The sequence below is a fragment of the Rhinolophus hipposideros genome (assembly GCF_964194185.1).
Source record: "Rhinolophus hipposideros genome assembly, chromosome: 23".
Taxonomy (NCBI): Eukaryota; Metazoa; Chordata; class Mammalia; order Chiroptera; family Rhinolophidae; genus Rhinolophus; species Rhinolophus hipposideros.
Window position 1 is genome coordinate 16,843,698 of NC_138069.1, and position 141,040 is coordinate 16,984,737.

Sequence of the window (141,040 nt, forward strand, 5' to 3'; positions counted from 1 at the left end):
GAACATATTCATTCATCTCTCATACACCACTATCAATAAGAACTCAATGTATTCCAAGTGAAGGAATAAGTAAGGAGAGAGAAAGGATGGTGAGTACCATGCCACAGGATTCAAATGCCAAAGACACTTTCCTACTATACTTACAATAATAGTGGCACATTATTCATTGTGTGCCCACTCCAGGAACTGTGCTAAGCATGCCCTCATTTCAGTCCCCCAGGGACCTTGAGAGAACATTATTGCCAGCATCCCCATTTTACAGATAAGACAAATGAGGCTCTGAACTATTCATTTACCCAAAGTCATAAAGCCAAAAGGTGGTACAGACTAGGTCTTCCTAAATGCTGGGGTCAGGTGTCAGAGGTGGGCCCTTGCTCTGTGGAAAATGCAAATGAAACTTGAAAAGGCCACTTATCAGCTCTACCCACCTCAGCAGGCCTGGGGAGATGACTACACCACCCTCTCCTCTCCCCACACCAGGAGAAGTTATGCTTCTCTGACCATGGGATTCCTGAGTCCCTAGGGGGAAAGTGTGTCCCTCCACCCTGAAACCTTCCAGGAGGTATAAGAGAAGCAAGCCCCTCACGATGCCATCCTTCCCACCCATGTTTCTTTCAGAAGCAGGAGGCCTCCAGGAAGTCCGAGCACATTCCCTCATCATCACGGCAGAAGGTAAGGTGCTAAATTGAATAGCAAAGCAAATTTGGCTGGAGAGGAAATGAGATTTTTTTTTGGTCAAGGTGAGTGTGTCTGCGTACCGCCCGAAATGGGGGGGGGGGCACTTGGAGGGCTGCAAAAGTGGGGGATGCGGATCTGGAATTATTAGAATGTTGATTGTGTCCTCTTGATTGTTAATGAAATTCTTCACCTTGGATTTCTGGACCAGGGGGAAAGCTCCCGGAGCTCATTTTCCTGCAAATGAGAGCAAGAGAAAGGGCAGGAGGGGGCAGAAGGCTCTCAGCTTGGGGAGAAATTAAATTCCGCCTAAACAAATGGGACCGGACAAGCCCAGCCACTGCCATTTGGAGGCAAAGCCCTGGGCTGACCTGAGGTCCCTGTGGAAAAGGTATGCAGACCCCTGTATGGGGAGTACCCCAGAGGCCTGACTCAGGCAGCAGAGCACAGGTCCAAGAATAATAATAGCTAACATTATTGAACAGCTTCCATGCGGCCCAAGCTAAATAATATGCATGTATAGTCCTGTTTAAGCCTCCCAACAGCCCTTGGAGGTAGTAGGTACTATGATTATGCCCATTTTATAGATGAGGACATTGAGGCACAGAGAGGACAGAAGCTTGCCCAAGGTCCTATAGATGGTAAGTGGAGGTACTAGTGCCTGTCCTTTGAGATCTGAAGGATGCCCAGATCTGCCACTTACTTCACTTCCTCCCTGAACCTCAGCTGCCCCGTCTATAACATGGGGCCAATAATAGCTGTCACCATGAAGGGCTGTTATTAGGAATCGGTAGAATAAAATACATAAATTAATTTAAAACAACTCAGCACCGAAATGGTATTCCCGTAGGAGCCTTGCGACCTGCCTCCCAAAGCGGGAAGATGTCCCTTCTTATCTGGCAGATTGAGCACCTATGATGGAGGCACTGTTCTGGGCACAGGGACCATAGCAGTAAACAAACTGGACAAAAATCCCCGCCTTTGTGGAGCTTACATTAGTGAGGGGAGGCCGACCACAAACTAGATAAATCAGTAAATTATAATCTACGTCAGAAACGAGAAGTGCACTAGCATAAAACCAAACAGCCAGGAAGTGAGGGAATGCGGCTGCAGGGGACAGCAACTGAACGAGGGTGAACAGAGACAGTCTCGCAGAGAAAGCGAGTTGGAATAAAGACTCCAAGGACATAAAGGAGAGAGCAAGCACATATCTGGGGAAGAGCATCCAGGGAGAGGGAACAGCAAGTGCAAAGTGCAACGGCTGTGAGGTGGAGCCCTATCTGGCGCGTTATAGGAACTGCAAGCCAGCCAGAGTAGCTGTGTGAGCAAAAGTTGACTCGTAGGGAATTGGAGTCACAAGTCACCTGGGAAGTGCGGATTTCGTAGGGCCTTGTTGGCCTTTGTAAGGACTAGCTTTGATCTGAATAAGACAGGAATCCACCAGGGGCTTCAGGCATGATCTGATTTATGTTTTAAAGGTATCGCTCTGACCATCATTGAAACTAGACTGCAGGGGGTCAAGGAGAGAGGCAGAGAGAAGAGTTAGGAGGCTGTGGCAATAATCCAGGTGAGAGTAGATGGTGGCTTAGTTTGGGGAGGCAGCGATGGAGATGGTGGTAAGAGGTCTGGTTCTGGATCTATTGTAAAGGTAAAGCCGACAGAATGAGCTGACAGATCAAATGTGGGGAGCGTGGCAGAAAGAAGGGAATCGTGGATGATTTCAAGGGTTTTGCCTCCTTGATCGCTCAATTCCTTGAAAACCCATCACCTTTTAAGATCTAGCTCCATCCTCGCAAGTCCCCTGAAACATCCTCCATTCAGGGCTTTATTCAAGATCCACTACTTTTCCCCTTTTACCTCCTCCTCCCCACACACACACTCTCATCTTCTTCCGCTGCCCAAAGCTTTGCCCGGCAGAGGGAGGAGTGGGGACCCACAGGACATACAACTTGACCCAGAGTGTACATCTGCCTCGTGGCCTGCTGGGGCTTCCACGTCCTCGCCCCGCTCAGGAGCTCCTATCACATCCTCTGTCTACCTCAGCAGCCCCTGGAGGTCCCTGGAGCTGGCCCTGCTCCCAGCCACACCCTCTGCGTATCCCTCTCACCCAGCTGCCTCCCACACTGCCCTCAGATCTCAGCTGGAACATCACCACCCTCAGGAAGCCTTCCCTGACCTATTCTAGATGAAGTCACCCCCCCATTCCATCGGGGCAAGTTCATCCTGACTTGTGCGATTGTTTGATGAAAGCCTGTCTCCCCACCTGACTGTAACCTCTGCAAGGGCAGGGGCCCGCCTGTTCCCCCAGAAGCAGGCAATTCACCCAAAGAGACATTCAGTGGATTTGACATGAAGCCTTAGGCTTTTGGTAAATTAACTTTCATTGACCTAAAGCCTCCAGCTGCTAGGGAAACGCCTGGCACATAGCAGGTGCTTGACATTTATTGAAGGAATGAATCAGTCAATGAATCAGAGTTCTATAAGACCTTGGATGTGTGACACATTTTCTGAGCCTCAGTTTCCCCGTATGTGAGGATAGGAATATCTACTTCATGAGTTCTGAGGATTGCAGAACATAAGGCATGAGCAATGCTTCACACTAGTAGATACTCAATAATTGTTCTTTCAATGCATGTTCCGACAATTACCACCTTACAACTCCCCCACGCTTCCCCTCCTCTCCCCAACCCCGTCCCTTCCTGCCTCTCCTAGCCTCCTGCCCCCTCCTAAGGACTCCCAGTGGTGGAATCACCATGGCTTTCAAACACACCCCTTCTCCCCCAAGATCCCCAAATTCGCCACTGGTTACATATTGATCCTGTTTAACTTTCCCAATGGATGATAAACACAAAATTAAAATGACTTCCTGGAATATTAATGTAGTAAATGGCCCTATTAAAAGAAAGAAAATACAGCTGAGAAAATTCGCTTTGATGTAGCGTTTCTGCAGGAGGCTCATTTATCTGCAGCTCAGACTCTCGAAATGAGATTCTGAAGGTTTCTCTGATGTCTCTTATTTTTCCCTCACCCAGAATTTACACAGAAAATAGAATCACAAGCTGGTGTCATAAAAACGTGGGCCTTTTCCCTTCTCAACCAGAAAGCAAATGAAAACAGGGCCAGGTAGATGTCAGTCTCTGCAAACACGGGCCTGAGGGCTACACCTCCCCTTCCCAGTTTCACCTGCATCTTGCTCACCTGGGCCTGGTCCAGGCTGCCAGGTTGGCCTCTGAGGGTCAGAGAGGGTGTTCGGGGACCTGCACTGCTACCGCTGCTGAAGTTAGGAAAGGTGATTCAGGACCGCAAGAGGCTTGTCTTGGAACTCAAATTTCGGTGGACTTGAAATGTTGGCTGTCACCTGTTAGCTCTCTATTCCTAGACAAAGGACTTCCCCTTTCTGGGCCTCAGTTTCCTCATCTGTAAAATGGACATTCTAGTACCTAACTCACAGGGCAATTATAAAAGGTAAACGAGATAATATATCTAGCGTGTGGTAGGTTGCTCAGTGTCACTATCTTTCATTATTCCTATTTCAAATAATAATTCACGTTGTTATTATATTCAGGCCTTGGCTAAAAAGTCGCATCCTTCAGAAGCTTTCCCTAAGGCTTCCCTAGGCTGAGTCATGTGATTCCACATGACTGATGGCCACAGCCCTGGCTTTCCCCTTCCCAGCACTGGCTACTCTCCTGCCTCTCCCAGCAGCCTGTTGCTTCACGAAGGCTGGCGGGAGTCTTGTTCATGATTGCATTCCAGGGGCACATGGTAGACCTTGAATGTTTTGGAGTCAGAGCCAAGGTGCTGGTGGCTGATGTCCCTGCACCCACCTGGCCTGGTCTGCAGATTTGTGTTGTGGCGTAGGGTCCTTCCATGAAGCCACAGAGCTCAGAGCACCCATCTTGGAAATGGCTGCCAATCCACCTCCCCCAGGCCTGGGCTCCCTTGTCTGCAGCTTCCCTGAATTTCACCCAGACTCTCTGTCTCCCACTCCCTCCCCAGTGTCAGGGAGGTGCTCAGACTAAGATCCTCTGGGATTAACTCCCCCTCCATGACGCTTCTCTCATCTGTCTCCCTGCTTCCCCTCTCTTCAGCAACTTCTGCTGAGATCCTGGTTCTCCCTCACCCAGCAGGTGGAGGGGGCTACATGCCCTCTGCCTAGGCTGAGCCTCTCTGGGTGCCCTTGGATAAGCCTCAGGTAGGCCCAGGACTTCCTAAACTGGGCAAAGCCACATCCCTGCCACCTACAATTCAGGCTCTTCTGGCCCTTCCCCAAAGCCACAGGGGCTCAGGACCCCTATGCTGGGACCAAGAGCCAGCCCCACCCCTCCCAGGCAGCTAGGGCCCTGTCCCAATGCTTCTGAACCGTTCACATTCTAGACCCAGCACCACCACCACCACCACCAACACACACACACACACACACACACACACAAAACCAGCACTCTGATACCCAGTCACATAATCCCTGTTGCCTGCAGTCACAGGGACTCAAGAAAGAGGAACCCCTGTGGACAAGGGATGGGGGTGGGGGTCTGTGGAGAATTAGCTTGCCTGCTGGGGGCACTGTTCTCCAGAGACCCCTCCCCAGTCAGCCCATGGCCCCCTAGCAGGAAAATGAGAAGATGGAGCAGAGGGGTTAATCTGAGGAAAAGCAGCAGCTGCTTAAAAGAGTGAGGGTGGGCCCCAGGGCAAGAGCTGCTCCTGCTGAGATAATGAGTGTGAGGGATGGTGGGGTGGGGGCCACATGCACAACCCCCCCCCAGCCAGCACACCCCCTTCAAACACCCTCATGCTCAAGCAAGTTATCTGTTTGCACACGCACATGCACACACACGCAAACAGAAATAAGCATCATAACCATCTGTGTATAAGACACAGTCCCTTACACACAATTATACAAGCACTGCAGTTACTCTGTGTCTGAGTATAAACCCATTCAGAGACACAAGCTGCAGGCAGTCCTGCCACTCAGAGGCCCATCACACACACACAGGCACGCACGCACGCACGCTACACCTTTCCAATCTCTGTGTGTCAGGGTCTGACAGTGCCAGGGTGACCCCATGACAGTCCAAGAATGCCCCTATAAGAGTGAGCAGAGTTGGGGACCAGGGAGAAGAGGGCTGGTCGCTCCTGCCAGAGCTCAAGAGAATGGCCAGGGCTGTCTCTAGACCTTCTTGGGTCTTCTTACTCCTGGAGGCTACACCTCACATATTACCAAACACAATAAAACACAGCCAGATCCCACATTACATGTGATTTGTATAGAACTACATGAGCTGCACAGCTTTGCAGTATACACGATGTTACATTTTGTAGACATATAATTAAGCATTCATTACTTGTGATTGCTTCACGTGCGCTCTCTTCATATTTGAGGTCATTGATATTTCCCAGCAGAACCCTCAAACGCCTGTAGGTCCTGGGTCTTGGGCCTGTGGTACATGATGGGAAGCAGGGCCTTGGTGAAAGGGGTAGTGGGCATGGGGTGGGGGCAATCTGCCGCTGGGTCCTGCGTCTCTTTGGTGACAGCTAGCACGTTAGACCAGGGACTCACGGGCAGGAGACCCTCTGAGTCCAGGAACCAACTTGATCGTCACCAGTTACTATCTCTTGGAGCCAGAGCCTCCGCACTGAGACTCAGACCCTGCAACACAACTCCTTGGTGACCTGCAGACACATACCTGGACAGGCACATGCAGGGCCCAACACACACTCTGCCAGGAGCATACCCTCACCACCTGGGCACACACCCCGACAGATATGCATTACCCCAGCACCTAAGCACACACCTGGACAGACACACACCCCCACCGACCAGCCCACAGACTCTGACTCAGGCAGGTCCACCCCCAACACACAGAGACCCACTTGGAGTGGAACAGAAATACACCCTAGGCAAAGTCACCTGTGGACATCCCAGTCTGCCACTTGGATCCCCACAGCGAGACATAACCAGGCACATAATTACAGATGCCCACATTTGACCATCCTCCCCCGCCTTCTTCTCATACCCACCCACATGTGCGCCCTGTCCTGTCATGGGGAGACAGATCATCCCAGCCCCACAGAGCCCAAGGGGCCTGATTAACAGGAAATTCTACGAATACCAATTAGAGCAAAGTTTACTGAACAAATTGTTTGCAGTTGTGCCCCGGAACCATCATGAATTTTAATCTCGCATTGATTTGCACTGATGAGAGGTTTGCAGATGCCGGGGCCTTTTGTGCCTCCTGCTCCTTGCCTCCAACTGGGAGGAATCCTCACCCAGCTTCAGGCTCTAGAGTCCTGGGGGCCTTCAGAGATACCAGTCCTGCCTGGAGAGACCCAAGGTGCGCACAGAGTGGGCAATAGTTTGGGAAATGTATAGGGTATACACGTGCGGCACAGTTTTTCAGCAACCCAGTAATCTGGGAAGGGGCTAGAGGCCCTGGAGCTTCTGAGGCTGGACACAGACGCAAGGACAGATATGGATATAGACATAAATGTGGCAGAGATACAGAGATGGGCACAGATGTTGTAATAGTTCTAATACTTACCTCAGCTAACATGACTTCCAGTATGTGTAGAAGACATATAACATACTGTTATATGTCCAAATGACCTCTGACAGTATGCTGTCAATCATGTCCTCCTCTCCCTTCCCCCAAACTCTCTTCCCAAACCCTTCCATTGTTTTCTTTGTTTAAAAAAAATCCTTTCTCTGTACCCCCTCCCTCATCTTACAGTCCCTCTGTTACCCAGCCAATGTCAACCTCCTTGTTGGAACCACGGGTCTCTTCCAGCCTCAGGGCCTTTGCACATTCTGTTCCTTTGTCTGCAGGAGTTTACCTGGTTAACTAACTATTCATCCTTCAGGGTCTCAATTCCTCAAGGAAGTTTCTTTGACTCACTGCCTAGATCAACCTTCCCCACCTCCCTGCCATTAAATACTCTCCTGACCTTTTCACGATTATAAGTATAAGCTTCATGAAGGCAGGGACTATATCTGGTTTTGCTCACCATTGTATCCCCTGCCATATATTCTGTATTAGTCAGCTTTTGTCATAATAATGCTGTGTGACACTACTCCAACACTCAAGGTTCTACAACAATAAGTACCTCTTGCAGGCTGACTGGGTTTGGTCGATTTGGACGGGGCTCAGCTGGGCTTGGTGCTGGACTATGGACTGGGTACAGATCTGTTCCACGTGCCGCGCACCCTTGTGGGACCCGTTACTATCTCTTTTGCAAAAGGCGGGAATGCAAGAGAGCGTGCCTAACCATGCAAGCACACCCATGGCCAAAGCAAGTCCTGCGGCCTTGGCAAGTGTGTGGATGTGGTAGGGGGCGTGAAGAGTTGAGACCCATGGAAACTGCTACGTGCTTAATAAATATTGTGGTGTGGAACTGAGTCCTTGCTCTGTGCTAGGCATTGTGTTAAGCACACCACTTGTAAGAATTTATTTAATCCTTGAGTCAACCCCAGATGTATATACCCCATTAAAATTTTTTTAACTGATAAAACCTGAACAAAGTAAATTCAAATATAATTGACCCTTGAAGGACGTAGGGGTGGGGGGACCAATCCCGCATGCAGTCTGAAATCCACATATAACTTTTGACTCCCCTAAAACTTAACTGATAGTCTACTGTTAGCTTCTATTGTACTAGAAGCTACAATAGCTTCTGTTGGACCAGAAGTCTTACAGATAACTTAACAGTCAATTAACACATAGTTTGTATGTTATATGTCTTCTGTACTGTGGTCTTATAATAAAGTAAGCTAGAGAAAAGACAATGTTGTAAGAAAATCATAAGGAAGAGAAAATACATCTATGTATTTATCAAGACCATAAGTTTATGTTGCCTGTTTACAAGATGAAAAGATTCCATATATAAGTGCACCTGCACAGTTCAAACCTGTGTTATTCAAAGCTCAATTGTAGTACCAATTCTACTCAATGAAAAGTAACTCTTCTTCCTATTCCAGCCCCAGCCCTACTGTTTCAGTTGTTTTGTGGACTCTCTGACATATACGAGGGCACGTGCATACACACACACGCACACGAGAAAGTTCAGCGTGGTGCATACTATATTAAAACTGTTCTGCATTTTTGTTTTTAAAGAATACTGTGTCTTAGAGCTCCTTCCTTATCGGTTGATTTGATATACATTATTTTTTACTTATCTCCATTTTACAGATGAAGAAAACTGAGGCTTAGAGAAGTTAAGAAACTTGTCCAAAGCATTACAGCTCAAAAGAGGCAGGGCTGGGAATGAAATTTAAGTCCACATGACTTCAGAGCCTGTGTTCATAGCCTAGCTCTGTCTCTAACTTATTTTCTGACTTCAGGCAAGCCACTTCCCCTTATCTGTGAAAGGGGAGAATAGTTCCTACTCCCTCCTTTCAGAGGGAAGCAGGGTGGCCTACTAAAACTGGGGTGTCAATGCAGCAACCTGATTGGTGTATGGAGAGTGGGAGCTGATTCCCAGGCCTGGTCAGGGGCTCTGAGCCCTGCTCCTGGGCTTGGTTCCATTGGGACACCCACAGGGACAACTGATAGCCCCTCTGCAATGGAAGATACGACAGACCAGTGGCTCAAATCCTGCCTCTGCCACTTACTGACTCTGGGACCTTGGGCTCTGCTAATACCTACTTCCCCCAAAATAAGACCAGGTCTTATATTAATTTTTGCTCCAAAAGACGCATTCGGGCGTATTTTCAGGGGATGTCTTATTTTTTCATGTGCAACAATCTACATTTATTCAAATAGTCATGTAATCTTCTGGAACATCGTCATAATGTACTAAATGCGTCTGTCTGGCTGACGGTCTTAACTGGGGCTTATTTTCGGGGTAGGTCTTATTTTCGAGGAAACACAGTAGTAGTTATAATGGAACTCTTAATATGTTCCAGATGTGGGCAAACCTGCCTCATTTAACTCTGCTGGCAATTCTATGAAGTAGAGACAGTCCCCAGCTATTAAAAAAGAACACTGAGACTCAAAGAGGTTTAAGTAACTTCCTCAAGGCCAGGAAGTAGGAAAGCAAAATCTTTCACTCTTCTGAGTTTGTTTCCTCTTCTGTAAAGTGGGTACAGTGGCACCCATCTCTCACAGTTGTGATGGATTAAATGAACTAATGTAAGCCAATGAAATGGCATAGCCAGAGACACATAGTGGACGCTCAATGTGAGTTCCCTTCCCCACCATCTTGGACAGGGACATTGTGCAGGAACAATACATTAGAAAATCACCTGGTGATGGAAGGAGAACTGACTCTCGGGGGTGAGCACACACAATGTGATATATGGGTGATGTATTATAGAATTGTACCCTTGAAACCTATGTATTATAATTTTACTAACCATTGTCACCCTAATAAATTTAATTTTAAAAAAAGGAAAATCACCTGGGAAGCTTTGAAAATGACTAGTGCTGGATCCCACCCTCAGAGATTCTGATTTAAGCGGTCTGGGTGCAGCCTGGGCATCAGTATTCTTAAGGTACCCCAGTTGATTTTACTGTTTAGCCAACGTTAAGAACCACTGTCCGCGAGATCCAGGTGGGTAGAGGGAGCATCATGGGGGCCCCCCCATCCCGTATCTCCTAAAATAGACTGCTTGCCGGTCTTGCTACTTCCATTCTTGTGCCGCTCCCTAATCCATTCTGCACTCAACCAACCACCAGGGAGAGCATTACAAACCTAAATTAGATCACTCTCCTTCAATAACTTCCCATCGCACTAAAGAATAAAAGAAAATTCCACCTCTTTCCAAGGTCCTTCATGGCTCAGGCCCTGCTGGCCCGTGAGTTGGTCTCCTCATAGCCCTTCTTGCTGTCCCCTCTGCTCTCCATCCCCAATCTGCTCCTGGCCACTTAGTTGCCCTTTATATCTTATCTGAACTAGCACTTCCACAGAGCGGTTTTCCCTGGCTGGCCGTCTGGAGCTGGCCCCCTTACATAGTTTTCTCTCCCAGGTGTTGTTAATGCCTGATGGAAGGAACAAGTCACTTTTAAGACCATTTCTTTATTTGTGTGTTCGCCTGTTTAAAGTCTGCCTTCCTCACTAGACTCTCAGCTCTGTGAGGGCATGGCACACGTCTGGTTTTCTTCAGCATTGTGCCCAGTGCCTCGCTGGGTCTGGCAGGGTCACTACTTAGTAAATATTTATTGAATGGATGGATGTGTGGTACCAGCTCCACAGTGTCTGGGAGGGCACGTTATTTTGAAATTTCATAATTATTTAAAAAATACGAGTATGTATACAGTTGACCCTTGAACAATGTGGGGGTTGGGGCACTGACCCCCGTACAGTCAAAAATATGCATATAACTTTTGACTCCCCAAAAGCTTAACTACAGTCATCCCTGTGTATCCATGGGGGATTGGTTCCAGGATCCTCCTCAGATACCAAAACCTGCGGATGATCAAGTCCCTTATAGACAGAAAGAATATCTCCCGTGTAGTGAGTCCCCACTGTCTCAATTCAGTAGGAGGACTATGGAGAGAACTACAGGACCTCCTACTCTTATATTTCTCTTCACCCTCCATAGCTTCTCTGCCCTCTCTCCAGCTCACTGTCCTGAATTATACTGTCCTTCCTCCCCGACCTACTGTTCAGACTCTGGTCTGCAGTATCACTTCCAGCTCCTAATGTCCTCCTTTGAGCTTCTCAATGGGGGCCCTCACACAGTCAAAGCAGAGGGTGGCCCCGGCCTTCTCTAGAAGCCCCAGTGGAAATAGAGAGGTGCCAGCTGGGGGAGCAGCAGAGAGATGCAGCCAGCCAGCACCTCCTGCATCGATTAAGGCACAGAGGAAGCTAAAGGCAGTGGGGAGAGAGCAGTGAAGGAGATTAGAATGAGAGCCATGATCTGGTGGGCCTGGGGTGGGGACAGGGTAAAGAGCAGATGCCTCAAAGACCATCCTGCTGGGTCTCCAGCCCCTTCCCACCCAAATTCCCAGCCTGTCAACTGCCCCTGAGTCTTGTTTGGGCTGTCCTAGCCCTTGAGGGAGGACAGGACCTTTAGAAGGAGTTCAAGGGAAGGTTAGCCATATAAAAGGGTTCTGATGACCCAATTCCAATGTGGGGAGGAGGAGATTTCCCTACACCAACAACAATTCTCAAACACAGCTGTCTGTCCTACAGTTCAACTTAATGCTGACACTATCCACCTAGAGATAACACCAGATTCTGCAGGTTAAGGGTTCAGTCCTCTAAGACTGCCCCACCCCCACACCCCCACCACTTCAGTGATCACAAGTCCAGGTTGTCACCTGTGCTTCTGGTCAACCAGCTATAGATTGGGGGTTTCGATGACATCATCCTTAGTTTCCATTAATTTGCTAGAGAGGTTCAGAGAACTCAGAGAAACATTTTGCTTGCTAGATTACTGGTTTATTATAAAAGATAGAACTCAGGAACAGCCAGATGGAAGAGATGCGTAGGACAAGGTATAAGGAAAAGGGGGAGGTGCTTTCTGCTCCCTCCAAGCATGCCCCTCTCCCAGCACCTCCACGTGGTCACCAACCCAGAAGCTCTCCAAACCCTGTCCTTCTGGGTTTTAAGGAGGCTTCATTAAATAGCCATGATTGATTAAATCACCGGCCATTGGTGATTGAGATCAATCTCCAGCCCCTCTTCCCTCCCAGAGCTGGGTCCGTGGAGGGGAGCAATAAGAGAGTGGGCCTGAAAGTTCCAAGCCTCTAATCACAAAGTTTGTTCTCCTGGCAGCCAGCCGCCATTCTTAGGTGACCTAGGGGTTTTCCAAAAGTCATTTCATTAATAGTATAACATAAAACACCTTAATGGCTCTCATCACTTAGAAAATCCCAAGGGTTTGGGGAGCTTTGTGCCAAATACAGGACAAAGACCCAATGTATATTATTATAAATCACAATATCACACCATCTCATCAGCAGCTGTGTCCCCTCCTCTTTGTCTTCACCATTTTCATGGCTGGCTGTGCTCGGCACACATCTTCTCAGTTCATCCTCCAGTATCCACAAAAGATAGTCACTATTCCTTGAGCAGATGAAGAAATTGAGGCTCAGAGCTGTTATGTCATTTGACCAAGGTCACCACATTGTCTGATCTCAGAGCCCAATTCCTAACCACAATACTATACCACGTCTCCAAAAGGCTATAGCCTAGAACCCTCACAGATCCGTCATCCCAAAAGCACAGCCTCCAATAAGGTGGATATGCATGCCTACTTCTCAAGAAAATAATGGCGATACAGTTGAGCCCTTCCATCATTTTGATAGTAGCTTTCTCTTCACGCTTAGTAAAGGTGCTGTAATTACTGTGGCCACCTCTGGCAAGAGGAAATTTAAAGGAAGACAGAATCACAGGATGTCAAGCTGGCAGAGAACTAATGCCACACCTCTCAGCTGGTAGGTGAGAAAAAGGGAAGTCCACAGAGGCTTCCCACACCTACCTAAAAGCAGCCATTTAAATTTGCAATTTGGGTCCTCTTGGTATTTCTGTCCATGTTCTCATGCAGGGTCCTTTGCAACCGGCCTAGTTGCTGCTTTGGTAGATTTCCATTTTGAATTTCAGCTTTCTTACCCACAAGCCCCTGGGAGCCTCCTGCTTCCTCTCATTTCTTGTGTCTTTAAAAAAAACTCTTCTTGCCTGAGTTCCCTCCCATTGGATTTTGTCCTTTGGAGCTGGGTCTGTCTCCCTCCCTCTTCCTTCCTCTCTCCCTCCTCCCACCCAGACATCTTCCTCTTCCTTATCCAGCAGGGGGAGTGGGACCCTTCCAGACCTCCAGCTCCCTGTGCCCCCAACCCAGCAGTGGCCATATGGCCACCCTCCTGGGTTGTGTGAGGAGGTGGGGACTGGGGGGGGGGCGGTTCTCTAGCTGTACTGCAGTGCCTCTAGCTGCAGCTTCCACCCTCTCTCAGGGTTGCTGGAAGATTATTAGATAATTTTCAAATTTGTAAAGCGCCTTAAGCTCCTCAGAGGAAAGGTGGTATATGAGTGTAATAACAATAACAATCCTATCTGTCAGAGCCATTGAGAAAATGAATCTTGTTATCCTCAGGAACCAGCGGTAGGAACCTCAGCAAGAAACATGAAAATAAAGCGAGGAGCTGGTCTCCTGACCAATCAGAGGAGGGGAAAGTGCCACCCTGGGGGCTGAGGTGGCATTCAACAGCCCCCCTTCCGCAGCTCAGCGCTGGTGAGAAGGGTCTCTCAGAAAGTTACCCAAATTGCCTCTGATGCTTCACCAATTAAAATGACTTTAGGACAAGTTGAAATCAACTTAGGGAGCAAAGTATTCTGATTTCTGAAACTCTCCGAAAGCAGCGGGGAAGGCAAGTGTCTGAGCAGGTTGTCACTCACTCAGGAGTAATGATGGGAAAATCCATCACAGCAACGTGATTGAGTTTGGTGAATTAGTAAGGATGTGTACACTGTGTGCTGCAAGCCTGAGTGGGGCTGGCTGGGAGGCCGGAGTTTTTGACATGTGTGGCAGCTTCACTCCTAATGAGGTTCTCAGACTCGCCACTCACCCTGGCTGGACTCACTGTCGCTGATTTCAAGTCAGTCTGTCTCACTCTTCAGGCAAGTATCTAAAGGCAGGAGTGGGCTCTGGCATCAGACAGGGCTGGGTTTAAGCTGTGACTCTGTCACCACCAGCTCTATGGCCTTGGGCAGAGAACCGCACTTCTCCAAGCCTCAGTTTTCCCACATGTAAAATCTACATGATGATAGCACACAATTCATAATGCTGTTGTACTGAGAAAATTGAGATGAGCTATTTTTATTTTTTATACACCTCCCGAAGCCCACCATGGTCGTGGAGAGGAAAGAAAGTCAAGTTTATGTCCTCTCATTGGGAGTATTCATTCCCTAAGAACCAAGAGGTGACAAGGAAGATATAATCATGTAGGAAAATATAACACGCTGTTCAAGTCCTGACATTGTGCCTTCATGGCTGTGTGATCTCAAACAAGTCACTTAACCCTCTCTGAGCCTTGGTTTCCTCATCTGAAAATGGGGATAATAATATAACTTCACTGTGGGTTTCTGAACAGAATCATTAAACATTCTGAGCAGACATTTGTCAATATGCAAGGAGACACGAAGTCTAGGGAGGGAGAATGAGAACCAACTGTTTGCTCTTGGGTCCCCATGGTTGCCTGATGCGGAAAGGGGATTCAAAGGACCAACGGGGGAGATCGGGAAACCTGGAATCAAGAGGCAAGGGTGGGAAGGACCCCTGGAATTCATGGACCAGGCTTACTGGGAACTCACCAGAGGAAATTACACTGGGCTGCAGCATAAAGAACTGAAGTGAGACCAGAAATAGACTGGCAGACAATTGGGTAACAAGTCCACTCCTTCCTGGGTCTTTGGCTGTGCCTGAGCAAAATCTCCCCCAAGAGGAGGCTCAGCCTGACTGTGTTGGAAGGAAAGCAGAAGTTGGACAGGGCAACTCTGAAGATGCTTCCACAGGGCCAGAGAAGGAGGTCATAGTGGTCAGCAGGCCCTCTCTCTTCTCCCTTTGAGCTGCATCCTCTGGAGACTTTGTCAGAACCTACTGTGACCTCGAAGGGAAGTCACTGGGCCTGTTCCGGAGCAGAGGCCATGTCCTCAAAGACATGCCCAGGTCAGCGCCAGGCCACAACTCTATTATTTAAGGGTTTCATAAAAGAGCGAACCTCCGGGCCTGGAAGAATGGCCAGGATCCTGACTCTTCCTGCACAGGAAATGCAGCAGTTGTGCCTGAGGCCTGACTTGACCTGTTGAGGACTCATGGCCCCAGGCAGAAGTTTCCTAGAATGAGAGCCCCCACCCCCTGCTATGGCTGGGATGAGGACACCTGGGCCCAGACTGGGCCCCTCCCCGACAGACAGAGCTGAAACCCACCACCAGACGACTGTTTGTGGACCCTGCAGTGATTTTATTGTACTTTCCTCGTGGTCGCAGTTAATAGCGTTAGTTTGTTAATTACTGTATATTTTAAAAGTAAGAGGAAAGGGAATTCCCACTGGAGACTTGTTCTTGGCTGAAACAATGTGATGTGAGGGTAGGAAGAGTGTGCACAGAGTAATGAGCTTGCTCTGCCTGTTTCTGCTTCACTTGACAGGGCCTGGGGCCAGAGATGGGGCTTCCTTGAGAGGCAGGGCTCCTGGCAACGCCAAGCCCCTCTCCTCTGCAGCACCACTTCTCAGCCCCCAAGCCTCTACCTTAGCCGCCCCCACCCCCAGCCCTGCACTATTATCAGAGTGAGGCATCAGGCCTAACCTGGGCTTGGGGACGGTTGGGGTCGCCCAGGAAGAGCCCTGGGGCTGAGGGAACCAGACCAGAGTGAAATAAGACACTGAGGAAACCTGCCTGTGACAAGGGACAACTGATTGAGTAGGATGGAGTTTTTCATTAGGAAAGGAAACTGGAATTTGGGGAGATGCTCATGTATTTAAATTCAGCAGGAGATTGCAGCCCTAGGGGGAGAAGGGGGTGGGGGGAGCTCAGGTCTAGAAGAGGCAGGAGCAGCAATTCAGGTTAGGCACAGAGACCTAGCTGAGGAGACCAGCAGGGCCTGACACTAGCCCTCACTCTGCTGGCCAAGCCCGGGACCTGTCAGCTCAGAGGAAACGTGCCTTTAGGTAATTCATCCCACTGCAGAGGTTCAGTGTATACTAGCGGGGGCCTCCATATTCCGACTCTCCCCATTCTTCCCACCCAGAGTCACAGGGGGACTGAAGCTGGGCTGAGGCTAAGAGACCCAAGAGCTGGAGAAGAGAAGATAGGGAAAGACAAGGAAAGAAGGAAAGAGACGTAAAGACAGAGAAAGACGGAGGACTGAGAAGTACATACCATCTAGAGGAACTGATTAAAATCCTGGAAGAAAATGTGATGGAAAGACTTTCTATCTTCCTATTGAGACATTTAACCTAAAAGAAATGAGTTAAATAATTTATACAAAGAACAAGTGAAATTTGCTTTGATCAAATTAAAAAATATGACTCTGGAAATAAAGTGTCCGCTGCGTCCTTTTCAGGCGGCAGAAAGAGCTGCCGAGAAACAAAATGACAAAGACATAAAAATAACTAACCCTAACCCGACGAATATTAGTACCATATTTTTTGCAAGATTACACGGCATCACTGTGGGCCATGCAGAGAAATCCTCTCTAAGCACCAACAGGAGAGGTTTTGCTCATTGAGGAAGCCCCATAAAAACCAGAAAATGGATAAAATTTTCCTTTGTAAAAACCATCTGACTTTACTCAGGGGTTGGCCCAGAAATCACAAGGGATCAAGTTAAATTTCCCATTCGTACATTTCAAAAAAAAAGGAAAGCTGCTCACCTCTCCTCTTCAACCCTGTGTTTCTTTAAGTCGACCCCTGTTCCTCTCCCATTTTCTCTCTCCACACACACTATCCCAAAGAAGCATCACAGTCAAGCTCCTAGACTCCTGAGCAAGAGGTAAGCATGAATACTATTGACTTAACCTCTCTGAGCCTCAGTATGCCACTCTTTAAAATGGGTTTAAACACCCCCCTGCATGGAGTTATAGTGAAGATGAAAGGAGTTGATGATAGAGCTTGGCATGGGGGAGCAGTCAGTAAGTGTCAAGGACCATCTCTTCCTACTTGACCTGAAGAAATAGCCAACAAATGCAAATAAAGCTGTCAGAGATCCCCACCTGATCTATCCCTTTGTCTGGAAAGTCCATGTTGGGACACCGTTAGTCCAATCCTGAAGTGTGAGTTTAGCTTCGGGGACACAGGTCACTATGACTTTGGGGGCCCAGTGGACCAAGGAGACACTTAGTTCCAAGTACTTGGTGAGAACATCCAAGGTTAGCCCTCTAGGGCTGCAGTCTCCTACTGAATTTAAATGCTTCAGAGAGAACCAAGTTCAGATTCTGGCGTTACTCCTTTCTAAGCTGTGACCATGGCCAAGTTAACTTAATTTCTGCAAGTCTGTCTCTTAATCTGCAAAACTGGAATAATATTAGAATGGATCTCCTAGGATTGAATGAGATAAGGAATATAAAAGGCGTGCCCAGCATGTATTAAAACTTCAGTAAACGATATTATTTTTTGCAATGACCTTGAAGGAGCCTTTCAAGGTCAGAGTAAATTTTCTTCCCGAGCCCTTAGTTATGGTTTCTGATCCCCAGATGGCAGGAGGATCTAGCTGACCTCTGTTCTGACTTCACCACAGGAAGGCTGTAGTTAACTTTGGGGCCACCTTTAATAGTTCTCTGACACACCCTGGTGGCACAGAGCAGTGGAACCAGGATAAAGAGGGAACTCAGCTCACTGACACATGAGGCCTGGAGGAATGTCAGCAATGAGGCTGGAGGTGTCGGGGTTAGAATGACAGCCTTCAGATTCCCAAAGGCCTGTCACTTGCCAGAGGGGGCCTGAAAGTGAATATGGTTTCCTACTGAAGATGTTCTTGGATAATAGGAGCTTTGCAGCAATAAAAAAGACTGTTTCCTGAGGTAGTGAGTTCCCAGTCCCTTGGGAGTACGTAAACAGAGTCTGGAGGTAATACAGAGGGGCACCGAGAATCCCCCAGAGAGTGCACTTGCTGTTCCTAGCTCTCAGAGTAGGTCAGGAGGGCTCAAGATCAGATCCCACCCAGCCTACAAAGTCTTGGGGTTTTCTGTGCTCCTCTTTTTCACTTTCTAAGGAGTTCTCTTACCTTCTCCCCACCCCACCCCTCAGAGGAACCCTGAGAAAAGCAAAGACCATATGGGATAGAGTCTGTGCGTATTGTGGGTCTGTTTGGTTTAATAATGTGAAGGTAAAGAAGGGAGAGGCCAGTGATGTATGAGAGAGAAAGAGAGATGGGAGAAGAAAAAAAGAAAAAGTGGAGACAGCAAAAACAGAAAGAGAGAAGTATACAAAGAAAGGGAGAAACAAGACAGAAAAGAACATAAACCAAAAAAGAGAAAAATCAGATAAAAATGCTGAGAGGGAGAAAAGAAGCCGAGAGATAGGAGACTCCGAGAGAGAGGTGGCAAAACAGAGAGTGGAGGCAATCCCCACCCCTGCAGCTGTGCTCCTGTCTCCTGTCCATGACGCAGGGCAGTGGGTGGGCCCAGGCACACGTGTGTGCGCACATAGGCCCGGCTGCTGAGCCACTGTGTCAGTGCAAGGGTGACAGCCCCGGGATGGGGATGAGCTGGCTTTTATCTCCTCTGGCTGAGCAGGATTTACAAGCTTTTGAAATGCAGGATTAATAAGAAGAGGCCGGTGTTTTAATCTATAATGGAACAGAAAGTATCATTATTGTTAAATAATGCACAGCCTGTCGTTTATTAAGAATTAATGGTTTATCGAGTGCTCAGGTTGCTGCAGCCGCCTCTGCCCTCCCAGGCCTGGGCTCCTAGCTGCTGGCCTGGCTGCCCAGCCATGCCCTCCAGAGACTGACTGGCACTGGCCAAGAGTAGGCTGGAGGGGCAGCAGCCAGTTGGCACCAGCTTGAAAGCCTCTGTGTCTTGTTCCCTGGCTTGGCCTCTCTCAGCGGCCTTCCAGAGCTTGGCTGGGGATGGGAGCAGGGCTGTAGAGTGGGGGTAGATGTGAGGGGGTGGAATCCCCTCTCATGCCTTGAGCCTAAATCCATCTACCCATTCCGAGAAGACAACAAAGTATCCTCACCGTCAGAGGCCCACCCATCCCACCTCTTTTCCTAGGCCTACAAAATTCAATTTCATCCTCTTACACTGAGTCCTCTGAAAGGGGTGACAGTACAGACACCGGGGAAGCAAGAAGTCCCTTCTCCCTGTTTTTCCTTTCTGCGACCTAGATGAAGGGATCAGACATTTCCCAGAAGAAGAAACAGAAGCACCTGGGGAGGTGACCTGGTCCTAGGAGCAGGGAACCAGCATTTACCGAGAACTTTCTCTGTGCCAGACACTTCACAGACATCTCCCTTGTGATCGACATCAATACCCTTGGAGGTATTATTTTCTCCATTTTATAGATGGGAAAACTGAGGCTTGAGGAAGTTAAGTCATCTGCCTACGGCCACACCACGAATGGCAGAGCCAAGGTATTCTATTGTATTCCAAAGCCCTTTTCACTTCAGACTTCCAGCACCAGCTCTGGGCCCCCCTTGTCTCAAAATGGGTGACCTCAGGGACAGACTATGAGAACAGCTTTGGGTCTCTGTCACAGGGAGGGAGCAGTGACTGCAACGATGCCCCAAGCGACAAGCAAACCCAGCATCTCTACCAGCTGGGAAAAGTGACTCAGAACCAGTGAGTGATTGAATAAGGGGTGGCAACCCAGGAGCCTGACATACAGCGCAGCATAACAGCCAGAGACCGTCCTTGAGCCCCTGTGACATAGAACTCCCTCTCTTCCCCATTCGGTATGGTTTGGGTCTGGGGCCAGAAATAGCTGACCATATCTGAGTGAAGGGTCAGAGCTGTGTGACCTTGGGCAAGTTACCCGAACTTTCTGAACCTCTGTCAAATGGTAATTGTGCTTGCCTCAAAGGATTGTTGAAAGCACTGAAGGAGAAGCATTAAGTGTTGGTATTGAGGGGTGATGGTGGCCTTGGTGTGGCGGTGGTCACTAATTCCAGCATGAGCAAGCTTCCAGCCTCCACAGCCCACTGACTGCCAGTCCATTCATTCATTCCACAAACACGTTTTGAGCACCAATTACATAATAAGTATACACTTACTGAGCACCTCCTCTGGCCAGGCTGTGTGCTGGCAATCCCTGGTGAACAAGCTGGAGGCCATGCCCATTGCCAGATGTTCCCCATGTTACCCTTCCCTGTCCGCTCCGTCTCCATGCAGCTCCAATCCCAATCCCTTAGGGTCACCTGCTACCTTCAACGCCATCTCTACCTTGCAACTTCCACCAACTCCCCTTCTGTGCCCCTCCCAGCCTCATCTCCACCCCTAGTACCTACATGCTCCACCCTCCCTTTCATCCAACTCATTCCTTCTCCCCCAGCCTCAGCCTCAACTCCTTGGTCATCTTCTTCATTTTTTTCTCCATTCCCATCCTTATCCCCATTCCCACCTCATGTCCATCTCACCCCGTCACCTTCCTGATTCCCACTCCAATCTTTTACTGCCATTTCTCTCTTTTACCCCACCTCCATCACCCCACTTCCCCATCCCCAGATTCAGAACTCCTCTTATTCTAGTTATGGGGTTCAGTGGTCCTGATGTAGGAGGGGGCACTTCCCCCAGTGGCCACTGCAGGAAGGTGTACTCCAGGGGCTGAATTCCCACTCCCTCAAAGGGATTACAGCCCCAGAACCTGCCCTGGGTAGAGTCCTCTAGATTGGCTAGAGTGGGGAGGGCACTGGCTGGGCGGCAAGCCAGCTTCTCCGCACTCCCCACCCCCATCCTCCTCTCTCTCCTTTGGGAGGGCCACCACGCTGGGGCCTCGGCCCACAGCCCAGCTCCTCACTGCTGGCTCCTGTTTTATTAACCTGCCTGTCGCTGCTCTCGCCACTGTATAGGGCCTGTGGGGGGGCTGATAAGGGGGGGCCTTGGGCTTTGCTGGGAATCACCATGGAAACAGCAGCCTCAGCCAATCAGCGGGCAGGCAGCACGGAGTGTAGTGTGCAGCTCAGTCTCCAAAGCCTGGTGCAGCCTGCAGGCTGACTCCTGCCTGACAGGCCCTCACAGCCCCTGCTGAGGAAGAAGATAGAAGAGGGCTACCATCCTGGGGGAAGGGGCATAGGCCAGGGAGTCGTAGGCAGGTGAGGCCAGAAGATGCTGAAGGCTGGACTAGAAGAAGGGCGAGCCAGGTGAGGGGGATCAGAGGTTCCTGGGGTGAGGATTTGGAGGTCTCACATCAGGAGCCCGGGGAAGAGGGCCAGAGTGTCACCCCAGGTTCAGCTCTTGGTCTAAGGCAGGTTTCTCAGACTCAGCACTATTGACACTTGGGACCAGGTAATTCTTTGTTGTGGGAGCTGTCTTGTACATTATCGGAGGCTTAGTACCATCCCTGGCCTCTGCCCATTAGAAGCTAATAGCATCCCCGCAACACCCAGTCATGACAACCACCAATGGCTCTAGACATTGCCAAATGTCCCATAGGTGACAGAAGAGCCCCTGGTTGAGCCCAAGCCCTCACAGGCAGTGGTCTCCATGTGTACAACTTGCTATCTCTGACTGGCTTCCCTGAGGTGAAGAAGAAAGGAGGAGGAAGAGGGAAATAGTGAGTGAGACAGAAAGGAAGAGGAGAGGGGCAGGAGGAAGGAGCCCAGGAGCCCAGGGCAGGGTTCCTGGTGGGCAGGAGAGCCTCTGGAAACGGGTATATAGGAGAGAGACATCCCAAGGAAGACTCGCGGCTGCCAATTTGTGCAGCAAGGATTAAACAAAATGAAGCAAGAGCTCTAAATGCTTTTCCTCATTGAAGTTCCTTCTCCTTGCTCCACCCTTTTGGGCCATCCCCAGTTACAGAAATCCTATTCTGCTTCAGCTTCACAGGAGGCACCCCATTCCAGAAGCCCTCCTTGATTCTCCCAGCTGATTGATTGTTCTTTTCTCCAAGACTCCTCTCCACGTCTACCTCCACACCAGCCCTCCATGTGGTTCACACGAATCACAATCGTCACTTTTATTGAGGGTTTCCTACACGTCAGATGCTTTAAGCACATTTTCTCATTTCATTCTCCCCATAACTCCGTGAGTGAGGTACTCTTATCATCACCATTTGACAGATGAGGAGACAAGGCTCAAGTTAAGAAACGTACCTGAGGTCACCCAACTAAAAATAGCCAGGTGAGGACTCAAACGCAGATTTTCATGACTCCAGTGCGCCATTTCTACCTGCCTCTGTACACTGGGTCTGCGTCCATCTCCCCCGTTACATTCGGCTCCCTTGCATTGCCCAGCACAGTGCTGGTGAGTAGTAGGCACTTGAGAGCTGTTTGGAATTGGTTGGTGCTTCTGGAAAGGTCTGTCTGAGTGGGCGACTCGGCATCCAGCGTGAGAAGGCAGGGGCTGAATTGGCAGCTGCAGCATGCTGGGTTCCGCCTAAAATCCCTTGGGTTTCACTGGTGCCTGAATTAACTGGGCCACCCCTATGAACGGCACATGCCACGGAGCCACACCTCAGCCGCGCTGCCTCACAGGGCTACGCTGGGTCTCAGAACTGGCCTATCCCTCAATCACTTCTCCTGGATGCTAAGCCATGCCCCCACCTAGTGGCCAGAGGGTCACGGTGGTGGGTGGTGGCAGTGAACATGCAGTTGGAGAGCTCACACGTAGCTCACTGGGGGTCTGTCGGAGCCCTATTCCCAGACCCCAAGGCCACCCCTTGGGCAATTGGAGCCAGAAGTCCTAACCCAGGCCTTGAGGACAAGCAAAGCCCCTGTTCCCCTCCCCTGTCCTCCTTTCCCTCCTGCCCTATGTGAAAGGGGTAGATGTTGGCAGAGGACTTCAGTGACAGCCTCCTCCACAGTGTAGATTCCACCCCCATCCCTGCTTTACACTCAGCAAGAGAGGGTTTGAGGCTGAGGGGCGTCTGCCAGGAAGAATTGCTTGATGCTGCTTCCCTCTCGGGTTAGGGTTTTGATCTGGAATCCAGGAGCTGGAGTCCCAGGGGGCTCACATCAGAACTCCTCCCCCACCCCAGACACACATCCGCCATCTGCCTCCCCCAGGAACCTGCAACACTATTGCACCTCAGCTTTGAAGGCTAGGCTCCTGACAGGCTGCTGTTCCCATGGCAACCCCAGCTAAGGCAGCCCTGCCCACTGTTTCCCTCCACCCCCGACTTCCTCCACCCCAGCCCACTAGCACCTTCATTCATAGAACAAGAACTGCTTAACATGGACAAAGTGGACACTGCTGCCCCCACTCTCTCCCCCATGCCTCCCTTTCTCCTCTCATTCAATCGAAATTCCTCAACCGGAGAGAGAAATGACTGAAAGAGTGGGAGTGGGGGTGGAAATGGGCTGGATCAGGGTAGATGGAGGGGGTAAGATAGGAATGAGAAAGAACTATGGCTCAGTTGCTGCTCCCCCTCCCGCCCCAACCTGTGGGCCCCCAAGGCTCGGGCTTCTTCTCCTGTTCTCAGCTCTGCCTCAGTTCATGGACCTGGGTGTCTCCCAGCTCTAGCTCTGTGAAGATCCAAGGCCCAGAATGGCTCCTTGATGGGCCCAACGTCCTAGAGCACAGGAGGACCAAGTCTCAGCCTCCAGGCTCAGGTTTTCTCTCTGGGACCAGCCAAACTGTAGCTCAGCCCGGGAACTCAGCCCAGGAGCACCAAGGCTGCTCCGTGCCCTGACCCTGACTTTGACCCTGACACTGATCCTGACCCTGCTACTCTCCCTGTATAAGACACTGCTGTGCAGAGGCTGTTGGCGGATGCAGGGGTGGGGGGTGCTCCAATTTATAGTGGGATTATGGGAAGGGCTCAGACCCCAGCCCTGGTTAAACAATGCAACTCCTTGGGTTGGTTTTCCGGTATTGTTAGGTGCTATTGGATAGTCAGGAGAGGCCGGCTCAGAGCAGCCATCAGTCCTATCTCCACAGGAGGCCTTGAGCTGGCGAGCAACTCAGCTTCAGAATCAACTAGCCTGGCTTTGAATTACGATGCCCTCATTTATTCACTGTGTGATGCTTACCTTCTGAGCCTTATTTCCTTATCTGAAAAACAGAGCTGGTCATTATATACAGGTCTGGGGCTAACATCTAGGAGCCCTCCATCCCTTCCCGACACCGTGCTTTAGATGAGTTATCTCATTTCTCAGAACAGTCCAGTGAAGTAGAGATCATTATTGTTATGTCTCTTCTGCAGAGGGGAAACTGAGGCTCAGAGAGGTTAAAGTTAAGTCAGCTAGTGAAAGAACAGGGCTTTTAATCTAGGCAGCATGAGATAATGTATGCAAAATTAGGGATATTCTCATTAGTGAAGTGCTTTGACGGAAACTGGGGCTGCATTTCTTACTGCCTTCACACTGAGGATACGCAGCCTCCTTCAGCCAGCAAGACTGTGCACTGCTTGGTGACAGTGTGGGAATCAAGAGAGCGACCCAGGCTTGGTGAGGTTGGGTATATGGTGGGTATAGGAGAGGAGACTAGCTTTGGGCCAAGGAACGTCTGAACTGGTAGTGTTGTGAGATCTTCTCTGAGCCAACCCCTCAACTATGGAAACAGAACAAGAAGGTAAGGCCTTAAGGAGAAAGTGACTTGTCCAAGGTCACTTGGTAAATGGACAGCTCTCTCCCCCAGCCCCCATCACAAGCAGGTTTTGGACAACTGTCAAGGTCAGGAGAGACTTAGAATCCCCCGAAGGAGAGGGAGTGGTGGAAGGGAAGCAATTCCTTCTACTCGGGGGCCCGCCCTGGAATTTAAACCCACTCAACCAGACTGGCAGCTTCCCCACCTCCTGTGGCCCACCCCCAGATCCATTCTTCCCTGAAAGGGTCCTCCATTCCTCAGCGGCCCTTTTCTCTAAGAACCTCCAAATACCCGGACCTAACCATCCCCCCACCCCCCACCTTGAGTGAACGTGCTGAACAAACAGCATTGTTCCCCATACAATGGACACAAAGAACTTGGGAATTCACAGAATGGTCCTGAATTTCAGCTTCCTTCCCCTCCAAGCCCTGGAGAGATCTATTGTCTGTAAACTCCACTTAAAATATGCACCATCGCTCCAGCTGGGGAGCCACTTAGGACGTGCGGAAGAACCTCCCCACCCCCACCCTCATCCCCCACTTCCCAGGCCCTTTCAGAGCAAGGCAAGGGGGAGGGGGAAAAGCAGCCACCAAGAATGAAGTGAAAAGGACCCCGCTCCCCACATACCCCTTGGTGCCTGGAGGCCGCCACTTTGCAGCTGAAAGGACTGACTAGCAGTGGGGTTAAGGGACCTGATCTGCTGGTAGACCCCTAATCACAGTACCTTGGCACTGCAATGAAGACTTCAGAGCCTCAGAGGTGCTTATAGACCTCCAATGACAAGGAACTCACTATCTTATAAGATCCTTGTTCTACTCCTGAAAGTTCTCACTGTTACAAGACCTTCCTTAGAAGGGAGGAGCCCCACTTACCTCCCAAAACAGCCCAGTCCTTCACTTTCTGGCTCCCCAATTGCCCTGTTCTTCCTCTGGCACGTGGCAGGCCTTCTAGAATTTGAAGGATACCATTATAGCCTCCTGAGGCTTTCTTTCTCTAGGGCTGAACAACCCCACCCTCTTCCCCCTTGATACCATTAGTCGGTCTGTGGTTTTGAGTCCCTTCGCCATCCTATGCCCCTCCTCTGTGCTGCTGGGTGTGTCACTGGGGACTCTTAGTGGTAGGAGCCAGAGCTGACCCCAGCATGTATAAGTATTTATTTAATAAGTGTTTATTAAGTGCCTTCCAGGTACCAGGCATTGTGCTGACAGCTGGGGATACAGACAGGACCCCAGCTCTACCAAAGTTTGTAATAGTACTGATGGGGAAGTCAGATACTAATATCAGATAAGCAAAAAATTAATACATAATTACCAAGTGAGATAATGGATCTGACTGAAGGAACTTGGTAATATGAAAGCATCTAACAAAGGAAACTGATTTATTGTGTGGTGGGAGAAGGAATCTTAGGTTTCCTGACATCTAAAGGATCTAGGCTTTAACTAGAGAAAAAGGGTAGAGAACAGCATTCAAGGTGGTGGAAACAGACTGTGCAAAGGCCCTGTGGCAGGAAGGAGCTTATCTGGTTCAAAGAACTGAAGAAGTCAGTAGGGTGTGAGGGTGGGGTTGTAGGACTCAGTGAGGAGTGGAAGTTGATTCTAAGAGTAATGAAAAGACACAAATATGTATATGCAATAAGAGCTGATTGAAATTTGTCTCAAAAAGACACAGATCCCTAGAGTGGCTGGTCCTAAAACAGTTTTAAGCTTTTGCACTTGCTATTCCCTCTGCCTGGTATACTCTGTTCCCAGGTTATTCTGAGGCTGAATTGTTCTCATCATTCAGGGCTTTGCCCAACCCATCCAGCCTAAAGGAACTCCTGCTACATGCTCTGTCACTCTCTGTTCCTTTATTTTTTATAGCACTTTCACAATCTGAAATTGAATTATTTATTTCTTTGCATGTTTACTCTTGCTCTCTGCTCTCACTAAGAAAATAAGAAAAGAAGCTCTGTTCGGGCAGGAATTTTGTCTGTCTTAGTGACTACTGATTATAGCATCTGATATAGTGCTAGCACATGATGGGTCCTCAATAAATAATAAATGGACAAAAGAATGAATTACTGAATGTACTCCAAGATAAAAGGACCAGTGTTTACCCACAAATACACATCTATAAATATATAGATATTTATGGGTAAGTACATATGTGCCCCAAATCACACAGAGACACCCCGCACCTACATGGACCCCCTCTCAAAGGGCCTTTTAGGCAATCCCAATTTATGGCCTGTACAGCTCTTTGCACTAGTTCAGCTAGTCAATACCCAGCCCTCCGGCTGGATGAGAACCTGTGCAGGCGGGCATGTCTCAGGTCAGCAGATGGTTAATCAAAGACGAAGGTGGAATTTTAAGTGCCCTATGGGAAGGGGATTGGTCCGCATGGCCTGGAAGCAGGAGAGCCCCTCACAGCTCCATCTCCCACCCCCCACCCCAACTTCCCCAACAGCCTACCTCCCACTCTTCCTCATGTCCTATTCTACTGGGAGTGGCTGAACCAGGCGTTGTATGGGAGCTAGAACAGAGAGATTAGAATTTAGTGGGATTTACAGGGTTTAGGAATTTGACATGTTGGGCAACTTTTTAAACATATATTTACTGACTTACTGAACACCTACTAAGCGCAAACCATGGCTAGGGACTGCCCACTTATTCCGAGTAGCTGATTCAGGGCAGGTTGTGAAAGATGACTTAGGTGGAAACCTTAAGAGTAGAAGCTTTGTGTTCCCAGACTGCACATGGCCTGGGGCGGGGTGGGGAACGGCATGGTTAGTTCCCAGTTGGGGAGCTCTGGGACAGCTTATTGCAGTAGTATTTAAAATAATGACCACATTGATTGAGAACACTATGTGTTAGGCCCTTTTTATACCTTAATCCTCACTCTAAGGTGTGTATGTGATTGCTATTATTATCCCATTTACAGGTGGAAAGACTAAGGCTCAGGGATTTGCCCAATTTTCAACCACTATTAAGTGGCAGAATGGATTTTCAAACTCAAGATGAAGGCCCAGAACCCTGCTCTTAAGCAGAATGGTGGTCATACCTATGCCTGGGCAGAGAGAAGTCCATTCTAGGAGGAGGATGCAGCTTGGGCAAAAGCTAGTATGCAATGCTGCCAGATCTACCTGTTTTTTAAATCTCCAGTAGCCAGAGATCTAGAAAATTAAAAAAAAGAAAGAAAGGAAAACCAGCTGTTGCAGACTTTTTCCTCTCTGGCCTTCAGCAGATTAGCTTCAGGATGGATTTCTGCCCTAGGTACACCTTTCTCTAGTTCCCAAACAGAACTTTATGCAAGAGTGGATCTGGAGGTTGGGGGGATGGTAGGTACTTCTGGTAAACTGGTCTCCCTACTCGGGCTGAGGATGGGGGCCACTTGGGGACACTCTCTGGGCCAAGCTGGTCCTCTTCCCATCTGCATCCCTGCCTCCTGACTCATTTCATTCCAACCAATAGATTCATAGCATGCAAATGTGATGAATAGGCAAAGAAATGATTGGCTCATTTTCCCCTGATGTAATAATGCCACTATTCAAGTAACTCCTGTGTACCCCACCCCCACCCCAATTCAGGGCTTTTGATCATGTTGCTGGCAAGAAACAAACTCCTCTATTTCCCCTTTTCTTTTCTCTTTATGAGTTAGTGAGTCACTTAAAAATGCCCGACTCATATCCCAAGGGATGGGATGTGTGGAGGACCAAGAAGCCAGCACCCTTAGGTCCCAACTCCCAAGGTCCTGCTGAGGCCCCATTTGCCTCTGCTGGCTGTGAGCAGCATCAAATCCAGGATTACAGAGCCCATTTACTAAGAGATTTTGTGAGAATCCATGTCCAAAGGCTTCCTGAAACCAAACCCTAGCATATCGGCTGTTCCTTTCAGCCCCTAATTTAGTAATTCTATTGAGAAAAAGAGATTGTGGGTTTTTTTATTTGGTGTGATTTATTCTTTATCATATAAATAATAATAATTTACACAAAGCTCTTCCCCAAACAGAAGAGAATCTGTACATAAAAATAAACAAAAATTAAACTGAGCTGGGCCTGGTGCCCAGAAAACCAGCCAATTCCAAACACAACCAGGGGGAAAAATTATTCCAGGTCCTGCGAGCTCTGGGGTCTTGGCTGGAATTCTGGGTGGAGGCTCTGGTCCGGGAAGCCACTGCCCCTCTTCCCTTGATCCTGTGCAGGACGATGGCACCCCTGGCATCCAGCACTCACAGAGCGCCAACCTGCAGGCTCTTTGGGCTGGGATTTGGACTCAAAGGAATAATCAGTTTTTAAATTCCTAGGCTTTATTGCTTGCTGCTGTTTTCCAGGGACTGCAGGAGCTACTGTGTGGCTAAGAAGATGGGGTATTGGCCAATACCCAAAGTGGGTGGAGGCTGCCTATGATTCCATCTTTTCCCTGTAGCTCATTAGAGGCACCGGTTGGACAGAATATTCTCTGATCTTCTTTTCTCTTAAAGCTTCGACCCCCACCCCCCCGGAGGCTTGTTATTTCTATAGATATTGAAAGATGACAAGCAATCTCCTTGGCCATTGATTAATTTCCCTCAACAGACGCTCTTGGCTATTTGTAATGTCTTTCCCCGCCACCCCTCTTATTTCCAGAAAAGTCTCTAAGAGGGAGATTGCCTTTCCACATTTTGACTTTGTACCTTTACTCAAGGGGGAATACATATGGCTAGAGGAGACTGTATGCTCTCTCCTCCCGTCCCAAGGCAGGAGTTATATCTGCACAGTCATTTACGATTAAAGAGTTTGTAGATGGTGAAGGTGATGCTGATAGTGAGCGTGATAATGTTGAAGATGATGATGGCAAAGGTGACGGAAGATCAAGAGAAAGAGGAGTGTGCTAGCGATTTAGAAACTGCCCTATTTCTGGGGTAATTATCTGGCTTAGACTGAAATGAGAAAATGATGGATTGTGAAGGTAGAAGTGAGGGCAACATGATGGTGAAAATAAGGAACAGGAGAAGGGGGAAATGAAGGTAAATGTGTGCAGGTGAAGAACAGTGGCGTAGAGGGGTTAAGAGCTGAGATGATGGGCCAGACATTCTGGTTTCAAATTCTAGCTCCAGCACTTATATTTTAGGTTAGTTAATTAACCTCTCTGAGCCTCAGTCTCTCCATCTGTAAAATGGGGATTGTGGCAGTACCTCCTTAGTAGGGTTGCTGGGAATGCATGTAAAGTACCAGCTCATGGTAGTATTGTGCAAAGCTGTGTGATGTCAGGTGTCAATGGCGGGGAGTGGTTACAGCGGGGAGCTGGTTACATCCAGAGTGAGGGCCACCAAACACAGCAGGCAGCGTTGGAAAGTTCAGGAGATCTCGGTTGGGTTCTGTCACTCACTTCATGTGACTCCCCCTGTCTAGACCTCGGTTGCCTTGTAAGTGAAATGAAAATTTGAGTGAATAATATTCAGACCTCAAAAGTCCCCTCAAGCAGTAAAGCTCTACATGTGTGGCCCTGTGGGAATATCGAGGCCCAGGCAAGACCGTACAGATCTGGAGGTCCTGGTGTCCATTCCGCAGGCATGACTGGAACAGGGGTTGAACAGAGGGAGATGCTGACCAGATTGCACCAGCCTTCTTCTAGGGGTAATTGGGAGGTGAGCTCCTGCGTGGGGGAGAGGGCTCCAGCTGGCCCGAACTCCCAGGCAACTGCCAGGCCCCAAAGTGCAGCCCTGATGGGGCCACGCTGCAGATCTCAGTTATACTGTGACTGGCCATGTTGATGTCTGCTCCCAAACTGGGCGCATGTGGGGTTTCACTAACAGAATTAGCCTTTCCCAGTTCCGCCCCTTATTCACATTCTCCACCAGTCTCTTCCTTCCCCCTTGGGTTGAAGGACAGAAATGAGAAGCCAAGTTCACTCATGCACAGTGCCTACTTAAACCTTTATGGACTCCTCTTGCTTGGGCCTTGCCGAAGACGGTCAGAGCCCTCTAATGCCTCCAGAACCAACAAGTAGCTCTTGGAGGCAACAGAGGAAGAATCACCACAGAAGTCCTCCTTCATTCATGCCCCAGAGGGAGCCTGTGCTTTGGGCTCATTGGCCCCTAAAGTCAAAGGTGGGGAAGTGGGTTTGGCCTTCAGGGTCAAGGACCCTTCATCAGTCTGTCACCTCTCCTCTTAACAAGATGCCATGGGTTCTCCAGCATCAGCCAATCACCCTCCTGAAGGAGGGAGAAGAACCCCACCATGTCCTGGGTTCCAGTCCTAGAACTGTCACTCATATCTGGTCTATGGTTTTGGCCTGATTTTCATCCAGGAGCCAAGGCCTACCTGGTGGTATCTGGTCCTCTGCCAAAGCTTTGGTTCAAGTCCCAATCCATCTGGACTCGGGGGACTTCGGGCTGTGTGTTTGTATATTTGCATTTGGTTGTTAGAAGACATAATACAAATATTAACAATCTACTTATTAAGCTCTTACTACATGCCAGTATTTATGTTAGATGTTCCACATGCATCATCTCACTGAATCCTCATTTACAGATGAAGAAACAGGCTCAGAGTGGTTAGGTTACTTATTCAAGGTCATATAGTTGAAAAGCATCAGAGTCTAGATGTACAGATCTCCTGAAGCTAAGACTGTGCTCTTACCCACTAAGCTATGCACCTACCACCTGAATGGATGTGAGGGCCCCTTCCTGACACTCAGTAAGCAAAGTGTGTTGAGGTCTGTGTGGAAAGTCAAGGAGTGGTCACTCTTAGGCCTCAGATCTACCTGTCCACTAATGATCTCCTGTCTACATGAGACTGTCCAGAGAGCCTCCCAGGAAAGCTGGAGCAGAGCCCAGGGCTACCCAGACAGCTCAAGGAGGCCACCAAATCTCTGCTGAGTCAGCAAACCCCCATCTTTAGGCCCCACCATGAGCTCACTATGAGAACTCCCCTAATGCCCCTTTTTAGCCCTTGCCCTCTCCATCAGAGTAACCCTCCAACCCCTTTGTTCTCTGTTACCTCTCCTACCTCCAGAATGTTCTCTGCAGCACCCCTAGGCTCTCTTCCTCCTGTAGCCCCAGACTTGTAAGGTTAGACTCCTCCAGCCCGCAAATCTCCCATTTGGGCTTTTCTTTGGGGGCCCAACTTCAGACACATCTCTGCATCTCACTTGTATTCTATAAATGAAATGAAGACCAGAGTCTCCTCGTGGCGCCTCTGGACCCCCTCCTCCCCGCAACGTTCCCCTGCTAGCCAGCTGCACAATGTAGTCAGGGGACGGGGGTGGACCTGCAGAAACCAGCTTGTTTCTGAGGCTGGAAAACAGAACTGTAGGAAATTAACAGGCTGAGAAATGTCTGCTGGGCTCTGTGTTTGTTTTGTGCCCTCAGTCTTTCTCTCTGCAGCTCCCTCCTCCTGCCCCTGCTACCGCCATGGATTCCCATACCCCCAGCACTCAGCGGGGGTGCACGGAGTTGGAGGGGGGTCTTTGCAGGAAGGTGTATGTTGGTGTGTGTGTGTGTGTGTGTGTGTGTGTGTGTGTGTGTGTGTGTGTTTAGGGATGGCAGACCTGCCCCTCCTTCTGAGGCAGCTTAGCCAGAAACGCCAGCGGCAGAGACAATTGTGCGGGTGGGGATGCTGAGCGCAGAGCCGGCAGAGCCCGCGGGCAGGCAGAGAAGCACCACACAAGAAATTGATTCCATTAAAAAGTAATCTTAAATTTAATAAAAGTTATGATTTGATTATAGCCACAGAACCTACAGGCAAGAGGGAAGGGGGTGGATTCTAGTGATGGATAAACAGAAAGGAGAAAAACACGGAGGGGGAGGGAATGGAGAGAGATGCTTGGGTTTGGATGGATGAGAGGATGGAAGGACCTGGGGGTGGGGAACGAGACCATTTGCTTTCCCTCAGATGGAAGAAAAAAGCCTATGGCTGGTTTCCAAAGAGGAAGCAGAATGAGGAGTGAGTGAAGATTCAAGGAGATCTCAGGAGCTAGAGCAGGGGGAGGCTGGGGCATGGAGGCAGGGCCTGGCAGAGGTGGTTATGCAGAAAGGATGTCCCTGAGCCCTGGGACGGTAGGTGAGGAACACGAAGCATCACTTTTGCAGTCAGATAGGCACATTCCTGGGTTTAGATTCTAGGTCTGCCGCTTTCTAGTAGTAGTGTGCCATCACCTTTCAGACCCTGAGTTTGCTCATCTGCCCCATGGAACTAGGGAGATAGCATCTATCACACAAGGTGGTCATGAGGGTGAAAAAACGATGCAGGTGTGGTATCTGGCATCTCCTAGGTGCCCAATGAGGGATGGTTCCTTTCCCATCCCTCCCCCACTGAGGGCCATTGCCCTTGCCCTGCCCCCTCCCATTTACTTGTAAACACTGGCCAATCCCACTCCTTTCTTTTATTCTTCTTGTGGTTGTGGGACTGAGAGGCCTATGTCTCCCCTCTCAACGTGAGGATTTGGTTCTTCTGGGTGGTCTCATACTTAATTTTCGCCCATCTTTCTAGAGCATGAATAGGGCACTCACTCTGGTCTATTATGGGGCTAAGGGATCATCTGGAGGACATTTCCCTGCCCCTCCCCCATTGCCTTTTACCTCTCAGTACATCCAGGTGGGAGTTTTAGGCAGAGCTAAAACTCTCTCGACCCCTGAGAAGTATCCCTGTGGTCGGATTGTTTAGGCCCAGCCCTTGGCCATCATAAGCAGCTCCTGTTATGCACAGCATTTGGCTTTCATGCAAGCCTCCTGTTAGTTCCTTCCAACAAGCCTGGACCCTGTCTCCAGACCTGGCATAGGGAACCAGGGGCCTGCAGGGTCAGCACCAGCTCCGGTGAGTGGGGCCTGGGCAGGAAGCCAGGACATCACTGCGAGATGCTAAGTGAGGTGAGAGCCAGAGATCTCAGCTATCCTGGAGTCTAGGAATTGGGAACCAAGAAATATAGTCACGGTGACAGGAATCTCCAGGGGACACAAGAAATCATTCTGGGGGTAACATGACCAGTTCTGCTCAGTCATGTCCCCTTCCACACTGTTTTCAGCAGAGTAGCTCTGCCTGAATTTGTTCTCGCCCTTTGGCATATTAAAGATACCTGCTGGTTGGAGACACTGAGGAAGGAAGATTGGTGGTATTAGTGTCTCTGTTTTACTGATGAAGAAATTGAGGTCAGAAAGGGTAAGCTATTTCCCTCAGACCACACAGCTTGTAGTAGATGGATCTGGGACTGAAAACCAAGTATTCAGACTCCAGTTGCAAAGCTCATTCTTACCAGGCCCCCACAACCTCCCCAACCAAACCATTACACATCATGACTGCATCTACGGGAGCCTTTGTCACCATTGCTGTCACCATGCTGCTCAGCTTCACCTCTTTTGACAAAATCACCGCCCTGGGCCCTACTGGGCAACCTCTGGGCTCACACACTCATCCTCTTCCAAGAAGGGCAGCCCAGTCCTGGATTCTCATGTCCCATGAAGTTCCCAGAAGGAAGAAACTATAGCCCTGAAGATTGGGGGAGGGCATCTAGAGAGAGCAAAGCACAGTGACCTGTAGCTTAGGGGCTCAAAGCACTGCTGGGGGTCTGACTGGGACTATGGACACAATCTGGCCATTACCCCCAAAGTATGACCACCCCTGCCAACTTTCCATACCCCTTCATGGAACTCCCCTTCCCCTGGGCCGGGACAGGCAGGCTTCCTCCGGGGCTGGGGTCTCCAGCAGGGCAGCCCTGCAGTTTTGCACGTACACACATGTGCGTGCTGACTCTCCAAGACAGAGGTCTCACTCTGCTACCCAACCTGAGTCCTGTCAGCTGTACGTGTTCTTGTTCTGTTCTCTGGGCAGAGCATGTGCAGTCCAGCATGCCCTAGGATAAAATCCAGCCATCCCACTTTTCTTTAAGGAGGATGTCCCTCCACCCCTCTGCAGAGACTGAGAACATGGAGGGCCGCGGCTGGGGTGAGGGCTCATTTAGGGAAAGGGCCGCCAGTGGATGGCGCCCAGCCTGTATTCTCAAAAGCAGATCCTTATGCGTTACTTGAAATGGTGCCTAGCTCCAAGAATTGTCTGGGTGACTTTTAGAAGGAGCTACCTTAGAGTCCTAGCTTCTGCATGACATTCACTAATAAACCACCTTCTCTGGCCTCTCCCCAGACCTGGCCTCCCGTGATGAATGCAGAAGGGGGCGCAGGCAGGGAAAGGGTGCTAACGTTGGCCAAGAGCCTACTGTGTACCAGGCTGGTGCTAGAGGCCTGACCTACAGGATGCTATTTGATCCTGGTAACACCTTCGTGGGGCAGTTCTTATGATCCCCCACTTTGTAGTTCAGGAAACAAAAGCTCAGATAGGTTAAGTGACTTGTCCAAGATCACACAGGAAGATGGCAGAGCCAGGACTTGGACCTGCACATGTAGACTTTGATTTGAACCTGAACGTGGACTTGAAAGCCCATGTTCTTTCCGCCTCGGGTGACTTTCATCTCTGGTTCAGCCCCAGGGAGGGCTCCTTCACAGGAAAAAGGTCTCCACTCCAACTTGGCAGTGTCTTTCAAAATGAAAAATTCATCTACGTTTTGAGCCAGCAATCTTTCTTCTAGGAATGAATCCTCAAAAACCACTTCTACATGTGAACAAGGTGTGTTAGATGTTCACTGCACAGAACGTGTTAGATGTTCTTATTTGCAACCATAATAAAGTCAGAAACCACATAAATGTCCATCGATAAGGGAATGGGTAAATAAACAGAATTACCACGTAGCTGTAAGAAAGGAAGAGGCAAACCTTCACTGGACGGGCAAAGCTCTCTAAAACACAGGGTTAGAGGGGAATGACAATACTTGAATATTGCATATATTTATACATATTATGTTTTACGTGTGCATACATATTACATATATGTATTTTGTTTATGTAGTTTCCCAGTGAAGGGAAATGGGAAAGGGTAAGGAAGGGTGAAGAGGAGAATAATTGCCGAGCCCCAGTAACCGACCCTCTCCACTCCATCTTTCTTTAGGGCTGTGTCCTTCTCTTACCCCTGAGGGTTCTAAGTGCAGACACCAGTGTGCCTGGGACAAGGGAAGGAAGTTGCTTATCAACGCTGGGCATGACTTCCTCTTACCATCCCCATCCCCACCTGGTACCTCCTGCAAGCAGCGCAGATAAGACCTAAGGTTGGTGGTCCCAGGAGGTAATTTCATTAGGTTATCATCAATGAGGGGTCAACACACCTTGCCATTACAGTACAGGATGAGGGGGTAAATTGGGGTCACCTTCTCTGGGCTGCATCTCATGATGCGTTGGAGCTATGCAACTTGGACCAAGTATGAGTCAAGCTTGTGACTTAGTTCCTCCTTCTGTTTCTTGTTTATCACTAAGTTTCATATCCTGTAAATCAGATGAAATCTGGAGACATCTGATCAGGAAGGGTGGGGCGGCAGGGATGTGGAGCACACGTGACGAACAGGGAAGGATTGGTTGAAAGTTTTCATTGGTCTTTAAAGATCTGTCTTCGGATGAGGCTTAGGTCATAAGAGCTGTTAGTAGGGACATCCATTGCGACTGGGTGCTGACCGATCATGCCTTCCTCCCCACCCCTGTATAGTCACACCCTGCCCAGACGGGCTTCGGATGGACTTCTACCATTACACAGATAGACAACCTTTGTAGGAGTAAGAAAGCTTTCACCCCGCCTCAGATTGGCCTGGAGAATCATCCTGGTAGTGTGTTCTCTCCAATAAACTCTGGTACTCTTGCTTCACTGTTGAATGCCAGTTGTTACCCTAATGGACCAGCCCTCCCCCTCCTATACACACACGCCTGCTTTCCCATCTGACTTGGTCCTCATCCCTGCAATTGTCTCTTTCTCTCCCTTTCTCTAAGCTGAATTAGAGTCCCTTGGGTGCAAATCCAGCTCAAACTGGCATGGGCTTTTTGCTCACATAACTGACAAGCCCAGGGATAGACTTCAGGCGTAGCTGGATTCAGCACTCAGACAGTGTGGTCCGGTATCTGTCTCTCTCCATCTCTCCTCTGTGCTCTCCTTTGTGTTAGTTTTACCCTCTGGTAGCCACTCCCCAAGTGGTTTAAGCGGGTCCAGGTTTAAACCTACCAATGTGGCAAACCTAATGGAAGGAAAGCACTCCTTTTCCAAAATAGTCTAGCAAAAGATCCAGCGTTGATCTTAGTGGATCAACTTTTATTGAATCATGTGGCCCAGTGGCGGAAGGCACAGATGGGCCAGCTCCAGTCACGTCCTGAGATCTGGGGTCAGGTCAGGTAAAGCTAGACCTTTCTTAACCATATGGACAGAGAAAGGAAATGGGTGGTTTCCTAGGGGAAAATCTGGGCGTGCTCAGCAGCAGAAGGAAAATGGGAGAGTGGGATGGCAAATCAACACGACCCTGACAGGATGAGGTCTTTTCTTCCCTAGGTCTTAGTTTTCTCTCGTGGAAATTTGGGTGTGGTGTCCGGATCTGATTCTGCTCTCTTGTACACTCTCGCCGCCTGGTTTCTTTTCATAGCCTTGGGCAAGTTAAAGCAGCTCCCAGATCTTTCTTTGTCACCACCATTCTCACCATTCCTTTCCCCATTTCTGCTCCTGGTAGAGATGCTGTGGTACAGGGGTGAACAGGGAAGGATACAAGAGAAAGGAAGAGATAGGATGGGGGGAAAAAGAGAAGGGAAGAGCAACAGAGACCAAGAAAGGGAGGGAGGCAGAGGTTCAGGAGCGAATTTCCAAGGCTATGCTGGTGCTGGGCACCGCAGCCCGCCTCCCCTCCGGCTCACATCCCGCAGCCTGTGAGCAGTGCGTCATGGCTCAGCTGTGCCAGCACCCTGGCCGGGCTGGGCTCCAAGCCTCAATGGTTTTGTCAGGGTATCATTATCCCCATTCTGTGGCTCTTGTCACCTGCAGGTTCTTTCTTCTCCTCTGGCCCAAACCCCAAAGCCTGCACACAGGTGCCTCTGTGCTCACCTCCTATCCAGCTCTTGGTTCCTCAGAGCGCTCTCCACTGCCACAGAGGCCATGACTTCGCCCCTCTTGGTGCCAGCCCTTCCCCAAGCCCATTTCCCCCTCCTCCTACTTCTCTCTGACTGGGTTCTCCATTCTCCGTCTAGAGAGAGCCAACGCCTCTGCTCCAGGGAGCCTCCTTGTCAGAACTGACCAGAGGCCAGAGGTCAGAGGAGGCACAACAAGGATGGTAGGCACATCTGGTCAACTGATGACCCAGTGAGAACTGAACACTCACCCAATATCTGGTCTTCGCAGCCTTAGGTTGGCTGCTCCTTAACTGCTTATCCCATACTTAGGCCTTTACTGGTTATCCCATACTGAGGGTCCACTTTTCCCAGGCCCCACATCTTTGTCTAGTTGTACAACTTTCATCTGGGTTTTGGGAGACAGCAAAGGTCCTGAAATCTGCCTCCAATTCACTATGCAAACCTTGGACAAGTCTCTTCCCCTCTGGGCTCCTTAGCTATTCTGCAGTAAAGAGATTGAAACTAGATCAGGGATGTAAATTCTGGCACAGACACCATTTCTAATCCAGCACCCGTGGCAGACATTGCTAATCAATAACGTCACTCTCTTCTCAGGACACACTCCCGGCAGCTGCCACTCATCATTGAGCTTTAGCTCGCGTCTTGAAACTTCTTTTCCATTCCTGGACTGGCTGATCTCTAAAGGCCTTTCCAACACTGACAATCAAGGGTTCTCTTGGCCTGGTTTAATCAATATAACTTTCCCTATTGCCCATTTCTCCCTCCAGCTCATCTTTTGATCACCCCCATCCCTCCCTTTCTCCCATCTTGCCTTATTTCTAGGTTTCTGCTGCTGAGTCCATGAAAACCCTAGATGATGTCTGGGTCTCCAAGGTTCTGTTTACTGTCACTCAACTTCCAGCTCCTTGAAAGTTACATTTTCCAGGCAGTCACACTTACACATGTTGGGCAGTTCCATGGCATTGGCTCGGGGAGGGAGGCTGTGAAGAGACTCCGGAGTCAGTCAGAGGAAGGGCATCCATGATGTGACCAGAGAAACATTAAAGAAGAGATAACAGCATGGGCAGACAGAGGGACTAGAGATAAACTTGTACATCAAGGCCAAACTAGTAGGAATGGGGCGGGGGGGTTTGAATGGAATTTATTCTGAACCCCCAAGGTCATAGTGGGAGGGAGGACCAGGTAGGGCTTAAAAGCCAAGGACAAAGGGAACATATAAATTAGTAGCCCAGCTGACAAACATGAAAGGGGCAGAGGGATTCTTGGGTGAGGAGCAGCTATCAAGAATTGTGATAATGATGGACTTATGGTGGGTGCGTCATGAGTGTCAAAGCACCCACTAGTTATTGATTAGAAGAGTTTGGTACAGGAAGGTGACTGCTGGCCAGCAACCAATTAGAGGCTTAGAGCAAAGCCAGACCTAGGTCGCAGAACATGTCTATCTCGTCAGAACCGCCTGAAACAGTTTTAGAATTTCAGGAAATCCTGCCAAGTTTATCCGAGGGCCACGTGCCCTTGTGGGACATGCCCAAGGGCCAGTCGGCCAGGAGCAGAGGAACCACAGGAACTATCTGCAGGCCTGGGATCAAATACCAGCTCATCTGCTGACTGTGACACTTTGGCCTCAGTGTTTTCTTCTGGGCACTGAGGATGAGTAGCATGGAACTCATAGGGTCGTTGTGAATATTAAATAAGAATGTGTGTAACGTGCTCGGCACCGCGTCAAGCTTGTGGTTGATAATAAACAGTAGCTCGTAAGCTGGTAATCGTGGCATTCTTATTATCATGGGTGATGCATCTAATTCACTCACTTTACATATGTCAGGTGCTGGCCTAAGTGTTTACCTGTGTTACTAACTGTAATGGTAGGAGTCTGCCAGGCACACCATCTAATTCCCATGGGATAGATACATTTTGTCTAAACCCAAAAGGCTGCAATTCAAAATGCCTGCCTCTGGGTGGGGATTGTACATGGTATAGGAAGAGCTGGACAGCGCCCCTTGGTCCTCAGAGGAAGAGCTCATTCTTTCCTAGGATGCAAAAGCCACATGTGGGACATAGCACTAGGGCATGGCGATAGGCTGGGAAGCTGAGCAGAGAGGGCAGCTTCTTAAGTCAGTGTGTGTCTCCTTCCCAGATGTGCTGCCAGCCCTGCCCAGCCCCCTGACCCCCACAGGGGACTAGGAAGGTAAACAGGGCTTCTGCTGCTGCCCGTGAGGCTCCTGCAGGAGGTTACCCGTGTGGAGTTAGCAAGAGTCAGCCAGGTCTGTGAACCACAGTCGGATGCCTGTCAGCTAGTGACAGAGATCCAGGGATGAGAGTGTTAGGGCAACTTCCCACATGCCCTGAAGCTGGTCTTTGTGCTGCTTTCCTGTGGCTTGAACTGTAAGTGGCTGGGAGTGGAAGGAGCCAGGGATCTCTGACCCCATGTGTTGTGCCCATGTCTGTGACAGGCCATGCAGAGAGGAAGCCCAGGCCAGTGCGGGAAGCAAGCCCAGCCTCCCAGCAGGCTTCTCCCTCAGGCCTGAGAGTGGTGCCCTCCTGGGCCTTGTGACCACAGTCACTTTCAATATGCCCCTCTAGCAGGGCATCATACCCTCACGCCACAGCACAGAGGCCAAGAGGAAAAGGCTGTGGAATCTCACAGGCATGAGTTCAAGTCCAGGGTTTTCATTTACCAGTGTGACCTAGGGCTAAGGCCAGCTCTGTGAGAATCTGTGCCTCAGTTTCCTCACCTATAAGTTAAGGATGATAAAAAAACGGGCTCCTGACAGGATTCAGTAAGAATGATGCATGTGTGGTATTTAGCCCAGGTCTGGCACATAGTAAGTGCTTGAAAAATGTTATCTATTCTTCTTCTAATTATTTCGATTGTTTGTGAGGTCCCCAAATGTACTGTGATTAAGCAATTAAACCAATTCCAGCCAGAAAGTCTATAAGGGCCAGTGTGAGAGTGAATCTTACCAAAGTCCAATGTGATTTGGTCTTGATCCTTCTGCCACCCCGAGGAAGTGGCCCGGGCCGGCCACAGAGGGACTGGAGAGCCCCTCTTTCCCATGGCCACCTGATCGCACAGCTGGGAAAGACAGAGATCTCAGATGATGTTCCCCCTGGATCCCCTTTGGCCTCTGTCCTGGCCAGGGTCCAGGAGAAGGATGGGGAATAGAAGTCTCTGAACAACGTTGCTCAAAGCGAGCAGCAGAGCAGGGCATGGAGCCCAAACCTGCTGAAACTTCCTTAGATTTCAGTCCAGACCATGTGGGTAGGGGCAGCCCACCACTCCTTCAAGCAATGCTGAGAAAATAGGAGGGGAATAATTGCTCACAGTCTGCCCCGTGAGGAGACCCCACACCGTCTTTGTTAGGGACCGGAGCTCAAGAGCCCCACCCAGCAGAGTGTTGTTCCCGCTCCTGTTTCCTCCTCTACTGTTGCCTTCTTTCTCTTCAGGAACAGACTGTGTTCCTGTGTTTACCTGGGAGGATAGGAGGCTGCTGTGTCTGGATATTTCTCTGTACACTGGTCCTTCCTTGCCCCCCACCCAGCGGATGCCTGGGACGGATTGTAGATTTCCGGAGTTGCCTACTTGAATCACCAGGCTTTTATTTTTAGAAGATTACAAGAGCTAAGGCTGGGAGGAGAAGCCTTGGGGGCACCGAGAGCTGGGTGGGGGAAGAAGCTCGGGGGTCTGAATATGGTCACTGTGGCATGGGAGTGGAGTCAGACACTAAGGGGAGTAAGTGAGACAGTGGGAAAACGGAGGTGAGGAAGTAGGGGGGCCCCACTCTCCTAGCACCCAGAGCAGGGATCAGTCTCTACTGGCTGGGCTGGGGAGGGCTGGCCTGCGGAGGGGGATGGGTCAAAGGTCACCTTTCTGGCATGTAGCTGGATCCCCAGGGAGGCTGAGGAGCCTGGGAAAGAGACTGAGAAAGTCCCTCCCCACGCCCCCCCACCATCCCCCAGGCCTTTGGGACTGGGAGAACAGCTTCCTGCACAGACAACTCCTCAGTCCCCTGGCTAGGGACGTCTTAACCCTTCTGGTGCTGGAATCAGAGAAAGCAGAGAGCAACACAGATGTGCACACATGTTCTCATGGGCGTGGCCCCAATGCTGGGTCCCACACAGGTGAGGCCTTCTGCTTGTTGCCCTGCTCAACACACTCCCCCTGAAGTCCCAACCCCCAAGCCCCAGATTGCCTGAAGTGGCAAGAATTCTGTTGGTTCTCTTCTCCCAGAGCACAGAGAGAGGCAAATGGGGCGCTTTCCTTAGGGAGGGTGGGCACAGCATCTGCTCCTTCACTTGGGTGGTGAGGGCCTTCAGACAGAACTCAGAGGTTACAGGGTTAGGAAGTCCCCATCTTGTGATGAATGGAAGTCCTCCGGGCTGAGGGAAACTTGCCTTCAAGTCAGGGGACCTGGTTTGTCTGCTTGTTTCTGTTTGACCCTGGGGACTTACTTCACTCTAGGCTTTAGATGCAGCCCTTGGAAAACAAGAGAAAATCAGAGCTGAGATGGTCTAGTGCCCTAAGAGGGTTTCTTTTGGCCCTTCATTCCCTGGAGTCCCCTGCCCAAGGCACATTCACAGTTCATTCAGGGCTTTCCTCTCCACCTGCTCTATGGAGGCAGGGAGCCATCTGCTTTTTCCACCTGTGCCCAGCCTAGCGTCCTGCACACACTCTTCCAACAAGCTTATGATAAACGATAAAGGATAGATGGACCACTCAACCCTGACTACAAGATGGGATATCATTTTCTTTTTCCATTGGCTTCTCAAGAGCTTTAGACTAGGAGTCGGAAGGACCTGGCCTGAGGTCAAATTCTGACTGTTACTCACCAGCTGTAAGGCTTTGGGCAAGCCACACTACCCCTCCAAGATTCAGTTTCATTTATTTGTGGAAATTAGAAATATAACATCTACCTTATGAAAGTGTCAGGATAGATCCAAAGAGCCTTTGTAAACTCTACAGTGATATGCAAAAGCAAGAAGTATAGCTATCAGTAATATTGTTAATCCTAGACCTAGTTCAGGGGTAGTACAAAGTGTGGTGGTTTTTGAGCTGGAGGTGTCTTGATAATTTGGGCAAGTTTCTTAACCTCTCCTAGCCTCAATTTTCTCATCTGCAATATGGGGATTATACAGCAAAGAGTTGTTGTGAATGTAAATGAGAGAGTACAGTTAAGTCCTCACTGTGGCTTGAAACAAAACCACTTATACCGAAACCACTTTTACTAGAGGCTAATTGATATAAACAAGAGTTAAGTTTCCAGGGTATCTCAATGTTATAATAAAAGATGGTAAATGAAACAATGTTATTCGAGGAACTGCTATACATATAAAAGGTTTGCACTGTGCCTGGCCTGTGACAAACTCCATAAATAATGTCTATTATTATTTTTACTCCCTCGTTAATTGCTCTGACTGCTTCACTCCCACCCTCCCACCTGGAGGAGATGGTTGCTTCACCTGTATTTTCCATGTATGATAAATATTTCCAGCCTCTTTTGGATAAAATGTGTCTCACAGAAACTGCCTTTCTCGCAGCCCTTAGAGGAGGCAGAGCAGGAATGAGTGTTGTTCAGGTGAGGCCAGAGGATAAGGGCACTGTGGAGGATTGTGTGGCAGCCAGGGGTGACGGAGGGGGGTCAGAGGCTGTCCCAGCACCCCCCACCCGGCTGCCGGGATTGAGGCCACTCTGCCTGCCAGGCCAACCTCATTGATGTTGGGAGCTGCTTATCAGGTTAGAGCGGAGTCGCTGTCTCTGGCTGTCTCTGCACATTACCGGACCCATCCGTCCTGCTCTCCTGTGTGCCCTGCCTGCCCCCAGCTCTGCCTGTGCTAACTAGTTAATTGGATCTTGGCTAACCTGGTTATGGGCCAAGTCAGCCCAGCTCCTCTGCTTCCAGAAGCCGGGGTGGGGGCAGGGCAGAGCAGCTGTACATGTGTGTGCGTGATCATGTGTGTCTGTGTATAGGCTTTTGTTTGAAGCCTCCCAGGATTCCCTGGATCTTGGTGCATGGGGTGAGCCTAGAGTACCCCAATCTGCAGTGATGATTCAGAGTATGGTAATTGAGCTACAGCACCCTATTCCAAAGTTCAGCTCTGCCACTAACATAATCTGTATGACTTCAGTTTCCTCTTCTATAAACTGTATTATAAAATAATAAAATGTGCCACCTGGGGTGGCCGTGAAGATTGAGAGAAACAGAACATCCACCACAGTGCCTGGCACTTAGTAAGCGCTCTGTGAATATTAACTGTGGTCGCCATCATCATCATCATTAGGCTCATTGGGTTCCTGCCATTCCTCCCCCATCCTGGGGGTGGGGGTGGGAGGGATCTCAGAGTGGGAGGTGGGAGAGGCTTTCATTCACAGTTCCTTGCAGGTGTTTCCTCTGAGGCACGACTCCAATCTCTTCAATTGTTCCTTATGCAAATATTATGCTAATGATGGTGTCCCGAACCATCCTGTGTCACACTCTGGGAAGGTGGAGGGTGGGCTGATTCACCAGGTTTCACTTGGGCCCAGTCTGTCCCTTTCCTCCTTCAAAGAGAAGCAAATGCCGTCCTCGGACAATACTAGTCTTCCGGGCAGAGAGGGAGACCCGGATCCGATGGAGAGAGAAACAAAGAAAGGCCTCAGTCTTGGGAGGAGACAGACAGCCTCATCATCGCCATCATCACCAACATCCAAAAGGCCTTTGGAACCGTCAGATTATTCCCCGCCCTGTGCTGGCTACTCTGCAATTATAGAGGCCCAGCCCTGGGCCCTGGGGAGTGGGGGGGGGGAGTCGGAGGAGGAGCTAAGGTTTGCTGAAAGACTAGTGGCCTTTCTCTGGTCGTCCTTGAGGGCAGGGGCTGTGCTCAGGTTCCCCCAGCACCCGAGCTCCTGGCAAAGGGCGGGCTCACAATAAAGTGGGGAGACTGATTAGGAAAGTGATCTCCAGTCAGCCACAGCACTTCTTGTCCCGTTATGCTTTCACTTTCTTACCACCTGTGTGACTTCACCTCTTTGTCTTGTTTCCTCAGCTATAAAATGAGCATAACAATTCCTGCTTCTCCAGGCTCATGTGAGAATTACATGAGATGAATTAAATGAGATGTCGTAGGCCTGAATAAAGTGATAGCAAAGGAAAAACTAAGGTCCATTCCTGCTCCACGGCCCACGTTAGGGTGGTCAGACGTAATTGGTCCTACGTTGTACCTGGCAACATGATCAGTTTTCTGAGCCAAGATAAATATTAGGTTGGTGCAAAAGTAATTGCAGTTTAACAGGTTAAAAATAATTGCAAAAAAATTGCAATTACTTTTGTATCAACCCAATAATAAAATCAAATGGTATATGCCCTCCCAAACTAGGTGGGTTTGAGAGTGGGGTTTCCACTAAACACTTAACCTGACCTCTGGGTTAATGTTGGACAAGATTTACAGTTGAACCTTAATCTTCTGCCCCTGTCCTCCAGGTGGTATAAAAATAGAGGTGGGAGAGGTGCCAAGATGACAACAATGTAGGCACAAGCACAACAGGGGATGGGGGTGCTGACCAGGCCAATCTGGAACCAGCCTCTTCCCTACCGGGAACCCTCTGGGAACACTGCAGTGGTTTTCCTGAGATGTCCAGACCCGCAGGCAGCAATGCCATGACCCCTCCAGTCCCTGTAAAGAGGAATGCCAGCACTTGGAGCATACACCAGGGCAGACCTGGCGTCCCTCCAGACATAGTAACTGCTCAATAAACACAAATTCATTGGACTGGGGAGACAGCCATGAGGACACTGACAAGCAAATAACAAATTGCACAAGCAGCAGGTCACTGCAATTAAACCAAGGAGGACAGTCAGCTATTAATATCAGACAGTGGGCAGGGTTAACAGCCATGGAGGGTGACTGTGAAAAAGAGTCACCTCCTGCGCCCACAGGGCTTTCCCTCTGCGGTGGCCTTCTCAAGAGGGCTGAATAGCAGCAAGTGCCCTCCTGGCTTCAGCACCCTCCTGCCTTTGTGGAGCCCCAAATAGTCTGTCTTGGTGCCCCCACGTTAGGGCCCTGGCCTCTCCCACTCCTGCCTACCTCCTAGTACCCCACAGCCTTTTATCTGCACCTCCATTGTGATGCCTATCAGAATGAGCCCAATTAGAGTTCTTTCTGCCCAAGCCTATCTCCTCCTTAGGATCCTAAACTCCCCAGGGCAGGATTTGTCCTGTGCCTCTGCTGTGTCCCCAGTGGTGGAAGCCAACCCCTGTCCTGTAATGGATGCTTAACAAAGTGTTTTGAAATGAAAGTTAAGGTGAGAAGGAGAAGGGAACTTAGGAAGAAGGGAAAGAAAGATGCGAGAGGGGAGAAGAAGGAAAGAAGAGAGGGAGGAAGGAAGAGGGGGATAAGCAAGGCCGCTAGCCATGTCTGTTCTCTGAATCAGAGGACACAAGCCTAGCCCTATGTTTGGTTCTAACAGTCTACTTGGAAGGATACGGTGGCCACACAGAGCCTGGCTCCTGTCCTTCTGTCCTGTCGCTGGCTGTGTCGCTGGCCTAGACCTGCTCTCTGCCCTATCACTCCCCGGCACCCTTTGGCAAGCCACCTCTGAGGAGGTGCTCCTGGGTGCCATCCAGGGGGTGGGGGTCTGGCAGGAACCACACCAACCCAGGGAGCACGGCCAAGAAGGAGTCTGCAAGGCAGATGCCGCCCCTCTCCTGCAGCCTTGATTAGAGAAATTGAGATGTTAATAATATTCCGAGATGCAAGGTGCTAATTAAAGTTAATTACTGTTTCCTTGTGAAGTAACCTCTCCTCGTGTTTACCAGGAGCAAGGCTGCCAGCCGCTCCCCTGGCTTGTGCCAATCACGATGCCTGCTGCTCAGTGTCCCCACACCCTCACAGGTGCCCTCAGCTGCCCCAGCCCAGCGCAGGCAGGCCCCACGATCTGAGGTTCCCACACCCTGCCTCTTGGCATAGTACCCAGAGCAGCCCTGCCAAGGAACATGGGGACAGGGGCACATGAGTGGCCCACGGGGCCTGGGGCTAGTGGCCTCAGGGCTGGCACCCCTGTCCTCTGCCTCCTTCCCTCGTTCAGAGTCTTGCCCTGTCTCTTTCCATCACCTGGACCTGGAGCGAGTAACTGAACCTCTTAGAATTTCAGTTTTCTTATCTGCAAATGGGGCTAATAATTTCTACCTTGTACAGTTGTGAGGATCAAATGAGACGCTGCCTGTAAAATGCTCACCACACTCACATAGCTGGGATTTAATAAGCTCTCAATTAAGGTTAACTGTGATTATTGTTGTCTTTGTTAATAACCATCTCCCTCCCAAATCCCTCTCCTGTGTGGTCTGGCTGCAGGAGGGGGGTGGGTCAGCTGAGTGCACACACTGACATACCACCCCAGGCACACTGCATACATAATCCTGCGCCAGCACACCTGAGGAGCTCTCTCCCCTCGTGGAGGGCCTCCACTCCCTGGCCCCCCGGCTCATCCTCTTATGGCCCTGGTCTCAGCCTCACTCAGGGAAGTAAAGAGAAGAGAAAGAAAGCTAATAGCACTCTCAGGAATAACTTTGTAAAGCCCAGAATGTGTGTGTGTGTGTGTGTGTGTGTCGACTCTTGTGTTCCAGGCTTCATAGGGCTTTGGGGGAGAGGCCACCCTCTTGGGAGCCTCAGGTTGCCATGACAACCATTGCAGGTGCACACCTCCAATCTCCTCTACACCCCCCCAACCACAGCCACTCTGGCCAGTTCTTGGGGAGACACAATTTCTCTGATGGGAGTCTCCCCATCTTTATCCTAGGCTACCTCTCTGTCCCTTGCCTGCCATATCAGGAAGCCCCTGGACCAGGGACAGGGTCAAGGGACAAGCCAGAGCCCGAGAAATGATTCTTTTTCAACCCAAGCTTCCTCTGGGGGCTTAGTGCTAATGAGTTAAAATTGCTGTCACCTTTGATTTGGGAGGACAAAAGCTTCTGAAGGGGCCTCCCTAGGTATAGCATGGGTGATCAAAGGGTCAGAACCCCCTGCTGGCTTTTCTCTGAGGGTGACACTGGCTAGCCCAGCCTGGAGCATTTCCTGTTTATGGGTTTAGAAGTGAAGGGGAGGGGATCTGAGGCTGGGCATCCCGCCCAGATTAGGGAGTGAGGGTGGGTTGAAGGGACTTTGGTAGCACCACAGCGCCCTGGGAAACCCCCAGGGCGCTGCTGTTCCTGGTGGCTTCTGTACTTTACCCATTCTGGTCCCAAACCCAAATTGCAAGCGTAACCTTGCTGAGGGCAGACCCTGTCCTTGGCTTCCTATTGCAAGCTTGATCGCTTCCTGCCTGTAGGGGTGGCTGTAGGGATCTGGGTTTCTTCCTCCAAAGCCCATGCCTCCTGGCTCTTGCTCCTTCCTTACACCTGCCTCTTTCCCAGTCTCCCTCTCACCCCCATCTCACTCTCTTCTCCCCTCCCCCACCTCCTTCCCCCTCTCCACCACAGTCCTTCTCACCTACCTCCTTACACACCCGTGGCTTACCCACCCTCTGCCTCCCTTTTCTTGCTCTGGCTGCAAAATCCCCAAGCAGATTTTCCTTCCTTCCTTCCTTCCTTCATTCATTCAGCAAACATTTTTGAGTGGTGGGAAATAAATTAAACAAGATTCTTGCTTCCTGCAAGCTTTTACTCTAGTGGGAAGAGACAAATTGAACAAGTAAACAAAGAAATAAATAATGATAGATTGGGGTAAGGTCAAGGAGAAGGACAAAAGGGGAGCTGTGAGAGATTACAAGGGCACCTTCTAATCTCCTACTTAGATATGGAGGAAAAGAGTCAAGGAGAATAGGCGATAGGGGCCACCTGAGGCAGGGATTTGGCAGAGGCTGTCCCCCAGTGCATCTGTAAGCAGTGGATGTGGAAGCCACTGGAGCCTGCCCCGATCTGCCCGTTCGCCACCCGCTCTGATGGATACCTTCCTCCTCAGTCAACCATGCCAGACAGAGGCATAGCATCAGGGAAACCTCCTCCCTGCCACCCCCAGCCCTACTTCCAGACCACCAGTTTTTTCCAACTACTTGGCTCTCCTGATAATACTGATACTCTTGAGATGAGGGGCAAAGTTCCAGTCTTGGGGGGACCTAAAGGGGGAAACAATACATGGGCAAGAAAAACGTGACCATCTCAAGTACAGCCTCAAACCTGAACCACTACAGCTATAAGAAATAAAATATGCATGTGCTGAGAGGGTTTTGGAGGGATGCTGACCAGGAAAGGGTTCATCAGAGCAGTTTGCTGTGGGCGTAGCACTGGGAGGGTTGGGGTGCATGCAGAGGGCACTGGGCATGTGGGAGAGCGCCAAACCACGTGGAGTCACGAGCACATTCACAAACAGAGCTCGAGGACTTTGCCCTCGCAGTGCTGCAGCCCCATGAAATATTTAGGCTTCTGGACGGCGCTCATCCTTTATTGTCCCCCTCAGCAAGTACACTGCCCCTATATCATTTCTGGCTGCCCCCCTCTTCCTGCTAGATGTAGAAAAGGGAGAATCAAACTGCAGACCGGAGGAGGGTCTGTTCCTACCCTGTGGGCAGGGGGCAGGACCCAAGTCTCCCAATACTCCCCCCACAGGCAAGGTAATTTTTGCTCCCAAGAAACGGAGAGCAGAATAAGAAGGGGGATTGGAAGATGCCTACTTCAGGCTCCTGAAGGGCCCAGGGAAAGGAAAGGAGTCTGGCGTGATGATCAAAGCTGCCTTTTATTTAGCACTTACTATTTATTGTGCTAAGCAGTTTACATGCATTATCACCTTGAATCCACACTACACATGTAGGATTTATTATCCCCATTTTATGGAGAAACTGGCGCTCAGAGAGGATTAAGTAAGTAGCCCAAGGCAATCCACAGGCCAGCGCCAGAGGCCAAGCTCCACGTATTGGAGTCCTCTGCAACAAACTGCAGAGGAGACAAGGCTTAGTTGGAGGGCGGTGGGAGTAGAGGTGTGGGTGAGTGTGTGTGTGTGTGTTTGTGTGTATGTATGTGTGTGTGAAGTCATGACAGGGGGCAGCACCTGCCCCAGTCCCTCTTATTCCCCAAAGACGAGGCTGCTTTCAGTATAATCCCCTCCTCCTTCACTCCAAAATGGATCAGCCCCAGCCACAACTCCTAAATACTTCACTTGCTTATTAGACAAACATTATTGGCCAGAGATTGGGAGACCCTGAGGAAGGGGGAAAAGGAAGGTGAGGAGATAGGGAGAGCAGGAGAGAGAGTGAAGCGAGCCAGAGTGAGAGCCAGAGAGAGACTAGTGGCAAAGGCAAAAGCAGCTGAGTGTGAGGGAACACTAGGGACAGTTGGGCATGGGTGTTAGAGTGACCCACTGCCGGGACATCCACTGGATGGTGACAGGATGGAGGGAAGGTGTAGACAGAACTCCTGCCCCCACCCAGCTGTCTCTACCCACCCATACCCCCTCACACCCCCGTTTCTTCCCCTCCCCCACTGTCCTCTCCAGAACAATTCTAATTAGACTAAGTGACTAAGAGGCAGTTTCAGCCTGAACAGCCAATTAGGCTGGGAAGAAGAGAAAGTAGCTTCCCCAAGTCTCCCACCCCCTCATCTGCCTTTTACGTAAAAGTATCATAGCCCAAAACTCAAGTTCCCCTGCTCCTGCTCCTCCCTCACTGCCCACTGTGTCCCCATTACCTGTATCCAGGCAGCCCCCAGCCCACTGCTTAGTTCCCACCTTGAGCCCCTCCATCCTCAGGCCTTGAGTCCATTCAAAGCTTCCTGGCAGAGGGTGCAAGGAAAAAGTGGGGGCTTCCTTGGGAGGCTATCTTTTGGAGTCTCTTTATTTCTGCTGTTTCTCTTCTCTGTTTCTCTCTCTTTCCTCTTCCCCTGGCACTTATTTCTAACATCCATGGACCAGGCCTACTGGTTGCCATGGAGACGCAGTGTGCAGCTGGATGGTGAGTGTGTGAGAGGAGCTGTGCACGCTCTGTAGCTCGGGTGGCTGTGTGTGAAACGTATCGATGTGCAAGGAAGCATTCTTCAAGACCTCCCTGAAGTGACACCCAAGCCAAGGAGAGACTCCAAAAGGCCCGGATGACCCTAAACTCCTTGGCTATATTCATTTGGGACGTATCCTGTCTCTCAGCCCCTGAAGGTCAGATACTAAATTCTGCTCAGTTCAGGCTCTGGATTGGCAGATTGTGGAGGGGCCCCAAGCTGCCCCTCCTGTTCGCGAGGATTGGGAACCCCAGTAAAGGAACAGGAGTAGGCAGAGACCTTTCCTGTATGGGAACAACTGGAGTGAAGATTAAGCTGTGTGGATGGGCCGACTGATGAGGTCCGCAGCCCCACACCACACTAGGGGATAGGTGTGGGGAGGTTGGTCTAGCAAGCCGGAAATTCCCCTTGTTTCTATTTACTTGACCTAGTATTTATCCAGAAGGTTGGGAGAAGTGAGAGACCTAGGTTGCTGCCCTCAGAAAGCTTAGCATCTTAGAGGAATTAGGCTAATTTCTTCATGGGTTCTCATCTCAGGGCCTTGGCAGCTGTACTAGGAATGCTCTGTTCTGAGCTCTAACTCTTTAGGATGCCTTAGAGAAGCTGCGCAGGCCACACTGAATAAGGCAGCCCCTGCCTCTCCCCCACCTCCAGTTATCCTCCTTCATGTCCCACTGTTTGTTTCCTTCACAGCACTTTAACACAATCTATAATTATCCCATTTGTTTGTTTATTGTCTGTCTTTTCCACTGGAATGTAAGTCCCAAAAGGCAGTAGGGACCATGGCTGTCTAATTCAGTGCTGTAATACCAACACCTGCACAGGGCCTGACACATTGTAGGTGTTAAGCATGTGTTAAATAATGGGCAAATTATTTCATTGAAGCCCCACAAATAATCCTCCATGACGGTAAGCATTATTCTCCCTATTTTACAGATGAGGAAACCAAGGCTCAGTTACCTGTCCAAGGTCATACCACTAGGAAGTGGTGCAGCCAGAGTTCTAATGTAGGTCTCTGACTTCAGGTGTAATAGGAGGAGGGGACTATATTCCCTAACCTACACTGCACCTGGTTCCTCTTCCTGTCTGACTCTGGATGTGTCTCCCAACCCAGGCATCCCCAGAGAAACCTGGAAGAAGGAGGGAGGAGGACAATTAGAACCTGTTAAGAATGTAAATCTGACCTATTCTTTCAGAGGCTTAGGATCCCACAATGGCACCCTCCTGCCCTCCTTAGGTTGACCAGTAGACCCTTCTAGGTCTGGTTCCTGCCCTCCTTTCCAACTTCTCTTGTCCTTTTGAACTACCTCACCTTCTCCTCCTCCACCTACAGGCCCTTGCACACACTATTCCTTCAGGCTGCAACACTGACCCCTTTCTCAGTGGACTGTTCCCCATCTGCCCTTTGAAACTCAGCTCTGGCACCACCCCTTCCAGGAAGCCTTCTGGACTCCTGCTGGAGGAAACACCTCCTTTGGCTCTCCTGAGTTTACAGCTCAGGGCAGAGCTGAACACATGATGTGGTGGTCATTGTTTACCTGCCAGCTTTTCTCATAGAGATCTTGTGTCATTCTTTGAGCTGGCACAAGGGAGGGGCTCAGGAAATGAGTGAATCAACCAGGGGCAAGTCCCTCCACCCGACATCTTTTCCAGGGCTCGGCCTTAACAGAAGCTCCTCATCCCCCATTGTCTGGCCAAGACAGGGGTGGGGATGAGGTGGGGCCCTCCCACTGATTCCGTGCCTCCTCTGATCTGGAGGTGAGGCCTCTGGGTTAGGGGCCAGTCACCCTGGCCATGGCCCGGAGACGGTTGGTGAGGGGCACAGGGTTGCACACTGAGCCAGGGAGCTGAGCTGACCTTGTGAATTCAGACTGACAGAGGGGCCTTTATCTTTCCTTTCCCTCTCCCCACCCCCTACCTCCAACGCCAGGCTCCGGAAGCACCTGATCCAGCCCTGATTTTGGCGGTGTCTTCTTCATTCCCACCCCCAGCCCATCCACCACAGCAGATCCAACCTCGCGTCTCGGGAGGTGGCGAGGGGACCTGCGGTGGGCGCCAGGCCCTGTGAAGCCTTGCGAATGGGAATGAAGGGGCGCCCACGACCCCAGCTGTACCCGCGGTCGATCTGGGTTTACACGGAAGCTCATCCAGGATTAGTCCCTGCGCTCGGCTAATCCCTGCCGCAGAACCGACCCCGCGGTCCGGGAGCCGGGCCCAGGCTGCAGGGGGGGGATGAGGCGCGCGGGCCAAGCGGAAGCGAACGGCACGCGGGGGGAGGGGCGCCCGGGAGGAGGGGCCGGGAAAGCAGCCTATCCGGTCTCTATTATTCCTCCTCTCGGGAGCCGGGGTTTACCCGCGAGCCGGACCGAGGAGGCCCGGGCCGCTTGGGCCCAGAAGCAGGGGTGCGGGTTGCAGTCGTAGACGGGGACTGAGACCTTTTCGGGTCCCCAAGTCGACTTCCAACTTTCGTGCTGGAGCGTGGGAGGGAGCGACAGACAGACAGATGTCTCCCGCCTCTTCTCCCATCCAGCTCCGCAGTTGGTACTCGCTGCCAAATGGGGTTAGCGGGAATGGATACATGCCCCTTGGAGGAAGGCAGCAGGGTGTGACCCCAGCGCCGCCCCCCACCCCACCCCACCCCTGCCATGTCTAGCCTGCACCTTGGCTCCTGGTGGGGATGAGGTACTGGAGCCGGTTGGGCCTAGCAGACCGGCTTGGGGGCACTCGGAAGTGCACGGAATAAACAACCTGTCCTCAGTCTGCGTCCTCTTGCCCCCATCCCTGCTTGGTATCGATTAATCCCAGTCTGGGCTGGGTGCTCTTATCCCAAGCGTGTCCCCTGACCCCCTCCAAGGTCTCTCCTATCCCAGATTTAACCACCAGCATCTCCCCGGGACGCAGGCTGAGGGCCCGGAAGAAGCGAAGTGGGGTCCGGTTTTCACACTTTTATTGTAAAGCTCGGGAGTAATTACACGGGTCTTTCATTGACAGCTCAGCAAACAAACCGGAAACGAACCGAACCGGAGGGGGTAGGGGCGGTGCCTGCGCATGCTCGCGGCTGGGGTGGGGAGAGGTCAGAGAAAGAGAAAGACAGAAAGAGACAGAAATCATTACAAATCAACGGGATTGTGCTCGCAGCGCCAGGGATGGGGGTAGAGTGGAGGCGGGGCGGGAGCCCTTCCCGGGAGGAGCGAGGCGGTGGGAAGTGGCACGAACCAAGAGAAACACGACCCCAATGTGGGCACTGAGGTGCCCCAAACCCCCCTCCCCGATCCCCACCCCCCAGCACACGAGAGAGACACGGCCCCCCTCCCCACTCAAATAACCCGAGGAGACACAGTCTCCCTCTCCCCACGGGCAGACACACCCGCCGGGGAACCCCATGGGCGAGACACAGTCCCCCCTCCCAGAGAAGTCCCGTGTGGAGACTTTCTCATGGCCAACACAAGCCCTCCCACCACCAGGAGACAGCCCCCACCCAGGGAAGAAATGGCTCCATAGGCCAGGCCCTCAGGAAAGAGGCACCCCAGAACCCTAGGAGAAAAGACAACTCAGAGCTGGCTAGTCTCTTCCCAAAGTGCTACAGGTCAGAGACCCCCAGAGCAGAGATGCAGGGAAGGCCAGAAACATCCCTTCCCAGACATGCTTCAGAGATCTCCCCCTTCCCTGGGAAGAGAGATGGCCCAAGACTGACATGCCTTAAGTACTCCCAGGAACCCTGGGAGGAAAACAGGCTCCCAGAGAGCCTGGGTAGGGAGACATGCTCCCATGGTCCCCAGTGGGAATGCATGTCTCCCTAGAGACTCCCAAGGGAAGAGATAGGGGCTAGGAAGCCCCCCGAGGTTAGGGATGCTGCAGAGACCCTCCCCTGGGGTGTGAGACACACTTCAGGGACCCTAGGAGAGAAATATGTCCCCATACACCCTCCCCCTACCAAGATACATACTCTGAAGTAGGGGGGTGGGGACCAACTAGGTCCCCTCTAGGAAGACACTGACTGGGTCAGGCTGGGTTGGGGGGGTCTCCTCTGGCCAAATGTCGCCTATTTGTACATAAAACTGTACGCGACACAAGGCATTGGGGAAGGGCTTCACAGACCTAGGACCAAAAGGAGTGGTCCCCAATGCTGTCACCCATCCCCTGCCCACCTTTGGTTTCACCTCTCAAGTGCCCAGGTGGTGACAGATTCAGCACCCCAACCCCAACCAGGGGGCTAGGGACTCTGCCTTGGCCTGTGGGAAGGGCTCCTCCTCTGTGCTTCTCAGCCCTCCCAGCCATCTGGGCTACCCCTTCCTTCTGGCTTTTCCATTGTGCAAAATGCTTCTCTGCCCTTCCACCCAGTGCTCAGGGGTCTCCAAGACCAAAGCAAGATGCCCAGGCCACCAGAGGCTTCTGAGAAAGGGAGTCCACTAACCCCAGGAGTGTCTCCTGTCTGGACCACCCTCTCCACCAAGCAAATGGGCCTCATACAATCTTGCCAGAATCCTGACCTTCAGGACTCAGGACATCCTCGAGGCCACTGCCCCATCAGCTGGGTACCTCATGTTACCAACTCCATCACTATTGCACCTGCCCCGTTTGTGCAGGGGGAATGGGCTGTCTCTTTAACAAGCCCCAGCCCACTTCCTGGGCCTCCCCCAGGGAAAGGAGCCTTTGGCCAACCCCTAGACCTGGTTGCTGCCACCCCAGCCCATTCTACCCCCTGCCCTCCACAGAAGGGCTGTGTATGCCAGGGCCACCAGTCTAACAATGCTCTCCTTTCCAGCACTGTTACTCCAAGCCAAGTTAGGGGCAAGGAGCAGAGAATAGGGTGATTCTTCAACCCCCTGGCTTTTCCAGGGTAGAGGTGGGGTCTCTGGGGTTACAGGAGTCAAGACCCCAGCAACAGCTCCCAAAGGCACCAGACAACCCAGCAGCCTGTACCCACCCCTCCCACCCTTGGGCTGCCTCCCAAGCTTTGACTAAGTCAAGCAAGGGCCATACCCTGAGTCTCCAGCCTCCCAGCCTGGGCCCCTGGGGAGCTGGAGAGGTATGGGCCAAGGCAGTGGGGGTTTCTGGAAGGAAGAGGACTGAGGCTTTGAGATGGCCACAGTGGGAGATGGGGGCTCTGCAGGATGCCCCTCACATCCTGTCCCCCTGAGGTGAAGAAAGGAATCCCACCTCATCATGGCTGACTGGGCTTCTCTGTCCCCCAGTCTCCCCACCCACTCCCCCACAGGACCCCTGACCCTGGCAAAGGGAAGCCCAACTGGAAGAAGGGGCCCAGGAGCCCAGGGTGCCCTGAGGCAGCCCTTCCACCCCCTGAGATCAAGGCAATGGTGGTTTTACAGGCTGACGGATCAGTCATGGCAGGGTCTGGGGGGTAGGGGGCAGGGAGGAAGCAGGATGCAGGTCCCCCCTATTGGGGGCAGCAATCGGCCACCCCCTGAGCAAACCTTCCTGCTCCCAACTCACCCAACCAGGCCAGAGGCACAGTCATCCCCCTCCTGTCTAGCTGCCCCCACAGCCTCAGGGCCCCTATGTGATGCTCATCTGGATGTGGGGGGGCCAGCCTGAGCGGGGATCCCCCCCCAGGGCACAGCGCAACAGTTCCAAAAAAATAGAGATTTGTATTTTTTAAAAAAAATTAAATAAAAGCCCAGCTCTGCTGATAGGCGAATGTTACCCCCATCCCCACCCCCACCCACCCATTGTTTCCCTGGCCTGCACCCCCATCCCGCCACGGCCCCAGGGGTATTTACAACACGGAACAATAGAGGCCTGGGGTGGGGGGCACTGCAGCAGGGAGGAGGGGGTACAGGGCAGGTCCCCCCGCAGAGGGGTCCCCCAAGACAACACAACATCAACAAGAAAAGTTGCAAATCAGGCAGAAATGGGGACATCATTCCAAGGTCCTTATATACAGACACTGCATCTCCAGCAGGGAAGTGGGGGGCCAGATGGGACAGGCATGGGTACGTGGTGGGGAAGTGGGCCAGCCCAGGACTAGTAAGGGAAGACAAGGCCTCCACCCCACTTCCACCCGCATCCCCACCCCACCTTTGGTAACGAAAGCCCTTCAGGGAGCCCCTGGTGGTGAGGAGTTTCCTCTGGGTGTTCCCAGAGAGAGGGGCTCCCCAGTTCAACCCTGCTTCAGCGCTGGAATTGGGGCAACCTATCTCTCTCTGGTCGGCCATGCAGGAAACAATGAGTTAAAGTGTGCTGCCCGTTCTTGACTCTACCATCTGCCCAAAGTGAGGGGGTGCTCCCTGGAAGTCGAGGGATGGGAGCCTAGTCATTGTAGAAGAGCCATCTTGGGCATCAGCTGGGGGAGCCCCATAAAGGGGAAGAAGGGCTCCCAGGGGGCTGGGGGCTTAAGTGAGGGGAGAGGACCTGGACCCTGCCTGGGGAAAGGGCCAGCGTGGTCATGAGGCAGGTAGTCCCCTGCAACTCGGGGACCTGGCCTGGAAGTCCACGCTGGAGGGGTCAGGAGTGGAGGCCCTGGAATGGGCCCATCTGGGAGCTGGCTGGCAGCCGGGCGAGGGGATGGCCACCAACCAGGATGGGGCTCACAGGTAGATCTCACGCTTGGCCGTCTGGGCAGATGCCGGTGTGGCTGCAGGTGGGAAGTCCGAGGTCTGGGTCAGGGGGATTTCCTCCAAGGTGGCCGAGTCCTTGCAGGAATCATGGCTACTGTGGGAGAAGGCACTGTAGGAGGGCAGGAGGCGCACGGGGGCCGTTTTGGTGTTCCGGTCTTCTGGGGGGCTGGGGCTGCCGGTGCCCGCAGGCTCCTGCCCTCCTCGGTCCTGGTAAGGCACGAAGGTGGAGAGTTTGAGGGCGCTGCTCTTGGTCCGGCGGCTGGGAGATGACTGGCCAGGCATCCAGCACGTGTCAGAGTGACCGAACTCACTGCACTCCCGGGTACATGTGCCCGTCCTGGCGACATCAGGCAAAGGGCGCAGGTCTGCAGGAGACATTGGGGACACAGTCATCAGGCAGGAGGGCCTCGCAGAGTTCTGCTCCATGATCTCCCGCTGCCACCTCAGAACAGGGGTGCATACGCCTTCCTGCCCACTGAGCTCAGAGACACACCCTCAAATAAACACACACCTTCCCACCATCTACCACATGCTCACTTTCTTTCACACACACACACACACACACACACACACACACACACACACACAGAGTCTATCCTTAAATAGATACATTTCTTCCATCCTCACCCACCCTCTAGCTCTGCTTGCACACCCCCACCAAATCTGCCCTCAGACAGGTGCACAAACACACAACTCATCTCCACACTCCACCATCTGTCTCCAGACAGGCTTAGACACACAAATCTACCCTCCCATAGAAGTGAGGAACTCCACATCCTCATTTAAGGAATCTTTCTCCCTCTGTCTCTGTCTCTTTTACACACACCCCTACCCTCAGATAGGTACGGACACACAAATCTACACTGGGCATTTCTTTCCTCAGACAAAGGTGGGCACATACCTTCCTTCTGAAACCCCTCAAGCCTCACCATGCTCCCAGCTGTCCTGGAAGCCCACCTCCACCGTACCCCAGGGCAGCAAAGCCCTGCTTTAAAGCCAGGGGGAGGGTACAAGCCTCTGTGTGAGGAGTTCACACTGAAGCACACACACACACCCGCAAGCACACTCATGCAGCCCCTCCCGGCCTCACTCCAGCCCCCGGGACAACCACCACCCCTGGCCTTGCCCCCCGGCTCCCTGCCCAGAACACCCATGGGAAAAGAAGTTGGCCACCTGACATCAGCAGTAGCTGGTGTGGTTGCTGGGCAGCAGGGTCTCCATGGGAACAGCTAGGCCATGAGCACTTCCTGTCACAGTTGCCCCTGTCCCGCCCTCATTCAGGGAAAAGTACCAGGCGGTGACCCCCCTCAGGGACCTGACTAAGCAGCACTGCCTGGGCCAGGGGCTCCCCTGTTACCACCCACCTTGGCTTTGCCTCCAGCCAGTGCAAGGTGAGGAGGGGACAGCTCTGTTGTTAACCCTCAAAGCGCCAAGGCTCTTCAGCTCAGGGCAGAATTGAGGGATCCACTGTGGCACGGAGCAGAGCATGGGTACTAGGTGGGCGGGGTTGGGTGCTGGGCCAAGTCCCCCAGGCCCCAGACCCCAGAGTAGCTCCCACATACCTGGCACTCCGCCTCAGGGCCTGCTCCGGCCAGCCGGCTCTGCGCGGGCACAAAAAGGACGAGATGGGCATGAGATACAGCATGGAGGGGCAGGGTGGGGGCTTGGGCACTCTGGAGAACTGGGGCTGGGAGGTTAGACAGGGCCCTGTGGAAATTTTCACTTCTTTTGGGGGGCTGGGGGAGTTTGGAGAGGATGGGGGCGAGACCCAAGCTGGAGTCTCTCCAAGCTGGAGAGTCTATCCCAAGGGGAGGCTTATTCAGTCTCCCCTTGCACAGGCTGCCATAGGTATCCTCACACACACGTGCTACACACACACTCTGACAGCACACCCACCACACATTCCCACGTTGACCATTGCTCCGGCCAGGACCTCCCTTCTTTCATCACCCTGCAGATCCTTCACAGGCAGGTCTTTCCCCTCTCCAGACCTCCCCACTCCCTTTATCAGCCAAACCCTCTCCTGCTTTTCCCCCAAGGGACCACCATACCCTTCTCTGAGATCCTCACAGCCTCCAGGGTCCCCTCCTTTTTCTCAAGGCCTTCTGACCCTGTTATGGGACCCTCATTACCTCAAGGTCCCCTCAAGTTTCTCACCACTACCTGAGCCCTCCGGCCACCATTCTCAGGGTTCCTGTCCCCAGGGTGGCAGGATTATATAGTGCTGAATGCAAGGTCTTTGGAGTCAGAGAGGCCTGGGTTTGAATCCCTCCCAGCTCTGTCACTTCCTATGTATGATTGTTGGGTAAGTGACTCACCCTCTCTGAGCCTCAGTTTCCTCCACTGTAAAGTTCTCAGGTCAGAGAGTGGTTGTGAAGATTAAATGAATATATACCTGAAAGCACTCAGCACAGTGATTACTGCTGAACACACAATGAGCCCAGTACATGGAGGATATTTCTAAGGTCTCGTCACCATGCTCTGGCTTCTGCTCCTTCCTGGGACGCCCTCACCATGATGATGCTCCTCACCGTTCTCGGGGTGCTCCATCTCTCCTATGCTGCCGTCGGGGGTGGTACGCTCATAGTGATCTTCAGGCAGAGCCAGGGGACCCAGGCGAGGCCCCGAGGAGGACTTGCTAGACGGCGTCTCGGACTCCTCCAGGCCACTATCGTAGTAACTGTGCTGGGACGGGTCCTGCAGCTCCTGGGCCTGGCTGGTGGCGGAGAAGGTGACTCGACGGTGAGGTAACTGCAGGGAGAGAAACTATCACTGCTAGCACGCCAGCCAACCTCATGGGGCCCACCACCACACCAGGCCCCAGCCTCAGCCAGACCCACCCCCAAAGCTTCCAGCCCCCTCAGCAGCAACCAAGAAGAGGCCCAGCCCCCTAGCACAGCATAGCCCCCAGAAGGCACAGGCCCCAAGAGAGGACTACCCCTTAACTCTAAGACAGCTCCCAGGACAGCCAAGACCACACACTGAAAGTCCTAACAAGCATAGGCTTCGATATTATTATCGCCCCCAGGCCACCACAATAAGCCTAATCTAGTACAACCTCTTGTTCCCCCACGGCCTCCCATGTTGGCACAGCCTCCCTTTAATTCCAGAACAGCCAGCACCAGAATAGCACAATACCAGCCAACTCTTCTAATTCCAGCATAGGCTTTAAACACTAGCAAGCCTCCAATTTCTAGAACAGCTTCCGAAAAGCAGTACAAACTCCTAATTCCAAACCAGCTCACCAAGACCACAACAGTCCCCTAATTTCCAAACAGCATCACCCAAACTCCAGCTCCTCACCTGTCTCAATGCTCTGTAACTTCCCATTGCCTCCATCCAAATGAGGTGCCAACCTCTTTCTGATCCTGCTCCTCACACGCCTGGTTTGTAATGCTGCAGGCAGCCTCAGGACTCCCTGCTGAGTCTGCTCCCACTCAGCCCCCCTGTACCCACTTCATTCCCCTCCAGAGAGGCCTGGGAGTGGAAAAAGGGGGAAGGGAAGAAGATAACAAACCAGGACACCTTAGGGTTGGGGAGGCAGAACCATGGAAATTCCCTCATGCTCCAGATCAGGAAACTGTGAATTGTAGAGGGCAGGGCCCCAGAGCCGGAGGACCTGGACATGGGGGAGGGGCCTGGCGTCCATCAGAGGTCAGGAAGGCTGGCCTCAAATAGACTCCTAGGAAATAGGAAGGAGCTTCTGGGACAGGCCACCAGCTCGGTGGAGCCAGGACTTAGAAGCTTGCACTGGTGGCTGGGGTAGAGGGCGTGGAACTGGGACAGGCTGCTTCCAGCCAGCAGCCCTATCTGCCTGTCAACGGGTTAATGGTCATCCCAGGAAACTGGCAACCTCAGTATGGCACTTGGCACAACCAGCCAGTGCCCATACACGCACCTAGGACTGCCACTGGTTTTCTGGCCAGCCAGAAATTAGGAGTTGTGGACGGTGCAAACCCAGGACTCCCTGACGGCAGGGGTGTGGTGGGACCCGGTGGGACGCCCCCAGGCCCAGGGCCCTGCTGATGAGTCTCCACCATTCCCTCTAATCTTCTAAGGCTTTTTTGATGCTTTGTCTTTCCTCTAAAACCCTCAATAGGCGGTTATCAAGATGGCCAGAAGAGGTGGTTCTGGGATTGTAGATCCACTTCCTGATACCCCCCAGTTTCCAACCCATTTAAGGCAGTTGGGGTGAGGGAGGCTGTCAGGGCAAAGGGCTTTGGAGTTGAACTGCCTTCCCATCTTGGCTCCTACCCCATCTTCAGGAATAGGCAACCCTTCTTGGGATCCATGTTGTGATCCAAAACACTGAAGGATCTGGGTGATAACAGATAAGGTCCCCCAAATTGACCTGGACATTTGGGGCTGAGAGGTTGTAAAGAAGCATCATCCCCCCAGTGCTGGGTGAACCGGCTCCAGGACGGGTCTGGGAGGTACAGGGCAGTCTGCTTGTCTGGGTACTTCTCTTTCAGGACATTAGCCAGCAGCGCTCCCTCCCTGCAGAACCCAGACTTGGTCATCGAAGGCTTTAGTCCTGCCCACGAGGCACGTCACTAGGTCTCTTTTTCCTACGATTCTTTTCTGTAAAATGGAGGGTTGGGTCATACTCAATACTAAATGTTTCCTTTATACTATTAAATCTTAAAAAGCCTACATCCAAATGCTCTCTCAAACTCTAGTCCTGAAGTTCTAGACACTTGCTGGATATTTCCAATTGGCCATCTCTACTGGCCCTTCAGATATATATCTGAAATCAAAGTCTTTTTCTTCAATCAGCTTGTGCACGGGCAATGATCTCATCACTAACCCATCACCCAGACTTGGAAGGATGATGGCTATCTACCTGGGAATCCTGGTAGCTCTCCCCTCCTTCCCCATACCTACCCCATATCCAATTATCCCTTGAGTCCTGGGTGTCTTTTCTCCCTAAGTTCAGTCAAATCTATCCATTCATCATCCCCATTGCCAGCATCTCAGTTTAGACCATACAGTTTCAATCCTGTACCTTCACCTCTACTACATGTAAGTCCACCATACACTCCAGTGAACTTTCTGAAACTCAGTTCCTCCAAAACTCATGTGCTTTCTGGGGCTCTCATTTCCTCTTAAGGAGCTTCTGGCAAGGCATCTGTGTTCTCTACAACCTAGTTCTTCTCGTCTCATCTCTCAGCTCTCTCCTGTACTCTCCCCTCCAGCCAGAATACTCCCCTGTCTGCCCTCCCCCGCCCCTAACTTGGTCATGCTCACTCCTGCCTCAAGAGTTGGTGAACTTTCTTCCCATCTCCTGCTTATCATTGAAGAACTGGCTCAAGTGTCACATCCTCCTAAAAGGAGCCCACTCCCAGGTCCTATGCAGGTTTCCTCACACTGTCTTCCTCAAAGAAAGGGAGGAGGCACTATGGTCAAATAAATTTGGAAAACCCTGAGTTGTACAAAGTTCAACCGGTTCTCCTTTTCTTGCAGGCTTTACAGAGCCTTTAAAATAGGCTAATGTGATAGTGTAGTTCTTACTACCAAACCTAGCTTGATCATGGAACACCTTTTTTATAGCGTAATGGTTAACAGCGGACTCTGGAAATCAGATTTTCCGATGCTTTGGGTTTCAATGCTGACTTCATCGCCAACTAGTTTTCACTTTTGTAAATGAGCACTATAATGACTTATGTCACAAAGAGTTATGAGCATTGAATGAGCTAATTCACGTACAGTGCTTGCACCTAGTAAAAACTAAAAAAAAAAAAAAAAAAAAAAAAAAAGCTAAAAAACTAAAGGGAAGCGAGTAGTAGCAAAAGTAGCAGTGGGGCAAGTGGGGAAAAGTTTTAGTATGGCACTTCTCACTCGACACTTAAGATTCTCAATTGCCTCATCTTTTCACTTGTATGTCTTATCCCAATGTGGCCATTTTTCCTCAAGGTCTAGTACCATGCTAAGCATCCAGCAGGAACTGAGCTTTTGTGTTTCGGTGATGACAATGGTTGTGCTTTGGTTGTTTCCAAATATTGGGAGGAGGTATTCAATATGGCTGCATGCACAGGTTGGATTGGAGCCAAGGAATGGGTAATCCCTCAGACCCCTGAAAGAAAGAGATGAAGGACCTAAAGGAATAGAAGAGCTGGTGGCAGCAGGTTAGGAACAAAAGAGAAAGAATGGTTGGTCAGGAATTGCTGGAGGTCACCCTGGAGGTGCTAATTTGTCCCAGAGAAATACAATGAAACTAGATTTCCCTTCCCCAGGTCCCACTCCTCCAGAGCCCTCAGGAGTTTTTACTTTGGAGCTACCACACACACATCAGGGAGTTTGTGGAGGAAATCAGAGTAAAGAGCTGGCACCTTGAACCTCCTGGGAGTGTCTCAGGCCTCTTCAGTTGCCATGGAGTCAGGTTGCCTCTGGCCTCAGAGACTCACCTAGGACCTGAGGCCCTACACCCAGACTTTAGCCCCCTCCTACTTAGGCACAGGGAAGGACAGGGTAGACTCGAGAGCAAGAAGTGAGAGACGGAGAGAGAGAGAGTGTGAGAGCTAGCAGCCCAGGTGGCCAGAGTAAGGAGCTGAAGAAAGGGAAGGGAGGGGACAGGACTAGAATGCTCCGGCCCCAAGTCACAGGGAGCACCCTAAGAGTGGGGATACAGAACAGGTCAATCCAAAGGACCTGAAGATTCCCTCCCCGCTCCCTGGGCCCTCCTTGGCAGCCAAGGATGGTGATCATGGTGGGGACACACAGGGCAGGTCCAGATAATTGCTGGGTGTTGAGTAGTGTTAGGATGAAGAGGCTGGGAAAGAGACTTGGGAAGATCTTGCCCTTTGGGAAGGTGGCTGGTATAATCAAGAGGTTCTCTGCCTTTACCTGATGCAGGTAGGCTACACTCCACCCCCACTAGGTGCTCTGGTCTGAGTTCTGTCATGGGCTGCTCAATGTGGGCATATCTACAAGGTCAAGTCTCAGCCAGTGGAGAAAGGACAGAACTTGGGTGCATCTCCACCTGCCCTTTCTTGGTGAAGGGTGTGATTCCTAGGGAGAAGGCCTCACAAACATGGGGTGAGGGGACATGTTGCCCGACACTCCCATGTGAAAGCTGCTCAGAAGGGTACTTTCCCCAGACACGGACATGGGGGTGGATGGGAAGATGGTAAATTAAGTTAGGGTTGCGGTTGAGGGGCAAGTCGAGGATGTGGGAAGGGGCAGAGAGAAGGGATGGGAAAATTGGGTCAGGACCTAAGGAAAAAGGGCTGTTTCCAGTCTCTCTCACTCCTTCTCTCAGTTCCAGGAAAACAAGAAACCAAAACTCCAAAAATAGAGAACTTTATTGTCAAAGTAAGAGTTTAGGACTGGGGCTGGGAAACTGGGGCCCAGCCCCAGGAGCCTGGGGTGGGGAAAAGGGTTACACACAGTACATATAGAAGGCACAAATGGGGAGGCTTCCTCCCTAACGAGTCCCCACCCAGTTACCCATCAGGTCTCCCCATTTCCCTCTAGAGAAGCACCATGGCTGGTCTCAGATAGAGATCCAGGTTTGCAGTAGACATCATCTCTATGTCCCTCCCCCCGCTGCCTCCAAACGCTTCTGCTCACCTGCCCATCAGCCCCCACCTGTATGACCCAGTAGTCCAGGGACTTGACAAACCACAGGCCCCTCCCAGTAAGGAGGGAGCAGGAGGAGGAGACCACACCCTCCCTCAATTTTCGCTCCGCCTAACCATCCATGCCTAGGTGACACAGCAGGGGCATTGCCAGGGCGCCAGCAGTCCCAGATCTTTGGTCCCACATCCCACCGTTGGCCTGGGTGGATTCTTACTTGGGCTGGTGAGTGCACAGGCCCAATATACGTGCTCTGTCACTCCCATACCTCAGTCCAGATGGCCCCGTGGTAGGGGTGGGGTGGGGGCCGGGGGGTGCTGAGCCGCAAGGGCTGGCCTACCTGCTTGCTGGGGTATTTGGGGGGGTTGGTGCGGTAGCTGTAGTCGGAGTACTGCTCCGAGCCCGTGGATGTGGTGTCCCCGGTGCCCACAAATGTGTTTGCAGGTGGCAGGTCCTGCACCACTTGGTGCTTCTTGGAGGCTGAGGGTGACTGGGGCTGCAGCTGGATGGAAGGCAGTGGGGAGTTAGAGCGGTAGTGGCGGCCCAAGTCAGGGCTGCCCGGCGGGTAGTTGAGGGGCAGGTGGATGCGGGGGCTGTCCCCAGGGGCATCGCTCATCAGGTTGAACTTGAGGGATTTCTGCAGTCCGGCCTCATCCTCATCCTCCACTGGCTTCACAGGCTTCGGGGACTTGCTCTTCTTGCCCTTGTTTTTATTTCCCTTGGAGGCTTTGCTGCTGGGCTTGGGGGCGTAGAGGTCCTTGGTCTCCTTCTTACCAGCCTGGTAGCCGCTCTTGGCCTCCCGTTGCCGGCAGTAGCGCACGAGCACTGCCAGGGCGATGAGCAAGGCCACGGCCACAACACCTGCCACCACACCAAAGAGGATGTTGCCCCGCTGCTTGGAGCGCTCGTATTCAGGATCCCCAGCGATGTCAATGTCCAGTGGCGTGTCCAGGCTGTGGCCCAACAGAGTCTCCAGCAGCGTGCGGTTGGTCAGGGTCTCATTCACATAAAGGTGGACCAAAGCAGTGCCATAGCGCGGGGGCTTGCCGCGGTCACTGACCTTTACCACGAGGCGGTGCAGCCCATGGTGGCGCCGCTCAATCTCCTTCTCCAGGGTGATGGCACCTGAGTGGGACCCAATCTGGAAGAGTCCGTAAGGGTTGCCGCCAGCGATGCTGTAGGTCAGCTCAGCGTTGACACCAGAGTCGATGTCCTCAGCTGTCACCTGGCTGACTGTCTCACCAAGACGCGTCTGGGGGGTCAGCAGCCGGTGGGAGGTGTTGGAAGGCGCGGTGATGAAGGGCGCGTTGTCGTTCTCGTCCAGCACATTGATAGTGACACCAACATAAGCTGAGCGGGGTGGGACCCCACCGTCCACTGCCTTCAGCTGGAAGGTGTAGGTGCTCTGCTGCTCGCGATCGAAGCTCAGGCTGGAGAGGATGGTGCCTGTGCCATTCTGGATCACAAAGTCACCATTGTCCTGCTCCACCGTGAGCTGCACCCGGGCATTCTCCCCCTTGTCCCCATCAATGACTGTCACCATGCCCACTGGACTCAGCGCCGGCATGTTCTCCATCACTGAGAAGTTGTAGCCACTCAGCATGAACTTGGGGTCATTGTCATTGCAGTCCAGCACATTAACAAGGACAGTGGCTGTGCCCTGGAGGCTAGGGCTGCCCCGGTCAGCTGCCACCACCTTCAGCTCATAGGTCTCCCGCTGTTCCCGATCGAGGGATGTCTTCACCCGGATCTCTCCAGTCTCGGGTGAGATGGTGAAGAGGTCCACGGCAGCTGGCTCAGGCTCCAGAGAGTAAACCAGCTCAGCATTGGAGCCCGAGTCAGCATCACTGGCAGTGACCTCGGCCACCACTTCACCCGGCTTGTTGTTTTCCGGGAAGGTGACCTCAGTGACACTCTGGGTGAAGACAGGTGCGTTGTCATTGATGTCCACCACTTGCACCTTGAGGGAGTTGGTGCTGGAGAGGGGGGGGTTGCCAGAGTCCACGGCCACAATCTCGATGGTGTAGTCTTTGACTTTCTCGTAGTCAAGTGGGGTGGTGGTCTGCAGGAAGTACTTCTTCTTGCTGTCACTTCCAGTGTCACTGGCCTGGCGCAGCTGGAAGGGCACATCACCTGCCACCACACAGGTGACAGCTGCATTCTCTCCCTCATCTCGGTCAGATACCTGTACCAGGGCCACAGCTGTCTCCTCTGCCACATCCTCTGAGATGTTGGCTATCCCGTCTTGATGGGTCACGAGCCCTATGCCCCGGATCTCAATGGTGGGAGCGTTGTCGTTCATGTCCTTCACGGTCACCACCACCTGGGCACGGGCGCTCTTGGGGTTGGTGCCTCGGTCCTTGGCAAGCACTGAGAAGCGCAGGGTACTTAGGTCCTCACGGTCCACAGGGCCCTGTACAGTGATAAGGCCAGTGTTCCTGTCTAGTCGCAGAAGACGTCTCACGACTTCTGGTGCCTGGTGAAACATGTAGTCGATTTCTGCGTTGGCACCTTGGTCTGAATCATTGGCCTTCACCTACAGGGCAGGGGAGTCAAACAAGGAAAACAGGGATGGGTTAGTCTGGGACAGCAAATTAAGGGATGTATGTGGTGCCTTTCCAACAAGCGTGGCAGACACGACTGATCTAACAGAGCTCTCTTTCCAAAAGCAGCGCATGTGCTGCCCTTTTCCCAATCCTGACATCGTGGCACATGTTACTGATCTAGTTCCCTAAGGAGCGTAGGTAGAAGCAGCCTGGGACTCTTCAACAGCGCTATAAGCCGCTACTAGAGATGGGACAGGGCAGAACGAAATTCTTCCGCACTCGTCTGCACAAACATGGGGATGAGGATCCAATTGTCCAACTAATACAGCCCTGCTACCCAATTAAATTGGCCTTCGACCCTTCTGAAGAGCTGGGAAGGTGTGAGCAGCAGAGATGGTGTGTATGCATGAGTATAACACGCATGCATGCACATATACGTGTAAGACTGTGATTATGTGATTGTAGGAGAAGGTATATGTGTTTGTGCACATGTGTGTTTGCACATGAGTGGACACCCACATGTCCACCTGGAGGCCACAGGTGAGGGGATTTCTTTTGAAAGCAGCCAGGTAGGGATGTGGGTCAGAGGGAGCCCGTGAGGCCACTGCTCTGTCAAACCGGGGAAACCTGTTTCAGCAGCTTCTTCCCCTCCCAGCTGGGCTGGCGCTGGCGAGGCACCAACTTGAGGAATCCAGCAGAGCCTGTGGCCAGGAGGGAGGGGTTGGTGCAGGCCACAGAGCCTGCTGACAGCGGGCTGGGCTCCCAGCATCAAACAATGAACTGTCTGTCCCTTTGCAGTGGGCACACCCTCCCATGCCAACCAAAGCACACTTGACCGACGCACACTCGGCCCAATTCTATACAAACATGGGTGGTAATGGGGCAATAGGAATGAGGTGGGAATAGCCATGAGCTATCAGGATTCAGGGAAAAATACGAGGGTTGGAGTTCCATCACAGAATGAGATGGCAGGTTGGGGTTGAGGGGGGCAGAAGGGCCAGGCATAACTTGGGAGAGCTCTGGGGAGCAGAGCAGAAAGGTCCTGCTCAAATCCTGGCTCCACCACTTCCCAACTATGTGACTTTAGAGCCAATTATTTAACCTCCCCAAGCCTCAGTCTACAAATGTGTAAAATGGGGATAACAATAGAACCTATTTCATGGGGTTGTGGTGAGGATTAAACGGAATGTGTAAATGCCTAACACTGCCTGGCATGTGGCAAGTGCTCTTTAAATAGCATTGATCCCTCTTTTTATCCATCCATCCATCCATCCATCCATCCATCCATCCATCCATCCTTCTCTGAAAATCAGTGCTAGCACAGTACTGAGCACTGCACTGAATGGGCCTTCAAGCCACTGCTAGGCTCCTCTCCTTTCTGCTGGGACTTTCGACAGTGGTCTCTGCTCACCCCTGAGTCAAACTCTCAGCCCTATGAAAGCCGAACAGTTTCTCCTCATTCCTCCCCCTCCCCAGTCTATCTATCCCCAACTTTTTCATTATGATTCCAACTGTTTCCCTGTCACTAGATTTGTCACCCAGCTCTTATCTGCTTCTCTTGACATCTCACCTCCCTTTGTCTCTGTCTAGGACTCCTGACTTCTGTCTCTGTTTCCCTTCTATCCTTGTTCAATTCTTAATGCCTCTTTACACTGCCAGTTCTCTCCTATCCTCTCTCTGTTGCCTGTCTACCTCTAGCCTCGTTTCTGCCCCACTCTCCTGCTTTACCCCACTGGGAAGGGTGTAGCTGGTACAAACACGTAGGTTCTGAAGCCAGGCTGTTGGACATGGCCAAGGTGGGATCTGAACACAGAGACTGGTTGATATCAGGCAAGTTTCCTAATCTCTATGGGCTCAGTTTCCCATCTGTAGAATGGGGATAATGCTTACCTTGTACTGTGGTGATTAAATGATATAATACACATAATGTGTTTAGAGCAGTCCCGGCATCTAGGCTATTATTATTGGTATCCTCGACTGTCTGTCTCCCTTTTCTTTCTCAGTCTCTCTTCTATAGGTTCCAGTCCACCAGCCTCTAAAGAAGGGGTTGAAACTCCTTCCCATGGCCCACTTCAGTTTGAGGATGTAGGACGAAGTGTTTCCTGGGATAGGTAACGGTGTCCAGGGTAGGCTGAGCCCTCCTCAGCTTCCTCATATAAAAGACAGACAGCTTCAGCCCATGGGGAAGGAGAAAGGAGCTGGGGCTGGCAGGAAGCCAGGGCTGAGATGACAGCGGGAGATACGCCCACCTGTCTGCGGGACGCTTTCTCTGCTCCCTCCCAGGCCCTGGCCCTACCAAGCTGCCCAGCCCCTGGGGCAGTTCCCATGGAGAAGGGTGCTGAGAACGTCAGCAGTGGCAACCGACCCCCCACTGTGCCACGCACTGCACACCCATGGGCACCCTGTGCCTAGTGGAGGAGGCCAGTATACAGACATCTGAGTACAGTTTTCTAGAACTCTGAGGACTCACCTGTCTAAAATGATCTCATCTGACTTTGTCGAGAAGGGAGGCAAAGGAAGGCTCTGTCCTCTTCTAGCTTCAGAAAAATCTCATCTGGCTAAAGGTCCCCTGGTTGAAAAGATACTCTCATCTCTGGAGAGATTCTACCTGGACAAAAGGTGATTCCCTTGTTCCAGCTCAGCTCACATGTCTGGGGGCAGCGGGGTGGGGAGGTCAATTGACTTGAAAGGGGTTTTACTTCTTAGAGATTTCTCCAACTTGAGTCTGCCTTGCGGACCGGGGATTACTGTCCACATGCTGTTTCCCTGTCACTGAAGTAGCTTGATAGAGGAACATATCACCTGCTGGGGTGGGGTGGGGCTTGTGGGAGGGTCTCACTGGTCTGGGGCTAGGGACAAGGGGGTCTCACCCCTGTACCCTCGCAGTACCCCCTAAGTGATGGGAACTCTCACCAGGTGAGGGTGGGCTCCCATTTCTAAAGGTGGATCACCCTGCCAGTGAGGTGGAGGGGCCACTTACCTGGATGACCGAGTGGCCTATGGGACTGTTCTCCGACAGCTCAGCCTCGTAGGAGGGCTGCTCAAACTTGGGGGCGTTGTCATTGGTGTCGAGCACAGTGACACGCAGCAGGGCACTGCTGGCACGTGGGGGGCTGCCCCCATCCTGCACCTTGATGGTGAGGTCATAGGAGTCCCAGCGCTCCCGGTCCAGACTGCCCATCACGATGAGCTGCGGCTGTTTCCCATCCTGGTCCTCCGCCACCTGCAGCCCAAATAGCTCCTGGGCCTCGGGCCCAGCCTGCAGCTCATAGGATGCCACACCATTGGGGCCAGCATCACGGTCCGAAGCCACGGGGATGGAGAAGAGTGAGCCGATGTTGGTGTTCTCAGGGATGGGCAGCGTGATGACCGGCGAGGCGAAGTTAGGTGTGTTGTCATTGATATCCTGTACCTCTATCTGGCCCTCAAGCAGCCGGGGACTGCCATTCTGCACAAGGTCCGTGATAGACACCTCAAATTCCAGGATGCAGGGCTCACCAGGGAGCTGGTTCTGGCACTCACGGAGCCCCTCACGGTCGATAGAGGTCTCAGTGGTGAAGATGTCACCAGTCTTGCCATCCACCCGCAGGTACGGGGCGCCTACCTCTAGTTTGTACAGGTGGCCCACATCTGGAAAACCGTAGTCAGCTGCGAGGCTCCCAATGAGGGTGTTGGGCGGCTGTTCCTCCTGCACCTTGTAAACCACCCGAGTGGCATGGCCTGGAGATGGGGCCAGCAGGAGCAGCAGTGCCAGCAGCAAGGGGGGCAGCAGTAACCGTTGTCCCCCAGGGCCTTGGCTGGACCTCAGGGGCCCCATCCTGGCAGACTCCAGAATCAGGAGGGCTGAAAGGGGTAGAGGCAAAACAGAGGGTCAGCTAGGAGGAGGAATCTGGCCTGAGGGCTGCCCTGAGCCAGCCTCCCACTTTCCCTCTCCCACCTACACACGGCTCTCCCATAAGGAGAGCAAAGCCCCAGCACAGAACCCTGTGTCTTACCCACAGCTGGCTGTAGCCGTTGTTGTCTACCCTCGCTGGGGGAGCCAGTAAGGCACCTGGAAAGCTCTAGAGCAGCTCCCGCCCATGGAACGCCCTGACCCACTGACACTCCCTCCTTCCCTCCCTGCTCTCTACTCAGTGCTTTGCTCAACACCTCCTTCTCACCAGCATTCTGCCTTAGTCACCCATGGTAATTACCCTGATACTGAGATAGAGACAGACAGCTAGTGGAAGGGTGAGGCTTGGAGCACCCCCAACGCACATGGTAGGAAAGAGACCCAGGTACCCCTTATTACTCCCCGGATCCCAGCTCATTACTTGCCACACTGAGGTACACTCGGGTTGGCTGGAGGGAGAGGGGAAGACATCTTGTTTCTCTCCTTTCTGAGATGCCAAGTCAGTGCATGTGTATGAGGTATGACGTCTCAAATCCCTCTTGTCTGACAAAAATCACCCATAATACCCAATGTCCCCCGCCCCCATGAAGGGCCAGCTCGAACTGGATACCAATCAAGGCCTGAAAACAGGGTTGAGGAGTAGGTATTAGTTCTCCCCAACCTCTACCCCCACCCAACACACATGCCCCAGAGCGGGAACTTATGTGTGCACATACACAGTTCCCCGGGCTCCTTCCCACTCCCTCTCTGCCTTCCACTGGAGTTGGTGGGGGCGGGGGGTGGGGAGTGGAGCAGTATGGAAGAGACAAGAGGTCAAGATACCAGCAGGTGTATAGAAGAGAATGGATGTCAAGACTTGGGTCAGGACTGACTCGCCCTGGAATTGGAACTTGGAGCTGCCCTGGCCTGTCCTTAGCCACCAGGAGCCCAGCAGGTCTAACTGGGACAGAGCTGCCAATGACACCACCAGCCTTTCCCCGACCACACCCTCCTTCCTCCGCTCACAGTCTCTCAACATCTGGCTCCTATTCGATCCTTTTCCTCACAAACATCTAGCCCTTACTTCACATCTGGCCCCTCCCCCCCTAACAGGTCCAGGCCCATCTCTGCCCGCTCACCCCCAAATCTTTCCAGTTAGAGTCCCTAGCCAACCACCAGCTGCACCCCCATCACCGCAGTAACCCACTTCTGCTGCCCGTTTCCCCCAGCTTTGAGGCTGTGCATTCGCAGACCCCAGCCAGCCCTGCCATACTGTCCGTGTCTTCTTCCTCCTCTCCAACAAGACCATGGCCAGCCCCTCTGTTCACATCCAAAGTCTTGGGCCCAGAATTGTCAGCAAAGGGCTCAGGTTCCATCTCCTTTCCCCACTTCCCCATTTGCACCTGGAACACCTGCCCCTACCTGGAAATCCCGCCCCAGGCTCTGTCACAGACCACACCCACCCCACTGAAGGCAGGCTCTGGTCCCCCAGGAATCCTTCCCAGGCCTCTCCAGCCCATGGTGACCTGTCCTTCCTCCAATTCACAGCCACTTATTGTCTGCCCCAGTCCCGCGCAATGAATCACTGTGCTGCCTGGGACACCACCCGCTTATGTTCCTCACCTCCAGTACTGGGCACCTATTCTTGTGTTCTCTGCCTCTCCAGGCAAATGCCAAACATTCCTGAAGGAAGGGACAGGGCTCCCTATACTCACCCCCCACCCTGGCTCCTTCACAAAGCTGAGCGCACTGTAGATGTTCATTCATGCATTCAATGAATGTTTATTGGGCACTTACAATGTGCCAGGCTTTGTCTTGGCACTGGGACACAGCAGAGAACAGGACTGATGCAATCTGCCATCGTGGGGCTGACAGTCTTTCTAACTCAATGACTATCTGTCAGTTTTGTTTGATTGTACCCATTTGGCATATATCAGGCAGCAGGATAGAGAAGAACAGGGACTATGACATCAGACAGTCTGAGGCAAATACCAGCTGCCCACTTCCTGGCTGCAGGTGCCAGAACAAATGATTTAGAGTCTCAGTTTCCTGATCTGTAAAATGGGGATCATACTCCCTATTTCCTAGGGAGTTTGAAGTCATGTGGGCTAAATGCCTAGCACACAGTGAGTACTCAAACAAATGTCCCTCAAAGCACTTATAATTGTAGTTATGTAGTTGCTTGGGAAATAATCTAGGCATTATTTTGTCTTTCCTACAAGATTGAGCAGAGAGTAGGAGAGCCTCTGCTTTGTTTACTCCTAAATCCTCAAGATGCCCCCCTCCCCGCCCCTCCCCCCCCACACACGGTCCTGGACATGGCATCCAATAGGTGCTCAGTAAGAGCTCCTGGATAACTGCTTATTTTAGCTCCCTGGCTCAGCCTACCCTGGCACTTTCAGTGTGGTCCTTGCTTGTTTCCTTGACCGTTGTCCCTACTGAGAACCCGCTGGGGTCAGTTTAATCCTTCTCTGGTTAGGTCCATAGTAGACACTCAGCAAGTGCTCATGGAACACACATATTCCTTAAACACAAGTCAAACACTTCACTTGCTCCATGTAGCCTGCCCAAAGCACTGCCAGCCTCCCGGGTCACTCTTCAGAACGTGCTCAAAGTATTGGAGGCCGTTATCAGATTAGTGTGAGTTTGTTCCTAGCTGCAATCTTAATCTCTTTAAAGGAAGTAAGAATTTATCTGATGCTCCATTTGGATCCACCCTCCAGCCACTTCCCCTCTACCTGTGTGGACCTGGCACAAGGCTCATCTTACCATCATGCCCCAATGCAAACACACTTGTCTCCAAAGAACCTCATTCCCTTCTAGGCACATTATCCTGCCCTCACCTCACAGCACAGGCACAACATGGGATCACTGTGTGCACCAATTCCAGGCATAAGTCTTGGCAGGGTGAAGGTTGCAGGGAATTACCCTAAACCTGACAAAGAGGAGAAATTAGGCAGTGACTGCTTGCCTCCACTCACTCTCAAGGATTCGTAAGCTTTTTGGTCACATCCCCCTTTATGAATTTTATGAAACCATGGTGCCGATTTTTCCAAGAAAAATGAATGCTCATAAATTTGGGGTACAGATTCAGAGGTCTGTGGCCTGGCATAAATTTGGGGTACAGATTCAGAGGTCTGTGGCCTGGCAGAGTCAGGGTGACTTTGATTTTGGGTCTCAACCTGGGACTCTAACCCCTCAGGCCTCCCAGGCAGCACAAACACAACATGACAAATACAACATGCTTGTGACCCACCACCACCACATACTGCCCCCTCCACCCCCCCAACCCCTGCCCCCGAAACCGAACACTTTTTGTTTTTAAACTTATTTATTTGTGTTTTTCCAGGACCCATCAGCTTCAAGTCACGTAGTTGTTTCAATCTACTTGTGGAGGGCACAGCTCACAGTGGTCCATGTGGGGATCGAACAGGCAACCTAGTTGTTAAGAGCACTGCGCTGTAACCAACTGAGGTAACTGGCCGCCCCCAGAAACCAAACTCTTATGAGATCCCTTACCTCTAGGCAGCAGAGGAGCCAGGAAAGGACTGTGGTATCAAACTTCTGAGTTGGAAAGAGAACCACAGACGAATATCCAAGGCAAAGAAGGTATGGGGGAGGCAAGTCCCTAGGAGGTAGGAGGAATTTGGGGGGAAATGAGGTTGGGGGAGGGTACCCAGAGTAGGGGCAGACTTGCAGAGGGTTTAGGCCCTTGAAACACCTGGAGAGTTCCTTTACCATGAGGATTGTCTGGCCCTACACTTAGGAATTCTGATTCTGGAGAGGGGACCTGGAGAAATCTCCAGACGCAGGAAGCAATGGTCCAGACCTTCGGGAACAACTTTTGAGATACACTAGATCCTAGCAGTTCAGAAAGAAGCACAAACTCTGTCATAACCACCTTTACTATCATCGTCATCACTGTCATCACTAGGTCCCAGCTAACACTCCCTGAGATTGTACTACATGTACATACATTATTTTATCTAATCCTCCCAACCCTCTGAAATGAGTACTATTTATTATCACACCATTCCCCATAGTACAGATGATAAAATTGAGGCTCAAAAAGAATAATTAATCATCTTAGGTCACAGAAGCAGTAAGCAGAAGTCAGGATTTGAGAAGGAAGAATGCCTCTTCACATCCCAGAGTCTGGGGAAAGGCTGGATGGGGGAGGGGAAATCAACAGAAATCACCTACGGAGGCTAGAATATGTTTGCTATGTGTCCCACCACGCCCTCCCACTGTCTCTGGGCTGCCAAAACTGCCAGGCAAGGAGCGGAAGAGAAAGAGAGGGCCTAGGGTTCAAGGACTGAAGGACCCCAGGCTTCCCAGGCTGCTTCAGGGCCCCTAGGGATGCGGGGAGAGTCAGAGCAGCAGTGAGGCGGCCTTTCCCAGTCCTGCTCCCACCATCCCTGAACTTTGTCCTGCCGGTTGGCTACGGGAAGTCAATTCGCCACAGATGGCAGCCAAGCAGTTAGTGCCACACCTGCCCTTTCCCACGTCCCGGCAACCTTTCTGGTAAGGGTGTCCCCACATCTTGCCAGTGACATGGGCACCCCAGATCCCGAGAAACCAGAGCTTTCGCAGGGACACTGACTCATCCTTCTCAGGCCTAAGAAGTACAGTGAGGTGTGAGGGGGCAGAGACCAGGGAAGGCCAAGGAAAACACTATCTGTGTCAACATCTGGGGAGGGAGGACAGTGGTGAGGACACACCTGGAACCTACATTTCCAGCCTCCCTCAGAGACCAGGGTCATTTCCTGATAAATACTATGGCCTTGATAAACACAGAGGAAACACACAGAGGCAGCTATCACTATCCCAGGGACCAGGTCAGCCCTGGACCCCCCACCACCCACCCCTGCACTGTTACACAACAGCCACCAACACGGTCAACACAAAACACCAAGGGACAAAGTTAATGTCTGGGAGAGGAGGGTAAGCAAAGCAGGGCTGCACGGGGTGGAGCTGCTCAGAGGCCTCCCAGCGTGAACAAGTGCCAGCCCTCAGCTCCTCTCCCTTCTCTTCTACAACCCTCTATTAGCCTCCCCAGGGCTTCTAGGCACCTGCATTGTTCAGTTTGCTTGTCAGGGTTCAAACCCTTGCTCCACCACTTCCTAGCTGTGTGACCTTGGTAAAGTAACTTCACCTTTCTAAACCTATTTTCATACCGTGAAATGGAAATAATAAATCCGGCCTTTTGAAGTTATTTGGGAGGATTACATGAGATCTGATGCATTAAGGTCTATTAACATTGTAAAGCGGATATATACTACTGTATCTTTCAATCACTGAATAGAGCATTTTATTCCCAGCACCAGGCACACAGTAGGTACTCAATAAATAGATGAACCAATGCCCTGCTAACTGGCAAGACCTATGAAGGCAAGGATGGCATGTATGTTACTACTGTGTTTAATCCTCACCACACACCATGGGCCCTGGCAGATAGTAGGTGCTCAGTACATTGTTGAAAGAATCTCTCTGTGCAGCAACAACTATCCTTGCTCATGGCAGGGGCAGCCCTCACCCAGTATCAGAAGGGCGTCCCCCATCTCCCCTCGCCCAGCCCTGATTCCCATTCAGCCACACCCCCACCCTTGCAGGCCCTCTCCTGGCCCTTCCACCCGACTCCTTCCAGCAGTTAGCTCACTATCTAGCCCAGCTCCCCTGAAGAAGCCACAGCAGCAGCCAGACCAGTATGGCACCTCTTTCCAGCTCAAGGCCCTTTTGGAATTGCGGACTGGATGTAGGGGAAGCGGGGAAACCAGACCAGTTCCCCTTCTACACTGTCCCTGGCCATCTCTGGAGGGCCTTCTCATCCTTATCCTCTTGATTCCATCCCATGCCCTGGCCTAGTTGTAATTACAGATTTTAATCCTTCCAGACCCCCTCGTCAAGAAAAGAACACCCTGCCTCTCCCTAGACACACACCCAGACCTCTGGACTGTCACAAACACCTTCTGCGTGCCCTCTTTCCTGGCAGCAAACGAGGGTTGGCCCAGAGCAGGTAATGGAAGGCTCCCTGCGTTTTCCGGAACGTCCCGAGCTCTGCCGGCCAGGGCAGCCCCTTGTCTACACCGCGGTGGTCAGCGGGGGCTCCCCGCACACACCCAGCTCGCGGGGCGTCTCCTCCCAGAGGACGCTGGAGTGTTGGGGGCGGGGGAAGTAGGGGACAGCGACTGTCCCTCCACCATCCTAGGGCTCGGGCAGCCCCACCCCCACTCCGGCTGTACGGGGCCTCTGGGAACTCCAAGCGAGGCGGGGACGCGGCGCGGTGAGAACACGCCTCGGCCAGCCGGCCACTTGCACTCCCAGCCCCAGGGGCCGCCGCGGGCGATCTCTTTTCCTCCGCATCTCCTGCCTCTGCTGTAGGGTCCCCCGCAAGCCCGCGTCGGTGGGAGAAGCTCTGCGGGTGCTGAGAGGGGGCGGGGAGGGAGACGGCGGCCGAATCACAAAGCCTCCGGCCCGGCTGGGCAGGGACATTCTCTTAAAACCGACCCTCTCGCGGCGGGAGAAAAAGGGGTCTTTGCCCCGCGCTAAATACTCAAAGACCTCAAGGCCGCCCCGAATATTTCTTGCTAGAAGGAACAGTCGCCATCACTGGGGAAACTGAGGCCAGAAGTCTGGGCTACTGAGGGTAGCTGGGGGGACGGGATACTAGTTCATCTCACCTACCAATTTTGCTCCTGCGGGTGCCGCGATCTCCCTTTTGGCCCCAGGGCCTTGTCCGCGCAGAACTCTGGCCTGCAGCCGGGACCCGGCGGAGGGGGCGCCCAGGTGTGAGACGGACACAGGTGTGCTGGGGACCCAGGTGGCTCGGAGAACGCGGCTAAATGCTCCGAAGAGAGCCGCAAACACCGCCCCAGGCTTGCACCCTCTGCAAAGGGACCTAGGGCCCGGGAGCCCTGGGGAGGCGCGGCCTGCCAGGTCCAGCTCGTTCCGGGAATACCCGGCCCGCCCGGCCGCCCGGCCGGCCGCGGAGTGAAGGTGGGGGAGGAGCCGGCTGGGGAAGCCGGTCCCTCCGGCCCCCAGGGTTCCCAATGTGCCAATATTTACAGTAACAATGTCGTGATTAAGGTGAGGGGGCGTTAGGGGCTCGCCTGGCGTCCCCGGCATCTCCTGACGGAATTTGGCCTCCGAGGGACAGGCACAGGGTGTGTGAGTTTGTGTGTACACGCTGCAAGGTGTAATGTGATACTGTTGGTGTAAGGTGTGTGTGACACTCACTGTTAAGACATGTGCAGCAGTGGCTTCTGTGTTTGTGACCATTCGGCGCTGCTGCAGGTGCCACTTACTGTGTTAGGGTGTGTGCCTCCAAGACGTGTGCTGAGAATGGGTTATGTTTATATGGGTTCAGTCGACGGGTGCAGGCCGACCTGTGATGTGTACCTACTGGTATGTTCTGGCCAAGGAGTCGGTAACATAATTGATGTCAGGGTGTGTTCCTTAAAGGAATATGTGCGTGGAAGACTAGGTTTTGAGTGGTCATCTGGCAAACTGTGGCCGTGACATTCCTGCATGAGAACACAGGATTTGTGTTTCGTGTGTCCAAATGTCACACCCGGTTGTGATCGGTTGTTCGCTAAGGCCGCAGGTTGTGTGTCCGTGCTGCTGAGCGTGCAGAGGCTGAAGCGGGTTCTGAGCTAGTGGCGGTGCCCCAGTGGGCGCTGGTGTGCGGGAGGGATGTCTGTGTGCACATATGTACGGGTGTATGTACGCGTGTACATATGTCCGTGGTCTGGCCCTCCGGGCGCCCGCGAGGAGCTGGAAGCGCCTGAGTGAGCCGAGCTGGTCGCCCAACAAGTGTGTGTGTGTGCGTTGCGGATGAGGGTCCTTGTTACTTCGTCCTCGGGGAGCCCCCCCAACTGGGGGTTGCGCGCTTCCCCAAAACCATCTCCATCCCGCGAGCTCGTAGGGTCCCCTTATCCCCGCGGCTCCAAGCGTGCAGGGGTGCGGGATGCCCAGGCTGGGGTCCGATTCAGCACCTTTTCTCCTCGCTCGGCTTCTCGCCACCATGGAGGCCAGGGTGCCCCGGCCGCAACCCCTACTCCGAGCTCCCAGCCTCTCCCACCTCTGCCCCGGCGCGCCGAACACCGACAGGGCCACGGTGGCCTCGCTCCGAAGAGAGCCCCTCCCGCAGTTCCCGCCGGCCATGGCCGCTCCCGGCCAGGAGCCGCCGCCGCCGCCTCCACCGCCGCCAGATTCTTACCCGCCTCGGGGCAGCAGCGGCCGCGGGCCCTGCAGTCCATGAGCCACCACCGGCCCGGGCCGGGGCTGCGGCTCCGCACGGCTCGGGCTGGGGCTGCGGTTCAGGCTCCGGCTCCGCTGGCTCTGGGCACGGCAGCCTCAGCGGCTTCGCGTCCGCGCCGCGCTCCCGCTCTCCGAGTGTGTGAGGCGGCAGCGGCGGCGGCGGCGGCGGCGGCAGAGCCAGCAGCGAGAGGAGCGCACAGCCTGGCCCGCCCCCTCCCTCCCCCGCCCTCCCTCCTCCCTCCTGGCCCGCCCGCCTGCCTCCCGCCCTCCTCCCAGCCCCCCCTCGGCCGGGAGGTGGCGCTCCGGACCGCTCAGGTCCCACTGGGAGGGGACCCCGAGCACCGCTCCCCGAAACGAGGACCCCCTTTTGCTATCTCCCCATTACCAGGGGCCCGGATACACAGGCTGTCCCCCTCACTGGCTCTTCACCTTCCACTTATTCCACCCGAGCCCGGATCTGGGACCCCTCCCGAATTCCCTTCCTAACCTCACTCAAACACCTCTCCCCTACCATGCCCCCTAGGAAGTCGAGGCAGGGGTAAGTGTCTCCCCCGGTGCCTTCATCCCTCGGCATCTCCTCCTCCAGATCCATCCTCTTCCCGCCAGGACCCCCATATCACCCGGTGTGGCCCTCCCTTCCCACTGCGCTCAGGGGAAGTCCACCCCTCCCCCTCTGGCCGGAGCCGCAGAGCGGTCAGCTTCGGTGGCCGCAGCAAGCGGTGGAGGTGGGGCTGTAGAGGGGAACGAAGGAGGGGGAAGGTAATGGGACCCGAGGGCTCCTCTAGTGTGAGGGTGGAGGAGATATGCTAGTGTGAGAATGAGGTAACACGCCCGAGTTGGGCTATTCGAGGGTCCCCCAATCACCTGCCCTTAGGAGGGTAAGGAGTTGTGGCGCCACACATTTACCAATGACATAAACACATTCACACAGAGTCACAAAGGTCCCTGCCCCACGCAGTGTCACGGCCTGTGTCACACGCCTTCGCAGTGCCACACGCTCCCTGTCACACTCACCGAGTCACACACAGTGTCACACGCAGTGTCTCACACACTCCGATACTCAGTTTCTCCCTCTCAGCTCTGGCTCTCTGGTGCCATCTAGAGGTCTCGGAGCAGCTTTGGAACCCCCTTTCCTGCGTTCAGGGTTTGGTACCCCAGGCTTCCAAGTGCCCCAGTTCCAATATGACCTCCCGCATTTCGCCACCTAGAGGCCTAGGCAGTGCGTTCTAGGTCCGAAGAATGAGGAAAGCTGTCTTTGGCAAGACCTGGCGCTGGGTGTGGAAAGGCTAATCGGATGGCTGGTTGCGGAGCCTCTATTTGCCCCAGCCTCTAACTCCTCCTCATCCTCCCCCCGTTTCCCCATCCCTACCACTCTTCCACCCTTTGTTTCTTTCCTCTGCTTCCTCCCCTTCTCATACCTGGCCTCTCTGTGGAACACTCTAAGGAGGCAAGCAAGGACTGCCCAAAGACCTCTCCCAGAGCAGGCCCCCTCAACTAAACTCCCCTTTCTGGCCTTGGCCCTGATCTAGTCTCCACCCCCAGGCCTCAGCCCCAGGCACCCAGGTGGGGGGCTCTGGATGGGAGATAGGGTGAGCTAGTGAAAGAAGGCTCTGTCCTGTAAGTGGCTTCTGCCCTGCAGTGTCCCCTGCAAAACTCGTACTCTCCCCATCGTTGAGCACAGCTCCAAGGAAGTAATCAGTGGCCCAGAGAGAAGAAATCTTCCACAGAAGAGCTGCCCCGTCTCCCTGCCCCCAGTGTGTGCCTGCTGCCCACTGCAGCAAACCCTCCCCAGTCTGTTTGCTGGGAGCCATTCAAAGGCTCCTCTGTTCTCCTCCCTAGCTCAGGGCTGAGCAAGATAGGCAGCCGCAGAACTGGGCAGGAAATGCTAATCTCCCAGATGTTCTCCTCTGTCCTCCCTGCTCCACCACCACCAAACCCAAATCCTGCACCAAGTGGTAGGAGCAGAACTGGGCTAGGAAAAACCAGGGTGTGGTTACTCTTCTCCCTGCCCCCATCCCCTCCTACCCAGCTGCTAGGCTGCGCTCTGTGGGGGACCTGAGAGCCTGCAATGTAGATATGGGGATCAAGGCTGCATTACCCAGGAAGGGGGGCAGGCAAAGACAGGGACAGGGAGGTGGCATCTAAAGAGGAGAGAAACCAGGCTCCTGGCCCCATACCAAACTGGAGGGAGGACCTGGTTGGCAAGTAGAGCATTGGGGGGAGGGGGATCCTGAAACTGATGATGCCTGAGATTCCAGCTAAGATTGTGCCCGGGGAATTGGAGCCTGGGGGATGCTAGCTGTGGGAGTGGTTGGGATGCTTGTGGCCTAAGGCTCTTGCTGTGACACGTGTGTACCTGGGATGTAGCTAAGAAGATTAGAATACTGCAGGCCCTGGCACTGTAAGAGAAAGACTGTTGCCTCTGATTGCAGCTGAGATACTATTGTGCCTAGGCTACAGACAGAACAATCAGATTGCTGGAGAGGCTGTTGCCAAGCTGTGTGTGTGTGTGTGTGTGTGTGTGTGTGTGTGTGTGCATGTTAAGGGGAAGGCTGTAACTGAAATGGGCCTGAAGCCATAGGTGTGAGGCTGGTACACCGGAGACTGGCGATAGTTGAGAAGCTGTTCTCTGTTAATATGATGTAGGTGGGGCTGTAGCTGGATCTATTGCCTAGGTCCTAGGCGAGGAGAGACTGTTGCTAGGAGCCTATACTTGGGAGGAAGGCTGTTACCTGTGATAAGAGCAGAGCTACTGTTGTGTGTAAGACTGTAGCTGGGATGCTATTGGTCCTGAAACCATAGCTGTGATGACAGCATACAGGGATTGGCTATAGCTAAGATGCTGTTGCCCAGGCTTGTGGCTGGGCTGTTACTGTGTGCAGGACTCTAGCTGGGATGCTGTTATGCCTGCAGCCATAGCTCTGACGCTCAAGTGTAGCTGGCAGGCCATTTCCTGGTAATATAGCTGGACCACTGTTGTGTGGGGGCCGTAGCCCAGACTACGTTGCCTAGGAGATGAGAAGCTGTTCCCTGGGATGCTGTTCCGGGAGGCAGGAAGCTACCTGAGATGGGAGACGATCTGCTGTTGGAGCTGATCTGTTGTGCTTGGGACAGTTCCCGAGTGGCTGTTGCTGCGTCTGTGGCTGACTGGGTGGGGGAAGGCTAGCGAGCTCTGCCTTGAGGTCTGGGAGATGCCAGGAGCCTGAGGGTGGGCAGGGGCTGTTGCTCTGGGGAGGCTCCAGCAGCTGCTCTGCTGTGGAGCTGGGAAGCCCTGTTTTCATTACTGTTTTAACTCTTTTTTTAACCTTGTTTTTCTCTCGGCTGCACTTTTGCTTACTCATTAATTTTGGTATTTTTCTCACGGTGCCTCAGTCCCTGTCACGGCTGCCATGGCAACAGGAGGCAGTGTGCACAGTGCCAAAATATCTGATCAAAAAATAACCAAAATAAGCAAACACCAAAACGGCTGTGCTGGGGACTATGGCCAAGGGAGAACCAGTGGCTCAGGTCCAGGAAAGCTTGCATTCCCAAGGGACCCCTTTCACTCCCCACTCTTCCCAGGGAAGCTTTGCTGAACCTTCTGATAACCTGAGAGGCCCCTTCCCAAGGGACCCCCAGAACACATTCTCCCAGGACTCCAAGATTTCCAGTGGTCCCTGCCCAAGAGGCAGCTTGCCTGAGGTGGGAGCATTAAGAGGGTGGGAGAGCTAGGGCTCACTTCCCAGGAGCTGAGAGTCAAGTCTCTAAGAAGCTCCCTACCTGCCTTAGCCACACACATCTGCACCCACCTACCCCTTTCTGGCCCCTCCTTCATTAGGTTTCTTCCACCTTCTCTACTCCCAACCCCTACTTGACCACCTCTACTTTTTTCTCTCCCTCTGACAGGATGGACAGAGGGAGGTGGCTGCAGCCTCCAGGCCCACCCCCCAGCTCCTCCTAGGTGCTAGGGAGGGATGCCACAGAAGTACCTGGTACTCCTAGGCCTTCGGCCTCCTCTAGCTCTAGTTGCCTAGGGGAGATTCCTGAACAGTCCTAAACACCCAGACCCACTTCAATTTCCTCTCCTATTTCCTGGGGCTTTCTAGTTTCCTGGGGGCCTCCTTCTCTCAAGTGGGCATGTCCCCCAGGAAGGGTACAATGATAACCTCATGTAAAGTAGGAAGGGGCAAACCTCTTGGTACTACCTATCTCCCTTCCTTATTTGCCCATTAATATCCCCTCTGAGGGGAGCTTGTCTAGATGTCTGGAGCACTGACAACTGGAGAAGCAAGAAGGAGCCCCTCAACTCTGCCTCATGCACATCACACAGTTACATCTCTGGCCCCTTTTCCTGATGCCCTCCAAACCCTCCCAACAGTGTAAGTCTCTCTCTCAACAGGTCTCCTCCCCTTCTTGGGAATAGCTAGAACTTACCTCCTGCTCCTTACTTTCCATTCCTATCTCCCTTTCCCCCTCAAGGGCAGTTCTGGCGCTGGCCTCCTGGCAGAGCCTTCCTGGGCCTGTTTCTATAGAAACCCGGTAGTCGGTGCATTGCAGGAAGGGGAAGGGAGACAGGGCCAGGGAGGGGAGACCAGACCTCAGGGCAGCCCCAGAAAGGACATGGGCACTGAGAGAAGGGGGGAAGATGCGGCATCCGCAAGGAGGTTGAGACCTTGATTTGGGAAGAGAGAGAAGAGGTGGCAAAAGCTTCGCCTAGGTTCTGTCCCCATGCAGCTGGCAGTGTTGCGTCCTGAGGAGGGGGCGCACAACTGTTTCCTCCCCTGGTGCAGGGAGGGGAGTTCCTCTCTCCCCACCCCCGTAAAGTCATTCTTTACCAGGAACTGCCTGCTCCGGGATGAATCTCTTTCCCAGCAGCCACCAGTCTCTAAGACAGGGACCACAGGATACCTTCCCCCCCAAAGCGTGCTCTGGAAGCGAGGCAGCCCTGGACCCGGTGGCCGCCGCTGACCCCGTGGCGTGCGGCTCTCAAAGGCTCCATTCATCGCTGGGGGCTGAAGGCGCCATTGTCCCCGGCGGGGAGATGGTGGGGGCAGTGGGGGGGTCTCGACTCAATAGGAAGGAATGCGTCTGGAGAAGTTGCCCCCAGGGCTCCAGTCTCCAGGTCCCCACCAGATCCCCATCGGGACCTCTTATTGACCCCGCACCCTTTCCCCCATTAGCTCCCAGCAGGCTTCGCGCGTCTCCTGAGGGTGGGGACGGCTGGGGCGCCGGGAAGCCTCGCCCCATCCCTACGTCTCACTTCAGAGAAGCCTTTCTGGCGCTGGGAGCTGTCCAGCACCTCGGGTCCTGACGGACCGCTGATTCGCGTAGATGCCATCGGACAAGAGGGTGCTCAGGGTCAACTCGGGCTCAGGAGCTCTACTCCACCCCGGCTAAGACCACAAACCACACCTGGCCTGGGTGGGCATAGGCGCAGCTTCAAACATGGGCTCCATCAGTGCTGAGAACTGACCCAAGGAGCAACTTGGCCGCTGTCTTATCTGAGCAGAACTGAAGGGTCAAGTGCCTCCACGCCACTCCCCTGGAATTCTGTCTCAACCCCAGCAGAAAAAAGAACCATGAGAGGTCAAGCCCTGTCTCCAGCCCCCACCCCCGCCCCGCCCCATCTCTTGCCATGCTTCTGTTTCTGTTTTCTTCCGTCCTTCTCTCTTTCCCTCCCTGCTGGGTTGGGGGCTGCTGAATTATCATTTCTCAGCTCTGCTAATGTGCTCCCTGCTGTGGGGAGGGATCATAATTCTGGGAGATGATTAAGTTTCAAATTGTTTTTCTTTGTGTTGTTGAAGATAAGGCTTTAATATGGTGTCTCCCCAGACTGGGTGCTTGGCTGGGCCACAGCCTCCTGCTCCCCTCCCTCCTCTGCTAGCCCTCTCCTCTCTGATAGGCCACGTCTGGGACCGTGTCCCTTGGGAGTCCCCTCTAAACTTTTGTGTGTGGGGGGGTGGGCAGGTATAGACCTACATATGTGTTCCTTAAAGAGGAATACATATAACATAGTGGTGAGAAACATTGCTTTTGAGGTCTGACATATCAGAATTCAAGTCCTAACTCTGCCACTTACTATATGACCTTGAATGAATTACTTAAACTATTTGAGCCTTAGTTTCTTCATCTATTAAATGGGGATAAGTTAATAATTGCCTCAGAAAGTGCTTGTGTGGATTTAAAGTGATAATGCAGGTAAAATACTTAGAAGAGTGTCTGCCTCATTGTAAAACTTGGCAAATGTTAGTGGTTATTAGTACACATATACCCCATTCTGTCTGATCCTGCCTCCCCCATTCTCCCTTTGTTCTTCAGTTCAGTAAATGTATACATAATACCTACTATTTTCCAGGCACTGTGTAGTAGAGATTAAGTTATCTAGGAGTGAGGAGGTTGGTTTTCTTGTTTATCTGCCCTCAGACATCCCTTCATTCACTTCCTTCCCTCCTTTCAATTTAAGTTCACTCCCATTATACTCTCCTACCTAATTCAAGGTTTTCCTTCATTATTTGCACTCTATTCTTCCTTCTTTCACTGCAGTTTTATCATTTCACCTGATTCTTATCTCCTAACACACAGGTATCTTTTACCCTCTGTATCATTCTTTATTCCATTTGAGGCCATCATAGTGAATAAAGAGGTTGAATTTTCAAGGTAGGAGTGAGAATCCCGAGTCAGTGTGTGTGTGTGTGTGTGTGTGTGTGTGTGTGTGTCTAAGGGTCACACACATTCATTCACATTGTGTCGTGGGCCTATAGCCAACTTCTGAACTCCCACATTTGAGCTGTGTGCTTATTTGCCTATCTATCCCCTATGTATAAGTCATACTGTCTTTGAAATATAAGTCTATTTCTTTGCCTGCCTACCTACCTGCTCTGCCCCTGCCTCTATCTTTGTTACACTCTGAATGGGAAAGCCTGCTGATTGTTCAGTAAGACAAGTTGGTTTAGGATCATGTATTTTTGTCTCTGCTTACTGACTTCCTACCCTGCACCATTCTTGCTTTTTGTTTTCCAGTTTCTCAAAGAAGTCATTTCACAACTCCTTGAGGGCTTGGTTCGGTGCAGAAAACAGAAACTACTTTAGGTATTTTAAACTGAAGGGAATTTAATATAGGGAATTAAGTGTTTACAAAAACATTGAAAAGACTTGTGGAAGGGACTCCTAGAAACTGTACCAAGAGAGTTAATAATACCAGGAGAACTAATACTTAGGCCATTGTTAGAAAGATGGGGTTTCAAAAGAGTCCACCACTGGAACTATTGAATTAAAGAACACATTGCCAGAGATTTGCTATCTAAGAATTAGGAAGAAGAGACCAGAAAGCTGGAATGGCTGTTATAGGAGAACCCATGTCTCCAGGATCCTGTTTGCTAGCAGAAAGCCCAAAATAGTAGCGAGAAGGGCTCTTCCTCCTTTCTGCCTTCTAGTCACACAAGTGCACTTAATTGTAAGTGAGTCAGGGAAGTGTATCCTAGCCTTCTAGTCTCTGTAACATAGCAGAAGAAAGTAGGAATAGAGGACGCATACCAATTGACCATTTCCAACACTAACTTAGACCCTGCCCTTTAGGTGTTCACAGATTAGAGGGGGTAACATGAGGATCAATGCAAGTTGAAAGAATGAGGCAGAAAGTGTCTGTGATAGAGTAAATTTCATCCACACGAGGTCTGGGACCTTCGTAGTCTTAAAGTGATTCCAGACCTAATTTGGAGCTATAGAGCTCAGGCTCTGCTAGTCACTGCAGGAGCAAAGCTGAAGTTACTGCACTAGGGAGAGAGTGGCCAAGAAGAAACCATAACGCAATGTCCAAGCCAGTCTCACTTCCTGGAAGGAACACTGCACAATAATCCAGGGCCCTGAGTACAGTCTCAAGAAAACACAGCCTATGTTCAATGGCAGCTCCTCCCTCACATTGACTGGTTTTGGTTTCTGTGGCCCTGTGTAGCTTACCTGTCACCTACCCAAGACCGTTGTTCCAAAATGAGCCCCCAGGATCAGCACAGGGAGAAGAGAAACACAGAGGGAAAAGACTCACATGGGCCCATCTCTCAAGCAGGAGGGCCTGAGCCCAGGAGTGTTTTGCTGGGGACACTGAGGAACTAGCACCTTCCAGCTGTATGTATCTGCTTCCTCTGGTGATTTCAAATGTTTTGGCATCTCTCCTTGTCTCTGACTCCAGGAGTCAAGAGCCAAGTCCAGGTGCTTCTAGGACAATAAAACAATGGCAGCTTCCAAGATCCCAATTAAATCCCCAGTCCATAAATGGCATCAGTTTATAGCTGCTGAGTGAGTGGGAAAGTCTAGGAATAAGGGGTGGGCTGGCATCTCCTCATGGGCTTAAAATGGAAGGCAGTATATATCCTGGTGGGTAAAAGCGTGGCCTCAAGAGTCCTGTCCTGGCTCAGCTGCTTTCTAGTTGTGTGACCTTGGGCCAATGACTTAATCTCTCTGAGCTTCTTTCCCATCTGTAAAATGGGAATAATATGTACTTACCTTACAAGATTGTTGGAGAATTAATTGAAATAATTATGTATAAATATATTTAAAGTGTTTAACCCAGCGCCTGACATATAGTAAGCTTTCAATAAATAGTACCCCATAGTATTTTCGTTAATAGTATCAATAACATGTTCTCAGCAACAAACATCTTGCATGTTAATTACCAGAAAACATCTAGAAGAGGGGGTTCCTCGTACAAGGCTTGCTCTAGAAATATGATCTTTCAGTCACATTCTGGAAAAGTAGGGAGCCAGATTAGGCCAGGATACCCCTCAAACCTGGTCCCTCCCGCTGAGAAGTCTCTGTCCTCTTGAACCCTAGTGCTGTCCTTTTGTGGTTCCATGGGGCATCTTAACATGCCCCAGGGAAGGGGACATGTTGTCACTCTGGCAGGTGAGGAAGGGAGAGACGTGATATTCAAAGGCCCAAGATCAAAAGATCTGATCTGACTTTTTGTGCCCCTTTCCCTCCTTCTTTGCTGTCCTTTCCCAAATCCTCCAGCTTCATTTAAATTTTATTGAATATCTACTATGTATCCAGCACTACGTTAGGCACAGGGGGTACAGCGAAGAGCAGAGTGAAAGGCAGCCCCTAACTCACTAGAGTGCTCAGTCTGCTGGAACCACAAATTCTACACATATACTCACACAAATAATCAATTACAGTTATCATAGGTGTATCCAAGGAAAATAACAGAGTAATGCAAGTGGATCATGGGGCAACTTAACCTTCTTTCTTAGTCTGAGGGCAGAGGGAACAGCAGGGAAGGCCAGATCAGAGCTGAAGAATGAGTAAAAGTCAGCCAGCCAGGAAGGGGAGGCACCCTGGGCAGAGAGAGTTTCTGCCAAAATGTTAGATGATAACTTTATAGTGTGTTGTCTTTACCAGAGGTATTTGATTCTTAACTGGGGACTCCCAAAGGGATAAATATTTAATGGTGGGATTTTTCAGAGGCATGTGACCAACTGACAGGGTCAGGAAGTCTCAGCAACATCCAAATCCAACCATGTGGCCAGTAGGCCTGTCTCTATGCATGTAGTGTGTGTGTGTGTGTGTGTCTGTAGAAGTGTAAATGCATGTTTGTGACTGTGAATGTTCGTGCAGGTGTGTAAGAATAAATGCACAGCTATCACTAATAATTTTGACATCTGGGCCAAGCAGCAGAAACACATCTTTAAATCCAGGGTTACGCCAGCTCATTGGGGAGCTGGGGGAGAGCACAGAAGAAAAAGTGTTCCCTCCCGTGCACATAGGAGCCCCCAACCATTGGGTTCCTCACCCTTGACCTTGGACATCCCAAATCATTTATGTCCGCCACGTGTGGGGGGCAAACTAGCCCGCCCAGCTAGGAATGCATTGGTGTGGAAGGAGAGAGGAGAGGAGAGGCTTTCCAATTTGCACAGGCTTTTAGAAATTGTTATTTAAAATGTTGGCACCCTCCGTATTTCTGTTCCTGGGCCTCTGGGGAGTGTCCCTTTATTGATGCTTTGAATGTATGCATGCATATATGCTGCATGTGCTTATGTGCAGCATACATTGTGATAACTAAGAGCCCCGTGAGTTTGAGGCCAGAAGACATGTTTGTGTGCTCTTCCCCTCCCACTGTGCCTGTCTCCACTGATCTCACGAGAAGCAGAGGCTGGCATTATCTGCCGGTCAGAGCTGAGTCTCTTCACATTAACAACAGACTGAAAATGTACTAACCGCAACAAGGCAAACAGAAATAATATGCTCACATTCACCTCCATTCCATAAAGCAAGTGGAACCTGGGCCCATTGCAGTGAATGAGCTTCAATAATTCATCTCAGCTGCCGATGTGGTATTGACATAAAGCTGATTTAACACTGGGCGAGCCAGGGGAGGTAAGGAGCAATTATGCTTCACCTGCAGCATGGTCACTCTGCTACTGTGTTTCCCCAAAAATAAGACCTCACTGGAAAATAAGCCCTAGCATGATTTTTCAGGAGGACATCCCCTGAACATAAGCCCTAGTGCGTCTTTTGGAGCAAAAATTAATGTAAGACCTGGTCTTATTTTCGGGGAAACACGGTACCTCTGTAGTTCTAAGCAGGAAAGCCAAATCCCAGAGTGAGAAAAGGGCTGGGGAGATCACTTCCCTCCTTCCCCACGTGCAGTTGACTTTCTGAGGCTGCTTGGATGGTGTTCTATTTTCTTCTTGATGATATTCTTGACTGAAGAGTTCCCACCCCCATCTCAGGATTTGAACTTCTCAACATTGGAGGAGATGTTTCTTACGTCAGACCAAGTTCACTTCGGTATCTCTTTCCAAGGAATCAAAACCACTGGCACTTTCTATGAGATGTGACAGCTGGAAGAGTGAGGTTAAGGTTTTTTCTGGAGAGATAGGGAAACTTTGGTTAATGTCTTAAATGACATCTGACAACCCATTTGATTTTCTTCTGTCTCAGAAATAAAAATCTCTCATTCAACACCCCAAAGATGTTTATTGAGTTCCGATCTTCATTTATTTAATAAATGCTTAGTAAGCACCTACGGTACTAGGCAAACCAAACAGTCTGGACCCTTACCTTCATGGGTGGGCAGTATAGTCGGAGAGAAAGGCATTAGACAAGCATCTGAATAACTGCTTATTGTTACCAATGATACTTCTATTCTTGTATTCATGTAACCATCAATTCAACGAGAGAGAATAACAGTAAGGAACACCTTTGAAATAGGAAGGTCTCTCTGAACCCTGAAGGATGAGTGCCCTGGGAAAGACAGTGGGAAGACTAGACCAGGGGGAGGGAAAGGCACATGTTTAATGTTTTGCTTCTTGCTGCAAGCAGATGATTAAGCTTGACTGGAGCCTGATGGGAGAAAAGGAACTGGAAAAGACAGATCTGAGTTCAAATTCTGTTTTGCCACTTTGTAGTTGAGTGGCCTTGGGCAAGTTTTCTCTTTCAAGTCTCAGTCACCTCATTTATAAAACGGGGATGATAACGTTTCCTACTTGATAGGATTGTTATGAAAAATTAAATAAAATAATATTCTAAAGTGCTTGTCAGTGTTTGGCATATGGTAAGTGTCAATAAATTACTATTATGGCTATTTTGATTGTCCTCCAGTGCTCCAAGTTCTTTATTACCCCCCAGCTTTGGCACAATTTGTCTTCTGCCTGATTCACACCCCATTCCCTTTATTCACTTATACTCATCTTTCAAATAACAGCTGAAATGTATTTTCCTAGAAGTACTTTCCTGCCCCCTAGATCAGTGGCTCTCAAACTTTAATGCTTGTAAAAATCACTGTGTGTGTATATGTGTGTGTGTGTGTGTGTGTGTGTGTGTTTGTGTGTATGCTTATTACACACACAGCAGATTTCCATTTTTGACAAAATACCACGGTAATGTAACCCATCTCATATTTGGTCTTCCTCTTTTCTGCTGCCTTCTATTTTTCCTATCGTCTTTTCCAAAGAACCCTGACTTCTCATGATGCATCCAAAGTAGGATAGCTTCAGTTTTTGCCATTTTTGCCTCCAGGAATCTTTCAGGCTTAATTTGCTCTAGGGCTCATTTGTTTGTCTTTCCAGTGGTCCAGGCTACTTATAAATCTTGTCTTAATTTGACATCATAAGTCAAAATAAGTATCTAGAGAAGTCAAATTCATACAGACTGAAAGTAGAATGATGGTTACCAGGGGTTGGGAGAAGGGGAAAATAGGGAATTGTTGTTTAATGGGTATCGTTTCAGTTTTGCAAGATGAAAAATTATGGATATGGTTGCCCAACAATGTGAATATACTTAACACTATTGAACTGTACCCTTAAAAATGGTTAAGATGATAACTGTTATGTTATGTGTATTTTACTACAACTTAAAACAAAGTTTTTATGTAGATATCTGGGCCCTATTTTCATAGCTTTGGACTCAATGCAGAGATGAAAAAGCTGATGCTAAAATTCATATGGAATTACAAGGGAATCTGAATAGTCAAAACAATCTTGAAAAAGAGTAACAAAGTTGGAGGACTTGCATTTCTTGATTTCAATACTTACTACAAATATATACTAATCAAAATAGTGGATATGGCATAAGGACAGACATATAGATCAATGAAATAGAATTGGGAGTCCAGAAATAAACTCATACATCTATGGTCAATTGATTTTTGACAAGGGTGCCAAGACCATTCAATGGGAAAAGAATAGTATCTTCAACAAACAGTGCTGAAACAACTGGATATCCCGAATCGAGAGAGAGATAGAGATAGAGAGAGAGAGAGAGAGAGAGAGAGAGAGAGAGAGAGAAGAAGAAGAAGGAAGAAGGAGAAAGAGAAGGAGAAGGAGAAGGAGAAGGAGAGAGAGAGAGAGAGAGAGAGAGAGAGAGAGAGAGAGAGAGAGAGAGAGATTGGATCCGTACCTCACACTATATATAAAGCTTAACTCAGTGTAGATCAAAGACCTAAATGTAAGAGATAGAACTATAAATCTCTTAGAAGAAAACACAGGGGTGAATTTTCATGACCTTGGATTTGGCAATAGTTTCTTAAATATGACATCAAAAGCACAAGAAACAACAGAAAAAAAGTAGATAAATTGGGCTTCATCAAAATTAATTTTAAAAATTTTTTTTATTGGGGGAAGGGGAATGGAACTTTATTGGGGAACAGTGTGTACTTCCAGGATTTTTTCTAAGTCAAGTTGTTGTCCTTTCAGTCTTAGTTGTGGAGGACACAGCTCAGCTCCAGGTCCAGTTGCCATTGTTAGTTGCAGGGGGCGCAGCCCACCATTTCTTGCAAGAGTTGAACCCGCAACCTTATGGTTGAGAGCCCACTGGCCCATATGGGAATGGAACCGGCAGGCTTTGGCGTTAGGAACATGGAGCTCCAACCACCTGAGCCACCGGGCCGGCCCCAAATTAAAATTTTTTGTACATCAAAAGATACCATCAGGGCCACCCGGTGGCTCAGGTGGTTAGAGCTCCATGCTCCTAACTCTGAAGGCTGCCGGTTCAATTCCCACATGGGCCAGTGGGCTCTCAACCACAAGGTTGCCAGTTCGATTCCTCAAGTCCCCCAAGGGATGGTGGGCAGCGCCCCCTGCAACTAGAAAAACGGCAACTGGAAAAAATGGCAACTGGACCTGGAGCTGAGCTGCGCCCTCCACAACTAAGACTGAAAGGACAACAACTTGACTTGGAGAAAAGACCTGGAAGTATACAGTGTTCCCCAATAAAGTCCTGTTCCCCTTCCCCAATAAAATCTTTAAAAAAACCCAGAAAAACCCAAACAAACAAAAAAAGAGAGGCAGACTTTAAAAAAAAAAAAAAAAAGATACCATCAAAAAAATGAAAAACTCTCTCTTTCTCTCTCTCTCTCTCTCTCTCTCTCTCTCTCTCTCTCTCTCTCTCTCTCCTTGCAAAATCATATATATAATAAGGTTCTAGTATCCAGAATATATAAAGAACTATTATAACTTAATGACAAAAACAAATAACCCAATTTAAAAATGGGCAAAGGACTAGGATAGACATTTCTCCAATCAAGAGATACCAATAAGTACATGAAAAAATATCAAACATCATTAGTCATTAGGGAAATGCAAATAAGAACCACAATGAGCACTAGAATGGCTATAATAAAATTTTTTAAAAGAAAAATAACAAGTGTTCGTGTGGGGACAGAATCCCAGAGAGCAGTTTCCAGGCTCTCATGTGGAAAGGTGCTGGCTTGGGTGGTAGATGGCCATTAGCTGTGACTAGTTGGCCATCAGCTGTTACCACTTAGCCATTGGCCACTGATATAACTGCCGCTGAGCTAGCAAGTGCAGATTGCAGTTAGCAAGTGGAGTCGGTTGGCGGAGAAGTGGACGGCAGATTGTGGATCGTGTGGCTCCTGCTTCCTGTGTCTCCAACCCAGCCGTCAACCTGACTATAGTGGTAAGACTCCCCTACCTATGGCTCCATGGGTGTTCCTTTTTGGCCTCATCATATCCTGCGTTCTTGTGTGGGGAGTGGGAGCTGAGACCCCGCATGACAGTTGGCAAAAAGGTGGTGATGTTGGAGCTCTTGTACATTCCTCGTCAGCATATAAAATGGTGCAGCCACTGTGGAAAACAGTTTGATATTTCTTTAAAAAGTTAAACATAGGATTATCATATGACTCAGCAATTCCACTCCTACATATATACCTAAGAGAACTGAGAACAGGTACTCAAACAAATTACTTGTACGTGTTCATAATAGCAATATCAAACAATAGTCAAAAGTTGAAAACAACCCAAATTTCTTTTGATGGATGAATGGATAAACAAAATGTAGTATATATATGTAATGGAATATGATTCATCAATAAGAAGAAATCAAGTACTGAAATATGCTATAACGTCTATGAATGAACCTGAGAAACATTATGCTAAGTGAAAGAAGACAGACACAAAACGTCATACAGTGTATGATTTCATTCATATGCAATGTCCAGGGTAGGTAAATACACAGAGACAGAAAGCAGGTTAGTGGTTGCCAAGAGATGGGGGAGACAGAATGAGGGGTGAAGGCTTGATGGATATGCGGTTGCTTTTTGGGGTGATGAAACTGTTTTGCAACTAGATAGAGGTGATGATTGCACAACATTGTGAATGTACTAAATGCTACTGACGTGTACACTTTTAAATGGCTAATTGTATGTTATGTAAATTTTATTTCAATTTTTAAGAAAGCAGATTCTTGGCCCCAACTCAGAGCTTTTGACTTAGTACATCTGGCACAAGGCCCAGGAATCTGAATTTTCTACAAGTACCTCAGAAGCCTCTGATGCAGGTAGTCCAGGGACCATATTTTGAGAAATATCACTCACCTGTGTTAAATCTCCTGTTGATCCTGTCCCATAGATCCTTCAGCCTCTTCTTTTCTAACGTAACTCCTAATTGTAATTATTTATCCTGCACTTCTTTCCCCCTAGACTGTAAACTCCCTGAAGGCAGGGGCCCATGTCTTTCTCATTCATCATAATAACCCCAGCACTTAGAAAAGCACCTGGACATTCCATGGCCTCGGCAGAGATAGGGTGAGTGGGATTACTGAACTGGATTAACCAGAGGGGTCAGAGTAAAAGGTGAAAATCCCAAAACATCTCTCATCCAAGAATCCACAGTCTAGGTGGTGGGTCCAGGGTTTAACCTCCCTTCTGTCCATGACTTCCATCACATGATGAAGTAGATCAGCCCCCAATGTGGAAATCAGCACTCTGGTTGGGAAAGGAGGCTTCCTCAGGGTTCCAAACTGGGTTCCCTTTGGGGAGGCACATTTAAGGAGCTCATGGCCACGCCTGGGCACAGCAGTCTTGGTTCTGAGACCCTCCGATGTGGCATCCAGTGACGCACACCTCTGTTGCTATCTTCTGCTGGAAGATTCTGGCCAGGTTTTCCTGGCCGCCTAGCTGATCCCAGCACCATTTGGCTGGGGGCCTGCTCTTCCTCTTGGCTGCTTCCACAGTGCTGTAGAGCACAGAGTCAGCAGAATGGCTTCCCTCACTGTCACTGAGGTGGGCCCAGGCCATCCTCTTGTTGTCTGTGCTGACTTCTAAGGCCTTGTCCACACGGCAGGAAGCATGATGCAGCCAAAAGGGTGAGAGTGTGGGTAAGACATCCTGGGACCAGCTGGAGCCTCGTGCCTGGGCATCTCAGATGGAGCCTGCACTGACGTAATTCTCTTCTCATTGCTCTTACCCCTCTCATCCAGGCCCCTTAGTGTCCCCCACCCCTCTATGCTCTGTGTCTTCTCCGAAGGGGAGAGTGAAGTTTCCCAACTCTGCACTAAGCTTATGACTGTCAATTAACCCTAAATCAATCACACACACCCCAACACACACGTACACTTACACGTGTGTGTAAAATAGGAAGCCAATGTGCTTCGAAGGAAAAACTAGGGCCGTTTCTTAATTTTATCATTTGGCCTTCTCCAAGGCCCCAAATCTTCCCTTTAACATGAAAAAATCCACTTCCATTTAGCACATACTATGTACCAGAGAATGGAGCTTGGCCCTTTATATGCATTACCCCATTCAACTCTCACATAACCCTACCAGGTAAGTGATGTTTTATAAACTTAGTCGTAAAATATGAAAGATACACAAAAATGTCTAAAACATGCATACAAACAGTTTAACCCACACTTATCCCCTATAATATATTACATAGGATTATTACATATATCTGTGATAAACATTGCCTTGCTTTTCTTTATAGTTTTATTACCTATGTATGCATTCCTAAATCACATAGTTTAGTTTTGTCTATTTTAAAACTATGTATGAATGGAATGATACAATATATAGTCTTTTGAGGTGTTTTTTTGTTTTTTTTTAGCATGAATCTTTGTGGAATTCATTTATGTTGTTCCATGTATCTGAAGTTAATTTGGATGAAATGCCACAATTTATGTTTCCATTCATAGTGAATGGGTGTTGGAGTTGTCTCCCCTTTTTGGACATCACAGACATTCTTGTACTTGAGTTCTGGTGTATGTGGGTCCAGAATTCTCTAGGGTATAATTAGTAATCGAGTTGTTGGATTACAGACTATGTATCTTCAGCTTTAATGGACAAGCCCAAAGATTGTTTTTCAAAGTGGTTGTGATAAGTGTTGTATTTATCCCTCTCATATTACTGATGAGGAAGTGGAGGCCCAGGAATGTTCATCAGTAGCCCAGGGTCAGCGGCTCCAAGTGAGGAGCTAGTCAATCTGACTTTGAAGCCCAGGCCATTCACCAGCTCACTCCCTACCCTCTGTTTTAAACATACTCAACTGCTACAATTAGAAAGCCAGTCATAACTCAGCAGCTTAAAAAATGTGAATGTTTATTTCTCTCTCATATCATGGTCTGAAGGGAGAGGGTTTTAGATCCGCAGGCAGTTCTGTTCCGCATAGTCATTAAGAAATCAAGGCCTTGCCATGGGGTGCATGGTTGAGGCCAGGTTGCTGCCATGTTTGAGATCCAGCTGGTGAAAGAGGGAAAGCATGTGTCAGGGTTTATGTATGTGTAACATTCTATAAACCTGGCCTGGAGGTGGTCCACATCACTTCTTTACCTAATCACCTAGCTGCAATAGCGGCTGGAAAATACAACCCTGAGTGGACAGCCACATTCCAGCTCAATTCTATTAGTATAGAAAAAGCGAAGGATGGATTTTGGTGGATAATTAAGCATTTAATTGCAATGTATTGCCTCCCTCCTCCCATTATTTCAGGGTTTTTTTTCCTCCCCTGCTTACTTTGACTAATAATTTCCCCCTTATGTTCTATCTCATGGCAATCTCAAGGATGAATCATGTAGCCAGTGAATAGACTTTAGTTCAAGAAGAAGGCAATAGTTTCATTCTAGGTGATTGCTGGGCAAAGTGAACAAAAGTGTCCCCCCCATACCATCTGATTCTCTTCAATGAACATATTTTGAGAGCCTACTTCCTGTAAGGCACTGAGCACACACAGAGACATCATATCTGCTTACTTCACATGGGAGTGCCAGAAAACAGCACACATGGATGAAGGATTAAGGGCATGTGCACCTACAGGGTAAGCTTAGAATCAAATCAGAATCCAAGATATGCAGCCCTATCCTGCCCTTAAAGGAGAGTCCCACATAGCACATGCTGAATGGGATATACATAGGAAGGAATGTGCATTCAATATATGCTTCACAAAGGAAGGTGTGTGTGTGTGGGGGGGGTGGTAGATGAGGGTAAAGGGGATCAAATATATGGTGATGGAAGGAGAACTGACTCTGGGTGGAGAACACACAATAGGATTTATAGATGATGTAATACAGAATTGTTCACCTAAAATCTATGTAATTTCACTAACAATTGTCACCCCAATAAACTTTAATTAAAAAAAAAAGGAAGGTGCAATGGGATAACCTCACACTTGGGGGAATCCCTCCATTCTACTCAGGACTGGACATACAGTCTTGGGCCTTAGCAAGGATAGGTCTTAAGGGATTTGGTCTGTGGAAATCATGGTTTCTCACATTCAAATGGTCTCATTGACTGGTCTATGAGTTAATAGCTAGAGGCATCCTCAAATAGAAGGGACTCTGCCGTCAGGAAGCCTGCATGGATGAGGTAGGAGACCGGATGAGATGACCTCTAGTACTCTTCCAAATCTGGGTCTGTGTTCCAAGGTTAAATGGGTATTATTCTAAGGTGTCAGATATTCTGAACCACTAACTTCTAGTCTTTTCTTCTGCTTCATGGAAAAGAAGGCACCCACTTTCTGCCACGCAGGTGGCATGTCCTGGGAAACCTGGAGGAGCAGCTGGGCAAGGCCGGGAGGGGAGGGCTGAGGTAAGATGATGATCAGAAAGACCTAGGAATATGTCCTGGCTCTGTCCAAGTTGGGCAAATCTCTTCACTACTCTCAGCCTCAGTTTCCTCATGTGTGAAATATATCTGTATCTGAGAAAGAAATAATAATTATCCTCGTTTTACAGATGAGGAATCTAAGGCTCAGAAAAATGAACTTGCTCAAGAATTCCCTGTACAGAGTCGAGTCAGGATTCAAACCCAGACAGTCTGACTCTGCAGTGGAAGGAAGCTCTTAGGTAATTACTAAGAATCATGAGTTGGGTGGGGATGTGGGGGATGAGTCCCGGGAGCAGGAGACCTACCGTGTTTAATGTGGACATCCACTGTTGTTTGCTGGTTTCCAAATTGTTAAACCGAGAGTGTGTTTTTAGAATGACGGGAATGCGGTGGTGTGAGTGGGCAGGAAGGAGAAGGAGCAGAGACTCAATGTGACTGGAGCCCTGCTGTTTCTTTCAAGGTTTTACAGCCTCCAGGCAGGACCCAAGCGGGGCTGGGGGTGGGGGGCTAGGCGCCTGCCCCCCTATAGGAGGCGGTGGAGCAGCCTTCTCTGCCGAGTGCCACTGACTCTCCTCCCTTCCCCCAGTCGCCAGGGCTGGGAGAGGGAGGAGGCTGTGCAGCGGTTGCACAGTTTATGCTCCTCCAGAGCTTCGGAGCAAGATTTCCCCAAAAAGCCATATTAAATAAATAAAAGGAAATTCAGCAGATGGGAACATGAATCAATGAAAACTCCCATATGAGTGCAAAGATTTATGTCAAAAAAACAAAACATCAACATCTGGGAGCTGCCTCGTCTCCTCTCGGCTGCTCGTTGGGAATGGATTCTCAGTGTCGCTTTCCGCTTCTTTCTGGCCCTGGGAGAGGGCAGAAAGAAATAAAGAACGAAGCCCATTTAAAAAATAGTCATTTTTAATCAGAAACGCTGTTTGCCCCGTCAAGGCTGGAGGGAACGTGATCCGGGAGGCGGGGCTGCGGCGCTCGGCCCCCGCATCGCGGGGAGAGAGAGCCCCCTGCCGGACGCCGAGGGGCGCCCTCCCTCCTCGCCCCTGCGGCTCCCCGGGGTCCGTAGCCTCCAGATTTGACAGCTGCGGCGGCAGCGCGAGCGTCCACACCCCAGTGCCCACCGCACTGCGGCCTCGCTCCGCAGCTCCAGCTCCGCGGCGCCCGCGCCCCAGCTCGTCACGTGGACGGCGGCCTGGCAGAGGCGATTCCGTGGCCGCACCGCCTGAAGTCCGGCCCATTGCCAGAGAGCTCATCTGGCCGGAGCGCACGTCTGCGTGGGTTCCCCCAATTCCGGGAGAAGGATCCGGCACCTGAGGCGAAAGGGGAACCTAGGCCTGAGGACATGCAGCTCAGATCAAAGACCGAACTTAGCTCTCAGGCTGGGCCACTCTGGGGTTAAGAGTGCCGGCCTTGGATCCTGATGTCTGGGTTCAAATCCCACTCTGCCAAGGCCAACTGTGTGACCTTGGGCAAGTTAGGTTCCCTGAGCCAGAATTTCTTTATTTGTACCATGGGAATAGCACCAGCCTCCTAGGGGACTTGTGAAAAGTAAACGAGGAAACACATGTAAAGCCCTTGGCATAGTGCACACATACATAAAATCCCTATTGTCATTGGGATAAAGGCTCAAATTCTCATCAAAGCCTACAAGGCTCTGCATAACCCATGCTCCGAACTCTGTGGCCTTGGAGAGGCCACTGACCCCTCCATCACTGGGCTCCGGTGGCATCAACCTTGTCTTCCACCTAGCAGCCTACTTCCCCTCTGTCTCAGGACTGTTGCAAGTGCTGTTTCCTCGGCCTGGAAGGCTCTTTTCCACTTTCCACTTCAACCCAGTTTGCTCTTTCTTTGAGCCACAGTTTGCTTGTCACGTCATCCAGGAAACTCTCCCTGATTCTTCCCTCCCTCAAATATAGTTTCTGCTCTATGTTCTCATAGCAGACCGGGCTTCTCCTTGCCAGCAATGCTTCTAGTTAAAATGTATCTTCAGTTTTATTATGTGTCTAACACCCATCATCTCCTAGACAGTTTACTCACTGAGGCCAGGAACCCATCCTATCGCATTCACTGTGGTATCCCCAGGCCCCGGGACAGCGACTGGCTTAAGCCTTCTATCTGTGGTGAATGACCCAGAGTGGGTGGTGGGACCATGAGGTCAGAGGGAATATATATACTGGGGACTGTTGGGGAACAGTGTGTTCTCCAGGGCCCATCAGCTCCAAGTCCTGGCATTCACTCTAACCAACTGAGCCATCCGGCCTCCCCCAGAGGAAATCTTGAGTCTTCTATATTGTTTCACTAGTTCCTGCCAAACTAAACATGTATTTATTAAGCTCATGTATGTGCCAGGTCCTGTGATGGGCACCAAGGAGGCAGATCCATGCAATTCTATCCCTGACTTAATGGTCCTCATAGTCCAATGGCAGAGACAGACATATAAACAGGGGACAATACAGCTGGAGTAGAGACAGCAGTCAGGGTATGTGTGGGGAACGGAGATGGCTGTTCCTGTAAGAACAGGGCCCTTGGCTCTAGGTGGTATAGGTAGACGAAACTTCCTGCTTTAACTGCACTATCTTACTAAAACTCACAACTATTAGGTAGGTCTGTTATCCCTATTGTACAGCTGAGGTATAAAGAGGTAAACAATTTGCCAAGGGTCACAAAGATAGTAGTGACAGAAGACATTAGAACAGGGACGCATTATTCTTCAGAGCCAGACCTCTTAACTACGTGGCCACTCTGCCTCCTAGCAAACAGCTGTAAGGTTCCCTTCTCTGCCCACGAACCCTGTTCTGCACTGGGTGAGAGTGGGGCACTGCCCCTCACCACATCCCTGCCGGTAGGAATGCTGCCACCAAGAAGCAGGCAGGGAGGAGGGAGCGCAGAGAGAGCTTTGGGGCAGGTGAAAGCTGCTCCCCACAGTGAGCTTAATGAGGAATGTCCACCGGGCAGCAAAGAGGACCTGTAGTCGCTCAGCTAAAAACAGGACTGCCTCTGGCTTCCGTGCTGCCAAATCCCCAGGGCTGGAGGGAGGCCCCAGCCTAAGCGGGCTCAGCGCCCTGAGGGTGCTGCTCTCACCTTTCACACCCACCTCAAAGCTCCACTGATCCTGCTGCATCTCCTCTCACCACCCGCGGGGCTTTTTCTTTAAAGGTTGGAATCTTCCTTCATTTGTCCTCTTAATGGCAGCCCAACCTGCTCTCCCAGATTCCGGAGACTCAGCCAGCAAGGCAATGGAGATTTACCGGGGAACTATTCTGGGTCTTCTCAGCTGAGGCCTGGTTGAAGTTAGGTGGGGGGTTCCTGTGAGGATTCAATGAGACCACCCCTCTTTTTCAGGTCATCTCACTCTCCAGCTCCCAGAAAGCTGCACCTTCCAGCAGTACCTGGAGAATTCTGACAGGTGGATCCGAGGTCTGAGCAGCACATGAACTAAGGCTAGAACTCAGGAAAGAGAACAAGGGTAAGGCTAATAATAATTGCTGCCATTCATTGAGTCCTTCCCACCTAAGCACTTTACGTGTGTTTGCTCAGTGAATCATCACATCAACCCTGTCAGGAAAGAACTATTATCCCCATCTCACAGATGAGGAACTGAGGCTCAAAAAATTCAAGTAACTCTGCCACGTTCACACAACTAGAAAGTGGCAAGAGATTCAAACCCAGGCCGTTAGGACTCTGGGATCTAAGGTTTTAACCACTCTCCTCTCCTTTAGGGGTCAGCAACACAGAAGGTAGTTCAAGAAAAGAGTAACGGACAGAGAACGGAAACGGGGGCAACGCTTGTACTCAGGGTCAGGAGGAGGAAGCAAGACAGAAACAGAACAATCAAAAGGTAACCAAAGGTAGGAGATGCAGAACAAGGGAAGCTGGAGAGGAGATGGATTCAAGGGCCTGCCTAAAAGATGGCGATTTGTATGGGCTCTGGTGACTAGCTGGGTGTGGGAGTGTCTGACACCTTCGTGGTGTTTGTGCAGATCACGAGAACTCCAGAAAGCTAGAGAGAGAGGACTCATTTTATTGGCTCCGGAGTCTACAGTCCTGGTTTTTCCTGGCTTCCCCCTGCATCCTGCCTTTGGGGTCCATTAGATGTCTCCCCACCCACCCACACACTCCTCTATATTCTGATGAAACTTTTCTAAAGAGCTAGCTTCAATGAGTTTCTCATATTTGCAATGAGAGTCAAAAACTAATGTGGAGGAGGGCAGAAAAGGGAGTTGAGCCAAACTTCAGTTCAAGGTTTCTTTTCTGAATGGCTTGGGGAAATGATACAATTGACAGAAATAAGGAAGTGGGATGATGAGGTGGTTTCGTATGTGAAATTTAAGGACTGGATGGTCAAGTGAGTCAAGTGCTCTAGAAGACAGATTGAGCAAAGGCCCACTAGTGGTTAATGAGGTGGCCTTTGATGACCCTAGTGACAGCTGTGTCAGAAGAGGATAGATGGAAGCTGGGAGACAAAACTGAAAGCGACAGAGTCATGCATGGGAGTCAGTATGTATGTTGCTTGAGAAATCTGGCAGTAGACAGAATGAAACAGAATGGTAGCTGAAAAGGGCAGGAATATCAAATAAAGGATCCCCCACCCCCACTCCACTCCAAGATAGGAAAGGCCTGTATATATTTTGTAGGTAGAAAGAAAAAAAACTAGTAGAGAGATGTTTGCTTTGGCGTGAGGGTCAGGATAATTATAGGCAAGGTTCTAGAAGAGACAGGAAAGGAATGGGACTGAGAACAAACAGAGTTGGGTCTTAGAACAAAGGGAAGAGACAGACTTCTCCAAATGAGTCTCTGTTCTTGTCATTTCCTCTAACTCAAATTCACGCCTTTCATTTATTTGTAGAGTGTGCAACTAAACGTCCACAGCTGTACTCACAGCTGCTCTCAAGTTAGAGCCTTATTCATCATCACCATTTACTGACCAGATACCCAGCAATTTACATGTGTTATCTCATGAGATGGGTACAATTATTCCCATCTTCCAGATGAGGAAACTGAGGTAGAGCTATAATTCACTTGATCAAGGTAACTCAGCTGGTGTCGTGCGGAAGACACTGCTCACTGTGCCATTTGTCATGCGGGGCGGCATGCACAGTCTCTGGTCCCGCTTCCACATAAGAACACAGGATATGGTGAGGCCAAAAAGGAACACCCACGGAGCTATAGGTAGCGGAGTCATGCCACTATATTCTTGCTGGCAGCTGGGTTGGAGACACAAGAAGCAGGAGCCACACTGTCCGCAACCCACTGTCCTAACTGCAATCTGCTTGCTAGTCACCATCTCCTTGCTAGCCCCCATTTGCTGTTAGCGAAGCCATGGCAGTTATATGAGTGGCCAATGGCTCACTGGTTACAACTGACAGCCAACTAGCCACCGCTGATGGCCATCCAATCACAGTGGATGGCCATTTACTACCCGAGTGAGCACCTTTCCACGTGAGGCCGAGAGCCTGGAAACTGCACTCCTGGCTCTGTCCCCACAGCTGGTAAGTGGAAGAACTGTATTGGATGCCAGGCAATCCAAATCCAGAACCCCAGCTCCTCTGTGCTGCTTTCTGAAACTCCAGAGTTGAAAATGGTTGCCCCTCGGGAGTAGGACTAGAGAGGAGAGAGAGCTGTGAGTGGCAGGGGTCTGCTGTTTTTGTTATAAGCCTTTTAGTACTGACTAGAGTAGGTCCTCTCTTAACCAACCATTACTTAAGGGAATGGTAAAATCCACGGAGGCTGGCATGCTCCCTGCTCTCCTGAACACACTTCACACAGATATAAATTATTTGACCACATGTCTAGGTCCTACCGGGTGGCAGTCTTTCTATGGCATGTTCATTTAAAAATAAAAAAACCCAAACCCCCCAAATTTCTACAAAGGAACTTGCATTTATGATAAAAATTCTGACTAATAAAAAGTACTGATACCTGCGCTGAGGTGATGACTCAGCCTTCTCAGTGACGACGGTGAGGTCACTGGCTGGAAGGGACAGGATGAAAATGAGAGCTTAACCCCTCCAACCCATCGGCCACTCAGCACCCAGTAGCCTTTTTAGGATCCCTCTGGCTCGATCATGCCCGCTTTCTTTCTTGATGTCCAAAGTACATTCTTGATGCCCTCAGGACAGAGTCCAGACATGTTGGAGGGCTCACAAGATGTTATGACCTGGCCCCACTTATCTCCAGACTAAAGGGCTATCACTATCCTATACTGTTTCCCCCACCCCGTCCCTCAGAGCCACACTAATCTTAAATTGTCCTCTTTGCATCCCTGGGAGTTTGCACCCGCTGTTTCCCGTCTGAATTGTTTTCCTTTCCCCTTCACATCTGTCTAGTTCCCATTCAGGTTCTTCAGTTTAGATGTATCTGCCTCCAGGAAGTCTTCCTGAAAGCCTTCCTACCGTAGGACTTCCATAACTAGGTTATGAGCCTCTTCTGGGTGTTTCCATATTTGCTCATCTCCCAAGAACTATTAGCCACTATTCAAGCCCTTGTGCCTTCCCCTCCGGCACTGATTCCGGGTTGATCCTGTGAATTGCTTTAACCAACAGAATGTAGAAGTGAAACTGCGAGTTCCCAGCCTAAGCCTTAAGAAGCTTGGCAACTTCCACTTTTGTATTAGGTTGGTGCAAAAGTAATTGCGGTTTTTGCATTAATTTTAACCTGTTAAACCGCAATTACTTTTGTACCAACCTAATACTTTCAGAAGCTCTAAACCACCGTGTAGAAAGTTCAGCTACTCAGCTGGAGAGGCCTTGTGGAGCAGAGAGACCCCGAGACTACATGGAGAAGCAAAGAGGCTCAGCCTTTCCACGGTTCTAGTTGAGCCTTCATGTAACTCCAGCCTCAGCTGCCATCCAACAAGTCTCATGAGACCCCAAGTGAAACCAGAATTGCCCAGCTGAGCCCAGTCAGTTCACAGTACTGTGAGATGACTGCTTAAAGCCACTAAATTTTGGAGAGTTTGTTGTGCTGCAATAAGTAACTAAAACCCCGTTCTGCATTTAGTCTAGTTTGTTTGCCCTGCTAGACTATTTTCTCTGTGAGGGGAAGGACCACACCCATTTAAAAAAATTGTTATATACTTAGGACAGTCTCCATCACAGAATAAGCTCCTTTATCCTGGATTAATGCAGATCAAGAATGTCCACAAAAACAAAGGGAACCACAAACGTCTAGAATCTTCACTGTAGTGAGTACATAGTGGCATCTGCAAAAGGTGATTTAGGTGGACATGTGGGCCAGTAAGTTCACTTACCTTTGTAGAGGAATTGAGTCAAATGGACTTTGGGCCACAAGCCAACAACACAGAGAAATCTTGGGAGAAAAGAAAGAACGGTCGATGGTTTGGGCCTGGAAGTTCAGCCAAAACCAAAAGCAAGGGAACTAAGTTACCACCCCTGCTGGTGGTGCCCTGGGCCACTCATTAGCTGATCTGGTGTGTCAGCGAGGACTCCAGCTGCCCTCACCCTCTACCCTCACACATGTGGTCTGTTAGTATTCTCAGGCTTCTAGGGAGGCGAGATATTACCAGACTATTTTACAGATGGCAACAGACACCGTGTCCTCTTCAAAAATTTTCAACTAGCTTCAAACACGGAGGGCCCTCAGTGTTTGTGTGGAATGAATACATTTGCACTTGAATCAATAAATCCCACGATTGGGGGCTGGCGCTCTTGTCTATAATCATAGCAGAACAAGGTGTCCAGTTGTCAACAGGCATTGTTTGAACATCTTCTGTGGATGGACAGTTTATGTCAAGCTCAATGTGGGAAGCAAAATGGGAACATGCCATCCCTGCCCCGAGGGAGAGAAACGGAGTCTAGACTTAACACAAATGAGATAATTAAATAATAGGACAACATATAATTACTAGTAAATTGTGTGGTAAGAAATTAAGTGCTACAGAAATTGGGAAAAGCGGAGAGAGCAGTGAAGGCTCCAACAGCTGGGGAGTTGTCACCGAAGCACTAGATGTGGCCGAGCCTTGCGGAATGAAATGAACTACAGACAGGCTGAATGGCAGAAGGGTGCAGAAGGCTCAGGAGGAACAGTGTGCAACCAGCATGCTTGGTATTTTATTTTATTTTTTTAAGGAAGGTGCAGCTCACAGTGGCCCACGTGGGGATCGAACTGGAAACCTTGGTGTTATCAGCACCACGCTGTAACCAACTGAGCTAACCGGCCACCCCGCTTGGTATTTTATTTTGCAGCAGCAACACAAGGAACAGGAAAGGTGGCTTGCCCAAATCCCGAAGCAAAGGCATTTCGGAATAGTTCCCCAATAGTCTCACGTCTGGGCGTGTGCTTCTTCAGTTCCTTCTGCTTGCAATGTCTTTCTCCCTTCTCCACCTGGCAAACTCTTACTCACATTTCAAGGCCTGGCTCAAATGCAACCACTTTTCTGAAGCCTTCCATGGTATCCCATAATCTAGTGCTCATGCTTCTATCGGAACATTATCCATTTCTTTTGCCTGCTCACCTCCTTCACCGCTGCAATTAATGGCAACTTACGCTTACTGGGCTCTTCCTCTGTGCCAGGAACTACGGTAAGTATTTTAAATGCATTATTTTAGTTAACCCTCACAATTCCATCAAGTATTATTTTTTCCCAATTTTATAGATGAAGAACCTGAGGCTTAACGAGGCAAGTAAACCGCCCAAGAATACATAGCTAGAAGGTAAGAAAGCTGGGTTTCAAACCATTTGTGGAACTCCAGGGGCCATGCGTAAAACACTGCACCATGTACTCCTGGATGGAGACCATGGACTCCATGGTCTCCGTGGGTGACATACGTCTCAAAAAATGGACCACTACAATTGTCTGGTTGTACTAACTGCCTGTGTCTAAAAGTAGGTCCCCCCAGTATCTGACCCCAGGCGGAGACTTCCACCTCTCCGTACGTCGCGTCCCCGGGGAAAAGGAGTTGTCACCCCAATAAAATAAAAAAAATCAGTATGGCGCAGTCGCGATCCCTGTACCTGACCCCACGGTGACGCAGGCGGAGCCCACACACGGGCAAGGGGCCACGCGGGGAGGCAGGCGGAGCCAGGGCTGGAGCTCCGGGACCAGAACCCCGCAAGCACGGCTCTTCCCCGCGTACCCAGGCCGGCCCGGACGCCTCCCGGGCAGAAGGAAGCCCAGAGTACGGGCTTTCTGCGTCGGCTCCTACAGGCGCTCTCCTCCGCCCAAGGGGCTTCCTCACTCCCACCTCCTGCAGCCTCGGGGCCTGGGGCAGACTCTTCCCTCACGAGTCTCCTCGGGGCCCACAAGGTCCTCCTGCGCCCCCGAGGCCGCTCTGGCCCCGCTTCTCGGGCGGTTCAGCGCCGCCATCTGCGCCCCCCACCCCCGCCTCCGCGCGCTCCGCCCCGCTTCTGAGCGGGCAGCAAACCACACCTCTTCAATGAGCGCAGGGCCCACGTGCCCAAGCCCCGGCCGCAGCTGACCTCCCGCTACCCCAAAACACGCCTACACCCCCCACTTCCTCTCGCTGAGCGCAGCCCTTCCGGCTGGGCTCCTTTCTAATTGGCTGGCTGAGAGCTTTCCTGGGGTTCGGCCTCCCGGAGGGCGCCACCGCGGCCTCTCCAGCCGCCGTCCGGTGGTTTGGCCGTCCTCTTTTGGCTGCGAGCCTCTACGGTGTCGGCGACGACATGTGGCGCCTCCGGGGCCTCCTGGGCCGAGGTGAGGGGCGTCAGAGTTGCGCATCTTGAGGCAGCTGCGACTCCGAAGTGGAGTAAAGGACGGGCTGGAAGACCCAACCAAAGCGGTGGTGGGCGGGGTTAGAGCTGAGGAAAGGCGGGGCCTAAAGAACAGAAGTCTTGGGCCGTTGGACTTTGAGGTGTGGGTGGGGCTAGTGAGAGGAGGAGCTCTAGCTCAGAGCCAAGGTGAGGGGTGGGGCTATTGGAAGGGGGAGGAGCCACAAAACAGGAGGTGGTGGGTGGAGTTAATGAAGAGGCGGTATTTGGAAACGAAGCGCTCCAAACAGTAAGCGAAAGTTTGTGTATAAATGGTCATTTTGGAACAGTGGTTGTCAGCTCTTGGAGAGCATCAAAATCACCTGGTTAATTGGTTCTGGGGTGGCATTCTAGAATCTGTCCTAGACAAAAGATTTCCACGTGTGTCCTTGTTGAAGAACCTCTGCAGAGGCAGATGCCAGTGATTCCTGGGCTGGGGTTCTGTTAAGGGTCAGAGGGAAGATTGGTGGCGCTGCCATTGCCTCAGTTCTCTACATGTATTGGTGACTGATTTTTGTTGTTCTGCACAGCTCTTCCTTGTCTGCTAGGACCTGGCCTCCGGGGGGTGACCCCCAAATCCACCAGTTCAGATGGGATTCAGGCTACCTCCTCCACTCTGCTGGTCCCTGTGCCAAACTTTGACAGGTGAGATACTGCTATTCCGTCACCCATCTCGTCCCCTGGCCTCCCTCTCCCCCTACTTGGGACAGAACTTAATGGACTCTATTACATCATCTAGGTCAGACCGCCATAGCCCAGGCCCAGGCACAAGCAGGGGCCCAAGGTACCATGGATGGAAGGATGCCTTTCAGTGGATGTCTGGCCGTGTCTCCCCAAACACCTTGTGGGATGCCGTGTCGTGGGTAAGGCTTCCCAGTCTTGTCCTTGACCTGCAGTGTGGGTGAGATTGATCCTGTATGGGAGTAGAACCTAGAACCAAAGGCTATGGCATCATTTTAGTAACCCATGGCATTGGAGCATATTTGGTGAGATAGTGCCATTCCCCATCCCCCTGCCCTCCATGTATTTCTCCTTTTATTCAGTAAACATTTATTTAACACCTTTTCTGAGCCAGGCATTTTTGCTAGACACTAGGGACCTAACAGAGAACGAGGTAGATATGATTTTTGCCTTCATTGGAGCTTACAATAAATAATATGAATTAGTTAATATTTTATTAGTGTAAAGTATTACATATGCATTATCTTGTTTAATCTTTATAGAAATCTTGCAAGGGAAATATAATCTCCATTTTATAGGTTAGGAAACTCAGGCTCTGAAACGTTAGGTAACGTGTTTAAGGTTACACAGCTATTAAAAATAGAGGAACCAGATTTTACTCTGGAGCTCATGCTTTTAGCTACCATGTTCTATAGCTTGGTTGCTGCACTTAGTATGGCTTGTGAAAGCACCTAGTACAGATCCTGGCCCATAATAGTTGCTTAATAAATGTTGAATTTGATCTATAAAGTCATATGCTCAGTAGCAAGCACTAGGTTTTATAGGGCAGAATCTTTGCCTTGCAAGTTCTGCTTATAAGGTATTCTGAATGAAGTTGGCACACACATCACTCCTGTGTCTGTCACATCTCATCCCTGTCACGTCCATGCTGTGTACTTTGGGCAAGTGACTTGACCTCTCTGAGCCTCAGTTGTCTCAGCTGTAAATGGGTGTCATCAGCAGAACTGAGCCCCACCAGCCTTACTCTCTTTCTCTAATCTGGCACAACTCCTCCCTTTCCCCTCAAGCAAGCCACCCACCACACACATATCACAGGCATGGGCTTATTGAAGGTGTCTCTTCTCCAACAGGTCTGCAGACCTCAGCTAGCTCCTCGCCCAGTGACCACTTGGTGTTCCCTGTCCCTTCTTGTGTTATGCATGGGAAGCGACACCCAAATACTTATTTGTTGCAACAGGCACTGGTTACGATGGCAAACAAGATAGACATAGTCTCTGCCCTCGTGGAGTTTATGTGTTCATTGTGGGAGAAGGACAAAGTCCAAGTACATGGAGAAATAAATACCATAACTGCATATGATGCTAAACGCCAGAAAGGAAACAAGTCAGTGTTTACAGAGTATAAGAGAGAGGCCTGACAAGAAAGGAAGTCAGGGAAACCCTCGCTATCAGGGTGATGTATGAGCTAAGGCCAGAAGAAAAGAAGGTACTGGCACTGCCAATAACAGGGACATGTATCCATGGCACTGGAGACAGCTTGTGCTCAGGCCCTTTCACATGGAAGTAGTGACAGAGCTGAGCTATGGCATCAGGACCCCTGGGATTCAGGCCCAGTTGCTAAAAGGACTCACTGTGTCATCCCCGTAGGGCTCGTGGTGTTTTAAGACTAACAGGAGAGACTGACCTTAGTGGAATAATCGTAGAGATAATGACTTCAATTCCAGTGTGATCAAGGTTCCCGAAGGGAAGTTTGGGTGCTGTGAGAATGTGTAGTTTAGGAGCAGCCCCACCTGAGTCAGGAAAGCCTTCTCGAAGTGACATTTGAGCTGAAGGCTGAGACTGAAGGAGCTGACTGGTGGAGAGCTATGTCCCTGATGTGCTGTCTTTCCCAGGGCACTCTGGCCGTGCTGGCCCTGCAGCTGGCAAGGCAGATCCACTTCCAGGTATCCCTGCCAACAGGACCTCGGCGAGTAGAACGTGGCTCTTGGCACAGCCCCCTGGACTGTTTCCTCTTATCTCCCTTGTGGCATCCTCGGTCCTGTGAGTTCTCAGTCCCAGGGACAGGAGGGCGGGGCTGGGAGTTTCTCTGAGCCAGGAAGCATCTCTGGACACACCTCAGGAAAAGAGCCATCAGCAACTCCTTGCCTTTCCTATCTGAAGTCAGAGGAAGGGGAATGTGAGGAAGTTCCATCCACCCAGGGTGTGGGCCATACCTACCCTCCAGTGTCCTCCCGTCCTCCCATCACTTCCCATGGAACCTCCCAGGAGTCCAGGATACTTAGATCCTGGGTGTGGCTTCCTGTCTAACCCTCAGCCATTTAGGTCAGTCTTTGCTCAGTCATTCATTAATGAATGGATCTTTATTGAGTAGTTATTATGTCCCATGGTACAGAGGCAATGCAGCCTAGTAGTTAAGGCTGTGGAGTCAGATTATCAGGGTTCAAGCCCCAGAGCTGCTATATACTAGTCTTGTGTTCCTGGACAAGTCACTTTTAACTCCCTGTGCCTCAGTTTCTTCATCTATAAAATGGGGCAATAATAAACCCCACCCCATAGGTTTCTTTTTTTTTTAAATTTATTTTATTTTATTTTTTTAATTTATTGGGGTCCCATAGGTTTCTTGGGAGGACTAAATGAGTTACTACATGTCAAGGGCATAGAACAGCGCCTAAAACATAGTAAGTGCTCAGCAAGTATTAGCTTAAGTTCTTGTCCTTATTGTTAGAATTGTAATCAGTATCCAGATTATCATTAAACAGTGTTAGGGGCTGGGGCTACAACAGTGAGTAAATAAGGTAGATGCCTCCCTGCCACTGGAAGAATTCAAGCAGAGGAGAGATTTATGTTTAAGGCAGAAGATCAGCATAAATGTGGGCTCCTCTTGACCCCTGCAGAGGGAAGTCAGCAGAGGAAATGGAGGAGGAGGTATGTGAAAAAGGTGTCATAGGAGTTTCCAAATTCTTCCTTTGGTCCCCAAAACGTCAGGGAGAGGGCTGAGTCAAGCCCGAGCAGACTGTACCAATCCTCTTCTGACGAGACTGCTCTTGCGGGCTCTTTTTAGCAGTGCGGAGACACATTCTCCCCTCGCCTGACAGCCCAGCTCCCAGGCACACTGGCCTCAGGGAACACAGGCTGGGCCAGGAAGAGCCCTCCACTCAGCCCGAGAGCCTCTCCTCACACAGCTCCTTGAGAACAGCTGGTCTTCAGGACCCCTCTGAAGAAGGTAGGTCTCCACCTCCTAGAACCAGCAGAAGTTGGGGGGTGGTGAGGAGTTGGGCAGGTGGACATTCGTTGCTGCATATGCCAGGACTTGTCATTGTACTGAGGCGCCATGCTTTCTGGGACAGTTCAGAATTATTGTGGTTCCTGGCAGTGGTGCTGGGTGGGCTGGGAGACGGGGACCAAAGGAGAAAACATTTTCTTCTTCACCCTGGCTGGATATCGGCCATTTTCCCTGCAGATTCCATTCCCAGTGATATCAGCTTCCTGCATGCCAGCAGTAGCTTCAGCACCAAGGCAAAACAAGCCCAGCCTCAGCCCACTGGTGTAAAGCAGGTATTGTCCCGATTTGGCCACCGGGATCTTCATACCATTGCCCTGGGCAGGTGGCAATCCCAGCGAACCGTCCCATGATGAGTCTTTCTATTTCTTCCCCAGGAACAAGATAAATCAAAAACGCGTTCCCTCGAAGAGGCTGTGACTTCCATTCAGCAGCTCTTCCAGCTCAGTGTTTCCATCGCTTTCAACTTCCTGGGTAAGTGGGCCTGCTTCAAGGCAGGCAGATGGGAAAATGGAAAAGGTATGGGGAAGGTCAAATAGAGTCAGGGTAGTGTTTTAAACAAGAGAGAGTTTATTTTCTCCCAGGTAGGTAGACCAAATCTCGCATGGTGGCACAGTGGTGTCAGGGACACATTCTCATTCCAACCTTTCTGCCATTATTAAAACTGGCTCCTATCTTGAGGTCATGTTGGTTATTCCAGCTCCTGCCCTCATAGCCATAAGACTAGGCAAGAACACATAGGCAAGAACAGCCAGCTGGAAAGGGGAAGGTGGGAAAGCCAAAGGACCACTCCTTCTCTTTAAGGACATGACCAGAAGTTGCACAAATCATTGTCCAAAGTGTAGGCTTATGGCCACCCCCTAGCCGCAGAGGAGGCTGGGAAATGCAGTCTTTAGCTAAATGACTGTGTGCCTACCTGAAAGTTCTACCGTGTTTGCCCGAAAGTAAGACCTACCTGGACTATCAGCTCTAATGCATCTTTTGGAGCAAAAACTAATGTAAGACTTGGTATTGTATTGTGTTATATTATATTATATTATGTTAGACTCGGTATTATATTATATTGTATTATATTAGACCCGGTCTTTATAGTAAAAAGTAAAATATTATAGTAAAATAAGACCGGGTCTTATATTAATTTTTGCTCCAAAAGACGCATTAGAGCCAATTGTCTGGCTAGTCTTATTTTTGAGGAAACACGGTATTACTACGTAAGAATGAGAAAATAAATCTTGGAAGACACCTTGAATTCTCTGCCACACACAGGCAAGAACAGTCTCCTGAGGTTTGGAGGAGGCTCTCAAGTGCATGAATAGGAACTTCTTTCCCACATCTGGGGACTCTAGAAGCCCCTCCACCATTTGTCCTGGTCTCTTGTGTGACTTGGCTTAAGTTTCAGGCCTTATAATGGGGAGACCCAGACTCCCAGCAGCATCTACTGGAGTCCAGTGAGCAGGTGGATGAGAGACTGGTATTCACTCAGGAAAAATTTATTGAGCATTCACCTTTTGCTTTGCCTTGTTTTAGGTGTTGGGGATATAGTGCTTCACAAGACAAAGTCCTTAATTTCATGGAACTAACGTGAGTTGAGGGAGAGAAAAACAATAAGTTGGCAAACAAATAAAAAAGAATTTCAGATGGTGATAAATGTTATGGAGAAAATTAAATAGGGGAGTATGTTAGAGATTTGGGCAAGGAACAGCTTTTGATTTGGAAAGCCTTACTGATGGGAAGATCTTTGAGCAAAGACCTGATTGACAAAAACAAGCCAGTCTTGTTTCCATCTGCTTTCCAAGTAGACACAACAGCAAGTGCAAAGGTCCTGAGGCAGAATTGAGTTTTGCTTATTAAAGGAACAAAAAAAAGGTAAGTGTATCTGAAGCTTAGAGATCACAGGGAGAGTAGAAGATGGAATCAGAGAGAAGCAGGCAGGGACCAGATCAAGTGAGGTTTTTTGAGCCACAGTAGAGTGTGGGTTTTCTAAGTGAGATAAGAAAACACTGGCGCAGGAAGGAGGGGAGGTCACATGGTCTGATTTAGTTTTTCGGAGAGCTCTCTGGCTGTTGTGTAGACTGATGTGGATTGTAGGGATGCCAGAGGGAAAACAGGAGACTGGACTGAGCTGTTACTGATGGCTACGCAAAATGTGATGGTGGTTTGGTCTGGGTTAATGGCAGAGGAGATGGAGAAGAGTAGATCGATCAATCAGGATATATTGATGGAGCCAGTGTGGGGAATGGGGACAGGGTGGGATCCTTTGTCCTCTCGAGTCTTCTTAAGGACAGAGGGCTCTGTGAACCCTGGACAGTGAGTTTTCAGGCAGCAGGGAGGCAACTTTAATTCATTGCTGGCTAAATGGAACCTGGCTTCTACTTCATTAGCTTTTTGTGATTTTGATGGGCAGACAGTCTCTTCTGAGAATTCTCTTGCCCATTCCTTCATTCATATGTTCATTTATTCAGCAAGTGCTAAGCACTGTGACAGAATACAAAAGGAGCATAAGCCATCATCATATTTTGCATTTGTATAGAGCTTTCACCCTATGCAGAGTTATTTCTTCTGCATCTTTTTTCTGCTTCTGTCTCCAGTTTTACAGTCTAATTGTGGAAGCAGGGCTTGTACTCTTGAAACAGTTTAGCATAGAAAAAGGTTTGTATATTAAGTAGTGCCAAAAAAGGGTTTAAAGCCTGAGTGTGGTCTGAAGGTTCTAGAGCAGAAACAAGGATGCGAAGGCCTGATGGTGGTGGTAGGGAAAGGTATCCCAGGCAAGAGAAACAGCTTGAGCAAAGGCTTACAGTTGAGAATGGGCTGTGCCCAGCCCCTTTCCTGTTTTCTTTTCTGTTTGGAGGATAAAAAGAACATGGGCTTTGGAGTTGGACACACCTGAGTTCAGGTCGCTACTCTTTTATTTTATCTCTCACCATTGCCTCATAAAGCAACATTAACAGTATCAGCTGTATCAGGTTGTGTTGGTTACAAACAGCCAAAACCCGCTCTGGCCAGCTTAAGCACAAAAGGAATCTCCTGAGATCTGTTGACCTGCCAAGCCTCAGAAAGGACAAGAATCAAGGAAGTTCCAGGAATTAGGGGGCAGCCACTAATAGTGTCCTCAGAGTGCTGCCCTCAGAATAAACCGGCAAAAGCTGTTGTCTCTCCTGCCACAACCAGATCAAAAGTCAGATTCCTGAGGGACGGTCTCATTGGTTGGGAAGAGAGTAGGCACATTGATTGACAGCACCAGGAGGAGGGCTGTTGCCAAAGGGAAGTCAGGATGATATTACCAAGAGGAGGATGGTGTAGAGGAGGGCAGAACCCAGATATATATGGCAACCCAATGAAATATTTGGAGGATGGAAATATATGCAAAGTATCCAGCACAAAAAAGAAAGGAAGGAGTTTGTGGGTATCTGGCCGAAGATGTGGGGAAGTTCCCAGAGGAAGCTGTGTTGATGTGGAGAGCTTTCTTGCAGGAACAGAGAACATGAAGAATGGAGACTACACGGCGGCCTTTTCCTACTTCCAGAAAGCAGCAGAGCGCGGCTACAGCAAAGCACAGTACAACGTGGGCTTGTGTCACGAGCATGGCAGAGGCACTCCCAGGGACCTCAGCAAGGTACCACACCTCCTCCCCTGCCGCCAGGCCTGTGCCGTGTGCTGCACGGCCCAAAGTGACCTCCAGAAATGAGCAGTGGACGGGCTTGGGGAAAGTCCACTTTTCTCCCAGCCGGGAGGGGCAAAGTAAGAAAGAAGCTCCTAACTTCTAGGAGTGTAGACTCCAGACTCAGGCAGGCCAGGGCCCATGTCTTTAATCTTTGTAGCTGTATCCTCAGGGCCTAGACTGTTACCTTGGTGAATGGATCAATTAATTCCAAAAAAAAGTGGGATAAGAACACAAAGCTGTTATAGACAAGAATGTACTTCTTGGAATTGTGTATGATAGCTGAACAAAAAAAAAGGAAAGCAACTTGACGTTTCTTCAGTAGAGAATTGGTTAGTAACATCTGTGTAGGCCTTATCATGTGCTAGATCTATATTTATTGGCAGGGAAAGACATTCATGGTGTGTTGTTAAGTGAAAAACTGGTTACAAAATAGTGCAGTTCTCTCTCTTTACCTCTCCCCCCCCACATATTTACATATGTGTGTGTGAATGTATGTATGACGTGTATGTGTACATATGTAAATACATATATGTGAAGAGGTTTGCAGGGCTACACTGTTATGTTACAGTATAATGTTACATTACAAGTTAACAGAATGATCTTAGGAGGCAGGATTTCTTGGAATTGTATGTTTCTATTTTTGGTTTATCTGTATTTTAATAGTTTTTGGCTTATCTGCATTTTCTGACTCATCCATAATGATTATGTATTATTTAATTAAAATAATTTTAAAAACTTCACTCAAAGAAAAAGTCGGCTTACAGAGTTACCAGCCGACTGATGTTTTTCCCTTTGCCCCAGGCAGCCTTTTGTTACCAATTGGCTGCCACCCAGGGCCACAGCCTGGCTCAGTACCGCTATGCCAGGTGTTTGCTGCAAGACCCAGCCTCCTCGTGGGACCCTGAGCGGCAGAGGGCAGTGTCCATGCTGAAGCAGGCTGCAGATTCAGGCTTGAGAGAGGTAAGTGCCATGGGTGGGGTCCCTCCTAGGCAGCTGGGGCATGTGGGGCCTGGCAGTGACCAAAATACATTTATCCTTCCTCCTCGACCACAGGCCCAAGCTTTCCTCGGGGTGCTTTTCACCAAGGAGCCATACCTGGATGAACAGAGAGCTGTGAAGTATCTTTGGCTTGCAGCCAACAATGGGGTATGAGGTTTCCAGTGTCCAGGCATGTGGGGGATCAACTCGGAGAAAGGAAAGGCCTTTGGAGCTGGTACCGAGTGCTCCTGTGGTTGGGGGACCTTTGGACAGGAGCATGGGGCCGGCTTCCAGCCTTAACTCTCACTCACTTACTGTGTGACCTTTGAGCAAATCAGGTGAGGTGGTAGAGCTGGCTCATACCAGCCTGCAAGAGTGTTAGTTGTGTATAGTCAGCGATAGGAGGAGTATTTGCACCACAGACATTGCTAAATGCTACAAAGCAGGGCTTTCGCCCCTGGAGAGCTAGTTGTTAAACATTTACCAGCACACTACTGGGCTGGTCACTTGTTGATCCAAACCTTTTCTCTGTCTCTAAAACTGGGATAATAATATCTGTCTTACCTGTTTACTGCGTCATAGGGTTATTGTGAGGATCAAGACTGACTAAGCTAATAGGTGTGAAAGCATTTTGTCAGCTGTACATTCAAAAGTGCATCATCGCAAGTGGTGTAGCCCAGGGAAGTCAGAAGATATGTGAGGTGGAGACACCGAGCAGTTGGGAGGGGCTATCTGGTTGTCTGGGACCTGGAGGCGTTGGCGTCCAGGCAGCATGGCCCAGGGTTGATTCCTCAGAGCCTTAGTTTCAGAGGATGTTTATGTCACACGAGTTAAAAAAGGCTCCGTTGCGTTTGGGGAATGCTGAGTTCAGCAGGCGTCCTTAATGCAGGAAACCCCACAGCTTACTGCCAGTGTGCCTCATGGAGCAGGCATCTGGTTTGCTGTATTCCTGCAGTGTATGTGACCAGTATATTTTTCTAGTTGCCTCTTGAAGGCCCGGGAGCACTGGACGAAAGGAAGCAGTGCGCACAGACCAGAATTTCGCCGTGTAGGGGCTGCGGCGTTTTTGTTTTCTGGCCAACACACACCAATAGCATCACTGAACTCTTGCGCATCAGAATACTTCCTTTTTTTCACTCTGTGGTAGCCATCAAAAGGGGATTAATGTCACCAACCAGTATGGGCTGCTGTGCCTGTCTTTCCTTGAAAGAGCCTTCTCTGGGCTGCGTGGATCTCACGTCCACGTGCTGGACAGGCCGGGGGCACCCTGGCCCACTTTAGTTACTCAGCACGCTTGGAGGAGGAGGTGTACAAAGGATACTACGTACGCCTGCGTTGGGGCCCAGGCCTCACACTCGTCTGCTCCACTAGGAATTGTGTCTTCCTGGGTTTGTGCTGAGCAGTGTTAGGGCGGGTGTTTTGGCCTGGCTGTGTTCTAAGCTGCTGGTAGCCATGAGTCCACCACATTTATTATGTAGAGTTTGGCCTGCATGTTATAGAAACTTGATTTAGCAATTTGACTGGAAGGTAAAAGAGAAGTGGGACCAGGGTTGGGAATCAGTAGTGTTTTGTTTTTCAAGTTGGGATATTGAGTATAATGAAAACATTCCATTAGAGAGGGAGAGATTAATGATGTGGGCAACTCAAGGTATGAAAATAATACCACTAAGTACTTTTCACATACTGACACACTGAATCCTTGTAACAGCGTAATTAGGTAGGTGCCATTATTATGCCCACTTTTTAGGTGAGGAAACTGAGGCATGGAGATGGGGGCTAATATGATAAGTGCTGGAGCCAAAAGTGGAAGTCAGGCGGTGTGGCTGTTCAGCCTGGACTCCTAACCCCACCTGATATTGCCTCTCTAAGGAGATAATTCTCAGTGAAAAGAGAGAGGATCCCCAGCCATGGGCAGAGGGCTCAGCCTTTTAACCTTGCGAAGGAGGAGAAACACTTTCCCTGTAACGTGTGTTGTGCTGCCCTCTCGGCAGAGATTCAGGAAGGCACTCGGGGCCTTTGGGAAGCCTAGCCCTCACCCTTGCTCTTGGCTCTTTCAAGATAACACAAGAGCCTACTCCCAGGTGTCTCATAGCTGGGCTTAGGGCTTCCTGGGGCCGTCACTGCTGCATACTTTCTGCACCAGCCTCAGTGAGAGAGCTTTCATACTCCTCTGGCTGGACTCTCCCCGGATGGAGGGATCCCTGTCTCCTTTGTGTAGGGCCGGCTCTGGGCCTCTGGCTTTTCATGGTTGAGATCCCTTGGTAAGGGGGGACCAGGGCTGGGCCTTGACCCTGTGTGGAGGAAGCCATTGCGTTTCCATTCTTCAGTCCTGCATGTGTGTGTATCTGTCTGTTTTCTCCATTAGGACTCTCAGAGCAGGTACCACTTGGGAATTTGCTATGAGAAGGGCCTTGGCGTGCAGAGGAACCTGGGAGAGGCGGTGAGGTGTTACCAGCAGGCAGCGGCGCTGGGGAATGAGCCTGCCCAGGAGAGGCTGCGGACCCTCTTTTCCGTGGAGGCAGCAGGTACAGACGCAGGTCAAAGCCAACAGAGACCCTCCCTTGAGCTCAGTACCTTGTGACAGAGAAGGGAGTTGCAGTAGCTCTTGGTCTCCTTGTCATTTCCTGCCCCCATGGTGGGTAAGAGTACAGCTTTTGTGAGTCAGACAAAACTGTTTTAACCCCTGCTCTGTTTCTGAACTTGGACTCCATCTTTGATCCTCAGTTTCTTCACCTTTGAAAATGAGGGCACAAGTAATACCTCACTCATGTGGTTGCAAGGATGAAATGAGATGATTATAAAGGGCTTGGCACAGCCTGGCACACGGTAGGTATTGAATCAATGGAAGCTGCTGTGATGATTTTTCAGGAGAGACGACATCCCGAGGCTGCCTCCACACCCTGAGTTACTCTTTTAGGACTCCAGCCCTGCTCACCCATGAGTCACTCGGCTGGAGTGGGTTAACAGGGCCGGGGGGACCAGGTCCTTTAAGAAGTCCTTGCTTCAAAGTACGAATCCAAGAAGATAACATAAGTAAGAGTTGTTCTCGCCTCTTCTCACAGCCCCGGGGCCCAGCAGCCTGGCAGTTACAGGATTGAAGTCCTTCTCCAGCCCCTCCCTGTGTAGCGTGAACACCCTGTTGGCAGGAGCCTCACGCCTCCCACATGCCTCGAGCACAGGAAACCTTGGCCTCCTCTGTAGAAGTGGGCATCTTGGAGCCAGCCCCAGAGCCCCCAGCAGAGCTAACCCCTCACACCCCAACCCCTTGGAAAGGAGTCTTGTCAGACTGGGTTTTGGCTAAGGTGAGATCAGACACAATCACTGGTACCTCTTGCTGGTGCTGGGGGTGGGAAGGCCGGGAGGAGGTTGGATGGCAATAAAATTATGGTTTCTGGATCCCTTTCCAAGTTGGAAATACCAGTGGGAGCCAGGTTTTCAAGCAATTTCTAGTTCATGGCTAATAAATGACATTGACCTTTTCCCCCAGTTGGTAGCTTCACGGATGAGCAGTGGGTGCAGTCACAGGCTTCTCTGGTCTGTGCACAAAAAGGATTCATGCAGTGACCTATGAAAAACTGTGCTGAAGGGGTCCAGGGACCCTAGTTCTCACCTTAGCCTTTGTCTTTGAGCAAATCACCTACCCTCTTACTCCCCATGCCTTAGTTTACTCAGGCTTAGACTACGTCTTTTTTTTTTTTCCCCAACATCTGATGTGTATGCCTCTGGTGGGTCACAAAAAGATTTTAGGTGGTACTCAAATTCCTATCTTTTTATTTTAGTAGTTGTATAGTTAGTCTATAATGTAAAAATGTGACTAGCTTATTGTACGTTCATAGATATTAAACGTAGTGAATCAAGTTAAAGAACATTGTGACATTGCGTAAAGGGCAGCACAGATCTGGAGAGGTGGCAGAAATGATGAGGTGGTTCCATGAATGGCTAAAATTTGAGAAACACTGAATTGGTTTGCTTTTGTTCATCTCCAGTGGATTCGTGATCGTCTCCCTTCCACCTCTGATTTGGAAGGAAGGAGTTTCTTGCCTAAAAGCCCTGATAGATCTGCTTGATTTTTATTTTTTTTTCAGACCTTCTCACTTCAGCCCTAAAGATGGAGCCTGTGGGTTCTCAGAGGGATGCCACAACTTGAATCACAAAGAAGAGGCCAGTTATTCCCAAAGAACCTTAAGTACGTGCCCCAACACAGTAAAGAAGAGGAAAGTGTGTGAAGACCTAGGTTCTGGCCATGTCCCCTTGAAGCAGTGAGTAGCCTGACTCACGGCATTGTTTCCTCAGTTGTAGACCAAGGGCAATGGTGTCTGCCCTTGGTCTGCTGATGTGGGCATTTCATTGCAGAAAGGACCTTGGTGCTTACATGGCCCGAGGAAGCAGAGTGATGACCATAGTTGCATGGCTTTATGAATCACCAGGCCAGGAGAGGACCCAGGCCTCCTGACTCCTGGCCCAGGGCTCTTTTGCACTATTCACACTGTCATTTTATGTGAAAGAGTTATTGTTCTGCCAATGTGAGGGAGTAACTGCAGATTGAGCACCTGGACTCGTGGAGCAGGAGTGTGTAGATTCTGAGATCTTCGTTTGTGAAGGGTGTGCCAGAAATGGATGGGAGCTTAATAAAACAGACATGGAATTATCTCATCGCTTTGCCCTGAAGTGTGTTGGGGAGAGTCAGGGAGACGGGCAGGGGGAACTGAAAGCCAAGGCTCCATTCTCATCTCTAAACTCTCCATTAACCAATTTAAAGGGTCTTAAAAGCTTCTCCAAGAGAGAGACTTAGAAAAAATGATTTCTGAGTCAACGCTAATGACTCCAATTACTGAATTTGTGAATAGCTGTGCCCTGGCTTTTGGATGTTAGCCCAAGTCAAGAGCAGAGATGTGGTTGAAGGTGGGGGTGGGTGGGACAGAGGACCAAACCCCCTAGTGACTGTTCAAATGGAAAAGACCACCCAGCTTGGCCAGCTCAAAGGTGGGAGGAGTAGGGGGGGAGATATTTCACATTTCCCGTTTTGCTGCCTACCCCTGTCACTCCCCAACCTCTGGTGGTCCTGCCATGCTTCTCCAGCATCTTTCTCTCACCACTGGAGCCCTAAGCTTTCTGCAGCTCCAGCACCTCCCCTGCCCCTCCCCCTCTTTCCAGGGCTGCCCTGCACACTGGTCCTGCCCCCACTGGTCCCCTCAAGTGGTTGTCTCCCACCAATGGCATGTTGGGAGCCAGTGACCTTGTCTTCTTTGTATTCCAGTATCCTCAGCGTTTAGCACAAGCTCCATGCAGCTAGGGGCTCAATGCACACACTGGTTAAAGCTCAGGGTTTTAAGCTGTGCAGTGCACTAATCTCCCTGCAGGGGGAAAAAAAAGGTTTCTGTGGTCAAATAAGTTTGGGAAGCGCGGCATTAGACATCCCCTTTTTATAGATTCACAATACACATCAGCATATTCAAGGTTCCAAGAAGTCTTGCGGTCAAGAACTTGGTTAACCCAATGCTTCCCTCATGGAGTTGAGCAGAGAGCTGGCTCCCTGCCGATTGCGCATGAACCTTTGTGGGGCCCCTCTCTGTGCAAAATGTCACTTCTGGTCCTCCCGCGGAGTCCCACTCTCCAGCCTCTTCGCTCCTGTTGTCACTTTGGGCTTTCTGATTACTGCTTCTTCCTGACCTTGCCTGTGGCCCAGGGGCAGTTCAGACAGTGGCATGGTGATGCCATATGTGGCTCTCCCTCGCCTTCAGTCATTACAAATTACTGATTCAATTTGGGACGCCAAATGTGGAGGTGGGATATTTTTAAGCTCTCCTTGTGGAGAGGGAAGGAGGGAAGAGCCGTGAGAGATGTTGTCAGGGGACCAGAGATCCTTGGCTATTCAGTCACTATGGGCTCCACACAGCCCCAGGGGATGGGCTTCATTGGCAGACCCTGAATCGCTGTGCTTTTTCCTTTAAAATTCTGTTATTAATGATTCACAGTCAGTGCCCCGAAAGGAAATGTGAGGGGAGGACAGGGAGGTGGCCCATGCCAGCAGGGCCAGCCTGGGTTAGGATGCTGGGTGACCTGAGGTTCAGGGCCTAGTGCCCTCAACAATGAGACCTCTGTGCGAGGCTCTGCTACCTCAGTTTCCTTATCTGGAGATGCTGTTTCCAGGGAGCCCTGATGCTGCAGTGGGAATAAGGCTGTTTGGTTCATTCTGTCTTCAGTGCTAACACATTGCAGGGCACTTAGTAATGTTCAGTAAATATTTATTCAGTGAATGAGTGATTCTATGCCTTGTCCCCTCTCCACCCAACACCCAGTACCAAGCCTACTCAGCACATAGTAGGTACTTTAAGTATTTGTCAAAGGAATGATTCTGTATACCTCTACCCCGCTGCTATCCCTAGTACTGCTTCTGACACGTAGTAATGGCTCAACAAATACAAAATGTCTGCTGAATGAGTGTTTCTGATCATGCCTCCCTCCTCCCCCCACCCATTACATTGTACCCAGTACTTAGTAGGGGCTGAAAAACAGACCTATTTTCTTTTTTTAAATTTTTATTGGGGAATATTGGGGAACAGCATTTTTCCAGGACGCATCAGCTCCAAGTCAAGTTGTTTTCAATCTAGTTGTGGAGGGCGCAGCTCACTGGCCCATATGGGAATTGAACCGGTGACCTTGGTATTATGAGCACTGTGCTCTAACCAACTGAGCCAACTGGCCACCCCAGACCTGTTTTCTAGGTACACACTATGTGCCAAGCTGAGGTTGTGCTAAAACTACCCCCTCTTCCCTCCTGTCTTCTCCTTCCTTAGATTTATTTGGTTCTCTCCAAAGTCCCAAGGGTGGTGGTTGCCATCTCACTCTTGTTTCAGCCAGAGGAGAGGTGGGGTCAGTGAGCTGCCAAGCTGAAGTTGGGTAACACAGGGAGGCTGCCTGTCAATCTCTGAGCTGCCCCCAGGCTCTGAGTGAGCACTGCATCCCACTCTTGGTGCTGGAGAAGGGCTGACTGTTGATAAAAAAAATGTCCCTCTGCGCTTTCCAAATTAAGATGACATTTAACTGAGTGCTCGTTGGCTCGCCGGCTCCCTCAGTCTCCCAGGGGACAGAGCCCATCCTGGTGGAAATTCTTCTGAGCATGTCCAAAGTCTCAGCTTTGACATCTTGGCTGATGTCAAGAAGTTTCTGTAACCTTCCTGTTCAGCCCACTCAGTCCTGTCACCATATACACCGTCTCACTCTCAGCCTGTTACTGGGAAAGGGCTGGTGTTCGCGTGCTAGGAGAAGGATGCATGGAGCGGGCACAAGCACAACCCCCAGTACCGACCCCCTCACCTGATCAAATTGGTTGCTCTGAACAACTCTGCCCATGAGTTCTCCAGGTTTTGTGGGAAAGGCGGAACTGAGGACTGAGCTAGAGAATTGCAGGGTCCTTAACCTTTGAGAATCTGATGAAAGCACTGACTTCCATGTTTCCCCGAAAATAAGACCTAGCTGGGCAATCAGCTCTAATGCGTCTTTTGCAGCAAAATTTAATATAAGACCCAGCGTTATGTTATGTTATGTTATGTTATGTTATGTTATGTTATGTTATACCCGGTCTTATATAAGACCCGGTCTTATTTTACTATAAGTAAATAATATATAGTAGTATTTTACTATAGTAGTATTTTACTATAAATAATTATAGTAAAATAAGACTGGGTCTTATATTAATGTTTGCTCCAAAAGATGCATTAGAGCTGACGGTCCAGCTAGGTCTTATTTTCAGGGAAACATGGTTCTTCCTGTAGGTCAATGCACCTCCTTCCAATTTTGTGTACCATACAGCAGGTTTCTAGGTCCTGAAGCCCAACCAAGGGCCCCGGGTTAAGAACCCTTGATATATTAGTAAGATCATCATACTGACCCCCAGATTCAAGGCCTAGCCCTGCCATAAACCTGCCACATTGCTTTGGGCCAGTCAGCCTTTTCTGTGTTGCCACTTCCTTGCTATAAAATGTTCAGTCTCCTTATGACTAAAAATTACCCATGCCCGTGGAGGTTTAGACTATGACAGAGCAGTGCCGCACAACCTTTTATAGGTCATATGTTCCTTTGAGAATCTGATAAGAACTTTGTATCTTCTGCTTAGAAAAATGCTTTATACACAAAGTTTTACCTAGTATTGCAGGGGTTCTCTGCAGAGTCCCAAGGACTACAGATTTAGGACTTTGGGACTAGTGTGAGGCAGTGATCCAGTGTTTCTAATGATCCAGTTGCCAGCCATGGTTCCAGGTTCCTTAGGTCACCTCCTCCCCCCATCTCTTTCCTCCACCCTCCCAACGTCAGTTCTGCATGAAAATTCACCACTAATTGGGAGGTCAGCACTATCTATTCTAGTGCTGTAGTTTTCAGACTTTGCTTTCGCAGAATGAAACCTTTTATTTTTTTTCCTGACTAAGTGTTACCTGGAACTCCAATATATATTAAAAGGAACTCTGAAGCATTTCTTTTAACCATTCATTCATCCATTCAGTAAGTATTCAGCAAATGTTGCTTTGTGCTAGGCATCTGTCTGGCCAGGCTGGAGGCCCTGCCTGCATGGTTTCCCCTGGGCCTCTCTCATTGACGTGGGGAGCCCAACAGCTTGCAAATCACAGATCTTGTAAGGAGATCACTCTGGCCCGGGGACCCTGCTCCTAAAGCACTTAACTTTTTTTTTTTAACTTTTTAAATTTATTTAACTGTTTTTCCAGGACCCATCAGCTCCGAGTCAAGTAGTTGTTTCAATCTAGTTGTGGAGGGCGCAGCTCACAGTGGCCCATGTGGGGATCGAACCGGCAGCCTTGTTAAGAGCACCGCACTCTCACCAACTGAGTTACCTGGCCACCCCCAAGCACTTAACTTTTGAGGCCTCATTTTTCTCATCTGTAAAATGAAACAATGGAATAATGATGCCACACTGCATTCTAAGTATGTGTGGTCTTCATTAACCCTACTTAGGGTTATAATGGGCCCATTTCTGGGGACAGTGACCATAAGTCCTGAGCTCCAAAAGAGGACAAAAGGAGGAGCACAGAGGAATTGTTGCCTTCAGTGTCCAGGAAAGCCCCATGATAATTGAGAAGCTGGTTGAATGAGCTTGGAAATTTCCAGGAAAATTATAAGGCTGAGCCTTGGGAAAATAGTTGCTGTTTCTTCACTCCCTCCTCCCCTGAAAGGTTTGCTACTGTCAGTGTCAGTTTCACGGACCTGGTTCATACGCTGTCCTCTTGGGCCTGAATTCATAGGCTCAAACCTGCTGTGACAGGAAGATTTACCCATGAATAGTTGTTTCTAGAAAGATGACTTCTATACCTGAAGGGCTGCTTGCTGGGAAAGGACAGGATCCTGCGGAGGCTCAGGCCTACGTCGGGTCAGATCCAAGTCCCTTTTGCTCTGGGCTTGGAAGTGCCCAGACGTGCAGGTCTAAGCAGCTTGGGAAATGCTCTATTTAGCAGTGTTTCTGGAGGGGAGCTCAGACAAGCCCACTGCTGGCAAAAGCTCATTATGGGGCTTTTCCTTTCCTTTCCTTGGTTGGCAATCTCGTGTCAAGGTTGAGGGCGTGGGTTCTGGTGTTCGACAAGCCTGGCTTCAAATCCTGTCCCTACCTCTACTCTCTGCTTGATCTTGGGCAAGACACTCAACCTCAACAAGCCTCATGTCCTTGTCTGTGAAATGGGGATAACACCTCCCTTCCAGGGTTGTTGACAAATTTAATTAAATCCCATTGTAAGCCTAATGCCTGACTCATGGAAATATGCTCTATAAATAGTCACTCTTTTCTTAGTCCCAATTTCCAGCTGAGAAGCAGACTATTTGATTAGATAGCGATAGCTGCTGCACACCTCACACCGCACACCTCACACGGCACACCGCACACCGCACAATGCACACCTCACACTACATACCTCACACCGCACACCTCATACCTCACGGCACACCACACAACTCACCTCACACTGCACACCTCACAACGCACACCTCACGCCACACACCTCACACTGCACACCTCACAACGCACACCTCACACAGCACACCACACACCTCACACACACACCTCATACCGCACACCTCACACCGCACACCTCACACTGCACACCTCACACCTCACGCTACACACCTCACACCGCACACCTCACACGGCACACCTCACACAGCACACCACACACCTCATACCTCACACCGCACACCTCACACGGCACACCTCACACCACACACCTCACACCTCACACCGCACACCTCACACTGTAGACCTCACACCACACACCTCATACCGCACATCTCACACAGCACACCTACATGGCACACCACATACCTCATACCTCACACCGCAGACCTCATACCACACACCTCACACCGCATACCTCACACGGCACACCTCACACTGCACACCTCACACTACACACCTCACACCTCACACCACATGCCGCACACCTCACGGCACACCACACTGCACACCTCACACTGCACACCACACACATCACTGCACACCTAACACTGCACACCTCACACTGCACACCACACACCTCACTGCACACCTAACACTGTACACCTCACACTGCACACCACACACCTCACTGCACACCTCACACTGCACGTCTCGCGGCACACCACACACTGCACACCTCACATGGTGCCAACATGCCCCACTCCTGTTCGGGCCCAGCATGACCCTCTTGCCAGGGATGTGAAGAACCCTCACTCTGTTTCTCTTCCCTCCTCCCTCATTATAGGTGTAAAGAGGAGAATAAGCCACTGTTTTTCCTTTATTGGTAGGTCAGAGAGCTTTGCCTGGCACCCCAGGATCCAGTCCCCCACCCTCTAGTATGCAGAGAGGCCATCCTTTCCGGCTGTGTGATGCTCCATGATGTCTGTTCTGCTGGAGGACGGCTCTCTGTACTCTACGTGTGTTTTGCCAGCAAACACTTACCTCAGCCACAAACTATCAACGTCTTCCAAAAAATTCACAAGCAGAGCCAGCCCCTAAGAAGGGGCTGCTTTGGACAGCCAGCTATTTGTCCTTGGGTCCCTGCCCCCTCTGTGGGGCAGCGTCAGTCACCCTAAAGTTCTCGGGCCACCTCTCGTCAGTGAGTTCAGAGATTTTAGAAACCAGCTCATATCCTGGGATCCTCAGGGCCTGGGCTCCCTAACAGCTTCCAGGGCCTCTGGTTCCTGGATCCGCAGGCTCCTACTGCTGCTGCTGCTGCCAGACCTGCCCTCAGATCCCTTCTTTCCCCCTGGGTCCCCCTGGACTTCCATGCCCGAGGTCCCGCTGGTGGCCAGGTCTAGGCTGAGGGTCCTTCCACAGACAGAGAGCCGCCGCAGGACCTCCGAGGCAGCCTCCACGGGCACGCTGCTGCGCGGCTCCAGCAGCATCTCCAACAGTGAGCTCATCTCTGAGAGGAACGTGCTGGCCAACCGAGTGCCCGTTGGGCTCAGCTCCGGCCCCGACACCTTGCCGAACGTCTGGAAGGTCCTTGGCTCCTCCAAGGCTGCCGCATCCGGGGAGAACACATTGTCACGGTAGTTGGTGGTGAGGGGCAAAGAGAGCCTGGCCATCCAGGCCGGGTCGGGGGTGCTCAGCCGGTCCAGGGCCAGGCCTGCAGGGGGAGGAAGGGACATAGTGAGGGCTGGGCCCACGGAAGGACTGGGCAGGGGAGGGTGGGGCGTGGGCAGGGCAAGGGCTCCGGACAAAGGAGGGAAGGGATATGGAGAGGGACAGACGGGGTAGCCAGAGGGGGACAGGAAGGAAGAGGCCCTGACAGCGAAGTGCTCTGGGCAGGAAGGCATGACTGAAGTTGTGCCTGAGCCGAGTAGGGAGGAGGAGGAAGGGAAATTGGCCTGTTTCTAAAGAGTGTCTAGGTCGGAGGAATATTTCAGGTCTAGGTGTCTTTCACCCATTCCTTACAGTCAGGTGCACCACTAGCCGAGGATGGGGGAAAGGATCCCCTTTCTTGGCCAAGGCTGGAGTTTCTGGCTTGGTGCTGCCTTCTGTTCATATGCAGGATAGTTACCACTTATTCAGTACATTTGTGCCAAGCAATTTACATAATTATCTCATTTAACCTCCACACACACACCTTTGAAGTCAACAGTATTATCCCATTTTATGGATGAGGAAAATGAAGTTCCCAGAAGTTAAGTCACATATCTATTGGGCAACCAAACCAAGATTTAAACTCAGGTCTGATAACTTTAAAGTCCCCGTGACTGCACTGCCCTACCCACTCTCTGAAGAGCTGGCTCTTCTTCCCCCTGGATTCTCCAGGTGCCCACCTGTGGCCCCTGGAATTCCCAGGCCTGCTCATGTCTGCTCTGTTACTACCTGACCACGTGCCCTTAACTCCTCAACCTTTACCTTTCAAGTTGCAGGGAGCCCTGGCCTAGAGGCAGGCTGGGAAGGGGCTGGCTCTCTAAAGGCTACCCCAGAAAAGTGACGGGGGCAGTGAAAAACTGTCCCCTAGATCCCCAGTGTTACCATCACACTGCTCCTCTCCCCATCTTGTCAACAGAAAATCCTGTCTCAAAAACTAGTCCCAGGATCCATGGTAGAGGCCAAGCAAAGGAAAGGAAGTATAAGTCTCATGGTTAAGAAACTGTCTTTTTTTTTAAAAAAGGGCACATCTACTTTAGCATGTATTTAATGTTTGCTTAAGGTGAGCTGCTTAAAAATCTGTGCATAGAATAAAAGACCGGAAGGAAATATGTCAAAGTGTTAATTGAAATTACCCTGGGCAGAAGTGATTTTATTTTCTTTTTATCTACATTTTTCTGCATTAACTAAATATTGCTTGTGTAATTTGGAAAAATTATTTCCAAATATAGCTAATTGTTGTTTATATTGATATAAATGAGTCTCGGTCTTGCCTTGTCAGTGAGGGGATTGTGCAGGCTCTGAGGCGGGTCAGGCCCCTTCCCAACGGCTCCAGCCCACGCCTGAGACTTGGTGAACGTTTATTGAATGATTGAAGGAACATAAATATTAACCCTGGACATCTGGGAAATGTAAACCTTAGTTCTCTGAGACTCTGGGGTAATAAGGTTGGAATTCTCTTGGTGTTACAGAATTATGCCTTTCCTTGTACAAGGGTCAGAGAGCTTCAGAAAGAATGAAGCTTGGAATGAGAAAATCACGGGGGTGTATGAGAAGGGCTGAAAAGTGATGGTGAATTCACTCCGTGGCAGGTAGGCGCTGAGCTGACCAGGGTTTGATTTTCCTGTTTTGCTGCTTATGAACAATGTGACCTTGGGAACATTGCTTAACCTCTCTGAGCCTCCTTGGTCTCTCATAAAGTGGTGAAATAGCAGTCTTCCTCTTCATGCAACCAACACAAGATTGTTATCATCACATAAAAGCCTCAGGTGGGGCTTTTATGTGACGCAGCCAGGACCCCAGTGTCAGGCTCGCTCACCATCAGCCCCACCCCATTCCAGCCTTGTGAGCGTCTCAGGCTCTTTTTTTTATTTCTGTTTTTTAAATCCCTGTTGCCTTCTTCATCCCCTCACTCCCTCTGGTGTCTCTGTGCTCCTTGCCCTCTGTATTGTGGGGAAGCTGGACCATGTGGGAACTGAGCCCACAGAGTCCAGCCCAGAGCTACCCAATAGAGAGAGAATGCGAGCCACAGGGGTCAATTTAAATTTTCTAGTAGCCACATTAGAAAACCTAAAAAGAAAAGGTGAAATTAATTTGTGAAATCGTTTTTATATTTAATATCTTATCATGTAATCAATACCTTAAAAATTATTAATGAGTCACCGTACATTCTTTTTTCATATTAAGTGGTCAGAGTCTGGACTGCTTTATATTTACATCACAGCTTGGTTTAGACGAGCCGTTTTCACGTGTGGCTAGTGGCTGCTATATTGGACCTCACACTTCTACATTCTAGACACTGCTGCCCTATAAAATTTTCCATATGTGTGCTGTCCAAAGTGAGAGCCAGTAACCACATGTGGCTATTTAAATGGGGCTGGGATGACTGAGGAACTGAATTTTTCATTTTACATGTACTTAATTTCAATTTGATTTAATTTGATTTAATTTTAATTTAGAGCCACACGGCCTGTGGCCTGTGTGAGTAACCATCGGCTGCACAACCTTGGGAAAATTATTAAACACCCCTACCCCTCAGATTTTTCCTTTATGAAATGGGGATAATGAATAGTACCTATCTCATTAGAGTTTCTCATGAGGCACTTAGAACAGGGACTAGCACGCAGAAATTACTCAATAAATGTTGGCCATGTTTTTCTAACCAAAGGAAAGGAAGTGCCTGCCATGCCTTCACCATGTTTGCAGCCAGATGGAGCACACAGGATATGTCCAGATGGGAAACAGATTGTTACCTACAGAAACAGAAAACCCGCAGTTTAGGGATGGTTGGACCTATGGGTGTTACCTAAAGGAGGGCTGAGGGGGGTCCACAGCAGGGGGGGCAGTTCACAGATCTGGAATTTAAGTTCACATTTTGTATCTATTGTCAAAACTAATCGTTTCTCTAAAAAAAATTCTTTTTGTTTCAGTTAGAAATGTTAACATATTAAAAAGTTGATGGGGTTCTCAGGGTAAAAGGATATTTAAACACACTAAGGAAATTCAAAGGAGTGATTTAGGAGGTAACGGCAGGTCTCTTGATGGTGGACAGGCCTCCCTTCAATTGCTAATGAACTAGGTGATTCTGAGCAGGCTACAGCGAACCTCTCTGAGCCTCAGTTTGCTCATCTCTAAATTGGAGCTCATAATGTCTACCTCCAAGGATTGTTTGGAAGCTTAAATGGGATAATGTGCATAAGATGCCTCCGGTATCTTGTACGCACTTAGAGAGCCCAGTAAATTGTTCACTATTCTTATGATGATTTATAAAATGAATAATCAAAGTATAATCTGGTCTTTAAATACATGAAGACCTTCTGAAGCTCCAAGAGAAGTAAAATGTTGCCCCAGAAACAGAATGGCTGTGTTTCCCTGTAGTGAATCGGAGCAGAACTCTGAAGCTTAGGCATGTGAGGAGGCTGTGGGGTCAGAAGGAGGGTGACCCTGGGGAGTCCCTACCTGTGTGAGGGTCCAGCAGGTTTGACAGCTCTTCTTCTAGCAGCTGCTTCACAGAGAGGTCCTCTTCAGGGTCCAAAGGTCCTTCTTCCTGGTCCGGTTCTGCTTGGCCACCAGCCCTGGCACCTGGGCCATCTGTGTCTGGGATTGCACTCCTGCACAGAAAGCCAACCCAGCCCACAAGTGAGGAAAGTCACACATACGTTCATTCATTCCTGCTCATGAACTTCTATTCATGCCAGCATTCATTCATACACACAGGGAACTGGATACACACAGTTCAGTCTTCAGAGTCAGAGTGACCTGGGTTACTTGATCCCAGCCCTCCTGCCTACTCTGAGTCTGTTTCCTTATCTGTAAAGTGGGGTAATAAATAACACCCACTTCATGGGCATAGTTAGGGTAAAATGAGGCGTTGTACATAAAGAGCTTAGCATAGTGCCATCACGTCAGCACTCAGCAAGCAGAAGTGACTATGAATGCATTGATACGCTTACTCACCATTGTCCCTCCCATTCCTTCACATTGCCTGGCACAGAGTAGGAGTTTACTAACTTAGGTTGAGCCAAGGCAGTCACCCAGCACCCACTGATCCCTGCATCTATCCATACACCAATCCATCCACCCGCCCATCCACTTACCCACTCATCCATCCATCAGAGTATGTGCTCCAGTGAGGGCAGGGATTTTTGTTCTGTCTCATTCCCTGTTCTATCACCAATGCTCAGAACAGGGCCTGGCACATAGTAGGTGCTTAATACGTTGTGGACTGAGTAACTGAATATTCCCTCCGCCCTATCTGAAGCCAAATCCCAAACCAGGAGAGCAGGTCAATAGAGGATGCAGCTGAGGTGAGGCATCCAAAAGCTATTCAGAAGCTACTACCCAGGCTCCTGCCCTCTCCACCCTGGGCCCCCCGTCCCATAGGCTCTTATCATCTCGGAGAGGCCAGTTCCTGGGACTGCCTGGCATGGGGGGTAGAGGCCTAGCCCCTCATCCCAGCATGTGAGAAGTCTCCCTGCGGGGCTTTAAGGCCTAGAGGCCCTTTCTGCTTTTTTTCTTTGGCCATTTCTGCTGCTATGAAGGGATCAACAGGGAGGTGGCTAGTTTGCAAGTAATAGTGACAACAGTTCACGTTACTGAGCAATTTCTCTGAGTCAGGCCTTATGCTTTGCAAGGTATATGCACCTTCCCATCACACCTTTCACATCTGTAAGGGGTTCTCTTGTTATTCTCATTTGTAAAATGAGAAAATCAAGACTTTTGAAGATTATGCAGCTTGCCCAAGGTCCCCTTGGATTCAGTGATAAAGCAAGAATTGAAATTTAGGCTGATGTGACTGTAGTACTCACCGCTGCTCTACACTACCTCTCACTATCTTTGCAGAAAAGGAAGCTACACACAGCTGAGAGCTGGTCCTAGCTTTCCCACTAACTGGCTATATAACCTTGAACAAAGTCACTTTAAGAGGACTTAGCATTGCTTGTGCACCTACTATGTGCCAGACACTGGGCTATGGGCTTAAAATACATTAAATCCTTACCCTGTCACTACAAGGAAGTGTGGTGACTTTCATTTTATAGATGAGAAATCGAGGCCTGAAGGATTTATCTGATTGTTCCAAGTTTACATAGTTGGGCTGGATTAAACTACTTAGAGCCTCAGTTTCTCCATATGTAACAAGGAGTTAGATTAGATGGCCTCTTAAGGTCTCTTTAATTCTAGGACCACTCAAAGGAACATACCCACACACCCATGTCCTTAGCCAGGCATCTTCATATTATGTTTAAGGGTCAAGAGAAAGAAAGCTGAAAGTTACAGACTTAAAGGCTAGCCCAGCACGTCTGCAACCAGGGGACAGATAGAGCCTCCGGGATGAAGTCATTTCCTTAGTGACTCTGTCCTGTAAAGACTATAAATACAGTTGCTCCAGGACCAAATGGCCTGAGGTGGGGGGATGGATGCTGAGAGCATGCTCTCTCCCAGAGGAGCAGCGTCTGGGACGTGCTCACCCTTTCTTACTGTCACCGACGCTGCAGGGGTGTGGGGAGCCTGGGGAGAGGGTGGGGGCTAGAGAAGCCTGTGGGAGCTGCGTGCGCTTACCTGCTGCAGCCCGGCTTAGCCAAGTACTTATTTCCCCGGTGGTTTGGTTTGGGCTGGAATTGGCCCTCATGCAGCAAGGACAGCAGCTGGGAGATTTGCTACAAGACAGGAAAAATCTGTTGACTCCACACAATTCCAGCACAGCACACTTCCTCGCCGGATGTTTCCCTCAACGCTGGTGCTTTCTTTTTATAGTCTTTCCTCCAGCTTCAGATGTTTGTGTGATCAGAGGGGGGGATGGTGCGTGGTGAACATTGACAGGCAGGGACCCTGCTTTGCCATGTCACCCCAGACCTCGGTGTCTGATGGAGAGAATGGGGACCCTCTGGGCCCATCCCCTCACTCTCATTCCCCCAAGTGGCCTGTTCCTGGTGGTGTCTGTGGGGATGGGGGTGGAAAAGGCATTTTCTGACCATAAATTCATTATTATTTTGATAATCATTATCTTTAAGAGTTATCTCCCCCCTTTAGCAGTATTCACGTGCTCAGCTGATTTTTGTGGTCCAGATGTAAGACAACATGTGTTGTAGAGAAGGAAAAAGGGTGTCATTTAATCATTCATTTATCCAGTCTTTCATTCATCTGACAACTATTTAATTAAGTGCTTGTTTGTGCTCACTGTGGGAATAAGAATGAGACTAAGGCCCAATGGCTGCCCTGAGCGAGCTCACAGTCTGTCAGGGAAGACAGGACACAGAGGTTTTTACAGGGGATTGCAATGGGGTTGGGAAAGGATGGGGGGGGGTGTCTCTGGGCAGAGAGGAGGATCCCTCACCCAACTGGGAGCAAGAAGGAAGTTGTGGGGTGGAATGGGGGAAGTTTGTTTATTTCTATAAATGTGTCTTGAATTCATACTACGCGTCAGGCACCTTTGCTGAGACCCCAAAGCTCCACAGGAGTTTGGCAAGGAGAGAGATGGTGAGGGTCTGGGCAAGGGATGAAAGGCATCCAGATAGAAGACACTGCCTGCTGAAAGGTTAGAGGAGATGACTGGAGAATGGGGCAGAAGCCTGGTGAGATAGCAGGGCCAGACCCTGCAGGCCCTTGTGAGGAGAAGGCAACAGACCAAATCTTGGAAGGCTGAGTTCTAGTTCAAGGTCATTTCTAGCTTATGTTAATGTCAGGCAGGTTTTTAGACCTACTCAGACCATAGTTTCCTCATCTCTAAGGTTGAGCTAGAAATACCTGCTCGGCTTTCTTCACAGGGTTGTCAGGATTAATTAGGTGGTTGGAAAGTTAGAAATGCTCCACAAATGCAAGGAGTTTAGGTTGTTACTTCTAGAAATACTAACTCTGCCTCCTAAGCTACCCCCACTCCTCCCTGAGAAGGCCCATTCCACCCTTCTGGGCAGCTCAAGACAGAAAGTGCCAACCTCAGAAGAGAATGGGAAGGAGAGGTGGCCAGGACTGGGGTTTCAGTGTGACTTGGGAGTGTTGGGTCATTGCTTGCCTCAAGGCACATTCCACCTCCTCAGGCACCTGCCACCCTTTTCCCTGGAGACAGCCTCTATTTCAGGGACAGTCCCTGACCTGAGCGCTGTCATTCAGGGTCACTTCACAGAACCCATATTCTAGAGTCAGTTGGACTCTGGTTCAAATCCTAAATCTGCCCCTGCACCAGTTTCCATCTGTGAAGCCTTGAGTAATGTAAGCATTCTGAGCTTCAGTTTCCTCAGCAGTAAAAAATGGAATAGTAATGACTCCCAGGTCATACGGTGGTTGTGGTTATAAGGATTAAATGAGTAAATGTATATAAATCACTTTTTAATAGATCTTATGATAAGCACTTAATAACTATCAAGCTGTATATAATCTCTATTTAATTCTTACAGTAATCCAAGGAAAGAGATATCATTACACCCATTTTGCAGATCTGGAAAATAAGGCTCACAGAGGCTACACAGCAATTGGTGGTAGGGCTGGGCTTTGAACTTGAATCTGACTCCACTGTGGCACGGTGCTTCTAGAAAGACACAAGCTTTAGGTGAGCTGCCTCTTACCCCCAAGTTGATTCCAAATGGGCGCCCTTCTTTCCATCACCCCAGTGGAATCACCCACAGTGTCTTCTCTCTGCTGTCTCTGTTTACCAACAACCAGCACAGTGTTTGGCACAAAGAGCTATTCAATAAGCATTTGATGAATGAATGAATGAATGAATGAATGAATGAATGAATGGCTCCGGGCAACCTCTGGGTCTGCACAGAGCCCAGGCAAGACTCCTAAGAAGGCAGCTGGGCCTTCTCCAGGTGGCTTCCTGGGGAGGGAGTGGGGGAAGGAAGCTGTGTCCTTGCTCCACAGGAAACCTCAGCTGATGGCCTAGCCAAGCAAAAGTGTGCCTTGGATGGGCAGCCTGGCACAGGGAAAATTATCTGGGGTGCAGAGGAGCAGATATAGGTGTGAAATCAGGCACCATCTCTGACAAGGTTTCCCCTTTGTGTCTAGTAAATCCTGGGTCTCTAGACACTTTACCATTCATAGTCCCATTTAATCTTCAAACCCCTGGGAGATAGACATGGTAAGTTTGGCATCATAATTCCCATTTTATAGATGAGGAAAATGAGGCTCAGATGTTAAAGGACTTGCCCAAGGTTGCCCAGCTCCTATGTGGCTATGCTGAACTTTGAGCCCAGATCTGCCTAACTTCCAGATTCCAAGCTTTTTTCCACTGCCCCATCCTGTAGACAAAGCCGGCAGGCTCTGGGGCCTCAAGCAAATCAAATGCAGCCCCTCAGGCTGGGGGCAATGATGCCCATGCCAGCCTGCTTCACAGGAAGGTTGCCCAGGTGGAGATGGAGAAGAGCTTTGCAGAAGTCATCGTAATCATTTGCTGGATGCTGTTTATGTGCCAAACACTCTTCTGGAGGTTTTATGTGCACTCATTTTATCTTTGAGCAAACTTAGGAGATGGGTGCTATTAACATGGACATCAGAGAAGCCAAGTAACCCCTGTGGCTCACGGCTAGGAAGAGGTGGAGCCAGGATTTGAACCCAGGAATCCTTGCTCCAAAGCTTATACTCGTAATCACTATCTTTGCTGTGTGTCTACTTGTGCCAGGCTCCCTGAGTAAGTACTTTATAAGAATTAACTGATCAAATCTTCAGGACAACTCTGTGAGGCAGATGTTCTTACTGTCATTCCTATTTTACAGATGGGAAAGCGAAGGCTCAGAGATAGTAATTTGTCTAGGATCACACAGCTAAATTCTGTTAACCCCAGAACTCTGCCCTGAACCACTATACTTGATGTATCATAAAGTGCCTGGTGAGCCTAATGCATGAGTGTGAGGATTGTGAGGGGGAAGGTGGTATCTGATGCTGTTGGTGGTGGTCCAGGGGCGACCAGAGCAAGAGCTGCCCGCGCTGAGGTACCTGAACAGGAGGAGAATCCACAGTGAGCTCCTCTATGGGGTTCCTCTCTGCGAAGGCAGCCACGGACAGCCGGACCAGGCTCCGCAGGATCTGACGGGGGCCTGATTCTTTCTCAGGGGCCACTTTACCATTGAGATTCCGCTGCCGCCTCAGGGTTGCTGAGGAGCCTGGGGGGCTCAGCAGGGCCTCTTCCCTGCCCTGATCTCCAGGCAGCTTCCCCGTGGGGCTGCCTGCAACCTTCAGGGGCCTTGAGTGGGGCTGGCCCAGGGCAGGTTGGGGCTCAGGAAGGGTCAGGTTCTCTCGGGAGGCGTTCCTCTGCCTGGGATGGTTGAAAAGGAGGTTGACAGTGACCTGCAGCACCTCTGGGCTCTCAGCCAGCGTTCCCTGGTTGCCTTGGTTACGCAGGGTCCGGTACAGGGTGGGTGTGAGGTGAAAGGGCGCCTGCAGACAGGGGTCCCAGCCTGCTTCCATCATCGCTTCCTTGCCCACGTCCTTGGGGGGCTGCCTGACTTCAGCAGGCTCCTCTGCCTGGCCCTTGAGCACAGGCACGAGGTGGATATCTGCCTTCTGAATGTGTTTCTGGGGTCTCTTGGGCTGCTGGCAGTAGGTGAACTCGGCCTCCCGACAGTTGTAGGCCCTGTTATCCTTCTTTTCCGTCCTGCAGATGGACATGATCAGAGCCAAGATCAGCCCAAAGATGGCCAGCAGGACGACCAGACAAATCACCGTTAGCACCGAGGTACTCAGGGCCCCAGGCTCACGGGCCAAGTCCCTCTGGTGGTCCACACTGGTGACGAACAAGACCTTCAACAGGGCTTGGGTCTGCAAGGAGGGGCTGCCACAGTCTTCCACCACTATCTCCAGCTCCCACTTACTCCCAATGAGGCTGCTGGCGTTGGTGGTGTTGATGAACAACTGCCCCAGGTGGGGGCTGAGGACAAAGAGGTGGGCTTCGTTCCCACTCCGAATGCTGTAGAGGACTTCTCCATTTGCCCCCGAGTCTGCATCTCTTGCTACAATGGTTGCCAAAAGGAATGGCTGGGAGATGTGGGTGGCCAGTGGTGGTATGTCAGCGCCTGCAGGACCCAAACCATCGGGAGTCTCAATGGGCACCAGAACATGGCCTGTGGAGGCATTAACAAGCACTGAGAGGCTGGCTTTTCCATCGCTGAGTGTGGGATGAATAACCTCGGGGGCATTATCGTTGGCATCCAGGAGGCTGACCCACACAGAGATGCTGGACGTGAGCTGGGGCTGCCCCCTGTCCTCCGCGATCACGTGGAACGCAAAGCCAGTCACCTGCTCGTAGTCCAGTGACCTCTGAGCGGTGACCTCGCCTGTGTCGGAGTCAATAGCTACCAAGTGAGAAACTGCCGAGTCCTGGATGCGGTATGAGACTTGTGCATTCGTGCCCAAGTCCGCGTCATGAGCCTTGAGGGTGATGAGGTGAAGAGAGGGTAGGTTGTTTTCCTGAGTGGAGACCTCGTACCTGCTCTTCTCAAACACGGGTGCATTGTCATTGGCATCACTGATTTGAATGCTGAGCTGTTTCTTGGCGGATAAGGGCTGGGGTCCTTGGTCTTGGGCCAACAGAGTGAGGGTATACTTGGGCCACTGCTCTCTGTCCAGTGTGGCGTTGGTTAGCAGCATGTACGTGTTGCCGTTGGTCCTTTTTAGCCGGAAGTGGCCCAGATCTTGGCTCAGCCAACAGTGGACCAGACCATTGTTTCCTGAGTCCAAGTCATTCGCCACGATGAGAGCAATGAAACTGTCCTTGGGAAGAGCTTCTGACACCAGGGACGGCTGGGAGGCCCAGGTGATGTGGATGCTTGGGGCGTTGTCATTGACGTCCAGGACCTTGATGAGAACTTTGCAGTGGGCTGGGATGGGATTGGGACCCAGGTCCCTTGCCTGGACATCCACCTCGTAGGCAGGATTTTTCTCGTAGTCCAGGGGTCGGCGCAGAGTCACCTGACCCGTCTTGGCATCGACGCTGAAGGTGGCCAGCACCTCTGGAGGCGCGTGCTTACTGAGGAAGAACTCCACCTCCCCGTTGGGGCCTTGGTCAGGGTCCGTGGCGGTCAAGTTGAGGAGGAGAGTACCAGGGGCGGCGTCTTCTCGGATGGCTAGTGCTAGCGAGCTCTCTGCAAACACAGGGCTGTTGTCATTGGAGTCCAGGACGGTGACTTTGACCAAGCTGGTGCCTGACTTGGGGGGGTTCCCACTGTCATAGGCCGTTAGCACCAGATTAAAACACGAGTGGATTTCCCGGTCCAGCTCCTTCACCACCACGAGTTCTGCATGTTTGGTCTCATCGGGCCCCACGATGACATCCAGGGTGAAGTGCTCACTGGGAGACAGCGAGTAGGAGTGCAGAGTGTTGGGGCCAGTGTCTGGGTCGAGAGCTCTGTCCAGAGGGATCCGGGTGCGCAGAGAGGCACTCTCAGAGATTTCCAGCTCCTGCTCGCCTTTGGGAAACTGGGGCTGGTGGTCATTGATGTCCAGCACCTGGATCTCCACGTGGATCAGAGCCAAACCCCCTGTGGCAAGCACGTCAAAGGAAAGCAGGCAGGGATCCCGGTGCCGGCAAAGCTGCTCTCGGTCTAACCGCCTCCCTGTGCTGAGCAGGCCATCCTCAGGGTCCACCTGGATGGGGAGCGCCGGAGGCAGCTGCAGGACCTGGAAGGCAGCCCCTGCTTGCCCACGGCGCTCCTCCCAGCCCAGGTCCTGGGACAGCTTCCCGATCACAGTGCCAGACGGCACTTCCTCTGACACTTGGTATTTCACAGTGAGAGTGGCTACCTCCTGACAATCCCCTGAAAGGAACAAGTAGGCTCCTGGCCCCAATAGCCACAGCAGAAGTTGCAGAAGTTGCATCGTGCTTACCGCCAGAATGGGCTAGATTCCAAAACCACTCGAGTTCTTTGAAGGCGGGGAAGTCCTCCAGGGTTTCCTGGGGGGCTTGATTAGCCCTGTTCTCCTGCCCCCAGACCGGTTGGCACAGCCTTGTCCCATAATTAGATGGTGATGGAACCAGCGGGATTCCCAGGCAAGGCCATCTTCATCTACAGAGATCTGAGAAGTCCCAACAATGATGAGGTAAGACTGCCAGGGGAGACCCCGCACAGGGCAACGCGTTGGTTCACTCCAGCCAATGATGGACAAGAGCCGGTCCAAGAGGGGCTTGACCCAGTGGAGCAGGATGTGGGGCTCTGACTTCCAAACAGTTGCTAGACGGGGGAAACAGAGAAGCAGCTTTTTCCTATGGAAACTCCACCTACAGGAAAAGGGAGGGCTGTGAGTTTCAATGCCAATTAGAGAGAGAATGCTTCCCGTGAAGCTGAGTGGCCTACTGCTGAGGAGGATGTGGCAGGGGCTCTGGGAACAGGCCGGATGGGAAGGTGCTATCCACGCAAGGTGGCCACTGAGGGAAACGGAGCCCTGTGTGGCCAAGTGAACAGAGAGCCCAACCCCTGCCTGCTGCGCAGGGCCTGAGGCCCTTCCTGAGCAAGTCATGCTCCCTGTCTCTCTTCCCTTCCTCAGCTCTTTTTGTTTCCAGCATTTCCTCATGATTCCTCTCCTATTCCGATCTTTTCCCTATACGCCTCTACTTTTAATCTTGACTCTGTCCTGATCACCCATGTTTATCTCATGGGAAGCAGCTATCATTTAGAGACTGGCCTTCAGAGCCAAACTACCTGGGTTCAAATCCTGACTCTGCAGCTTACCAGCTGCGCCATGTGGAACAAGTCACTGAGCCTCTCCACCACCTCCCTTTTAGAGTGTGGATGGGAATAAGAATGGTAGCCCTCTCAGCAGGAAACTGTGAGGATGAAATCAAACGATGCATGAAGGGCCTGCGTCTG

At 50.5% G+C, this 141,040-nt stretch overlaps 3 protein-coding genes across 12 annotated transcripts in view; 1 reads left to right on the forward strand and 2 right to left on the reverse strand.

Annotated features, from left to right (window-relative positions):
- Window positions 1–56,555: 56,555 nt before the first annotated feature.
- Window positions 56,556–79,652, reverse strand: PCDH1 (protocadherin 1). 4 transcript variants are annotated; one of them, XM_081036259.1, is made up of 6 exons: window positions 79,471–79,652; window positions 70,362–71,224; window positions 65,176–67,371; window positions 59,792–60,011; window positions 58,823–58,861; window positions 56,556–57,625 (listed from the first exon to the last, which is right to left on the reverse strand). In XM_081036259.1, the coding sequence occupies exons 1-5, from the start codon at window positions 79,508–79,510 to the stop codon at window positions 58,836–58,838; spliced, it is 3,345 nt and encodes a 1,114-aa protein (XP_080892385.1). In that variant the 5' UTR covers window positions 79,511–79,652; the 3' UTR covers window positions 56,556–57,625; window positions 58,823–58,835. The 4 variants fall into 4 exon arrangements, with proteins under 4 accessions (XP_080892385.1, XP_080892382.1, XP_080892384.1 ...); XM_081036256.1 differs by lacking the exon at window positions 58,823–58,861; XM_081036258.1 differs by lacking the exons at window positions 58,823–58,861; window positions 79,471–79,652 and adding an exon at window positions 77,937–78,202.
- Window positions 79,653–107,839: 28,187 nt separating this feature from the next.
- DELE1 (DAP3 binding cell death enhancer 1) lies at window positions 107,840–121,297 on the forward strand. 7 transcript variants are annotated; one of them, XR_013992346.1, is made up of 14 exons: window positions 107,840–107,995; window positions 108,579–108,693; window positions 108,788–108,911; window positions 110,621–110,768; window positions 111,790–111,951; window positions 112,189–112,283; window positions 112,386–112,482; window positions 115,479–115,621; window positions 116,471–116,629; window positions 116,723–116,815; window positions 119,013–119,172; window positions 119,372–119,473; window positions 119,710–119,949; window positions 120,733–121,297. XR_013992346.1 is itself a non-coding variant. In XM_081034951.1 (13 exons), the coding sequence occupies exons 1-12, from the start codon at window positions 107,965–107,967 to the stop codon at window positions 119,946–119,948; spliced, it is 1,566 nt and encodes a 521-aa protein (XP_080891077.1). In that variant the 5' UTR covers window positions 107,840–107,964; the 3' UTR covers window position 119,949; window positions 120,733–121,297. The 7 variants fall into 7 exon arrangements, 4 of the variants coding, with proteins under 4 accessions (XP_080891077.1, XP_080891078.1, XP_080891079.1 ...); XR_013992347.1 differs by lacking the exon at window positions 119,372–119,473 and having other exon boundaries at window positions 120,733–120,906; window positions 121,001–121,297; XR_013992348.1 differs by lacking the exon at window positions 119,372–119,473 and having other exon boundaries at window positions 111,793–111,951; window positions 120,733–120,906; window positions 121,001–121,297.
- Window positions 121,298–127,399: 6,102 nt separating this feature from the next.
- The window catches only part of PCDH12 (protocadherin 12), a 22,508-nt gene continuing 8,867 nt past the window's right edge, over window positions 127,400–141,040 (reverse strand). Inside the window, exons 2-5 of the mRNA XM_081035033.1 lie at window positions 137,175–140,451; window positions 133,806–133,903; window positions 131,706–131,857; window positions 127,400–128,253 (exon numbers count right to left, since the gene is read on the reverse strand). Coding sequence (XP_080891159.1) covers window positions 127,784–128,253; window positions 131,706–131,857; window positions 133,806–133,903; window positions 137,175–140,051 — 3,597 coding nt within the window. The 5' untranslated portion in view covers window positions 140,052–140,451 and the 3' untranslated portion in view covers window positions 127,400–127,783. The remainder of the gene's footprint in view (window positions 128,254–131,705; window positions 131,858–133,805; window positions 133,904–137,174; window positions 140,452–141,040) is intronic.

Coding starts and splice junctions, on each gene's coding strand:
- DELE1 (XM_081034951.1), top strand. CDS start 107,965: ATGTGGCGCCTCCGGGGCCTCCTGGGCCGAG. Junction 107,996..108,578: donor CCGGGGCCTCCTGGGCCGAG/GTGAGGGGCGTC, acceptor TGTTCTGCACAG/CTCTTCCTTGTCTGCTAGGA. Junction 116,816..119,012: donor GGCTTGCAGCCAACAATGGG/GTATGAGGTTTC, acceptor TTTCTCCATTAG/GACTCTCAGAGCAGGTACCA.
- PCDH1 (XM_081036256.1), bottom strand. CDS start 79,510: ATGGACTGCAGGGCCCGCGGCCGCTGCTGCCCCGAGGCGG. Junction 71,225..79,470: donor CCGCTGCTGCCCCGAGGCGG/GTAAGAATCTGG, acceptor TACCCCTTTCAG/CCCTCCTGATTCTGGAGTCT. Junction 67,372..70,361: donor TAGGCCACTCGGTCATCCAG/GTAAGTGGCCCC, acceptor CCTGCCCTGTAG/GTGAAGGCCAATGATTCAGA.